Source organism: Camarhynchus parvulus, chromosome 1A (genome assembly GCF_901933205.1).
Source record: "Camarhynchus parvulus chromosome 1A, STF_HiC, whole genome shotgun sequence".
NCBI lineage: Eukaryota > Metazoa > Chordata > Aves > Passeriformes > Thraupidae > Camarhynchus > Camarhynchus parvulus.
Genome location: NC_044586.1, coordinates 15,282,126 through 15,387,299, shown reverse-complemented (window position 1 = coordinate 15,387,299; position 105,174 = coordinate 15,282,126). Strand labels below are relative to the sequence as shown.

Genomic DNA, 105,174 nt, shown 5'->3' with positions numbered 1-105,174 from the left:
GTTTCAAGAGGTCCAAAGAAAAGGGAAAAAAGAAACAAAAAACACAGTCCAGGAACATCCTTGCCTCAGCAAGCCAAAACCAACTCAAAGCAAAGGAGAGCTCTGGCCCGCTGTCTGTTCATCCACAGACAACACAGTCCAGGAGCAGGAATGTGGAGGGGTGAGTGCAGTGTCTAAAACAAACTGCATGCTTCTTCTCTCCCCCCTTCACTCTCTGCAACAAGTCTTAAAGGTGCAAGACTTCTTATTCAGCATCAACAGAACAAGACGATTTGGGATAAAAGCATCATCTAGTCAACCAAGGACAACTCCCTCCCTCTTTCTCCCTGTCTTTTCTATTCTTTTCCTCTGCCTAATTCCTTTCATACATTTGCTGTGGCCATTCTGTAAAGGTGCATTTGTTTGGATCCTGCAATCCCCTTTCCATCTTGTCTGTTGCACTCTGAGATCAGTTAACAAACCATCACCACCCCCTTTGGTGTGAGCAGATGGTGACAATACCTTCTTTCAAGCTGAAATTGCTTCTAGTCCATAGAAACACACTGGTAGGTAAAAGTGGACTCTAAGAGATAATATTCAGGATGTATTTCCCTTGTCTTCCCATTCAAGCAAATGAAGAAAGCAGACAGGAGGTCTTCAGATAACATGCTATGCGAATGGAAAAGATTCTGTCCTTATTTGAAGTAACTGAGAAACTCACACAATGAAATACAGTTCAGACAGATGGAAGGGTCACATCTGATGTCAAATCTATACTTTTCATGTTGGAATGAAACAAGATTTCTTGAAGTACAATCTTATAAAATGAAGATGAATTTGCAGAAGCAATTGAACTGGGTCTGTTTTATCAACACATTGTTTTCTAATTCAACTGAGGATTCAGGAAGGCAACCTTGGAATTAAAAGGATTTAGAAACATACAAATACCAAGACTAGCAGTTCATTAGCTTTAACAGTCTCTTTAAAATAAGATTTACTTTTAACTTCTTCTTGGAGTAGGTCTGAAGACATTAGGAATGATGCAATTAAAACAAACAAACAAACAAACAAACAAAAAACCAAAACAAAACCAAAACAAGTTTGTCAAAAAGCTTGGAGAAACCAGAGAAATTGTGATTTTTAGGGGTTAAGTAGTCTTTTAAAAGTTGTCACTGGAAAAAGAGATAAAAAACCACTAATTGACTGTGGAGTATATTCCAAACCTGTCAGGAAGCATGGAAGGGGCAAGAGCCTGTAATAAAACTACTATGCTGGCTTCATCTGTTGAAAGCATTCCAGAATGGTTGAAATTATGAATCACATCATGTGGAATTAAAAAATAAAATTAAAAAAAAACAAAAACAAAAAGAAGAAAAGAAAAAGAAAAAAGAAGAAAACATAAGGAAAAGAGTATTTTGAACATGTTTTCCCATTCCAAGATGGAATAACGGCTTGATTTCATTTTGTTCCTAAGACTGATTTATAGCTTACGAAGTGTCTTACAATCGAGAGGGAGAGTGTTGACACTAACCATACCATTTGGATGGATCTCTTTGCACAGCAGCAGATATGGTTTAGCACTCCACAATTCAGTCCCCGAAAGTGAATGGGTGTGGCAGATTTAACCTAACTGCCCAGACCACCAGAATGCTTAATTCTCTTGAAAGATGCTTTGCTGTATCTCATTATCTGGACATGTCTCTCTAGCTCCACTTTGAGCTCCTTGATCTTTCAGCTACAGGATGAGATCCAATTTAGCTTAGCAAGGATATAGCCTTCCCAAACCACATCTTTTATCTTCTGTATTCATACAAGTACATTTCTACTGCAGGGAACCGTTTGGAAGATCCTCGTTGTTTTGTTTCTCAGCTATGTTGTTGCATCAAATAGTTCTTCTTTGAATTTTTTTTCCCTGCTAAAGTATAGGCTCTGTGCTGAAATGATTGTGATGCTAACTCATGATCATCCATTCTTCAGTCATATAGAGTATGCAGCAAAGTTTTCTTCTGAGGACATTCATTTGATGAGAAATGCTGAAGCTCTGACTTTAGTTGCAAAGATCACTGATTGACAGCTTGCAAAATTGTGAAGTCCAGTAGCAGCAGGAAAAGTGTGCTGTTGCTGTGTCTGTAAATGTCATGTCAGCTACTGTTGGGATAAAAAGCATGAGCATAAGCAAAGATATCTGCATGAAAAGAAAAGAAACAAAGAAGACATTTGTTGTGATTTCTGCACTAAGGAACAAGAAGAAGTAGGAAGCGCTAATTTCAGTGGCTAAGAGAGTATCATCCTTGGGCCAGTTCTCTTCAACATCTTTTGAACAACCTGGACACAGCACTTGAAGGAATGTGAAGCAAGTTTGCCAAAGTCACTAAATTGGGAGGAGCTGTGAACTAACTCCTTTGAGGGCACAGAGACCTTGCAGAGAGATGGTGCCAAAGAGGAGACATGGGCAATTTTCGCTGCCCGGAAGTCTATGCACAAATGACAAAAGGGACGGGACTGCTGGGGACGGCATCTCAAGCTGTTGTATTTTCCAGCATCAATCTGATGACATGCTGATGACAATGGGAAGCTGCCAGCAGCTCACGTCCCCAGCAGCAGACAAAGAACTTCATGTTACAACTTCCTTTCCAAGTTTTTTCACCAATCCCACAAAGCAAAAGCATCTTGACAGTGGTTCTATCCAATCACTAGAAGCACACGTACCTGTGGTTAAAACAATGCTTGCTTCTTTCGAAGAAAAGACCTGCTTGTGAGCCTTAAGATACAATGCACAGAGCTCCATTCTTAAGCTTAGAACTTCCTAACATCTGGCTAGATATACTTTGCTGTAGCTTAGGCAGTTATTCTAGACAAGCCATTAATACACAGACCATTGTTCTATTTGTCCTTACTTTTCTACTTCTCATCTCATTTTTCTGCTGACAAACCGTATGACTACTGCTTAGCTTCAATGACAGTTCTGCTGTCTCTGAGGCCTGCCTTTTGCAGCTTTCCCAAAGCCCTCTGGTTTTGAGCATTCCCACAGGCAATCACCAACCAGATGGAGTTGAACAAGGGCACGTGCTGGATTCAGCACCGGCCACAGGGCAGTCCTGGTGTGTGTACAGACTAGGGAGCAAGAGGCTGGAGAGAAGCACTGCAGAAAGGGACCCAGGCTCCTGGCCAATGGCAAGCTGAATGTGCATCAGCAGTGCCCTGGCAGTCCCAGGGAATACACAATTCTTCCTATGCCTGGTCAAACAAACAAGCAGCCAGTTTTAGAGGAGAGACTCCAAACTCCTGTCTCCCTTCCTGGCTGTAAAACACATGCAGAGGCTTTGGAGTTCATACAAGCTTGTCAGGATTTGGATACTCCATTTAAATTCCACTCAAAAGCTATGGAATAGGAAGTGTCCTAAAGGCACCTCCACTCACACTTGAATTTTAAGCCCCCTACCACCAATGAATTTGGATGTCCCTTTGTTAGGAACATCCCAACTCTGCTTCATTAGGCAACTTCACGTGGGAGATAAAATAAATGTGTGCAAAAGTTTGGAATGCAACTTCCAAGTTACCTGCTAGGGAATTACTCCAGCTCTCTGGTACCTCAGGCTGTTTAGCCACAGCCTGGCTCTTCAGGGCTGCAGACCGAGCTGCACTTGGGAGCTGGTAAGTAACAGCAGCTGAGGTCTCATCCCAGCTGTACACAAAAACAGGGGCTGCATTTGGATACATGCAGGCAGGTTTGGGTCACTTCAGAAAGCTTCCAACCCCCATTCTTCAGAGATTCCATTAGGGATAATGACCTTTTCACAAATCTCTTTAAGGCACATGAGAATCTGAGTAAGAAAATGAACTCAACCCCTTTGTTCCATTAGCCTCATGCCTTGAATTCCAACAGAACAGAAAAGTCCCTCTCTTTGGAAGGCAATGTCTCCTACCTGGCTCTGTGCCTTCCCCAGCCTTTGGTGGCTGCTGTCTCCATCCTTCCACTTCTCCTCATCTTCCCCCTCAGGAGGGTTGGCTTCTTCATCCTGTGGAGCAAACACAGGGACAGTCACCAGTCACCAGTCACTGCTCATCCCCAACCTGGGCAGCAGGGACAGATTGGTGGGACCCTCTGGCTGTCATCCCTCTGCTGGGCAGCACCCCAACAGAGGTCCCATTCCTGGCTTGGCATCTCCTTTGAACATCCTTGGGATGTTAAACCACAAACGTTTGCTCTGTGGGGCTTTGGGACACCAGAGACTCCCCCAAGGCAGGGGGCAAAGCTGTTCCACATCCTCTGCCTCCCAAAGGACCAAGGAAAGGAACTGCCCTCCCTCGTCCCCAGAACAGATCCTGGTGCTGACTGGGTAAATGCATGTTTCTTGTTTCTTGTTTCTTGTTTCTGTCCTCCATAACAGCACAACAAGGGAAAGATTTGAGAATGAGGAGGTTGGGGGATTGATTGTTTGGCAGTTTGTTTGCTTTTACAGTTTAACCATAAACGGTGTGTGTTGTATCTCCTTCACAACCACGGCAGTGCCCATGAACTATCTGAGGTTAATTCTACACTGACATATAAAATATTCCCTGTTTTTTCCCTATGCTTTTGCTTCAGAACTGATCAGTCTGAAGCGAGGCAGAAGACCGAACCATTATACTTTCCTCTTATTTTTGATGTGTCTGTAACAAGGCAAGAAAGCAAAAGTTCTTCTCTCAAATCCATCACATTTGGAGCCATGACAACTGTTGGATTTCAAAGATGCTGATTCACACTAGTGGTTATCAGATTTTTCCCATCTGTGACACAATTTGACAGCTGGCTGGCAGCACAGAGTTCTCCACTTGGGAGTTCAGATGCTGCAGCAGCCGGCTCCAGTCTCAGCCTTCAGTTCTCCACTAATATTTAGGGGAAAAGCCCATAAAGAGAGATGCCAGTGCAAACTAACTTTTGCATCAGCACACCTGACCTCAGAGACTTTTGTGCACAGGTACCATTTGGCAAGGGGATTTTATTCCTGCAAGAGTTACAACACTGTGCCTGCTGGAACAGGGATTACCATCAAAATGTAAGCCAAGGGCTGCTTAAAGTCACTGGGTTTGTTATTTTATCTCCTCTCAAACACCACAAGCCAGAGACTGCTGAAGTGGCCTCTGGTGCTGTTTCTTGACACAACTTGCACTGCTTAATGAGGCAGAGGCACAGAAGGGAACAGGAGCATCCTCACCTTACCACAAACAATTCCCTCCAGCCAGCAGCTCAGGGGAGGAGCTCTCTCCAGAAGTATCAGCTCTGTCAGCACAGAGTACATGCAGAAGAAGTACATGTACAGAGACAAGTGCAGGAAGGTAATAAGTAGTTTTACTTATGAAGATATTAAGTGTTTTTATGTATCCTTAATGCACAGCTGCATGCACACGTTCCACTCAAGAGGAATGAACACAAGAAAACTTGCCTGAACCTTCTAATAAACCTGTTCTTTGCTTCTGTAACTTCAGAGATGTGGTTTGGCCAGGCAGAAACGGGTCAGATCATAATTGCACACTTGAAAGCAGCCACATAACTTCAGTTTTGCTCTGAAGTCTTGACAATCACCAAGGCAAGTACAAGAAGAAGCTGTCTCAGATATACCAACCTAACTTGCACATCACCCTTTAGCAGCTGAGGCAAAAGTTACCAGCACCTCCTTGAGGAAGGGCATGCAAATTCAGCAGTGGGACAGGGGCTTTACTGACCACCCCTAACACCACAGGACGTTTTATCACCCACCTAAATCCTGCCTAACAGTTGGTTCCTACTTTCTCTGTTGAAAACTACTGCAAAACAGCAGACTCCTCAGATAGAGGCATTTTGGGGGTTTTGCACTCCTTTTGAACCACCTCAGGAGTCAGGAAGGTGTTTTTGGAACATCTGTCCCAGATTTGGGATTTGGTCCCCCTCTCCATGTTCCCTCCACCTTCCCAGAAAAAAACCAAAACACACAAAGCACAACAAAGAAAATCAGTCAGTTGCTCCAAGGAGTTCACAGCAACTCCCTTGAGCTCAGCAAGCCAAAGGCCCGGTTTGATGCAATCGCAGCAAGAAGAAAGTGACTAAACCTTCGCTGGCTTCAAAGCTCTTCAGGGGAAGGATTTCCACTTCCCTGAAAGTGTTCCTTTAGGTGGGGAAAGAAACATCAGAGAAGCCCCACTTGGATGGATTGAGGAGACTAAATCTCCTAAAGGACACTGCACCGAGCACCTCCTCACACACAGCTCTGCCTGTCCTCAGGCCACCCTGAGCTGGCCAGGGAGCAGTGACCAGACTTTGTCCTGCTCATCCAGGGACCAACGGGACCAGCCAGGCCGGCAGCACCACCTGGGAACCTCAGTCTCCTGGGAATGGCTGTCATTTCAGGAATGTTAACAATTACCCTCCTGTGGCCACGGGTCACAGGCAAAGCCTCCCCGGGCACCTGCACAGACATTTCCAGTGGCTCCCCTCTCCTTCCTGCAGTGTGTGTCACACTGCCCCGGCAGCACAACCCAGAAAGGAAACAGGACTCCCATCTAAGGAGGAAAAAAGATGAAATTCACCACAGTTCCTGCCCCCTGGGACAGCCCTGGCTTCAAGGTGCTCCACCCCGAGTGTCAGGGACAAGCAGAGCCCGGATCTGCTGCAGACACAAGTGCACAGGACAAAGCAACTTCAACATCCCTCAGCACAACTCTTACACCCAGATGCAACAAATGGATGGAATCCCAGGGCTCGGGGCAGGAGATGGGCTGCCAAAGGAACCTGCTCCTCAGGGCCCCCCTCATAGCCAGGCAAACAGGTGGGGCTCCCGCTGCCTGCAGGGAGGAGAGAAACACCAACTTCCCCCTCCTGCCATGGGAACATCAATCCTCATGTGTGAGCACCACAGCACAGCACTGACAGTCGCTGTCACTGCCAGCAGCTGATCTCTGATACAGCTTTTCAAGAAGCTGCGCTAAATCCAAAACTCCACTGGGATGGGTACTGAGCTAAAGTAGGGAGTGCTCTGGCTCTTCATTTCTGAGTGAGCTGAAGAAATTAAGAGGCCAAAATCTTTGCTGCACTTGAAACAGAGAGTTGAAGCAGATTTCTGTTTTCCTACTTTCCAGAACACCTCCCAAACCAACCTGCCATGCTGCCTCACTGAGAGCACCAGTTCTACTGAAACCTCTGCTTACATCCTTTGCAAATGTAAATCCTCAAGATACAGCTGCTCCCTTTAACAGTGGCAATAAATGCGAGCTGACACTGTGGGACATCTTCCTCCCCAAAGCTCCACGGTGTTAGCATGGAGAATATTCCCAGTCCGTGACCCATTTCTGCTGTTTACTTTTTGGAATGCAGCGGCTCCTGTATTGCTCAATGTGCTGCCGGTGCAATCGCACAGAGCCGACACACGGTGCTGCTGGCAGCGGCTGTGCCCGGGCCACAGCGAGGAGAGGAGAGCCTGCAGAGCCTCCGAAGGCTCGGCACAGCCAAGCCCAGCCTGGGACTCTTCCTTGTGCTCCCCACTCACACAGGGAGCACACACGTGTTACAGCACAGCCAAGCAAAGCTTCCCTTCCCCCCAGGAACAGCCACGGAGGTGCAAAGCGGCTTTTTACAGCTCCAGCTGCACCCAGCCACGGTGCGAGCGAGCACAGCGATTTCAGCTGGGAGAAGTCACGGCTCGAACAGAAACAGACCTCGAAAAAATAATTACAGGATGTAAGAACCCCAGGCCTTAAATCAAACCACATTTGTTAGCTCTAGATAAAACTCATAACTGCACTTTCACAGCGCCAGTGCCTGAAGCGTCCTACTAGAGCCTGAAAAGATCAAACCGGAGAACGCCAACCTCTCCCCAAAACTTCCCGAAAAGTTCCGTCCGGTCCAGCACAGAAACAAGGCACAGAAGGTCGGGAGCGCTGAAAGCACTGGGAGCGGCGGGGGACAGGGCAGGGGGGACAGGGACATGGGCAGGGGAGCGACACGGAAAACAGGGACACACAAACAGGGGGGACAGAGCTGGCGGATGTGGCGGGACACGCGACAGGGACACGGCACGGGGACAGAGGCTGGCGGGATGTGGCGGGACACGGGGACAGGGACACGAAGCGGGGACAGAGGCTGGCGGGATGTGGCGGGGGCAGGGACACCGGGGGCGGGGCTGCCGCGCTGCCCCCGCTGCCCCCCGCCCCGGGCACACGCGGCGCTCCCGTCCCCGGGCCCGGGGCGGCTCCGGCCCCGCTGCCGGGGCCCCGGGCCGGCGGCGGCAGGAGGAGCCGCCGGAGCAGGGCACGGCGGGGCTCATACCGCCGGGACACCAAGTTGCCGCAGTCGGCTCCGAGCGGTCTCGGGCGGGTCCCGCGAACTTCCCTTACCTGCGGCCCAACGGCGCACAGCCCTCCGGGGCGGCCGCGCCTCCGCCGGCTCCGGGCAGCCCCCGCCGCCGTCCCGCCCGCGCCGCTCCGCTCGGTGCCCCCCCGGGAGTCATTATCTTGGGAATGTTTGCTCTTCTGACCAGCTATTGTAGCTGGGCTGTCAAAGCCGTCCTGGTTTTCACCTACCTGAAGTATCCTGATGGTTAAATACCCAACAGAGCAAACTGTTTTGGCCTTGAGCTTCGGTGTGACATCATGTTCAGTCCTGGGACAAAGCACTGCCCAAACAATTTCTAGCTGTCAAATCCATAACTGAACCTTTCTCCTCGTGTTTAAATTCCCCTCCAATCCCTTCCTAAAAAGGACAGGAGATTGGTTGCCCAAAGGATTCATAATCCAGAGCAGCTGAAGTACAAAATGCTCCCCAAACCATACCCCTGAAACAGTCAAACTTCTGACCTTGGCTGTCCCATCCCTGGCTCTTCCCACAGTGTTTGAAAACACGAGGAGAAGCCCTGCACACTGAACCTGCTGCTGAACTGATGGAAGAGGTGCTGTCCTGTCTTGGCTCTGCTGCAGTTTCTGGTCTAAAGTTTCTCTGCCCTGAAGTTTCTGGTTCCAGCCCCCCAAAAAGCAGAAGGTTGTTTAAGAAGTGACCAATCTGCCCCAGAGCTTGGGACTGTTTTGGATGCCCAGCTTCAGATGATCAGTTTTGTGTATCTGATCTGGAACCTTGTGTAATTAACCCCTGAAAATCAAGAAAAAGCAAACTCCAGTTCCTTTTCCAGTGGACAAGGAAGCTTTCCATAAAATTTCACATACCCATGAGGGTGAAAATGCAATCAGCTGCAGAAACCTCTCCAGCAGGAACCTCAGAGATGTGTCAGTGTGGATCTGGAAATCACAGTGTTACAAATCAGAAGATGCTGCATATTTTATGTAATATGTGAGCAAGAGAAAACCTCCTGACAGGAACAGGAATCACACCAGTCAGCTGGAGGAATCCATACCATGGCAATAGCACAACTGCTTGAAAAGATTGGGTGTCCCAGACCATTGTCTTCCCATTACTCTGAATCATTGCTGTCATCAAAGGCAGGACAGGAAAGGTTACACTTTGAGAAACCGGTTTTGATTTTTTTAAAAGACAATCTAGGAGCAAGCAGTAAATTACTATAATAAACCACAAGCAAGGCAACCCTGAAAACTGTTGTGATTTAAAAAGTTCTAAAGCTGGGGGTTCATAAAGGAGCACTGTCATAAAGACCTAAGTGGTCATGAGTAACTGAGAGACAGAAGATAAGGAACAACTCTGTGCTGGCTCCTCCAGCTCCACAAGCAGCAATCCACAAATCAAACAGAAATCTGCAAATTGAACTAGAGGAGCCCAAAAGAGGAGAATTGTTGCAGCTCTTCTGCAACAATTTTCTTAGGAGTCAGCCTGTATCCATTGCTGACCCCAGCAGAAGGGGCATCCTGAACACCAGAGGGGCTGGAACACAAATTCCATGGAGAATGAAGCGCAGGCAGCCCAGAGCTGCTCAGAGCAAATCTTTAGAAGCTGATTGTAGCTTGCTGAAACAACACTGAGCTCACCTGGCTTTTTGTTTGATAAGGGATTTATCATCTCTTCAATGATACTGAAAGCAGTATCTGATACTGGAACTGCATTTGCAGATTTAAAAAAAAAAGTATTCTTAAAATTCTTAAAGACCTGGCAAATCAAATGTATATAAAGCTCAAGGGAAGTGGAGGGGCAGACTCTGATCTTTTCTCTCTGGTGACCAGCGGCAAGACCCAAGGGAATGGAGCTGGATGAGGGCAGGGTCAGGCTGGAGATCAGGAAAAGGTTCTTCCTCCAGAGGGTGTCAAGCACTGAACAGGCTCCCCAGGGATGGTCACAGCCCCAAGGCTGCCGGAGCTCCAGGAGTGTTTGGACAGCACTCTCAGGCAGAGGGTGGGATTGCTGGGTGTCTGTGCAGGGCCATGAGTTGGACTCTCTGAGCCTGACGGGCCCCTCCCAACTCAGGAGATTCCATGATTGTATAATTAAGAAATCAATTTGCTTATCCTGCTGTGACAAGGTGAAGTGTAAGGATGGAACCACTCCCCTCAAAGAATTTCTATCCACTCATCTGAAAGTATTTTGCTAAATATTAAAGGCCTAGTGGTATTGCCTTCCCTATATGTAAGGTTTATGAAAGCAGCAATGTTTGAAGTCAGATTTTTTTTTGTTGAAAAGCATTGCACATTCCCTGAGCTGTTGTAGAGTTCAGAGTCCTGCTGCTCACCTCACAGCACCTTCCAGGAGCACCCTGATAAACCTCACTGTTACCCATTAACAGTGTTACCCAAGAGCCCATTAATTCTGTGACTCCCTCTGCTGTGCCAAGGCTCCCTGAGTGCTGTAGGACACGTTACAGATGTTGGGTCAGGTACACTTGGAATCTGCAAATTCCAGGAAAGAAAAGTTACCACCCAGACAGGGTCAGCACTGTGGCAGCAACAGCCAAGGTAGAGCTTTCCCTCAAAACTTTTTACCATTTCCAAAGACTGTGTGATTATTTCTGAGGGTTTTGACATGAAAAAAAAAAAAAAAGAATAATAAAAAGTTATGTGCAGTGCCCACATACCTGAACTTGCTTTTAACAGATCAGGCAGGCTAAGGTACTGTATTCTCTTTTCTGTTCACTTTGGATCATGAACAGAAACCCTGCTGCGAGCAGTCACTAAGATGACTTTAGCCTTTTATGCTTGTGAGCAAACCAAATTTTCCAGTATTCTAAAAAGTGTAAGATCCACAGCAAATTCCAGAACTACAAAGCACCACAGGAAAGAAACCTGGACTCAATCTCTGCTGTAGACCTATGCAACAGCACTGTCCCTGTCCATACCCTACAGGGGAATCCCAAAAGCAGAGACAGTATCCTCCCTGCCCCCAGAACACCAAGTGACAAATGTTCACAGGTACTCAACTATTTAGGTCAAAAAGACCTTGGAGATCAAGTCCAGCTATAACCCAGGACCACCAAATCCACCACAACCCCTGCCCATCAGTGCCACACCTGCACATCTTGTAAACACCTCCAGGAATGATGATTTCTCCACTGCCCTGGGCAGCTTCTGACAATGCTAAATAACCCTTTTTTTGTCCCAATATCCAATCTAAACCTTCCCTGGCACAACTTGAGGCCAGTTCCTCCCATCCTGTCCCTTGGGAGCAGACCCTGACCCCCACCTACCTGCAGTCAGGGAGCTGTGGAGTGCCGAGGTCTCCCCTGAGCCTCCTTTTTTCCAGGCTGAGCATTCCCGGCTCCCTCAGCTGCTCCTCACAGGCCTTGTGCTTGCAACAGGAACTGGAAAAGTTCAGGGTTAATGTGTGGACACTTTCAGGGTTCATCCCTGGAGGGCATAAGGGTGTTCTGAAGCTCTGTTTGAATCCCCAAAAATGCACATTAGCTTGGATTACAGGCTCTCCCTGCCTGGGGAGCATCACACTGAGCTACCAAAATCCACAGGAGTTCCACATTGCTGTTTATGTTTTGAGGAAGAAGCCTGGGATCTGAAAGAACAAGTACTTCATATTTCAGTTCAGTAGTAGACAGAATTGCCAGCAGACTAACAGCAGGGCATCAAAACAGCATTTATTGACCTGCTTTAACCACATCCTACCATTACCTGCACCATGCCAGGAACAAACTGTCAGTATTTTACTAGAATTGGGTTGTTATACAAACAAAATGAGCACATACTATCTCAATTGTATTCAAAAATATCTATTAATTTCACCAGAAATATTTACAAGTGACACTTTTTCTTGAAAAGGCTGCTTTAAGCCAGAAAAAAATACAAATAGTAAAGGGAAAATCTAATAAATTAATTGAAAATCACAATATTTGTCATTGACTGCAAAAGAATCAAAGTCACATTTTTGGTTTTATTTTTTAGGGATAGCCAAGAATCCAAAAATAGTGGTTTGAGTCTAGACACATATAAATCTTGTGAAAGAATTAATTTGCTCCTGCAGTAACAACAGCTGCCACGTTTCCAAACTAATCCAGTTTAAAAAACTGTTCTAATAAAGTCTGTATAATTTTAAGTTATTTGTGTAGTCATTTATCTATGAGCTACAGTATTTGCTGGTTTATTTGGAATTTACTTCTAGAATAGAAAAGAGAAAATGCATTTTACAATGGCAGAATCTCAAATTTCATTTATACAAAGAGATTTCTATCAGTTCTTAGAAAGTGCCTGTTTATTTCTTCCACTTTGCTCCATGATATAGCCCAAAATTCAGAAAAAGCAGAGAAGTTTATTCTAATAAAGCAAGAGAACTGATGATTTTGGCCCCATGTATGTAAAAAAGAGATCTGAATGCAGGAAATTACATCCAAATTAAATGAAAAAAATTCTATAGAGTTAAAAAAAAGGAAAAAATCAATCCAAGAAGCCATTCTAGCAAAATGTCAAAGGTTTCTAGCAAAAATCAGCAAAAATGCATCGTTTGCCAAAGGAGTCATATCATCTGTAAGATGCTCTGTCAAGCAGAGGAAGCCACTTCATGTCCAGATTGTGGCCTCATGAGGACAGGGTGGCTCCCCAGCAGCACAAGGATGACATCTAGTGACAGCCACATCCATTTGTTCCCAACTCCAGCCTTCCTAAAAACACCAGCCCAGGCTGCCACCCTCACCAGGAGTGAGAGAGGTTAGGGTTGTACCTACATTTAAATGCCTGTATTAAAAAGATGCACATGTATCAGATATCTTCAAATGCTTTCCTTTCATTACCTGAATTAAAAAAATAAAGCAAAACCCAAACATGAAGAAAACATGAAAAAATCTGTAATTTTATGATATACAATCTATGCATAAATTTGTTTAAACCTTCAATACCAGAGATAAAAAGATCCTCTTGCTATAATAGTGCTATGTTGTTCTAATGCAACCTCTAAAGTGCCATGTTCTTGAGTCATTTGCTGTAACTGGGATACAATCCCTGCAAAAACTGTTCCCAAAAGATCATCCTGCATAGCATTTACTTACAAAGCTATAGTACAGAGAGGATTTTAAAAAGTCACATACTCAAGCAGTAGAAAATTCTCCCAATCTCTCCAAAAACACAAAAGATGCTCTAGACTTTTAACATTTTTTCACCAACAGACAGTGCAAGCCTCTCTCTGGAACCCAGATTATCCATTCACACTTTTCTAGTTAGTAAAGAACCTGGGACAAGACCAAAGTGCTTTATTACAAATAGAGCATTATTTTTCTCTGGTTCTCTGCACTGCCTCTCTAATAATACATTACAAATAATACAAAACAGTAATTAAAGAGTTTGTTGCTCTTTTCTTATTCCCTTCTCATGTTTGTGTACTGGAAAATGAGTGTTTTTCTCAAAACATTCTCTTCTGTTTATTAGGGTGATCCAACCCCAATCCTTGCTCCCAGAACTGCAGGCTTCATTTTCACCTTAGCAAAAATTGCACTGCTGAGAAGTGCAAGGAATCACAAACTGCATCATTTGAGCATTACAATACCTTATTTTACAACTGTTGTGTGTGCAAATTGTTATTTCAATTAAATTTAATAGTTACAAATATTCTCAAACCATATAAGTACAGTAGGTTCTACAGAAAGTAACACGGATAACTAATATTCTGCAACTTGAAACAAAAACAATAAATAAAAGTTTGAAGTATTAAAACTAAGAAAAAGTAATCCTGTACATTGTACAGTACCTTTTGGTTAAAGCTTCTTAGCAAAAATATACTAAAGTGTTCTAAGCATTCCAGTTACAGATGGTTCAATATTAAAATTTCAAGGTTTCCTCATCATGAAAAAAATATTGCATTTGTCCATAGGTGCAGCAGAAGATGTCTCTCTCTGAACAAGGCTCCAGTCTTTAAAAATCCAGAGACAGCCAGTCTGAATTCAAAGGAGCCATTAGAAAACTCCAGTACAGTACTGAGGATGTAGGGTGGTTGTGCATGGGGGTTTCTGCCATTCCTTGCTCCCAGAAGCAGCTCTAGAGAGCCCACTGGATACCACTGAGGTCAGCTGGGTCCCCCAGGCCCCCGTCAGCCTCCAGGTAATTCATCAGCGCTGTCATGGCAGTGTCATCGTTCTCGCAGATGGCATCGAAGTCCAGCTGGGAACTGCCACCTACACAGTGAGTAAAGCAGGAGCTTGAGGCAGGCATGAGCACTGTGAGGCATGGAAAACATGGTAACTTGCAAAACAGAATTGGTCTGAAGCAGAACCTGCCTTTGGAGTCAAAGCAAATATTTCTATGTTAAAAAAACCCTAACTTGACTCCCTTTTAGTTTAACACCATTCCTCCTTGCTCTGTGTTGTTGGGGTTGTTTTCAATTCTTTTTTCCCAAACCCTTATTAAAGAATTAGCTTTTTCTCCTTTGTGTTTCTTTTTCAGTTGGTTGGTTTGGGGTTGTCATGGTTTAAGTTTTTAAATTTTTCTGAAAAGGCTCATAGTTCAACCAGAAGAAAGCTGTAGGCTATTAATAAACAAATCCCTGGCAAATGAGGGAGAAGAGGAAGATGGAAAAGTTTCTAAGAGCTGAAATACAGGATCAGCATAAACATGGCTTTTACAGCATTTTGCCTTTTATGTCAAACATAATGCAATGGCATTTTCCTCTTACAGGGCCAGGAATCCTGTATCCAGACAAACTTAACAAGGGAAAGATTCAAAAAATTCTTTCTGAGCCATTTGGAGCAGTCCTTTGTATCAACTACTCCCAGCTTGCAGCTTAGAAAGAGGTAAAGTGTTAAACGACAATCATTCACAAATTCTAAGAAGTTCCCTGACATTGCATTGAAATACTTTTCCCTCCCTATCTCTGTCCTGGAGAGAGAACAGTAAGGTGCCTTATGAAAAGTGTAAGAATGCAATGGTAAACTTCAGTTACAGATGTTGTTTTTTGTCATGAGATTGCCTCACTTACCAAATTTTGCTGTTTGCCTTGCAGCAATAACACATCTGTTTTCAGAGTGCTCTCATCTTCAGCCAGCCACATCTCTTTACAATTCATACATGGTTGTAAAGTAGTGCACTCAGAAATGACACCAGTGATCAGAAATGTCAGCCCCTGCAACCCCCAGAACAGCCCCAAGAGAAATAAATCTTACTGAGGAGAGGTTCATTACTGGGAAATGGAATAGCACCCTGGCTTTGTTCTGAATTCTCCAGAGCTTCTGTTTCTGAAGGACATAACTGAATCAACTCTTTATTTGGCACCTGAAAGAGCAGAATTGGTAGAAAGGACAGAATTAGATCCTAAATTTAGTCACAGATATTACATTACAGAAACATCATAGATTCCTGTCAGATTTTTAAGAACTGAATAGAGAAAGTGAAAAATATACCTCATCAGGCAGATATTTTGCATTTAGGAACAAATATTTTATAAGTTCATATAGCACTGGACCTGGCTTAAATAAAAGCTGTCACTTACACAGCTGTCAAAGGTACTTCACAGTGATGGCACTGCTTGAGGGTCTAACTCAGCGTTCAGTAAATAAATCCAGCACCAAATGTACTGGGTTGCACTTTCCACATTCACTACCATAAACTACAAATTCCCAGTGACCTGATGTTTGTCACTGTGAAAACATTCCAGTTAAGAGATTAAAAAAGCCCCCATACCTCCTAGGTTCTATATGCATTAAACTGTATTCATCATAGCAATAGAAATGGAAGTCATTCTAACAAAAAAAAAAAGATAATTTTTTTCCTGATAGTTGTTTTATTTAACACATACATGTAATTTAGCAGGAGAGATTCCTAGGATTGCCTGACTTGTGTATATTCTGCCAGGAAATGAATAAAGGTGAAATGCTTTCCAAAAGTATTTTAGAAACAAATGGGATACCAAAGCCCAGAATCAAGATAAATCTTCAATGCATATGATAAAGTTATCCTTATGATGAGACATTACATAATTTAGAGAGTTCAGCATAAGTAAGTCAAACAACTCTTTAGGAGAAAGATCTGTGGTAACACAGGGGAGAACAGATCATTAAAAAAGGGGGAAGTCAAAGCAGCTCCTAGACCAGAATAGTGGGTTTTTTCATAAGAAATGAGAATTGCAGTGGAAAGATAAACTGTTTTTAACAGGAAAGAAATTTGCATTCAAAGAACTGTTGGAGAAGTTTGTTCAAGCCGTGTCCAGTACAAAACATACAACATATTTAGGTAAAAAGATATGTTAATTATTCCATAGATATGGGCAGTAACTATGTTATATAAATAACTATGTTAGTTACCATTTGTGGTGTTACAAGCACTAGAAGATTTACAAGCACCACTGGATTAGCATAACTACCCATTTTTAGAAGAGTAATGAAATAACTTCAAAGTCACAATTTTAAACATTTCAAAACAGCACAGATTTTTTTTAAAGTCTCTTCAAAACCATTAAGATTAAAAGTACACATTCACAAAAACAAATCAGGGCAATCTGGCTCAAACACAGGTTTTGAGCTGACATTAACCTTTTCATTTTGGATTTTCACAGGCAGGGGTGTACTCACATCACTGCAGTTTATAGTTAAAGCTGGAGAAGGTGACTTTCTGAGGAGATGTGACGGACTTAGCTCTCCAGACGGTGAAGAATGCAACCTAAAATTGCATGTGCTTAGTTGATTTACCAGGTCACATTAATCAAACACTGAAAAATACACTGTGTGGTGCAGAACCCACCAGACCTCCCCAGTGACAAAGCACGAGTCTGATCATTTGAAACAATAATATCTTAAATTCTCCTGAAGATTCTAAATTATCCTGCTCCAAGTTCTGGTAGCAGAAAACAGAGGAGAGATCAGAAAAGGCCATGGGTCACAATTCTATTCCTTGAGCACAGTTTTCTTCCTCGGTTGAATCACCAGCACAGTCATGCGCTCTGCCAGACACGAGACTGACATAATTATAATGGTATCTCATAATGCTATTGCTCAACCTAAAAAGTGTTACACATATAACACAATAAAAGTGAAACTGGAGCAACCCTCACATAATCATATAATTTCTCATGCCTGTCTTTACTTAAAAGCCTAATGATGGTGTTATGCATTTATTACCTTTGTAATTCTAGTATTTCATTTGCAATTTCAGTTCCTATACTTCCAGCACCAAGAACTGTTCCAGAGGACATTCCAGGTACACTTACTAAAGACTGTTTTACAGCATCTGTAGATAAAAAAAACAAAGCCCAAACAAAACCTTAAACCCAGAGCACTTTCATTGCAGAGCAAGGATTCATTTTAAAGTAGCTTTTGTTCTAGATATACATATACAAGTATATATTTTCATATATGTATTCAGAAATTATATTCCTTTAAATACTGATTTATGGCAGAGGGCGTTGCAATATAAAGTGAAAAATCTGTTTGTGAAAATTCTTGTTCTCCAGTAGTGAAATATATTTAATCATTGCCACCTCCAGTGTCTCTCACAGACATTGCAAAGAACATGAGTTTAAAAAAACCCTAGGATTTCTCACCAACTGAAATCAGTTATTGAAAGAACATTTTGAAAAGCAAATATAAAGCCTTGACAACAAGATGATAGAACAGCATGCAGAAAGCAGAAACTTTGCACAGCAGAAAAATAATAACAAAATATGTTCTGTATCAGTATTCCCCTGTATTTTATAGATAAACTCGGCACAGTTATATCTGTTCCAAAAACTGAGCAAAATATGAAGGGTCTGTGACGGAAGCACAATATCCTACTAACCAAATCCCCAGCTCTAACAGAAGCTGCTGGAAATTAAAAGTAGGCTATATGCACTTCCTTTTAGAGTTCTGTGAATTATATCAATTAGGACTCTGTAAGTAACTAGACTTTGAAAAAGAAGTAGTTTAAAAAAAAAAGTAATCCTTCTTTGCACGCAACCTAGAATAAAAAAACCCTGGAGTGGATAAATTTAAACTGACTGATCAGGAGATGCAGCTGTGATAACTGTAAGAAGGGACACTTGCCTTCTGCAGGTTGGGAACTGTACAGGACCTCTTCTTCGGCTGATTCCTTATGACCTCTGAGATTTAAAGAAATGAAAAAAATCCAACAAACCACAAAAAGTCAGCGTGTTTTTTTTCCCGAGAGCAAAATCCAGCATATATTTAATTTCAATAATACTTTACACAGAACCAAAGCTAACATCCTCAAACTAGGGAAAGAAGGATATTCCTCACATATTTCCGTGTTCAACTCTTTGTAATGTTTCTGAGCAGTGGGTGAAATACTGATTTCCACTTACTCTCCAATTTAAAAAGAAAGCCAGTAGGATTGTCTGTGTTCCATGACAAAGGAACAGGGCTGTCATTTTTAGTGTTAGGAGGGAAATCAGGTAACCAGAAACAAGGACAGGTCAGTGGCTGCCTCGTGTCAGCAGCTGCTGCCCTCCTTCCCTCCTGCAGACAGCTGCAAATGCCCACACCTCCAGGGCCAGCAAAAAAGTGTCCTTGGGCTACTGGCCAGCACAGTTTTCTGTTTTCTTGGGGAAAAAGGACATGGGCAAAAGAGGTGGGTGATGTTGACCTAAGGCATGAATCAGATACAGAATGGGCAAAAGGCCCCCTCAACAACTTTGTTTAATGGAAATAAAACCCCCTCTGTCCCTGCTCAAAACCCCAATCATCGGCAAAGATCCTCAGTAGCACTGGAACAATCCCAGTTACAGCTCCATTGCAAGGTGCAGAGAATGAAAAAGAACTACAAATAAAAAGAAGACTAAAACACACACATTTACTGTCCCCCAGGCTCCACCTTTGCAATTAATTTGGAGAGGATCTTTCTGTCCTGCCTTGCATTTCCACCATCTATCAAGTGTGCTTTTCCACCTTCTGACACCTGGGGGTAGGACAGCACTTGGAATTGGGTCAACTGACACATAGAAGGTTGTAAAGACCAGAAGGAAATGCAGAATTAACTTGACAGTTCCATTTATTCAAATCTATTTCTCTTAAAGATCCTTCCCTTCTTCCTTTAACAAGAAACTCTTCCATCTCTTTTTTTCCCTACTGGGAAACAGCACAGTTTTCAGAGTTAAATCCACAACTTAGGCCTAAAACAAAAATAGCTGGTAAATGCCAAAAAAGATGTTTGTCCAAGATGTTCAGCCCCTTTTTGTGTAAGGTTGATGTTTTCTAGTCTTGTTCTGCTTTCTAAGCAGGTTATTTTAGTGCTAACTGCAATTATGACAAAAAATAAATGGAGAGTCATATAAATTACTTACAATACCACAGTGTTGTTTGATACAATGTACTCCAGCTCTTTGGTCCAAGGATTCATGAAACTAAACCACTGACTCTTTAAAGTAACAAAAGTCCCATCTTTTGCTCTAAATTTGTAGGAATTTGTAAATACTTTTTCTTTGTTCTGCAACACTAGATAAGAAAAGGAAAGTTATAATCATCATATTTAAGCTTAGAAAGGTAAAGTTAGAAATAATAAATCTATTTTATAGCATCATAAAACCAAAATGTTTCTGTTGGCCAGACATAGAATAAACATGCCAGAACAAACTGGGACCTCCTCAAAAATCAAATTATATAGTTTCAGCAGGGTCATAAATCTTACATAAATAAGCAAGTACTAAGTTCCTGCAAAACACTAGGAAACTCATGACTTGGCGAGCTTTAACTCGTGTCTTTAATTATGTTATCAGACACATCTGCTCTTCAGGAGTCCTCCCCTTCCTTACAAAGAATGGAAGCAGAGGGTTTGACAGATGTGCTGACATTATTTCTCCACAATTCAGGCCCTGCACCAGGAGCCAAGACAACACAAGTTTCTCCCTGCTTTTATTACAAGCTTTACACAGGCTTGTCTTAACACAGATATCACAAAGGGCAATGCTGAGGTTGGGTACTTTGGGTTTGCTCTCACTTGCAGTTACACCTAGCTGTAAGTAGTCTGAGAGGACCAACTATTTTGTACCTTCTTTGTGTTTTTCAGCTAGGTGATTGTGATCATCTTGATGGCAGTACTCATAACAAGAAGTTCCTAGAAGCTCTTGTGGCAGATACCCTAAAATTGCTGTTGCGCTGTTAGAAATAAAAACGTGAACTACAGCAGACTCAAAGCTGTTTCCTTCAGTATCAGACAAAGCAGAACATTAATATTTAAACAAACAGATGCCTGTGTTCATGTTTGGGGAAAAAATATAGCATTAGTACAGCTCTAAAACAACAGGAAATATTTTTCACAGCAAATTATCCCTTTACAATGAATGACAATTTGAAGGCAAAGTAAATGTTTAAACATGCAAACCACATGTACACACAAAATACTTCTGTTTAGTGGCTCTCCCCCAGCCAGTCACAGTACTGGTCACATGTAAGAGTCAATAAAAAGCTCAGCAGTTGAATTTTGCTCTTCCACTCACTGGAGTTAGTTTCAAACCAACACTTGTGGCAGAAAGAAAAGAAGACTGAAAGCAGTAACATTTCCAGTGACAATGAAATTCCAAATGCAAAGTGGTAACTAGGTCTCTACAACAAATAAAAGTCTGATTCAGAAAGTACAGAAAATGGGAACTTAGTTCTCACTTCTTATAAAATAATTTGGTACTTCATTTAGATAGGATGTATTTGTTACAAATGGTAAGACTCTCAGAAGTAATAACTTCTGGTTAAATGTTACTACTTCAGTCTTGTGCAGAGCTATGAAGCTCTAACTTGAGATTTTTCTTTATGAATAAATAAGTCAATTTTCTATGGGACAATACACTTCTATATATTATGTATTATTTGACAAAAATCAAAGCCTAAGTACACATAGCTTAAGAATTAACTGCTTCTTGTGTAGAGCAGGAAAACATTCTGAAAATTAGAATTTTTGAGAATTTCCAAAAAATTCTCAAAAACTGAGAATTTGAATTATAACTTCTACCCCGCTGGAGAAATTACAGTTTTGACAGAGGATCAGAAAAATGAAGGAGTTGTGTCATTTCTCTTCATTAAAGAACAAAACGCTTACCGCTGATCTACATAAACAAATTTTCCATCCATGGCAAATCGTGTAACAAATTCTGTTGCTTTGACTTTTATCTCTCCACTCTTTTGTGGAACAATATAAGGGTGTAACCTCCCAATCGCAACAAGACAGTTAAAGTTACTACTGTCCTTTTCTACATCATTTTCCTCTTCTACTCCCACCTCATTAGGAGGCCAGTTCTTCAAATACCCAGTACAGTGAATGGTGCAGTATTTTCTGTGATCTAATAGAAAGAAATTAAATAAGAAGCAGTTATTGTTCAAAGAGTAAACCAAACTACTTATTTTATTGTGTTGGCCATGAGACCAGCAACTTAATAGTTCATGCTTACCTATACCAACTGTACAAAGCTATAGATAATTTTACAGAGTATTTTTCAATTAATTTTGTTCTATTCAATTTGGGCTTACCTGCAAAGAGAGCTTCTAACCCTATGTAAGATTTAGGAAGATGAGTTATGGGTACTGGCAGTTCAAACACAAGTTAGACAGAAAACAAAGCAATAACCCACAGATCACTCTGGTTTTATATGGATTGTGAATTAAAATTAACCTGAGGCCCTCTGTAGCTTCCAAATCAATTTACCTTTGGTGAACACAATGACCTGAACATATGCTCACTGCAGTTGAAGAAAGAATCAGCTTGTTTTCTATTTATCTCTGGTTTCTGAAGTTTTGTGGGAATACAAATATTTTAAATATCTTAAATCCCAGCATACACTGCCATTCATCCCTTTTTGCTCTCTAAATAACATGCAAACACCCTCATCAGCATCAAGATTTGACATTATGTGTCCTACAATAGCTGTCTTTCCAAAAAAATGCCAAGGCATTCTTGACACCATGCTGAACAGGATGCTTTCCATAGCTTTGATTTTCCTCTCCATTACAAAAAAACACGTATCAACTCTGCAAAATGAGAAACTGAGTTATCCCACTATGATTTTGTCACAGTTGCTCAGGTGCCTTCCCTCAAAACTCCTTTCCCACAAAACACTTAGAGAAGGTAAATTCTTATCTCACTGAGTTATCTGACACATCAAGGGATATCAAATTCTATTTACTTACAATCACGGGCCTCTTAAAATTTGTGGTGTATCTCAACAGTAACAGGTTACATTGAAAAACAGAAGGAGAATTTTTTCAGGATCAAACAATTTCAGCATACCTTTGCAAAAATCAATACTAAGTTATTAAAACAAAAGCTGGAAATTGCATTTTAAAATTGAAATTTAATTTTTCACTGGAAACTTGACAAGATTATACTGCTCTATGGGCATACCAAAATATGAACTAAAGTAAAATTACTGGGAAAATTAATGGAATTACACCAATAAATTAACTTTACCATGAAAATGTGGAAAAAAGGAAAATGCGTACTTTTAAATATACACAACATTAAAAGTCAATCAGAAAAAAAAGTTGGTTTACTTGCTTTTTTCCCTTCAAAACAGTAGAGTTTGCAGGCTTTATTCACTCAGTAATCTTCAAGACATAAGTTTAGTTTCATTCTTCTGATCTGCTCCAGTTCTTTCAAATATTTCCCTGAGACTTCTCATATTTGACCACAACAGACCACATGCTCCTATAGAGCCACTGTACCTCAAGTTCCTCCCTCCCTCTTTCCAGGAGGGCACCGGGAGGAGAAAAAGAACAATTAGACTGTTTTTCAAAAGGTGTCCCTGGTTCACATTTACACTGCTCTACTGCTACTTGGTGAGATCAGTAGGAACTAGGAAGTCATTAGTGACTTGGAATTTAAAAAAGTTTCAAGAGAGAAAGCCCCCATTTCATCTCCACTCTCTGAATACCTTTCTTCTTTGGGTTGGGCAAACACTCCTTCTCCTCTTTGACTGTGGTCCTGCTACACTTTATGCGACAGAAGAAGGAACGTCGAGCACCAGAGTTCAGCCGAGCTGGTCCAGCTTGGAAATCTGTGTGTACTTGCAAGCCAGCTTACAAAGATTCAGTAAAGTAATTAAAAACAACCAAAAGCAAGCAATAAAACTTCAGAAAACAAGGTGCTTTCTGCATTTACCTCCCAGTACATTGTCCTTACTGTTTAGCTGCCTAAATTTTGTACTACAATTAAAAAAGTCTAATAGTTTAAATAGGGGAAAGAAAACATGATTGACAGAGATTCCAAAATTAGAAAGAACTACTAAACTATTTATAGACTTTTCTTGATATTCTTAATAGAATTTAACTACAGATACTTTATAAACTTTCACCTTGTATTTGGTACAAGGAAGAACTGCAAAGATGCTTGTAAAAGCCAGCTATAAAATAGGCTGCATAGTACACAAAACAGGCATTAGCTGCATAGTACACAATGCTTTCCTTATTAGAAACAACTGTAAACTAAAGAAGGTTTGGTTACTTTGGGATTGACACTTAGCATTTTCAGAGAAGACAGTGATTCTTGATATTGAAGTATTTTATCCCATGTTCGACTACATCAGGTCTTTTGTATTGACAAGACCTAGCAAATACAAGAAAAAAAAGCAGTATGCTGGTAGGAAGAATGTCAGACCACATCTTGGTAAATGCTTAACAGTGATTGCAGTAATTTAACAGAATTTCTGTAACTCTTATGATCTAAAATCAATTCTCTTTTGGGCTAGCTTTTCAACTCCAATGCATTTTAAGCAGCAGATACGCATTCAAATGTTTGTTTCTTTTGTTCATCCACACATCCATACAAACACCTGAATACATCCTGACTAATAATTAGATTTATTAACATCTCCTGAAAAAATCTGAGCACATCCAGGTCTGACTTACTTTTGCCATCTACAAGCTTCTCCCTAGGCGAGACGTCCGATGAAGAAAGTTGCTCCTTAACTTTTGCAACATCTTTTGGATGTAAGTAATCAAATAAACTTTGTCCAATTAAACTGGCCTATTAAAAAAAAACCAAAAAAACAACAAAATCCAAAAGAGATGAGAACCACACCATTTTGGAACAGGACCCCACACATTACTTATCTCAGGAAAACAACTGTCTACACCACTAAAAAAAAAGTCAATACCACCAGTTACTCCAAATATCAATATTTTTTTACATTTCATTTGTCATTGTTTAATATAATTTTTATTTAAAAGGGTAGTAAAAACATAGTTTGTTCCTTCTCTGAAAAACAGCAGATTTAGTTGGAGATCCAACAAGTTCTGTACAACCAAATGCTTTATTTATGTAAATAATGCAATTCCTGGTCCTAGCCAAAGAACGTTATACACAAAGTAATTCCACTCTTGGATTATTGGGGAAGATGGGAAGAAATAGAAAGGAGGATGAAATATTCAACTATCTAATGACTCTGAGGTCTAATGTGGTTGGACAAACTGGCACCACAGAGCCAGGAGCAGGCTGGAAGCAGGGCTCAGCTCACCACAGCACTCCTTAGCAGAGAATATTTTCAGGGATGTCTCCTGCTGGGATGCCTTCTACCTGCTCATCCCAAGTAACTGACCTGCTGCAACACTTCCTTTTGCAACAGGAAGGAATTCTCACAGAAGTGGGAGAGTTTGGTTTTCCACTGCTTATCTTCAGCACAGCAACCAAATCAAAGGACATAAAGGAGCTGTGTTGACAAGCTCTACTCTAGACCCAAACTCAGGACAAACACCCAGTCTCCTGGCTTTTCCCAGTCCCCATTTAATGCTAATGCAATGGGAAAATGCTGAGTGCTGCTGAGACAGCCTAACAGCAGCCTTGCCAAAATATACAGGTGTAACAAACCAGATAAAACTGCAGCATGGGATTCAGAACCTAGAACAATTCCCAAACAAGCGAATTAATATATCCATGGGTTTCATTAAAGTCAGTCATGTCCTCTGAATCTCCTTGTCTGGAATAGAGGAGATCTTAAGGGTCTGGAATTAGGTATGTCTAACATGAGTGACTCCAGAAAGGCACTTTCAGTTTTTGAACAAAATCAGTGTAGAAGTTAAAAAAAAAAACAACTCTGCTTTATGCTTATTCCCCTAGGATGACTCATTTAACTTTAATTTAAAAAGATAGTTTTGCGCTTAAAAAAAAAATCTATGAAAGAGTCCAGATTGGTTATCTGTACATTTATAAAGAAAACTAAAATAGCACAAATGGTTTCAAAGTTAAAAAAGTAGACAGATGGCAGCACTAACTGTTTTAGCCTCTGTTTGTGAAACAGAAGTCATTGATACAAGAACAAATTATCATCCCTGGATTATTTGTGGTAATTGCCCATCATGTTAAACACCAACTAATGGAAGGTACTTCTATTTTGGCAATTTCCCTGGTCGTACAGGCTATGCTGGCCCCCATTCAGTTTGTCTCAGGTTTGGGGTACATGCTCGGACAGTTACTGTGGGTGATATGTTACGTGGTGCATCCCAGCATAAAGGCAGCACCAAGGAAAGCTTTCATTAACTTCCACTGCTGAACTACCCATTTTCCTTGGTCTATAAAAAACCCCCCAAATCACTTCACTATGTGAAAGAAAATCTCTTGCACACAGAAATTAGGACATCTTCAAATTATCCCTTCCTCTCAGACTGGCAGTTTTCTTAAGGATGATCAGCTGAAATCTGGTGCTGTTCCTCAGGTTGGGAACACTGATGTACTTGCACATATTTTCTTACAGGATAATCAGCTTTACTCTGAATAAGGTTAAATCAAAGAAATTCCAAGAAATTATACACAAGGATTGGTTTGATGTAATATAAAATAAAATATAAAAGTTTAAAAATTCCTAAGAAAATGCAAGGTAAAAGCAAGCAAGAAACAAAAATAACCACCTGATCATAATTCAGTATTTTGCAAACTGATTCAGAGACAAACAGAATTTTTCCTCTGTTGCATCCAACCACAAACAGGAATCCATCTGCAGCCTGAAAATGTAAAGATACTGTCTTTAAAAACACACAATTAAAATAAACAATGAATATTAATGACTACAAGGAAGCACACTTTCAAACCTGATTTTTAAAATTAAATACAAGAAAGCTAGAGATGGGCAAGAGAAAATGGCTCCACACTGAGAGAGGGTGTGTTTGGATTGGATATTAGGAAGAAACTGTGAGGGTGCTGAGGCCCTGGCACAGGCTGCCCAGAGAAGCTGTGGCTGCCCCTGGATCCCTGGAAGTGTTCAAGGCCAGGTTGGATGGGATCTGAACAACCAGAGATTGTGGAAGGTGTCTTTGCCCATGGCATGGAGTGGAATGAGATGAACTTTAAGGTCCCTTCCAACCCAGGCCCTTCTGTGATTCTAAAAAATCCAGCAATTAAGATTGCAAGGACCAAATGAGGCCTTCAACCACACACCCCTAAAGTTTCTTAAACACATCTTTGGCAAAAGTCCAGCTACAAAACAGCTTCTTTTGGGAACCATTCACAGATCTTGGCAAAGCATTTTTGCAGCAAAGGAAAAAACCCACAAACCTAGCTGTGAAAGAGGTGTGTGGGTTTATGATGGAGTGTGCAAACAAGAGGGAAGATTTTATTCCAAGTATTTTCTGCACCTTTTGCAAAGTACATCTTTAAAAATGTCCATGAAGGACAGCCAACAACTGTGAGGATGTTCCTGCATAATTGGCAGCATTCTCTGAAGTTGCATGAAGATTTTTAGCATGGATGTATTAAACATGCAGACTGTACACAGATTATGGTCCCTTCCAGGGCTGCTGCCTGCCATGCTCCCAAACCATCTCTGCACACCTTCATGAAAGCCTGGGTAGTGCACAGAAATCAGTACAAGAAAACACTTGCCTGAAGGAAATGATGGGAGAAAAAGCACCGTCCAACTAAAAACTCAAGCTTTAACAAGGACATGATTTAGCTGAGAGTTTCCTTCCACTTACCCTAAGGATTAACTGTCGCAGTTCATCATCCTTCAGAAATGAAGGTTTATACCGGACTTCTGAGTAGGAGCTACTGGAACCTGGAAAATGGGTGATTCACAGAGATCATGTCAACAGTTACATTTTAAACTCACTTTTAGCAGAGCTATACTTGTTATGTTTTTCAGAATTTTTCTCTATGACCCCAACAGCTGAATTAAAAAAATAATTCAAGGCTCAAGAAATACTAAAAATAAAACTAGAACAAATCTCAAACATAACTGGTAATGAAAACAGACACATAACAGTTTTTTTTTCTTGCCCTTTATTAACACAAACCAAGCACACTTCTGTTCAGATATCATTAATGTACTGCAAGAGAAATGGTATTAGGAGAAGTGAATTTTCTAGAAACATTTCATAGGTATACTTCAGACCTCTTAACTAAATTCTCTTTCCTAAAACAGAATAATCCTGATATTATCAATTATCTTTTGGCATTAATAATGCTCCATTAATACTATAAAGCCAACAATCAAAAAACCAGACTATTGTAGTTAAATCCAATGTCTCACTAAATATGGTGAGACTGACTCACTGCATGTACTGTTCTAGCACCCATGGCAATACTCTATAAATTCATTTTTGTTCATTACATTTTTATCCATTACATTTTTTGTGTTACATTTTTTGTAACAGTTGAACATTTCAGCCAATTTCATCATGCACTGTAACACCACATAGTATATTGTATTCTCTTAAACCATTTGTTTTGAGGTAAATACAACTGTGCTGGGTGAAGTCCAGTGTTTACATCCTGTTGTTAAAATACAAATGCTTGAGCTGAAGATTTCTTGTTTAAACTGCAAGTGCAGTTACTGTCCTGTTGTAGTGTGTTTTTATTATTTCCTGCTGGTTCACATGATTTCTTCATGCAGACTCTCAGTCCTTTAGAAAAACCTCAAAACCCTTTACATCTGAGCCATTCCTATGATTCTATTACTGCCAAGGTAGCAACTTAATTAATTTTCTACACTTCTTTGACCCAAAACTAACTGGGTTCTCCTTAGACCTGTTTTTTCATAAGCAGTGGGTTTTGCAATGCAGAGGGTCTTTGATCTTTGCTTAGAGTTGACCAAATTATTATTCTGAAACAGTGGTGCCAAAACACCTAAATATTCTGTGCAGCTGATACAAGTTGCATATTGCAGAGTTTATTTGGATATATTTTCAGGGGGGAGAGGGGAAAAAAAATTCCAAAACCCTAGCAATAGCAAAAGGAGAGCAAAGAATATTTCCTGGGCTGATCCTCGCACTAAAGCATTCCCTAAGATCCATGATTAACTTTCTCAGCTGACTGGGCTATCAGAAGTTTCTGTTTCTTGCTACTCTCTACCATGTGAGGATTTTTAAGACTTTAATGTAATCAAACTCATTGACCATTTTGTTAAATTATTTTCTGTCTTGTAACTTTCCTTTTGACTCCTGTACTTTCTAAAAATGAGCAAGAATGACCCAAGAGCAAGGCATGCCCTGAGCAGACAGAAAATATCAGAAACTGAAGGGTGGCTTTTTTTCTGCCATACTAAGCAAAAAATTTAAATTACATTCTGACAGCTACAGACATGTACATTTAAATGAGGAGCAGACTTGGAACTAAATACAGTAAGGAAATGTAAAATAAAATACTCTTGGTTTATTTAAAACACATACACACAACAACTCCTACTAGAACAAGGATTTACAGGATGATGTTTCCCAAACTCACCTTTTAAAGACTTCAAGTGCTGCACAGCCATCCGTAGCACTGTGAGCTTGTCCAGCTTTCGGGCCATGGGGTTGCACTGTGGTATCATGGCAGACAATTCCTCTATCAAATTATTCATTTTGTCTCTTCTTCTTTTCTCTGTCTGACTGTGAGCCTCTCTAAGAGGAAACATTATTTTTAAAGAGTGATGTAGGACACATGATTGTCCCCATAATATTCAATTTCATTTTGGGAATGCAACTATCACCAGCACTACTGCACTAAAACAGTTTTTCATATGCTACAATTGAATTGGATCCACTTCAACAAAGATGAAATGGTCCCAATAATAATGTGAAATACTGAGGAGAAGAGATATCTCAAGCAACAATTTGATTATACTTGGCAGGAACAAGAGGTTATGAAGACTTCTAAAAGTTAAACCTTTTTGTGACCCTTGCCATGCAAGTGATGACTTGGACACCTCAGTGTATCCCAGAGAACTCTTGATGCCTTTGGGAATCAATGAAAGACATTCCTGCCCCCACCTCTGCCTGGCCTGTGTAACTAAGACAGGGTGTTATTTATGTTGCCTTTTAAGAAACCCCACAGCAATAAACATTACTTTTCCACATGCTTCTAAGAGATGGAGTGGAAACTGAAAAAAAAAAAAGGTGTGCCTCATGTAATTGACCAGAAGCATCTCAGAAAGCTTTCCTGATAAGGTGGTACAAAGGCTGCCTCAGGTTTCATCTCTTGGTAAGCCTGTCAAGAACTCAGCCACAGAAAGACCTTCCCCTCTCATCCAGTTTTCATCAGGAAACTCCTTCTAGGGCACATGGCTGCACATCACAAATGCATTTATAGCTCAAGTCACCTTTTCTTTACTTCTTTCTAGTGCACTATGCCAGCTTTTCAGCCCATCTTCTCCCCTCTAACACCCTCCAGCAGATCAAGGAAAGTTTCATTCACTCTCTTCCTCCTTCCCCAGAAGACAAGCCAGCCACTCAATTAAAGCCCAGATGATTTTTCTTTCTGATTGAGGCCAGACACAGTAGTGTAGTTATGCAAAATGAGGAATAACTTTTGGTTAACTGATCTCCAAAACTTTTCCTTGTAGGCATACTGCAACGGAAGCTATTAAAGGCAATAAAGTTAACTACACCTGGCCTGTTGAGAAAGAACAAAGTACACTTTTAAAGATCTACCTGAATACTATTTTAATTAAAAAAAAAAAAAAGCCTTCACCTCACAACTAATTCTGAGTCATTCTGCCAAGCAATCAGCTTTTCTCTCTCAAAAGCCTTTTATTAGATTTAATATTGTGGGTTATGCTCACATCTATGGGTTCACCCAACTCTCTCTTTATGTCAGGTAAGAACAATCAAGTAATATCCTGGGTATGCTCCTTGAACTGTGAACCTCAGGAAGACAGATACATGCATTCCAGGAAAGGGAACAACCTTCCACATCTCTGAGGGTCAATAAGGAATTATAAAAAACTGGTCAGGTGGGTGCAGAAATTCAGGGTTTGACTGAATGATTGAAAAAGCCTTCTGTTGCTTGCCACAGGCACAAAGGCAAAGGGAGAAAAGCAGGTTCCACAATAAGCTAGAGACAAATAACACTGGAAGGAGATAACTGATAAGCAAACCTCCAGACACCTTTGTACTTATTCTTTTTCCCTCCAACTAATGCACCAAAAAGCAAGGAAAAAAGTTAACAATACCACATAGAAGCCATTAAAGCAATGCACTACAATCTTACAGAGCAATCTGAGACACTGTGTGAAGAAAAAATAATTTTGAAGTGAAACTGTAAATATATCTTGGAACATTTTAGTTTCTTTAATTTTGTTTCAATTACAGGAACACTTCATAATTACTAGCTAGCATACTATATAAATAATACTTCTGACAGCATGCTGAGTGGATTATGTATTTCTGGTTTGACATCTCTGCTCACATGAAAAATTAAAGACTTATTTTTAAATCAACTTTACAGCACAGCTTTGGTTTTACTACGTGGTTTGTCTGTAGCTTAAAATATTTGTTTGGCTGAACTGTGGTCACACAACATTTCAAATCTTGCAAGTGCTCTATTGAATTTCAGTTTATGTGAATTCAAAGTTCAATGGCGAAACTTGAATAATTCCCTACACAAAAGCTTGTTCTAGAACAAGAAATCTTTGTCATGCTTTAGCCGAATCCATTTCCATGTGGAATAAATTCTAAATACCTCCAGAAGCAGACAAATCTAGAAAAAACAATTCTCAAATTCATAAAGATGAAGGATCAGCTCCTTACACATGACTTGGGTGTACCGCATTTAATTCTCACCTTAAAAACTTCAACCTCATGTTTTTGCTAAAACATCTGAGATATCCTGCAGCAACTTTTACCAAAATTATTAGCAAATAAAACCCTCAAGGAGGCTTTAAAAATTACTATACATTTAACAAGGAAAAGGAAAAGCTTACTGTTAAATGTTTGATAAAGTTTTAATGAATGTTATCCACAAACTCATATTTTACTATTGTGAATTTCGGTCTTCACTAGCAAAACATATTTCTATTGAAAATGAGTACCTGAAATCTTTTACTTTAACATGTTCTTCATCTTCACTCCTACAAAACACAAGATACAGAATTTTAAATTACATATTTAATAGTAGACACTTCTTTCCTCCCACAAATTCCAGAAGATAGAAAAATGCTACAAATTTACTGTGGCTCCAGCAAAAGCAAACCCACAAAATCTCTGAACCATAACTGACCTAGCAAGTGATGCATAACAGAAAGAGACCAGAGCACAACTGGCAATATTCACAGTTGTGTGAACATATTAAAGGGATAGTTCATAATTATGGGGCTTTTTTTATTCCGGAGACAACAACATTACTGGAACACTCTAACTTAAGACTAGACTTGATTTTTTGATTTTATTTTTTTGTTTAAAGTTTTATAAGAGAAATTATCTATTTATGTTTTTATTTCTCATCTCTTATAGTTAAGTTATAAAATAAGCAATCCTAAATTATATTTTTAAAAAACCAAAAAACCTAAGCTATTTCCCATACCCTACAGAAATGACTGGGAAGTCATAAAGTAATAAAACTGCAAACAAAACACAGTCTTCAGTGTCTGCAGCACAATAAACACTCTATAAAGTGTTTATAGTGATAAACATCCTATAAAAGATGATTCAAACAAGGGCAATGAGCTTTTCTTTCCCTATGCCCACTGCACTGTTCCCCACTCTTTGTGAAGAATTCATGGCCTTGGTACCATGAGGATCAAGAGGAGAGGCCAAGCAGGCAGCAGGTGTCTCCCCTGAGGAAACGGAAGCAGGAGGATCCTTGGAGATTACAGCTTCAGGAAAGGTGCCAAAAGCTGCTGCCGCCTGTAACTGAGCACTGAACCCAGTGAGGATCCAGAAGCCAAACTAACAAGGCAGAATCTGGGATTTCACTGGAACCCAGCAATCTTCTAGACAGTCTGAGAAATCCAAACACAGGAGGGGGTTTGGCTCACTGCACCCCAAGACTTTCATTCACTGAAATTCTTTCAGATTTAGACGAGTTAGCAATAACTAATATTGTCCTTCCATTTTAAAATAAACTTACCAGAAATATCCATATACTGTGAATTCACATTCTATAACCATAAGGGAAGAGGTAAGGAGAAGCCAGACCAGCTGCAATGCAGCATGTGCCCTATTAATTAACTTGCCTTCTCCCTCAGGAGCTCCACTTGGGGAAAAAAATCTAGCACAAATTTGCTGCTCAAGCAATCAGTCCTAGCCTTCAATGGATTTTTATAGCCTCTGTCCTAACAGCTGTGGTGTTGCTGATATGAATAGCTAAATTAAAACCACCTTGACTACATGAACAGAGGGTGAAATTCTACTTTGTGGCTATAATGTGGGTATACTTAATTGGTACTATAAAGGACAGAATGGGTATCAATCAGTAAAAATAAAGAATACCAGCTTTTCTTTACTTTCTCAATTGATTTATTAAATATACTTCTCCATTTCTTCTAAAATGAAGCAAATGTTTTAAAGGCAGAAAAAGAGAGTTTTTTAGTTACACTTTCCATGATAAGCACCATGGAAAAAATCCACGAAGAAACAACTAATCTAACCCCAAAGGAAGATTTTTACACTACCCTATAGGCTATGTACCAAAGAGTGACTTCCCTGCAGAAAGGGACCTGGAGGTTCTGGCTGACAGCAGGCCCAGGTCAAGGCAGTCAGAGGGCAAAGCACATCCTGGGCTCATCAAACACCAGATGGGCAAAGAGGTGATTGCCCTGCTGTCCTCAGCACTGCTGTGCCTTCACCTGGAATATTGTGTGCACTTCTGCGCCCCAAAATGTGAGAAGGTGTTTGGTGAAGATGGGAAGGTCCCTGAAGGAATTCAGAGAAAGGCAACAATGATGAAAGGGATAGAAGGAATGTCATGTGGGGAGTGGCCAAGGACTCCTGGTTTGTCTAGTTTGGAGAGAAGGAGGCTGAGGCCACCTCCTTGCTTTCTGAAGGTTCCTGAGGAGGGGAAGTGTACAGAGAGGTGCTGAGCTCTTCTCCCAGGTATCCAAGGACAGGACACAAAGGAATGGTTTAAAAGGTGTGCAGGGGAGGTCTAGATTGGACATTAGGAAGCATTTCTGTACCAAGAAGGTGGGGTAACACTGGAACAAGCTTCCTGGAGAGGTGGTCAATACCCCAGACCTGTCAGTGTTGAAGAGGCATTTGGACAATGCCCTTTACAATGTGCCTTAACCTTTGGTCAGCCCTGAAGTGCTCAGGCTGTTGGAGTGGATGATCACTGTAGGTGCCTTCCAAGGGAAGTAATGTATTCTATAAAAACACTGTATGGCTACTTACAAACAAATATTACCCAAGTAAGGTATCCTTTTCCAGACACAGAAAAAGAAAATGCAACAAAGTAACCATGTAACTAACAACCCTGCCGGCACATATGTTCCACAAAGGGTTTGCTTATGCTGCATAGCCACCTTGTAACAGCATTATTTTAACACAGTTATTATCGTTGTAATTTTAAAAGCACCTTAAAAGGTAACAACCAACAAAAATGTTTACATTCACCAATCCTGGAAGAATATGAGAATATTTCCTTCACCTCCCTAAGCCTTCTTATTGAACTGGCACTTTTCACTCCTTCCCATTCTAAACTTCAATACTAACAAGTTTGGTAAGAGCATCATCTTAGAAAGAACTATCAGGAAACCTTAACACTGAATGGACCTGTCCATCCTGTTCCTTAACTAAATGTTTATCACCTTGTGTTGTACACAGACCTGCCCTGGGATGAAGCACTCCTCAAGGAACCCCACAGCTCATCTAGGCAAACAGCAAAGTGTGACAAGTTCACAGAACTCAAAACAGAAATGGATTCATTCATAAAAAGTACCTTTTCTGAGGATCACCATCAACTTCAACTGTATCCCTGCAGAAACAGATCACAAAGTAAGCAAAATGGAGTTTGAAGCACAACAAGATGACTTGATAGACCCAAAAAACCTAAGTCACAGAAAATTTTAATGGTAACTCCACTTGATTGGTTATTTTCAGCAAGATCATTAGTCCTAGAATCTAATTACTAATTCTTATTAGCCAGTACTTTTCCAATAATTTTTCAACTTGGACAATAATTTTTTTTATCAGAGAGATAAAAATTTCAGGGAAACATCACTGAGAAACCAACACTTTTACTGAACAGGTAAGAATCAAAAAGTGATACTGAAAAAGAATGGAGGCTATTTTTTTCCCCCAGCAACTAACATACTGCTGGAGTTTTCAGTTATCCACACGACACACTTGAATCTCCAAGTTGGCAATTACATCAACACCCACAGTACAGCTACTGCAGATCAATGGACTACATATGGGAGAAGCAGTGATTAAAGAGCTTTAATAATCATAAATACATGTAAATCTCCTATTCCCCACCTTTTTAAACATGGATATTCTGCACTAGTTTAGAGATAGTTGTGGTGCACTACATCTGCATCTTGTGTCCTTTGCTTCTGCCTGATTTATACAACTTTGAGCACATCACTTTTTTGGTTAACTGGCATCTGTTTGGCAGTTATAGAACAGGATAAAACAGTTGACAGTGTCCCCTCAGCAGTCAGGTTTGACCCACTTTAAAAGAATGAGCACTACAAGAGGACAGTCCCCATTTTTAGGTCACAGGTCTGTCTCCACATTTAAGGAAATGGCTGCTCTGGTCACTGAAGCAGCAGTTCTAGATTAAACAACTCAACCAGTAATCTTGTCTCATGCTTGAAGGTAAAATTCTAGTATGTGCCTGGGAAACTTCAAGCAACTTAAGAATTTGCTTTTACTAGTAGGCAAAGAAGGAGAAAAAAACCCTAACAATTAGGATTGAAATTTCAGCATTAGAGACACATTATCTAGACACTTCAGGCCAGGAAATGGCATTACAGAATCCTCCATATATCCCTTGGATTTAAGGATTATTTATCTATTTTTAATAATTGGGGACTGTCAAAGAACACATTTGGAAGACATTGCGAATGTAATGGTAATGAACAAAGGAAAGAGGATTGGAAAGGAGGGAGGAAGAGGAAAAGGAAAGACAGCGACTATGTTGTATAAACAACAGATGAATATCTCGGATTTAGGTTGAGACACGGAGATTTGATTCACTTACTGGTTATCAGAATCACTTCCCTTGCGCTTCCTTGGGATGTCAGGCAGGGCAGCATTGAAAGCCGTGGTGCTGGCAGCCTTGGGGACGGGATTCATGAGGCTGGGCCCTCCGCAGGCCACGCACGGGCTCCCATCCACTGAGAACTTGTCTGGCAGCGAGAATACAGGCTCAGTGTCCAGCAAGAGCTGCAGCACTCTGCATCCACTCTCATCCTCACGGGGACAAAAAGTTGTCTGTGCGTGGCTCTGTGTCTCTGACACAAAAAGCCAAGGTTGCACTGCCACAAGCCAAGTCCAGCAAAGAGTGCACACCTTCCCACAGTGCTGCAATGATCTCACCAACCCAATCAACACACCAAGGCAATATAGAACTGCTCTCCCCTCACACAACCCTTGCACTTAAATTCTCCCCCACCTCAGACATCCTGCTGGAAGATCACCAGCTGTGCCATTTGTTAGCAGATCAAAATACTGTGGCTCAAACTAAATTAGAATTAAAAATACATTGTGAACTGCTTTTAATCAAGTGGGATATCCAAAAAATGGAAGTTTGCTATAATCATATTCCTGACACAAAATCCACAATTACACAGAACATCTGCCATGGAAGTTGGAAGAGTCTCAAAAACTTGTCAAGTTCCCTTCACACTTCTCCTCTTAAGGAAAACTGTTGTTTCTGGGAAGGACAGAAGAGAAATCACAAGCCAAAGCAATCCTAGCAGCCTAGTGGGAAAGGAGAACAGTCCCAAGGAACACCAGCACTATTACACTGCTTTTCTGTCTCAATGCAGCTATCACAAAGAATCACCCAGCTCATGTTTAGGCAAAGAGCCAGAGAGCTAGAATTAACTCTGCTTCAGCAAATGCAGGAATTCCTTTAGGCTTCATGTGCCAGTGAGGACAGATGAGAGATGAAGAGATGTCATTTAAGGAAGTGAGCATCTCCTGCTTCTAGCAGGGAGCAAAAACCAAGAGGATTACTTTGAAAATCCAGCAAGAAGAAAATCTGGACAATTTCTTGTGAGCCTTCTCTCTTTTTTTAGCATCTGTGCTGTTTGTAAAAATGTAGAAATGTGCAAAAACAATGATACAAAAGATATTTTTTCCCCTCTTAGATGTAAACACATCACACACCAGAAAAATGACCTTCTAGGTTCTCATTTGGGGTTGGAATACAGCTCTGGAGAGTTAAATGAAAATAGGCTAATACTCCAACAACAGCTTGTCTGGTCTTCCACTAATCCTCTCTCTATGAAATCAGACAACACAAAGTCAGCCCCTGTTTTATTTTAGAAAGCTCTTTAACTCATTAAGTCACACAGGAAGTTTCAAAAAAAAGAGATGGAAACAAAGAATCAACAAATACTTGACAAATACGTGACAACCTTTGGACATCTGTGACACCAAGAAAATCTAGTTCTTTCAAATGCACATCACGTTCAAATTAGGGATATTAAAAATATATTAAAGAAATTACATTAAAAATACTGTAAGTATTTCTATAAGACAGTGGTAGATCTCTGAAATATTTTTATGATGAGTCTCCTTAAAAGTTTCATTTTATATTTCTGTTATTAACACAATTCCAAAACAAACAAAAAATGCTGACAGATGCAAAGGAACTGTTTATTTAAAAGGAGCAGTTTTAATTTGCCCAGGTCACAGCATCCTATAATTCCTGATTAAGCTATTGAAGTATAATCAGTCTCGATGAATATTCATAAAAGAGTACTTACTAAACAGCAACCTACATGGTTCCAAGACCAGAATGCCTTCAGCACAACAGATCCTTTCGTCCTGAAAGAAAGCAGGACAGCACAGACCCACTGACCTAAATACTGCTCTGCACACAGATGGCCAGCCTGCTTTCCAAACACTTCCCTTTAAAGGAACAAAATCCAAGGCCTCTTTTACAGGTTTTCCAATTTCTCTCCAATATTATTAAACAACCAGGTTTTTTTCCTCACACCCAAGCAACAATTTCTGAATACTGCAGTTATCTCTTCTACCTTTACTAACAACACCCATTTTCGTTATTCTTAAGTGAGAAAACAAAATATATTCAGATTACCAGTAACAGCCACCTACTAGGAACTTCCACACTACAATTATTAGGTGATAAATTGAATCCTTAACACTATCCCTGGGACAAACTAAATGCCAGTATGATGGGTGGCTGATCTTGGACAAAAATGTAAGGTTAAGAATCTGTACTGATCCCTGACATGTTCAGCATGCAGCTTATAGTCTTTATATTTATACACATATTCCAAAAAAAACCCACGAACCAAACCCAAACCCCCATTAACAACGCAAAAGAAAATAAACAGAGAAATAAATTTTAAGCTTCAGAACAACCAAACATAGCTGAACAGTGATTATGTGGAGTTCAACAGAAGTGAACAAATCTTTTTCATACCTATCACTCACTGAGCAAGAAGTGGGCAGAAACAGCTCCTAAAGCCAAAGGAAGCTTTGAAAAGTCAGGAAGGGTGATGGAAAATAATCTCTGAGGGCTCCATAAGAGCCATCATGATGATACTGGGTGATTCCAGGGTCCTCACTCTCTCCCTGGAGTGTCCCAACCTTGTGTAGGCTGTGATGAAAGATTTCTTTCCCTCTCTGGCTACACCACTTTGGGAGAGCTGAATAATGAATTTAACAGTCTTTAGGTTCACAAAGAGAATGGTCTAGAATGTACCCCAAAAACCAGGATGGGCTTCTAAGATCAGAAAAAGTTGAATTTTTACCTGTCATTTGAGCACCTGGCTGAATTTCTTATACTTGCTTTTTTGTGAATATTTTCATACCACTGGCATCACAACAAACACCTCTAAACACACATGAAGCAAACTGAAATAATTCCCAATTTCATAGCACACTTGCTTCATGAGAAATAATACCCAGAAAGACCAATCTTTATAACAAGTTGATGTTTCTATAAAACCAAAATCATTAGTGAATTCTAAAACTACTAAAAACAGTTTAAATCAACTAGTTTTGTTTGACCACGCTAAAGGCTGTTACTCACACTAGTCTGATTTGCAAGCCAAATAAAATTCCAGCTGAGAAATAACATTTTTATTACTGTTCATTCCATTGCTAATGTCCTGGAATACTGATAACCAGATTTTAATGGCAACTGAACAGTTCCTCAAATACATGTCTATCATAATCTATGTCTGTCTCTCAGCATTAAGCCTATATGCTTATCAATATTACAAATCAAAGATATTTTTAAAGCATATTATGCACATTGGGACAGATTAAAATAATGAGAATAATACAGGAATTCCTCCACTGGAATTATTCCCTCTGTGAAAAAGCAAAGACCATCCGAACAGTACAAACACATATGAAAAATAGCTCCTTCCCAGTAAGTATATGTGAAATGAAAAAACTGTTAGTTGAACGCTCATTTTAGTGTATTTCACAACTGGGCAAACAAAATATTTAAAGGATGGTTATCAATACATACTTCTCATAACAAAAGCATCCCCTACTCTTGTGTTTTTTCTACATGGAAAAGAAACAATAATTAGAGTCCCCAAGGGGCTGGCAAAGGAGGGAACAACTGCCAAGGAGCTGCACAAAACTGTTTGGGGGGAGATACAAAGACAAAATCAGCCATATTCCTGTGTCAGCAAAGTTTCTGTCAATCCCATGCAATGCATTGAGAAACAAGGCTTGGGAGACTCCACATTTTTACAATTACTGACAATAATATTTTCTAATCCCATGCCACATTCCTGAGCTGTTTTCACGACCAACAGTTTTAAGGTTTTCAATTCCTAAGCAAACACAAGCTTTAAGAAAAGGTTTATGGCCAAACTCCACCGGCCATAAAAAGGGAAATTCATGTGAACCAATAATGATGTCCACATCTGAAGTAGCCATTCTGGTCCCTCTTGGAGGGAGGAAGACATTTCTAGGGTGATTCATCTCTCCCCAGAATAGATTCCTACATTTGGCTAGATGAAATAAAACAGTTCTAGGGTGATTCATCTCAATCTAAAATAGATTCCTCCAGTTGGTTAGATGAGATACAGCCCAAGAGTGCCTATCTCTAGTCAGTAATTAGGGACCAAAGGAACTGCCTCAGACTTGGACATCTAAAGATAAGTGAGATAAAACCCACCCCAAGTACAGAAATATCACACAATTATTTAACATAAGAGCCACAGACAGCACCTGTTTGCATCACATGCAACAAGTTCAAGCCCAAGACAGGCTTTCCAAATTGGCCTAATTATGCACTACCTCAGGACCACCCACCCCCTAGCAGGGTTAGCTTTTCTGTCTAGGTTTGCAGGATACATATTAGCACTCCAAAAATCAGCAAGAAGATACAAGTTATGTAGTATTAACAAATTAATTAAAAGAGTTGTCAGTTAGCCCTCATTTATTAGTCAGTTTAAAAAAGAACATCCAGATTCAGCTACCAAGATATTACACTAAAATGGGCTTGAAATAAAATATCATTAAAGAAGTGCATTTATAAACCTTATGGTGACACTTTCCATAGTCTGGGAATAAGTGAGACTTGGAGAAATGTGGTAGCTCTGCAGCTAACTAAATCAATAATGTGTTAACACTGGCACAACCTTTCCAAAAATAAGGAACTTTTAATCCAGCTTCCTACTTTGAAACACTTCCAAAGGAAAGGAGAAGAAAGAGGCTGCTTCGAATTCAGATTTCTAAGATCACGGATACCACAGACTACTAAAATGTGTATTTTCCAAAGGTGTGTATGTGGTATGCACAAAACCCTCCAGCTAGGAATCTGAGCTCTGTCAGTTCTCAAGAACTCCAAATTCTGGTGTAAGCCAGTGTGAATTGGCACCTGGGGGCTGTGCAGCCCAGCCAGAGCAGTTCCTTTTAGATTGTAAAGTTCTGTCACAATCGACATCGTTTTTTGGTGGGGTTTATTTTTGGTTGGTTTATTTTGTGTGTGTTTTTTTCTTTGGTTTTTGTTTGGTTGGTTGGTTGGGGTTTTTTGTTTGTATGGGGGTTTTGTTTGGTTGGTTGGTTTTTTGTTTGTGTTTGGGTTGTTTTGTTTTGTTTTGTGTGTTTTTTTTTTTAGATATGAGACAAAGCATCTCTGCTGTGAGGAAAGGCTGAGGGAATTGGGATTGTTCAGCCTGGAGAAGAGAAGGCTTTGGGGTGACCTCACTGTGCCCTTGCAGTGCCTGAAGGGAGCCCACAGGAAAGATGGAGAGAGACTCTTGACAAGGGCCTGGAGTGACAGGACAAGGCGGAATGGCTTCACACTGACAAAGGCAAATAACTCCACGCCATGTAAATTATTTTATTTTACTATGGAGTTACATTTCTAAACTTTTAATTTATTTTAGTGAATTTTTGCTGCAGATTTTTATTAGAGAGTGTGACAGTGACACACACAGCCTACATACTGTACAGGAGTGTGTGAGAAAGAAAGTTACAGGTGCTGTGACATCAGCTTAAGGTCCTGCACATCTGAACACCTATAAAACAAAGAACTGTATTTTCTACACATAGCTGAGAGTTGTACTAAAAATTCTTTGAATTTATTTATGTATTTTAGACCTTTAAAACAGGCCATGAAAAGCATTTTCAAACTTACTTACAGCAAGTCTGGCATCAAGCTCATCACCTACAATACTTCTTATTGAAAGCTGGGACAACAATCTTTGGAATGAAGTTCTGAAAACAGTAGAAGCTATGGACTAAAGCAGCTTATTCTTTCCCCAAATTTTACAAGCATGTGCGATGCAGGAGCAAGATACAGAGAATTCAGTAATGAAAGCATCTTATGAACAACACCATCCAGAGAATAAACTTTTCTATGTTAAGAACATTGAATTTGGTTTTAATCTCACAAAATGAAAAAAGTCAAAAATTAAAACACTCTGAATTACATAAAATTAAATCAAATAATAACACAGGCAACTGACTGCTCTCTGCATCTATATTTACTCATTTTCATCACCTGGAAGAGAAGCAGTCAAAATCACAACTTACCAGTTAAATGACACATTTACTTAACAGATTTCAAACACAAAATATTTGGCCAAATCTATCAGAGTATTAAAAAATAAAATAAGGCAGAAGCCAGCTAATGAAAAGATGCTCCCCAAGGCCTGGAAAGTGTACCCTGCTTTCCCAGGCACTTTCATGTTCGCACCAGGTAGAAAGCACTGATAGGAATTGGGAGTCTCATATATCATAGCTCATTTCTGGCAAAAACAACCAACAAACAAAAAGCAAACCACAAATCCTCTCCAATTATATACTCCTAGAAAAATGGTGGATAGTTGTTTTCCTGTAAGTTTTGGAATCATATGATTGCAAAATGCTGAGTCCTATCAAGTCAGCTGCAGAACTTCCATGGGTTTAGCTGGCCCTGCAGTCCAAACAGGGAATTTTCAAAAGTTCACAATAATTCACTTCCAAAATCACCCACCAAATTAGTTCTTCTTACAATGAATTTGATTCTTGGATGTGAAACATCCAAGAGTTAGAGTTTGAGTTTAGAGTTTGTTTTCCATAATGTGCAAATGTACCAACAATAAGGTGTACATTCAAATGAAGAGAAAAACACCCTAAAAACGAGTAGGCAGGTAAGTTTAGTGTGGCCATATCCCACCAACAATTTAGATACTTTTGTCTTAAAAACAAAGAAGCCCAGAACTTGTTTCTTTGAAATCTACTAAAAGAACAGGTATAAACATAGGCAGCAAATGAAAGCAGGGATGGGGGTTTATCTCACAATAAAACATGAAAGCCTATGAAAGTTCACTGATTTCCCAAATCTACTTGTAAATGGAAATGCCCGTGCATTTGGAGCTTTATTCATTTTGATAATTTTCTCTCCTCTCAGTATATGCATGATATAGAAACAATGTATCTTAAGTGTTAAGCACACTTGAGCAGACTGCAAAAACGCTACCAAAAAAACCCCGCCGCCACCACCACTCTGTTTTCAAACAGTACATTATTTGCCACAGAATTTTACAACAGTATTTAAACAATCAAGCAGCACAGACAGAAAAACGTCAAGGATTTGAGACAACAAGGATCCTCACATACATTAAAGCACACATAACCCAAGAGGCATTTAGAAAACAACTACTAAGCCTAGAAGAATTGGTGCTAACTACACAGAGCTGCAGTGATGGCTCAGGAGGGATCGGACCATTTGTGTTTCCCCACACCCCGTGCAAAACGCTCCCTTCTACTCGTTTCCAAGCAGGAACACGAGCAGCAGCTGGTAGTTTACAACCAGCCTTGATTTAGTATCAGAAACTTATGATTAAAAACATGGAAAGATCAAACCTTGGTCGCCATACAAGCGTGGGCACACATACACACACAGGGAAAATCCAGAATCACTATACCTAAAATACTAAATCATGTTTACCTACCAAAAAAAATCATACCAGAGTTTTAGAAATGCAAGGCTACGTGAGTACCAGAAACAGAGAACTACAAACTTAGTTAAAAAAAAAAAAAAACAACAAAACCCAAACCCCCCAGATTTTCAGCGCACATGGCATCAGTATGATGACACATCTGTCACAGCAATACAGCACAATGACCATTACACAGGCGGATGCCAAGGGGACGGTGCCAGGCTCTCTTCAGTGGTGCCCAGGGACAGGACAAGGAGCAACAGACAAACTAAACACAAGAAGTTCCACCTCAGCCTGAGACAGAACTTCTGCACACTGAGGGTGGCAGAGCCCTGGAACAGCTGCCCAGGGAAGGCCTGGAGTCTCCCTCTCCGGGGACATTCCAGACCCACCTGGACATGCTCCTGTGTCACCTGCTCCAGGTGACCCTGCCTGGGCACGGGGGTGGACTGGACCCTCTCCAGAGCTCTTTTCCAACCCTATTCCGTGATTCTGTTTCCGTATGGGCGCTCCAGGTACCTCCACTGAACTCCACCGATCGGGAGCAGCGAGCCAGGAGCCCAGCGGGAATGAGCCATAAACGCGAGCGGCCCCGGAGCGGCACCGGGCACAGGAGCGGCCCCGAGCGCCCCCACGGAAGCACGGCAGTGCCCCACGGGCACCAGCCCCACAACAACACCCGCCCGTGCCACATCACCGGGGCGAGCGGGCGGACAGACAGACAGACAAAAACAGGCAGACACACCCCACACACGGCGCCCGCCATCGCCCCCCACGCACGGAGCAACGCGCCACAGGGGCGAGGGGGACGGGGCGCGCACCGCCCGCTCCTCGGGCGGACCCGCTCCCACCTTCCGCCGCCCGCCGCTCCTCCTCGGCGCCCTCGGCGCTTCCCGCTCCTGCTTCGGCCATGGCGGGCGGCCCCGTGCCCCGCTCCACAGCGCCCCCAGCACCGCCGGCATGCAGGGGGTGAGCTGAGGTGAGCAGAGGAGGAGCCGCCGGCGCCGGGGAGGGACCGCGGGCTGCTCCGCCAGCCGCCCCTCAGCGCCCCCGCCCCGCCATGTTCCCGCCCCAGCTCCGCGCCACCTCTCGCGAGATGTGCGGCGGTGGCGGCGCCGCCGCGCTCCTCTCACGGCGCTCCCCGGGTCGGGCCCTGCCCGCGGCGTGCAGCGAGCCCAGAGCTGCAGGGACAGGTGCAGTAACCACTCGAGAGACACACCGATGGCTTATTTCAGAGCTGCACAAGCATGGGTGCTCTGTGGTGATACCGCAAATAAAGCACTACTGCCGGGCTTTTCATGCCATTATTTATACGCGGAAATTCAGAGTAAGTTTCCAAGCACAGCAACTCTTTTAGGATTGCTTAGGATCTTTCATGTAAGTTTCTATGCAGCCGACTTCTATGCATGTCTTTACTTGGGCAGGGTCTTTCTGGCATATAGACGTGATGGACCTGGAGTATTTTGCCAAGTTAGCAATGGATACACAGACATACATCAACACTGATTTACTACATCCTTAAAACATGTTAGTTCCAGGATGCCTTGAGTAAGGGATGCTGGCAGCTGCCTCTTCCACTGGTGAGATCGCCATTCTTGCTGGTTAGGCTTGGAAATACACAAAGATCTTACATGAAGGAATATCCTGTCTTAAGATAATCTTGACATATTCCCATTTTGCAACACTCGGGCTGGCGCCCTGCCGGTGTCCCCGGGCTGGGCAGGGCTGGTGCTCCTTTCTCTGGGTGCTCTGCAGAGGATGCTTCATCCGAGGAAGTGTCAGAATCTTGGAATGGTTTTGATTGGTAGAGGCCTCTGTGAGTGGTCAGAGAGCAGTCCCATCTATCAGTGAAAAGTAGCATAAAATAGGGACAACTTTCACAAGTGTGCTGAAGTGTGTGAGCAGAGCTGTAGCTGGTTTTTGGCAGTACCAGGAGCACAGTTCTGAAGTGAACCTGCCCATCACGGTGCTCTGGTTCACACCCTGGAGTGTTGGTGTGAGCAAGGGGTGTTTCTTGGGCACAAAGACCTCAAGGTACACCTGTAAAAGATTAGTGTGTTCCAGCTATTCCCAGGCATTCCTTCTCTCCAGCAGATCCCACTAGAGCCAGTCTGTGAAATGAAATGAAACCTCTGCAACACAAATGGACCTTAGCAGTGCCTCTTCCAAATGACAGAACCTCTGTCACTGTCCTGCCCCGTGTTGGGGCAGCCTGTGCCCACTCAGTTCCACTTGCAGCTGTGACAGAAGAGGCTTTTGCTCAAGCACACAAATCCTGTGAGACTGATCCACAGCCATGTCTATGGGCTGCACAAGTGCTGCTTCTCTCTGTTGGGGCACCGCAATATAAGAAAAATCTAAAGCTCTCAGAGAATGTCCAAAGTAAGGTTATGGAGGTGATGCTGAAGGGCCTGGAGGGGAAGCCACACAAGGAGCGGCTGAGGGCACTTGGTCTGTTCAGCTGGAGAAGAGCAGACTGAGGTCAGAGCTCACAGCAGTTCTGCAGCTTCCTCACGAGGGGAAGAGGAGGGGCAGGCCCTGCTCTCTGCTCTCTGTGACCAGGGACAGGACCCAGGAACGGCTGGAGCTGTGTCAGGGCAGGGTCAGGGTGGGTATCAGGGAAAGGTTCTTCCTCAGAGCGTGCCGGGGCACTGAACAGGCTCCCCAGGGATGGTCACGGTCCCAAGGCTGCCTGAGCTCCAGGAGCGTTTGGACAGCGCTCTCAGGGATGCACAGGGTGGGATTGTTGGGGGGTCTGTGCAGGGCAGGGGTTGGACTTCAGTGATCCTTCCAACTCAGGATACTCCGTGATTCTATGAACTCAGGCACGAGGGAATCTAAAGTACAGACGGTATTGCTCACCAGTGAGGCCAGAGCTGCAGAGTTGATGGTGTGTGTGTGGAGGAAGCTCCTTCTGCAGGTGTTCTTCTCCCACTGTTCTGGGGGCTTTCCCCTGCCTGTTATTAGTAATGGGAATCATGTGAAGCTGGCAAGAGTAGCTGTAATATTTTGCAAAGGATATTTTGTTCTTTCATCCTCAGTTCTAGTGGTCACTGTCTAAGTTAAAATTTATGTCTTTAGAGCTGCAGACAAGGAATCAGTTTTTTCAGATCTGGGGGCAGACTCGTAAGATAAAAACCCCCTTTGCTAAAAGTGAGTAAGAAAATGTGACTAAATATACATGAAAAGGCAGGTGGGATCAGTCTCTTCTCCCAAGTAAAAAGCAGTAGGATGAGGGAACAGCCCCAACCTGTGCAAGGGAAGGTTTAGATTAAATATTAGGACAAAATTCTTCATTGAAGAATTGGAAAAGTCTGTCAGGAAAGTGGTGGAGTCACCAACCCCAGAGGTATTTAAAGCATGTGCGGATGTTGCACTAGGGGATGTGGTTTAGTGGTGGATTTGGCAGTGCTGAGACTTGATGAGACTCAATGATCTCCAGGGTCTCCTCCAAGCAAAATGATTCTGTGATTCTAAAGGCTTGAGAAAGTAAATCCTCACAAAACCCTGCGAGCCAAATGCATTCAAATACCTATGAATTTAGTGTAATGTGGTGGAAAATCAGCAACTCACCTAGTTAGGTAGAGTTTGGAGAAAAAAAAACCCAACCAGAAAACAAGGATGTGTTTCCTTCCTAGCTTTCAGAGATGTAGGCAGAATTCACTTGTCTAAACTCCAAACTATAATCTTGAGGATGGTTCCTCAGATGCAATCCTGAACTCCATTTGTGACATCTTTTATAATTGGAAGCTCCCGGCACGTTTCCCATCTGATGTGGAAGCTCCTTGTCTGTGTGGGAGCGGGCAGCCCAGCATCTTGCCCGTGGCAGAGCCCAAGGGTTAGAGCATGTGGAAGGAGTGGGTGCATGGCTCTGACAGAATATTCCAGGGAAGAGGCATGGGGATCGTGGCTCCCAGCTGGGGATGCTGCTGAAGAAATCCCATGGTACTTCTGTGACAGTCTCAATGCACACTTCTTCATAGGGTGCTTTTTCCCCTTGGAAATCTGATTTTCATTTTAGAAATTTATGTTCTATGTAATCCCACTGTTACTACTGCAAATACATATATATATATATATCTCCATCATGATGGGTTCAGCTGGTCTTGCAGAGTTTGCATTGAACAGAAGGAATTACAAACCCTTTCTGCCCTAAATGAAATAAAAAACAGAAGGGACAGCTAAAAATCAGTTAAGATGCTGTTGCTGTCTTTGAGAAACTGCTAGCATTAATGCACACTTATTTTATTCATATACCACAACTGATACAGAGAAAAAATTTTAAGAATTTATTCCCAGGAAGCTTAAATGTCATCTTTTGTCCTGCTAAAGTACTGTCTTGCCCCATTTCTGAAGCTGGGAGCTCCCTCCTCCAGGTTTGCATGATCAGTGGACACCCAAATGCTAAGGGGATTTCAGAAGTGAGTCAGCCACACTGACTGAAAATGTTTCAGGGACTCAGGAACCACAGAAAACTGAAGATGGCTGTTGTTATAAAGCTCAATGAGTTAAACATCTAAATAGTTACCCAAAACTGTTTTAACAAGCTTAATAGCTAAACAGCTATTAAATACAAACTCTCTCCACATGGGAACATTAATGAGGACATTTAAAATCTTTGGTTTATTTTTTTTAACTGACTCACTAGAAACAGAACTCCAGCACCTGATTCACATTTTGTTTCATATTTTTTAGTGCAGTTGCAATTCACTGCAGAAGTTTTTGGCACTAGGTCAGAAAATCAAATCAGTCTCTTGGCAGCATTTCTGCCTGTCGTGTTCCTCCTCCATGGTCAGTGTCAAGTCAGCCAGCACTTGGATAATTCCTACAAACATAAAGGGCTGCCAGATCATTAGCACAGATCTGAGACATCATTTATTAGACTCGCTTCTTATTCAAAGGTGATGATTGGGCTCTTCACTGAACCTTTAACACATGACAGTAACTGGTGTTTATAGCACAGTTTGCCTCCAGTCTTGGCAGAGCAGGATCCCAGTTTATGTAAGGCACTGATTTTGAGTAGGCCACACTTGATATTTTTGCCCCATTTTAAGGTGAGCACTTTCTCTTGAGTAGCTTTCGGCAATAAAATAGGGAGCAGAACGCTTTATGTAAGCCACAGATAGCCTCTTTTCTCCAAACAACTTATACAACAACGTGCTAAAGGGGTAAAAATAACAATCAAACCTCGGGGCAGTTAAATAATAGCCTGAGACTGAGCACTTAAAGTGTCTGTATTATTCCTCCTTTTTCCTCTTCAGTCACATCCCAAGCATAGCATGTCTCAGCTGTTTCCCAGGACGTGGCAGATGCTGTCCCAGCGATGTGCATTTCTTTGTGTCTTTGCTGGGGCCAAGCTGGCCCCACACACACCTCCCTGACCTGGGAGAGGGAACCCTGGGAATCACTCTCCATTATTAGGGTGACTTGTGTTACTTCTTACAAAAACACCCCTGGGTGACTGCTCAGGGAGAGCCAGAGAACTTTTTTCTGCTGAAACTTAATAGCAGGAAACTGAAGTGGCTCAGCTTTGTAAGTCCAAACAGAGATTTTTCATAACCTTCTCTCCCAGAACACAAATGTTTATGGTTCCCCTCAGACTGTGGTTTATATGGCTTAAAGTACAGAATCAAGTGTGGTTTTGTAGAGGACATATGAACAAGTTAGCTAGTTACAAGAATTAATCTTTTTTTTTTAATCTACTTCAGTCTGTTATTTTATTCTGCTTGAAGGTCACTGGATTACTTTTAAGGGCACCACAAGCAATTTACTGACTTTGCTACAAATTCTGTGTCTATGTATTGGTAAAATCTGATGTCACCTTACAGCAATATTTCTTCCCCAGAGACTCTTTAGCTTCAAAATTATATAAATAGCATAATCATACTGTCATTGGCCAATAGTAAAAATGAACTCTTTAAAATTATTTGTGCTTAATAATTACTATGGAAGCCCCTCAAAGAAGCAAAAAACAGGAAAAAAATAAAAATCAGGCTTCACTAGCAACGAACTGTGCTGTGCTGACACAATACCAGGAGCATGGATTATGTTCTGCAGTATCCAACTGAATTGTGACAGGGATATACTCTGGCCTTGGACATCTGGGAATCATGGACAAATTCCTTTCATGATGAAACAAGTTTAGCTTGAGAAGAGCATCTGAATCCTACTTGCTCTTCCTCTCTAATCTCAGAATTGGAGCCAGCAGGATGGCAATTTAGTGTGTGATTTTCTAACGAAATTAAAGGCAGTCAAAAGGATTAACATTTTCCTAAATGCCTGCTTAATATTGGAGTCCAGGCTTGCAAGGGTTTTGCCCACAAAATAATACACTTGCTTGTAAATCACTTACCCCAAAGTCTCTCAATTTGACAGCGCCACTTCTGATTTAAAAACAAAATAATCTTCAGTTTTGAAATAGCCTTTTTGTTCCTGGTAGAAACTGGTAGTTTCTGAATGCCTAATGAGAGCCTAAAAGTGGCATTTAAATAAACTGTATGTTTTGTGAAGTTTCCTCAAGGCATTAGCTTGATTTTGGTTATTAGAAACCAGGTAATATTGTCCTGTTTAACATCAGAAGTGCCATGCAAGTTTCTCACCACTGTGTTTGAAGCCAAAAGGCCTCCTCTCCACACACTGCTTTTCAACCAGCTGAGTTGTATAAATAGTGAAACCTTTTTGTCTCATTTGTAAGGAGCACCAAAGCATGGCATCCAGTTTGCTTTGAAGACCATCCTTGTTCCTGGTTTCTTTGGGCTTTAGATAGGGATCTTCTGCTGACGTCAATGGGAGTTGGATAAGACCTCAAAGAAAGCCTGCTGGACTGAAGATCCTGACGTGTGTGTCTAGATTGCCAGTGATTTCACCCTGTCCTGATCAAAAAAGTCACTGAAGTTCTTATCTGATCATCCCCTAGTAATAAATAGAGACAGTGAAGTCAGAAGTAGAACTGGGGAAATGAAGTGTCCAAAACCGCTGCAGTTTTGCGCTCCCAGTAAATCACTGCTCCCATTTCCAGTCGGTTTTGTGCATGACTGCACATGCCCAGATGAGGTTGGGGGGAATATCTTGGCATCTGCCTCCTGTTGGAGCTCCATCACCTCTATCTCCTGGCCCCATGCTGGGGGCAGATCCTGCACACAGCTTTGGAAGGAAGGGAGGAATGGTGTTACCTCCACCGGTCTGTAACACTTTCTGTAGCTGCAGTCTCTCTTGCAAGATGGGGAACAGAGGCTGTAGTTACACTTTTGCACAACAGCTCCAAGGGCTCAGCACTCACTCTGCTGACGAGCTGCCCTCATCCTTCAATTCCAAGGGCAGGAAATGTAGAGGCAAGGGCAAAGATTTTGTCTTTGGAGTGGGGAGGATGGGCAGAGGCACCTGCGGGGGAAGGAGATGCTGCCGGTGGAAGTGAACTGCCTGGGGACAGCATGGAGAGCCAGCACGTATTCCTGGAGGAGGAGAAGCTGCAGCAGATGGTGCCTCACTAGAAACAGATTAAAGCAGCTGGTACAGAAACAAGATTCAGCACCAAGGGTCGGTTCAGATCCGAAACAAACTGTTCCTAGAAGAGCTTGGGCTTGGTTGGGAAAGGAGAACCCTGTGCTCATTGCCTCCTCAGCACAATGAGATTGAAGTCTGTGTGCCCCATCTACCCCAGGAACAGGGACCTCCAAGGGCTCAGATAACCTGAGGAGCGGCACTGGGAGGAGCAGGAGGCAGCAGGGATGAGCTCCCTCTGCATTGGAGAGATTAATTTCCTGTCACACTGCAGCAGTGTTCCTGAGTGATGAAGTGTCCAAACCCTGGTGCCAGTTCAGTGTGTGACAGACACCAATTTGCCCTTCAGCTGTCCCAATATTAAAGCACCTGGAACCTGGTGGATTTTAGGAGCAGGCATTCCACGCTGCAGAGCCTGGCACAGCTGAATCCAGCGTGGCTCACGAGGAACAGGGCCTGCACCCATCCTTAGAACCTGCTTTCACCTGGGAAATTCAGCTGTGGGACAGGCATTTTAGTACCTCTCCGATATTTAAAATCTACACATGTGATGAATCACATTACCTTAGGGAAATGGAATCACAGAACTATGAAGGTTGGAAAAGGCCTCCAGGATTGTTGGGTCCAACTTGTGACCGATCCCCACCTTGTCACCCAGACCAGAGCACTGAGTGCCACATCCAGTCCTTCCTTAAAAACCCCCAGGGATAGGAACTCTAAACCTCCATTGGCAGCCCCTTCCAATGCCTGGCAGCTTTCTACATTTCCAAATACATTAATACTTCCTGAACAGCAAAGATATCCTTGCCTAGTCCAGAGCTGGGAGCCACTATTGTCCCCATTCCCAAGACAGACAGTTTTGGATACTCCTCCCTTCTCCCTCCTTAGAAAGCTTGTCAGAAAAAGCCTTTTATTGTCCAAAGCATTATTGTTTTGCTTAGGTACTAGGCACACTTTGTACAAGAACAAAGAAATGAAAAATGTAGATATGTGCAGTATGTCTTATAAACTCTAAGATAAGATTTAAAAAGAGATTTACCCATGCTGAAGGTATAGCCTTCATATTTGACATTCAAGTGCTTTTTCTGAGGAATATCTGATTTGGTAATGCAAGGAGGTAAAGAACTAAACCTATATTTCCTTATGATGTGTAGATCTGCCACACAATCATGCACAGTCAAGGGAAGAAAAGGGTGATCCTATTAAATAGAATTTGCAAAATTCTGTTGCATTTTTACCTTTATTGAGAGCAGCAGTTCTGGAGTGGAGGGAGGCCTCCTGTTCTTCTCAGGAGGGCTCCAGACAAGGCCAGGCAGTGTCTCCTCACTTCTCTTGGCTTTCAGCTGCTCATCTTTTTATCCAACTTTCAGTACTTCTACTGCTGTTGCTCTGAACTTGGCAGGGAAGGTGGAACAGTAGGACAGAAAGGGTTCTGTAGTGGATCAAAAGACACAACTGCCCCTGGAAGCCTTTCCTGGATAAATTACAGCCTATGGGGAAGGTAAGACTGGAGAAGATCAGTAACCACTTGAGAAGTAGCTTCTTCACATGACTGCAGGTGGGACAAGTCAAACAATATTTGCTTTCTCTACTTTCTGATTGAGCGTAACAACACTGGGGTGTTTTGTTGTCCATGGAATTCAAGATGAGAATCCACAAAACAGGATCTCAATTCCTTAGATGTCTCCCATTCTGGAAAAGAAATCCAGTACACCGGGGTGAAAGAAACAAAAACTGCAACTTTACAAAAAGAATGCTACTTTTATTTTCAAATGCTGTAAAAAGCCTCATATAAATTTTTATAATGCTTCTATGTAACTTTCCCAACCACAACTAATGAAACAGTCTAGGAAAAATATAGCAGTTGCATTTTGACTCCAAGAACGAGCTGCTGTGAGATCCCAACAGTAAAGGACAAGGTTCAGTGTGTTACAACGCCTGCAATTGCTTGTGTTACTAAGAAAGTGAGAGCACTTCCTAAGCATTACCTGGGCTAGACTGCAGCATTCCCTGCTTGCTAGGCACAGGAGGAATGTCAGCCCTGGGGAAGGAGCTGACAGCAGAGCTGTGTGCTGTTCCTGGTGCCCATTCCTGGTGCCCCCTGGCTGAACTCCCCCCGGCAAGTGCCCTTATCCCAGACTGTCTCCAACAGCTCAGGTGGGGAACAATTGACCTATAAAAATAACACTTCTATAACTCTCCAGCAAGGAGAGTATCAACAAGTATCAACAAGATTTGATTTCTGAATGCTGGCAATTTTTTTAAACTCCTTTTGCACATGAGACAACCTCTGCTGATGTCCTGTACCTAAGGCCACTCACTCATGCTGATTTGAGATGGAACGAAGTGCAAAAGCTCAGCTGCAGTTCCCAATCCAAGCTCCCTCTCCACTTTCAGGGAATTCCAATCCAGAATTTGGATTCAGGCTCTCCACTTCCATCAATGCACTCAAATTTCCCCTGCTGGAATAGGTAAACATCCCAGCAAACCTCTGATAACAATTTGCATACACAATTTAGTGTTTTAACAAAAGTTTAACAAAACATACTTCCAGAAAATAAATTTTCACATGGTTGCAATCATCAAGCCATTTCAGGATCTTTGGTACTCCAAGAATAAGAAAAATAAATGGCACAGTGACAAACGTTGCCAAAGGAAAACACACAACCATCCAAAGGAATCAGATAGAAATAACAAAATTAAAGATATTAAAGATATGTTGCACTTCCTTTTTTTTTTTGAAAGTCAGTGTAGATTAACCTGCTGTTCTCTTTAATCCAGTACAGTGTCACAGTTTCACCTTTAAAAAAAAAACCCTATCATCCTAAAAGCAGTAGTTAATATTGTTTAACTGGATTTACTGATTAAAAGAATGCTATGTTTACAAGAAAATTTTAAAAACTCAACTACCACAATACAGGAGTTTATGCTAGATAGGCTGCAGGCTGTTTCCTTATGGATATAACTCCTATGTGAGCACTGATATGATTAATCATCTGCAGTTTTAAATTAGTATTATTTTTAGTGTTGCAAGTAGAAGGGTTGAGCTTTTTCCCAAGTTTGTAAACCAGTGAATATGTACAGACATAGTTGTTTAATAGATAGCTTTAAATTAAGTGTGTACTTCTCTGCCCTCCCCTAAGCCCCACAGGAAAAAAAAATCACCAGTATCACTGAGCATTTGCAGTTTCCATGAAACTGAGCTTGTCTCAACAAGTTTGAGCAAAGACTTCTTTGTAGGTCATGTTAATGGGGTTACTGTGCTCTTCTGAAAGGTGGTGGTTGCAGGAATTCCAATTCCAGCGCACACGGTGCCCCATGGATGAAACTGGAAATTAAAACCAATGAAAAGTATTTTGAATAGCAGTGTCCTTTGAGGCCAAATTTGCATCTCAGGATGTTTTTTCCTGCATGAGTTTCCCTGTTTTGAAGTCAAGGCCTTAGGAAAGGCATTTCCTTTCCTGAGAAGCCTCAGGAGCTGCTGGGGCAGAGGCAGAACGATGCCTGAAAGGTGGATTTAAGTGAGTTACTGTTTTTCTACAGGCCTTGGATGGCCACAGGTTGAGCCTCAGCACACTGACAAGGCTAAGAACAACACTGGAGAATTTTTAAGGACGTTGCCCCAACAGCAAGATGTTAATTAGTATAAGGTCTGGGAAGCAAATGTGGGAGATCAAGGAGCTGTTCCCACCTCAGTCCAGCATTCAGGCAGAAGCTCAGCTTAGCTTTGCTCTAATACGGGATGGGCCTGAGGCAGTGGCTACTCCTCTTTGAGGAGCTGAAGACTGAAACTGTTTGGTATGAATAACAGATATTGGAGGCTTCAAGGGAGACAAAATGTGGAGGAAAGGCTGGATCAGGGATCCTGACTGGATCATGGAAGAACACCTGCCTATCACAGGCACTGATGCACAGAAATCTTGCTGGGAAATGGGCTCTTATGCAACAGATCAACATGCCAGTATGTTTTTCAGAGCATACAAATAATTCAGCTAATACCACAGTGCCTAACAGCAATAAATATTTCTCTAATGGCTTTATAACAGTAGTTTCCACATTGCTGCAAAAGTCTGTCCAGTGGAATCTTTCCTGCTGTATGCCAAATCATCCTGTGCTCCATACAGAAGGGGCTGCAGAGGTTTTAGGGTGGCTTTCACTGGTGTTCAGAGGAGGGAGACAGCAACAGTGACTCTACTTGTTCAGCCACTGGGGAATTGTTCAGTGCTGAACATCTCATTCGACCAGAAAATGACAGCAGAGATCTCTGCTGTACTGTGACAGATTCAAAGCCCTGCAGATAAGCTGTAAGTACAGGCAGAGAAAGTCACCAGTGACCAGATAATTGCAAACTGCTCAGGGAGTACAACTCAGTCCTGAACTGCTGCTGGGCTGATGAACAAAACAGAGCCTGCACATGGAGGTATTTCTGCTTCTGTTTCCTCTGCCCGGGGAAAGGACACCTGGCTCAGCTGTCAGGTTGTCACCATCCTGCAGACTGGCCACAAGAACATTTAGGTGGTCCCTGGAAATTGGGCTGCAGGCTCAGCTGATCCCTTCTAATCCCACGGCCATGCCAAGTGGAGATCCTGGAAGAAAAGGAACCCACTGGAGAATCTGAATCTAGTGGGACACAGTTTCCTCTATGTGAGCAGAGGTTGCGATTCAGGAGAGGTTAGAGCAGGATCCCTTCCACCTGCAGCTGCTCAGGGAGGAAAAAAAAGAAAAAGCACCAATCTGATCACTTCCCTACAACACATTTTGCACAGAGGGAAGAGAATGTTTGAATTATGAGCAGCTCAAAGGTGAGCTGCTTTAGAGGCAGAGGCAGGAATGCAGTCTTGGAAACTCTGCCATCCCCTCAAAACTTACTATCAGAGCGTTTCCCTTCTCCTAAAAATACTTTTTATTCAGATTCCTTTTTGCTTCTGAAATTGGCATCAGGCATCATCACTTCTAACAGCAATACTGCCAACGATCATTTAAAGCAGAAATACCACTAAACAGATCACAGGGACTGCCTCACTGCGACACACTGTGGGAAAAGGGATAAAAGGGATGATGATAAAGGGCTGATAAAGTCCTGAACTTGGGGCAAGAGAGGGCACACAGGACACAAGGAGGCCCAGAGGACACTGCTATTAAAAATAATTCCATGTGCTACACTCATGGGGTATCTGCAGACCACAAGTGGAACACCCTTGAGCAATTGCTCAGAGAGATTTGCAAATGTGGACAGTTTTCTTTATACTGCATATCTAAACCCCACCAGCTGAACAGTACAACACCAGTGCTGCATCAATGATATGTTTCCCTCCTGGGTGGATTAGATGGTTTACAGTACAAACAAAGCCACAGTACAGAGAGGCATAATTAACCGTTATCCACACGTAGGCAGTGCAGGAAAAGCGATGCACGTTCCTTTTATTCCAGTACCTTTGTATAATAAAGTTAACAAAAACATTCAAATATTAAAAAAAAGAAGGAAAGGACAAAAAAAAAAGAAAAAAAAAGAAAAAAAAAGCCAGCTGGCACTGCCAACTAATTCCTGTAGTAGTCTTAGAAATCCTAATCCTGTAGAATTTCCATTTGAAATCGATGCGCACCAGAGTCGATGTGTTGATAACTAACGCCAAGCAGGCCTGGTGATGCAGCTACCTGAGGTTTGTGTTTGCAATTTCCTTTGGGGGGTTGTGTTCTGTTTCACAACTTCCCAGCTTTCATGTAGGAAGGGATGGAGCCACGCTGGGTGAGCCCTTCAAACCTCTTGTAGGTGTAATTGAGGAAAACCCAGTCTTTGGATTTGTAGTCAGGTTCCGTTGTGTTTGGCACTAGAATTCAGAAACAAAAGCAAACACACATAAGAAGAGTTAAACCCAGGCTGCTTCTGAGAGGACTTTTCACAGAGCTAAACAGCCCTGAACTCTTATTTCCTTAGTCAGCAGAAACTCCTGGAAGAAATCCTGCTTCTAATCAGGTCAGTTGCCTTTTGTCAATGGTCTGAGTTATAATTTCAGCATAGAACTCTGAAGCAGAAAAAGAGAGATTTTTGTTTTGCCTTTTTTTTTCTTTTAATTATGTGTACACACTCTACCAGGTTTCCATACCTTGACAGAAGCCTCTAACACACTCACAGGATACACAATTACAAACCTCATGACATTTCTGATGTTCTGATTTTTAGGTATCTACACATACAGTACCATTTTCAGTGGGTCTGAAATGCCAAAATAACACAAATGTTCTTGGCATTATCCAAATATGGACATAACCAGCTTAGGCACTGGAGGTGAGTTGCTTTGCATTAAAAGGACAAAGTTCCTCACCATTAAATAAAAGCCACTTCAGATAAAAAACAAAACCAACAGCTTTTGGATAATTCTTATGACTTTAACACAGCTACACTTAGCAGACAGCAATTAATCATCTGCCAATCTTCCAGTAACTGAAAACAGTGGGACCTGGGACTATTTGTATGTCACAGAACCAAGTCTTTTACATATGAAAATTTCCTGTAACTTGCCAAGAGAAATCAACAACTTAAAAAAACCCTGAAGTGATTTACAGAGCAACTCACGTTCATTAAATACTGCATTAAGTAATCAACTGTCTGAAAATTCTGACCCACAAATATCTCAACAATTATGTTTGGCACAAACCTCAAAAGTCACTGAAGATGAAAAGAAAATCGGTGCATGATGTTTTACCAGAATCTGGTTAGACAGACTGCCTGGCAGAAAACTCCACTGCTTTCCGTGCTCACTACCTGTGCAAACCATTTTTACCAAGAGTTTGGACTCTTAAAATCTCTGGGCTTTGCAGCTATGAGAGATCACAGGTTTATACTCATATTTCAAAGAAAATATGGAGACTTGATCTACAAACTAACTTGATTGGGTCATTAGAAAAATTAACATAAACAACAACAAAGGCATCTGTGCAGTATTCTGGCACGTCACAGATGGAGATTTGGAATTTACAATGGCAGTCTCACCTGGCTGTAAAATGTCTGATTCAGGAAATTCATCAAAGTTGGAAGTATCATCAATACTTTTGATTTCTATAGGGATTGCAGCTGGTCTTTCCCTGCAAATAAAGATCAATGCCAGAAGAGTGAATGTTGGGAAATGAGACATTAAGTTCCAGTTTTAACTTAGCTTTTACACTTAAAGCTTCCCTTAATGCAGAGCACTGAGTGCATCACAGATGAATCTGATTCTCCTGTTTGCTGACACCATGGGGAGATTGTTTGGTTCCTTATCCCCATTGGTGTCTTCCTGGCAGGCTTGGGGCAAACATCATTTTCCCATTGAGAGAGCATCCCACACTTATCTGCCACACAGCTATCACCCTGATCTTGTCATGAGCCACCACTGTGGTTACCTTGTTTCACAAACCCAGCCCAGCAGGATTGCACTTGCACCCACAGCTTTACAATTCCACTGTTCACCAGCCTAGACCTCATCCAAAACCTTTGGACTGTAGCTCCTCTTTATGACACTCAGCATCTCTCTCCCAAACCAGGCTGCCTCTGCTTTAGCACCTCCACAGCCAGGAAGCCCTTGAAGGAGTTTTAAGGTGGCTTTTGAAAGTGCCCAAGGAATCTGTGCCAGCAAAATCTTCATACTGGGACACAGCACTGTGGGAAAGGCAGTGATTTACACCTGTAAACTCACCACAGGTCTAATTACTACACTTGCAATGAAATCCACAGCCACTCTACAACAATTTCTTTCTGTTCTGGGCAGTCTGGAATAATCTGAGGTATCTCAAGTCAGTTAAACTCTGGCCATTTCTATGCATGTCAGCAAGGCCAGAAAACTTTCAGTGTCAACCCACTACTGCCAGTAGCTGCCTTTCAAAATGAAAGATAAATTGGAAATAATTGTCCTTGATATCACACTACATGAAATTCTTGCTTTCATGGCTTTTATTCTCCCTGGAAAACATGTGTGTATATACATACCTGATATGTCCCCAGTCTACTCCTTCAAAAAATGGATGACTTTTTATTTCCTCTACTCCATTGCTACCAATTCTGTTTTCTGAGTCGATACAAAATCTGGAAAAGGGGAAAAAGCAAAGGGAACAATAAATTCCACAGAAGCAACAGTATCCAGTATAAAGAATTTCAAGAAGTTCTGTCAAATTGTTTCACCACTTGGGGTAGCCTCAAAGCAGCCCATTGCATCTAGGAGAGAAGGGAAATAGTAGAAGCAGAACATTGTTAAATCCTGAAACAAAAAGCCAGGATGCCAATAACTGACACCTTTTCTAAATGTCTGCATCCCCATCTTCCAGGTTTGTGAAAAGTTGCTGCATGTTCTGGTCCTGTAAGATCAGTTTGGAATGGAGGCTCAAATCCCTGCTACTGAAAACTGGCCTGGCATGTTCTCAACTATTTAAACATTCCTGTTTCAAAGTCAAACGAAGAAGAATAAATATACTTAGTAGATCAGGACTGCTCTCTGATGTATTTTGGAATCCCAGTGAGCCAGCCCATTCCAAACGTGCCATGTCCCTATTCTCCCACTTCCCTCTCCTCAGAGGTGCAGGTGGTGCAAAAATCCCAGGGCCTGTTTGTGAAACAGCCCTGCTGCATAACCTCAGCTCAGATCCCACAAGGAATTGTCCATTTGTGAGAGGCAGCCATGAAATAGCAGGAAGAAAAAGGTGAAATTGGAGACAGAGGATTGGTGAGATGGGGACTGTTACCTGCTCCAGCAGGCCAGAAGGAAAAGCCTAAAATCCCAAAGAAGGAAAATAGGGAGGTGGACAGCAACTCAGTGACCTCAGGGATTTGTTCCAGGGAGCAGCAGAGGCTGACTCTTTTCCTCTGGATTGGAAAAGCCTTTCAAGTATCTCGTCCAGGAGATGGGAACACCAGCATTTGCCTAGGAATTCATTAAATCCCAGCCATTTTCTCCATTTTCTGCATATGTAGCACAGCAGGTTAGGCTACAAACTGTATCCAGCTACAAATTAAAGTTCTTTTTCTTGTAGTTGGGTGTCAGTGGGGAAGAAAACCTTCCTGTATTTGTATTGCAGCCCAGCAGGCTGGGTAGTGCCAAGGACTAACAACTAACAACACTCAGCCACAGGATTTGTCAGGCTTTGTCTGAACTTGAGCTTGTTTTAGTTTGGATTTATCTCTGTCCATAACCCTTTAGCTTTATCTGCATCTCCCTTTAAGCTAAAACACATGTTGCCTATCTTGTCCAAGCTGCAATGGACAAAGTACCCAAAATGCCCAGGTGGTTGCTGTCCAACCTGTTTTGACCTCATTTTAACAGATTACCTATAACTAAGAAGTTCTACCCCAATTTTAACCCTTCTCCTTGTAGAGGCAAACTGATAAATTCAAGTAGTCATTGTGTAAGCAGATGCATGAGTAAGACATGCTGACAAATACACTGAAATCTCTGAGAATTCCCCAAACACAGCCAAGACTGAGGAGGAAGAAATCCTCAGCAGTAATGCTCTACTCTGTTCAGCAGAAAACTTGGGATGTTGACAAGGAAGGTTGAGCAGAACAGCAGAGAAACAGATACTGAAAATTCAATATTAAGTGTTTGACCAGACTTATTCATGAGGATTAGTGACAATTCAATTATCTGAGCTATTAGTATCACTAGCTGGATGTAGGATAACTGTTTCTTGTATTTGTAATGTTTTTGTAGGTTACTGGAGCACTGCTGGAACTAATTATAAACTCTAGTTTTGTGAAGTACATTCCCCTTTTTGCCTGTAACAAAATTATATAAGGCTATAGCATTAGCTTTGAAAAGGAAAAAAGGAATAAATATCAAACCCAAAAACAATGTGCCCCCCAGACCCTCCCAGGACAAGAGGGTCATTTCTGTAAAATGAGGTCATTTCTGTAAAATTTTACAAGAGGGTCATTTCTGCCTGACCTTGTCAGCAAAACCTTCACAAAAACCTCAATGCCAACTAAAAACTGGGATTTTGAAAGAAGTGAGTAAATCCAAAACATCCCAAGACTTCTGTTCAGTGCATTAAATGCTGATGAGTAGTTATTTTCTTGCCACCTCAGAGAAGAAAAAAATTCTGTGTTGATCACTTTATTTTTGGTCTGCTCTGTTTCTCCTTATACCGTGGTACAAATTAAGATCATTCCAGCTTATTCCTTCATGTTAAACAAGTGACAAAGAGAAAAAGATTTAACAATCCATCAGGGATGATGACAGAAGAAACCAGCCTTTGCTCCAACATAAAGCTTCCTTTACACACAACAGGAATTTATCCTGACGGAAGATGACCCTGGCTGGGCAAGAGGCCAGAATTGGGTTTTTCTTACTGACCTTAGAATTAAATCCTTTGCTTTCTCTGAAATAGGCACCTCTGGAGGAAATACCAACGTTTCTTTCCAGTTCATAACTTTCCTGTAAGTCTCTTGTGGCGTTTCTGAGCAGAAAGGTGGATACCCTGCACAAACAAATATAAAATTATTAAACTTTTTCCAGGAGAGCAGTGACCTGGGCCTCTGCCTTTGTCACTGGGGCTCCCAAATATAACAAGTATTAGCCAGAGGTATTCTCTTCTGAACAAATGGACCCTGTTACCTTTGAACAACTCTTAAGTTGGGGTTTTTAACATACCTATTAGCATTTCATACATAATCACTCCCAAGGACCACCAGTCACACAGCTTGTTGTACCCAGTCTGCATAAACACTTCTGGAGCAATGTAGTCTGGGGTTCCCACAGTAGAATATGCCTGGAAAAAAGGAATCATCTCTTTAAAAGAGAAATACTGTAGTTTTACACTTTGCAATACCTTCTCCCGGGGATTTACATACAGGATCTTGTTCTTTGGGTGAGCAAGAATGCTTTATTTGAGAATTCACAGGAACTCAAGTCCCAAGAATATTATTCTTTTATATTAATAAACACAGAACCTCGAAAATAAATGGAAATCATACTCTTTAATGTGATGACATCATAGAATATTGCAACTGCAATATCAGAAGGTCATCTTAGCTTAAGTTTAAGGTAGCTGCATTATAAAAGTACTCAAGAAGTTCTATTGTTGTGGTCTTTGTTTATTTTCAAAGGCATAATCAGTGGTAGATGCCCAGGTGTGGCACTCATGATACACAAGCCATGTATTGGGAATTTCTCTTTATAGATGAAAAATCCTCCATGAGGCAGGAAGGAGAAAAAAAACCCAAAGAAAAAAAAAAACAAAACACCAAACCAACCAACCAAACAAAAAACCCCCAAAAAAACCAACAAAAAACAAACAAAAAAAATTTAAAGACCAAAAAAGTCCCCCAAAAGCAGTTTTGCCACAAAAATATTTTACATTAATTTGTCTGACCATAAAGAAACACTTTGTTTGATTGTACAGACCTGAGATATTTAGGATTGAATCAATGGAAAACTGAAAACGTGGCTCCTTTCCCAACAGTCTTGATGCAAGTTGTCGTTTTGGCCTTTTATTGTCTCTTTGGGACTGTTCCTCACCACACAGTAGTGCCACATCAGCCTTTACTGGACTTGAGGTAAATTCTTTTCAGGGATCTAATTCCAGGCTGGAATAAGGCTGTGAAATACAGCTCCATGAGGCAGCATGGTGGCTGCAATGTAATCTCATTTTAGGAAAGGAGTGATCACCCAAAAGCTTTTGGGGAATACTGCAGTAGATCACTTTTTTTAAAAAGGGTGTGGAAAAATAAAGAGTCCCAAAATTTGAGAGTTGAGGTTTTTTTGGGGAAAATCATGGGCAGGGTTGGAAGTCTGAAAGGTCATGGCTGACAGACACTTTGCTTTGGTTCAGTTTATGCCACAAGTCCCCTCATTATTGACCACTCCTCACCACAAACCCAGGCTGGAGCACTCCAGCACCAACACCCTCCCACAGCCTTTCCACCACATTCCCTTTTTCAGCAGAATGGGAATTCCCCAGAGCTCTCTGGAAAGGAATTCTGCAGCCACACATCTGCTTGTGACTGAGCTGCAGGAATCAGAGCCATGGATCCACAGCAGGCCAGTGCTGCAGGGAGCCCCAGACACAGCTTGGCCATGGGGCTGAGGACACCTGAGGGCTTGGGCCAGATGCTCACAAGGCAAACAAAGGCACAGAGAGGAGCAGGGCCTTACTATTCCAACCTGGACCCCCTTCTTCTGAGTTATTTGTGATTTTGGCAGCTTGTAGAAAGCCACATATCAGGGCCTTGCAGGCTGTAAAAACCAGGAGCATTAGCACTGAGTTTTAATTTAACACTTCCTCTAACTAGTTTAAAAGCAAACCAAGAATTATACATTCATTAACTCACCAGCTGTCGCCTGTTCTTCTTCCATGTTTCTGCTTTCCTCTTTGAGTTCATATTCTGAAATGCTAATTTACAAAGTAGTTATTAAATAACAAGTGTATTTGTGAGAATTAAGAGAAAAAAGATTACAGGACTCCAGTTTTAAGTAATTATCTTGGATATTTAGAACCCTAGTCTAGAAACAAATACTTGATTATAACTGTAAATGGGAACATGAGAATAACTACTGTCCAATGCACAGCTGAAACTCATGTAAGTAGGACACATATCAGCAATTCTAAATTAGAACTTGTTAAAATTTTTAGATCAGCTTCTGAGAAGTTTCATGAGACTGTCACTGACTTCAGTCCTTGGGCGCATGGAACCCATGTCCCTCCTGAAAGAGCAGCTCTGTAATTTCACTAACATAATGAAAAATACATGACCACTGCAGAAATCATAATTTCTTGCCTGTGAAATGCTCCCATGACCCAGGGAACAAGCATTTCCAGTTTTCCAATTAAATGTAATCATCCTGCTCCATCTTGCTTATCCCAGCAGAAACACAGGTACAATGTACAGCTGCAGCTCAAAACCATTTACATGTTCAACTAGGACAGCTCATACTCACAGAAGTCACTTGGTGGGTTGTGTGTGAGGTTCCTGTAAAACTCTGTTCTGTGAGCTTTCTTTAAACCTGTGCAGAGCCCAAAATCAGACAGCTTTACATGACCCTGAAAAAATACAATCAGAGAACACAAAACCATTATTTATATAGGTAGTGCTTGGGGAAAAAAAGAGTTTTAATCACTGGACATGCCCTCTTAGGCCATGATGGACTGGCACAGGACAAGCACAGGAGCAAAGACTGAACCTTGGTATACTGGAAGGGTCTGTTTTCTCTCCAACAGGCTATGGCCTCCCAGAAATGGTCAAATCTACAATTTCCCAATGGTTGAGGGCAGGTACTTTGCCTGGTTTTGTTTTGAACTGGATACCACTGCGACTGAGCAAGCCTCCAGGACAAAATTCCTTTGCTTTGTTTTGGTAGTAACCTTGGCTTTAATCAGATTCCCAGACATCAGTGCTGATAGAACCCATCAAACCTGACAGATCTGTGCATGCTGGGATAACGCCTGGCCTCCATCATCTTAAAGATCTTCTCCAGCCTAGATAATTCCATGATCTGGTGATGCTGACTGGGTGCATTTCATGGCCAGAATGGTCAGTCTAACTGAGGGAGTTTCCACAGCCGAGTGGGTGATGAAATAAATGTAATGTAGGAATTGAACATTTAGCATTGTCTGAATTGTCCACAGCTACTTCAAGAGGCATGAAAGGAATGCTGCACCTTTTAATGTGTATGAATATCAGCATCTGGCCACCCTGAGTGGGTTTTTTCCCTTGAAAGTCTTGTCTTAAAATGGTTAAAAGAGTTCTGAGTAAGATTTGGCTTTGTTTAAACATACTGGTGTCCTCCAGAGAAAATACATTGGGCATTCCCAGCCTTCCCTCCAGCCAGTTGAAATCTCTGGGGTGGCACCAGTGGCTCCCAGTGATGTGCAGCCTGAGATCTTGGAAGCTGCAGCAGTTGGTGAGCCCAGTACATGCCTTGGCATCCAGAAGGAGATTGTCTGGCTTGATGTCCCTGTGGATAAATCCCAGCTGGTGAATGGCATCAATGGCCAACACTGTCTCAGAAATGTAAAACTGGGTCTCCTCCTCTGATAGTGTGTCCTTCTTCATCAGTAAGGTCATCATGTCACCTCATCAAAGAGAAGAAAATACAGCTTAGGGATCAGAACATTTTAAATCACAAAACTGTAAGAAACCCCAGTAGAATCCAAATTTAACCTTGTAACTGGCCTTATAGTTACTAATCATAAAACTATTACTGCAAGGACCTACAAACCCAACTTACTTTTTTAGTTGAAAATCCTAAACAGGAATTTTAATTGAACAGCCTGAGAAAATACAGTGGATTTTTACACACGCTAAATTTATTGCACAAACTGTTTGAACAAGGGCTTTTCTTCTGGTTTGTTTTTACTGTTAACAGCCTCAGTTGTAAAAAGCAGGAATTTCTATTAAAATAATTATTTAATTCAAGTCTAATACCCCTTCGACCTTTTTTCTTCCCCTAAAAATCAGGAATGATCACATGACTGGGACTTCATTTAAAAGAGTGTTAACACTTTTATTTTCACAAATTATACAGCATCTTTGTTTCTAATGTTTTATAAAGCTGCCAACAAAAGCTAAGGAAGAAGTACCTGTATCACCTTATGCCACAGCACCCAGCTTACCTCCAGGTAAAAACTCCATGATCAGATAAAGGTTCCTTTTATCCTGAAAGCTGTAAAACATTTTCACTACCCAGGCTCCATCTGCTTCAACCAAAATATCTCTTTCTGCTCTGATATGGGCCACCTAAAATTTGGGGGGAAAATTATTATTATTATTATTAGGCAAATATTGAAATATTTCAACAAAGAACATCACATTACATTCCTAGCCCTACAGCACATTTTCATGACCTTTAGCAAAGGAACTATTTTTCTAGCTCTTTCCATACTCATATTTTCCATTATTTTTTACAAGATCTTAGGGTTTCTCTAGAAACACAAAGCACAGCTTGTTAAGCTGGTTCTGTTTGTTAGAAAGAACTGAAAAACCTGGTGGAAAAAGTACAAGCAAGCTCAGGAATATCTGACCTTGCTCAGGATATTCCAGTTCCAGCTAAGATTTTGGAAAATACAGGGAAAGCTGCTACCCCATAATTTGCTGGAAATTAAGAATAATGGAGATTGGAGAAGGGGTGTGTGTCTTCACTACAACATACCCTTATACTGGAGGTAGAATTCAAGACATATGCATGGAAAAATATTTCTTGACAGCTGTAAGAAAAGCAGCAAACAGTCTCCTGCATCTGCTTCCCAGTTCTGCTGCTGAGGAACATCTTCACATGAATCTTGTCACAGGGCTGCATGGGGCAAAGGTTCTCCCTCTGCAGGAGACACTCCAGCCTGGATTTATCTGGCTTTATTTAGTTTCATTAGAAAGTACTTCTTTCCACCCTGAACTCCTCAATGCAGAGCTCCAAAATACAACGGGAAAACTTTGCCTAAAAATAGCCATGATTTCTCCCAGTGCTACCAGGCTCAGGGGGAAAAAATACTAGAAGATTTCTTTTTTTATGTGTGTCCTCTGTTGTCTCTCCACAGAACAAGGCAGGCAGTGAAAATTCCATCAGATAAACCCTGACCAGGGAAGATCACTGTCTCAAACTGAATGTAGAGCATGAGCTCAGACTCCTTCCCACATCAGGTTCAGAAATGGGGGCAGCACCACACAAATCCTGACTGCTCTGCACACCCTGCTGCTCCTCTGGTTCCCTAAATTCAGGGCATGGGCTGTAGGAGACAAAATAATCTGTGCCAGGAAAAAAAAAAAGTACCACTGCTGCAAGGAAATGATGTGCAAATGATGGGTAAGGTCAGGACTAGTATGAAAAAAGTCCTCTTATCTCCTGAGATACCCACCCTTCATTTCTTTGCTTTGTGGTGCTAAAGTACTTGACGTGTCCTCACAGCAAATTGTTAGCTAAAAAGTAAAAGCAAAAACCAACCAAACTAACAAAATCAAAACAAATAAACCCCCAACAAGATTAAGCCAACTATAAAGCAAACCCAAAGAAGACAATGCTGATGAACAGTGTGATTTCTGCTGGTTTTCTTTAAAAAAAAAAATCAAATATCTCAGTTTTTACTTTGGCACAGGATTATTTTTCCAGAAGTGTTTTCCACGAAATGCAGTTTTACAGATTCAGTACTATAAGCTCCCTGTTGATAAGGGGAGAAAAATAAAATCTTTGTGACTGTTCCAAATTAGTTGTAAAGAAGTAATTTTTAAATGCACTTGCATGACCTTATTTCCTAACTTCTGCTGCTTTTGTGCTGTAGTAGCAACAGCACAGACTCTTTGGACTGCCAGACCATTGTAGGGGCTTTCAAAGGTGGAAAACATTTTCCAGAAAGGGTAAGTTTGAAATTTAGGGGACTCAGAGATCACAAACCTGCTCTTTCTCCAGCATATCTGCTTTTCTCAGTATCTTCATTGCATAAATGTGACCTGTATCCTTCTTCTGAACAAGGCGGACCTTTACCAAGAGAGAGAACCCAGTCAGTCTTCTCTGCCTCAGAAATCTACTGGGAGGCTCCCAGTTGCCAGGCATGGAAAAATTCTCTTGTTAAATATTTAAAACTACATTTAAATGTGTTAAATACTGAAAAATTAATTATTCTGCACCATGTGCAACACTAACACTAATGAGGAATAGTTTTTGTTTTAGGAAGAGTCAGCAGGCACAGTGAATTCCAGGTAGCTTAGACTATGTAGGTTAAAATTCAGGAGAAATGACTGATGTGACACAGGGCAGAAAGGAGGTTTATCAAAAGGGGCTGTGCCACTGCAAATCCATAATTGCAGAGGGCCATGTGGGCAACATCAGTGTGGGAAGCCATGGGAAACTAAGTGTCTTTCCAGAAGCCTTGGGAAATCAATGCATGTGATTAATCACACCAGACTTCTCACACTTGGAGAATGGCACAAATAGCTGTCGTTCTGCAATAAAACAATTCATCAAATTGTAATTAGAATGTTTTATTACAGTGGTCAATCCCATTTTAATCTCCTGTTCAAGCAAGAATGCCACAAACCTCCCCAAATGCTCCTCTTCCTATGACTTTCAAAGACTCAAAGTCATCCAAGCCGAGCCTGGTCCTCTTGAGCCGCAGGAACTCGGTTTCCTTGCGAGCGTGCTGTGACCTGCGCAGCTTTTTCTGAGGACACAGCACAGCAATCTGTCAGTCATCTGGCAATAGAGAGTCAAGATATGCACCCTCCCTTCCTGGGAAGCTGTTCTCTGGAATCCCAACAGGAGAAAAACTTCTACACTTCCTTCTGAATTTCTCAAAGTATAATCCTTGAGTATGGTCTTTTCTATAGAAGCCTCAGGCAGCTTCCCACCTTTTTTTGGTTAGTGGTGATATTTTAATTTTATTACTTAGTTACTAAAAAAAGAGAAAAATTATGAAGAAAAACTGTCATACTGGTCCACACAAAGTGTATCAGTCCCAAGGCCAAAGTCACTGCCTGAGGCAAGGACTCTTCGTTTTGGGCTGAAACTTGTATCCCAAGTGATGACAGGCAACAAGGAGCTTAGCAAGCAGCAGAGGCCCTGGTTACAGATCTACAACAAAATCCATTTGGTTTATGGCAGGCAAGCACTCAATTCTAAGAAAAATCTGTCCAAATGCCATCATCTATTTTGTCTGATGGAAATGTCACTGGGATTCACCCCGAGAGAAGACATAAGGAGGTCCCTGAATCAGGCACCTGCCAGACTCTGTGCTGGGATTACAGCATCCTTTAAAGCCACAAGATGGCAATACACACCCACACTCATATTCCCATTTCCCAGGAGTTCTAGCAGCCACAAAAACTCCAGAAGGACTGACACACTCTTCCTACTTATTTCCCAGCCTATCCTGAAGGCAGACATGGTGTAATAGACCTCAGAAAAGCAACTTAGTGACCAAAGTTCTCAGAGGTGGCAACCAGATTGAGATCCCTCCTCATCTGTATCCAAAAGGAGCAAAGGTGTGATGGTTTATTGTTTAAATCAAGAAAAAATGGTTCAGCATTTTGCTTTCTTCCCACTTCTAACCACTTTTCTTTTCTTGCCAAATATAAAAGCAAACAATTTTAATCTTTGCAAAGCTTGCTAGTTACTTGCTGTGGCCATGTCTCATAAGAACTACAGGTAGCATGAAAAGCCTTGGATAGCTATTGCAAGTATCAGTCAAGCATATTCCCAGCTTCCCTAACATAAACAGGTTTCTAAAGGGGCAACGCTCAAATGCAAAATAAAACCTTCTGTCGTGCTGGCTGATGTTTCTATGAGCTCTTCAAATGCCCATCTGAAGCAGTGGGACAAAAGCAAAGCAGTTTGTAAGGTTATTTAATCAGTATTTACCTCCTCATCTGCAAGGCCTTCCTCTTCCATAGCCACTTCCAGCTTCTTCTGTCTGCCAGGGAGAAGAAGAGGGGATTGCACCTTTTATTATTTATTATAACCAAACATAACACCACAGCAAGTCAACATCTTTGCTTCACATACTCCAAGTACTGAAGAATTTGCCTCAGATGGAAATTTGCAGGCAGACAGACAGCCTCACTCCACCCAGCTACTCATTTCTGAACAAAGCTGAGGAAAATGTAGAAGCAAATTTAAGCACATGTTTATGTACTTGCAGAATCAGGCATTAAACCTATATGAAAAAGTATGTTATTAGAGTGATGTTATCTTGTTGAATTAAGGCTGTTTTTATCAATTAGGATTACAAACCAAAATAAAAATTGTTTTTTTCACCATTTCTATCTCAGCTCCATCTCCCACTTGCCAGCCAGCTCCCTGCTGTGTGATGACCTCCCCCTGGTCACACACCTGGTCCTGCCCCCCTTCTTCCCATGCCAACTAAACTCTACCCCCTGGATGCACCATCCTCTCCCCCACAGTGTCCTGCCCAGGCCAGGGCTCACAGCTCCAAGTCTTCCCCCAGTGCCATGCCAGGCTGGGAGGCTCTGAGAGGGGAGCAAAGCCTGGGAATACCGCACAGGAGGCAGGGGGTCAGCACATGGCAATGTGGCTGCAGGACCCCTTTCTGTCCACCCACAGGATGCTCTTTACAGCTGCCAGGGTGCAGCTTTCTGAAGGCTGGTTACCCCCTGCAGCAGGCAAGAATTCAAAGGCTTGGAGCCAGGCTGCTGGTGCCTTTCTGCACTTTGGGAAGTACAGCAGGATCCTCTAAATTACAGGCCCTTGATAGACAGTCTATTCTCCTAACTAGAACCAACTCCATTACATGGAATAATGAGTAAATATGATGAAGAGAGAAACCCCGCTGCTTGACTGAAAACCCTTCAATTAAAAACATATTACCAGAGGAATGATAATTTCACACACTAATGACAATCCAACACAAGATTCATTATAGCCAAACACTTGGCGCTTTGACACCTGATTCAAGTGGCACTTCACACCTCAGAGACAGGACTGGGCACTGCTGGGAGAAGCTGAGTGGTGATGACCATCCCACACTCCCATGCAAGGAGTACCAGGCAGCACCACCCAAGCAGAATTTACAGACTGGGATTACATTATCCCCAAAAGTCTTCCTGCCCACCTGAGAGCCTCTCAAACCCTCCATCATCAACCCCTTATTTCTTTGCTGCCACTTCTTTCCACACCAGCTCCTTGCCTCCTTTCCTTACCCCATCATCCCATCAAACATCTCTCAGCCCTGTTCCCCTTCTCCTACACACTCCCTTCCTGGAGGGTTTGGGAGTCTTGGCATGAGCTCCATGGTGCAGAACAGGAATAGACACCACAAGCTGCTGCCTTACCCCAAACCAAGCTCCCACCCCTCAGCAGCTCTGCAGAGTTCATTCCCCCAGGGCACCTGCAGAGGAATCAGAGGTCCCTAACCTCACACAGAAGGAGAAACCTCACGTTACTGCAAAATAACACCCCGCATAGAGCAGTTTCCACAAAATAACTGATGAGGAGGTGAATTGCACAAAAACATCAGAAGTGGAGCTCCTTGACCACTCAGTGACTGGGATGTTCACAGGTCCCTCAAAGACAGCCTGTGCCTCTAGGAATTCACTCCCTGCCACCACATATAGAAGAACTTCCCAGAGCTGTCCCATCCCCGGGGATTGAAGTGCCCTTGAACAAACAGCAAGAAAAGCTGCAGAGGGGTGAGAGGAAGCAGAGGCAGTACCTGGTTTCCCTCTCCTCATGCTGTATAATCAGGTTGCTGTAGAAGTTCTCCAGTGTGAGTTTGGCCACCGTCACTCTCTCCCGGGTGTGGTTACTCATGGGAAAGGATGTTGTAGTCCCTGCAGTCATCGCCATGGTAACATGTACTGAAACAGAGCAGGTCAAATCATTACTCACTTCAAAAAGAAAATCTAAAAAACATATATTCCTCTTTCCCACTCTCCATCTCCAAGTTCTTAGGCACTCCAGAATTCACTGTAAAGGCACTGTCCTTTAGATATAAGAAACTCTATTAAAAAAAAGCTGCCTTATAAAATTATCCCAAGATAGCAGGAGGATGTGCTACCGACTCTCTAAAAAATAACAACATGTTGGCAAAACAAAGAGTGAATCATAGCAAAGAGCACTGCACGCTCTGGGCAGCTGACCCAGCTGTGCTTGTCCACAAATAAGGAAAATGTCCCTCTGGCAGACCTGGGCCCAGCCTGTGGGAGGGAAAAGGGTAGGAGAGAGAAGGATCAGGTAGCTCCCAGAGCTGGACTTGTCACAACTCTGTGACAATTTCAGACTCCAAAAATTTTAGATGCTAAAAAAAGGGTGGAATAAAATGAGACAGCAAATGGGAAAAAACCCTAACCCCTGTCCAGAGAAGTTACTTCAAGGATAACCATTGAATATATTTGAATTTTAAAGCTGCTCCACAAAGTTACACGTGGCCAGGTGGTACTTATAGCTTAGGGCACCTAAAAACTGGGAAGAAAGAAGAAAGGAAGCAGAAAGAAGAAAGGCTGCTCTCCTTGAGAGCTTTCATCCTAAACCCAAAGAACTTGGATGTACTGGAACAACACTTTTTAATGCTGGAAAAAGACATCTCAGGGCAGCTCTGAATGCCCTGCAGCTGATCTGGGAAAGCCAGGGGAGATTAAAAAAAACAAAGAACCAGCACAGTTTGTCCTAAGATTCATGCCCTACCTGGAATTGAGCTGAGGCACTTTATGAGAGCCTTATGGAAGAAAACCATGAAAAGCAGCATCTCAGCCCCACTCTCATTTGGTCAGGTTATTTAGAGGTTAGTTTTGGAAAATTACACAGAAGTACACATCACCATGTGTACATCACCTGTCTTCTGTACACAGAACCATGGAATGGCCTGGGTTGGAAGTGACCTCAAATACCTCATTCTTCACCCCGCTGCCATGGGCAGGGACACCTTCCACTATCCCAGCTTACTCAGAGCCCCTTCTGGGCTTGGACACTGCCAGGGATCCAGAGGAAGCCACAGCTGCTCTGGGCAAGCTGTGCCAGGGCCTCAGCACCCTCACAGGGAACAATTTCTTTCTCATATCCAATCTAAACCTGCTCTCTGTCAGTGTGAAACCATTGCCCCTTATCCTGTCACTCCAGGCCCTTGTCAAGAGTCTCTCTCCATCTTTCCTGTGGGCTCCCTTCAGGCACTTGGCTTCCTTTTTATTATTTATTTAATCCTTCCATTTCACCAGAGGATTGTGCAGAAGACAAATCCCGAATTAGGCTTAATTTAAGCAGATCCTAATGGCTTTGAAGGTGAACTGATTAGGGGTTCATACAGAAGAGAACTTGGCACGTCCACACTGGGGCAGGAGGATGCCTGGATTCTGCTCCTGGCTCTTTGTTTTGATTCTGCCTGCTGCACTCTGAGAGGGTGTGATTTTTTCCTGTGGATTTTTCATGGGATCTGATGTGACAATAGGATGTTTGTGGCCAGAAACGCAGCTGCTGTGTCACAAATAAAAGCGTTTTATGGCATCATGTGGATATTATTTTAGCTGTTTATTTTGAAGTGCACAAGACACCAGAATTCTGAGAATAAAAATATATCTCTCCATAAAGGCACAAAGAGGTTTTAATAGCACTACAGCTGCTTCAAAATGATGCCAATATTTCTATTTTTAATCAATCTTTTATTCCCTTCAGTTTTCTACTGAAGAAAGATGAGATCTATCAATTCCTAGCAGTGTTTACTAAAAATTAGGCAGTTCTGTTCTTTACACAGAAACATCCCCCATGCTGGACACGTCTCCAAAAGCTGGGAGAACTTAGCACTGGTCTCCCTGTTGTGTTTATTGTACAATTTTACACTTTTCCCCTCAATAGGTGGGAAAAGATAAATACAAATCAGTTGATAAGAGCAAATCAAACAGAGCAACAGCTGACCACACACCGGCATCTGTGATTAAGTTATTTCAAGAAATGACCTAACAGAGTAAAAACCTGCCTTCTGATAATTTTGGAACATCAGGATAGAGCAGCATTAAGCCAGGCTTGAAATGGATTAGCCTTTACTTAGGGTATAGCAGGCACACTCTCACAGCGGATATTTCTCCTTTGCACATCTTGTACTCCTGGTATGATAAAACAACACTGCAACTTGATTTCTGTTCATTTGTTTTGCCCATGCTCTACACTTACAAATGCAGGCACTGCCAGACAGCAAATCCAAGTCACTGGGTTTTATTAAACTTGTAAAAAGGAGATCCCAATCCCAGCACTGATACCCCACACTATCAACAGTGGGACTGACCCTCATATGCTTCACAGGAGGGAAAGACAAATAAGTGTCCCCAGTTAGCTCTGCCACTGTGGGGAGAAAATCAACCCAAAACCACCACAAAGGAAATATTTGTAAAACCAGGAGACGCCTTAAGCTCTCCAGAGTCCCCCAAGTAAATTAAAAAGAGCACAGACCTGGCAGGAGGCACGAGATATCCCACAAAATCCTCTGCGAACTCACAGCCGAGAAAACCTCTTCAGCCTTTTTCCTTTTTCCTCCTGTCTCTGCTTCCACTAATGAGCTCCCAAACACAGCACAAATCCACATCCCAAACAAAATATTCAGCTGAGAGTCACCAAATACAGTCCTTAAGCATGACCTTTAAAAACAAATGATGCAGAGGGATGGGGGCGGGAAGGAAGGAGCTCCAAAACAGGACCTTTTATTAACAGCACACTACTTGTACTGACATCACCACATTAACGGGAATGCTTTGAAAAGGTGCCACCCATAATTCTTGGAAATGCCCTCACAAGCCTAATAGTTCACCCAAATCCATGCCACCTCCATAATGGAACCATTCCACTCCTGCAGCATCACTGGAATTACTTTAGGCTCCCTGGACCATGAAGAATGTCATATTCAACCAGCTGGCCACATTTAGCCAGATCTCCTCTGGCTGACAGGGATCTTTCTGAAGGGCCTGGAACATCCCCAAGTGTGAGGAAGAAAGACATCAAAGGGCTGCAATGGACAGGAGGCGCTGAGCCCGTGGGACCAGGGCTCCGAGCTGCCAGGAGCAGGGATGCCATATGTGCTGCCTGGCCCAGGAAATGAGCCCGTGCCTCCTGCAGGCATGGCTGAAATCCCAGCCTGAGCTCTCCTGATGCCAGCTCAGCACCTACAGCAAAGGGATAAGGAGCTATGGATGTGCAGCAGCCAGGGAAAATCTCGCTACCAGAGGCAGGAGGGAGAACAGCACAGAGGGGAGGAGAAGAGAGGAGAGGAGGGATGTTCCCCAAGGATAAGGGAGAGCAGGGAACAGCTACAGAAAAGGGGAGAGCAGCCAAATGCTACTGAACTGGAGCCTTCAAGAGATGTCTCCAAGCAAGTCCCTCCTGATCCATCATTGAATAGAATATGTCAGTTGGATACAACTCTCCCTCTCGGTATAAAAATGTGGCCTAATCAAAGCATACATTTGACCTTTTTGTTCCCAGATCTTTCCTGACTGGGAAGCAGAGAAAGGCCAAGCAGCATTGACTACGACTTCAATCTGCACTCCCATTTGTCACAACAGCTCTAAATCAAACTCTGCATCTGTTTGCCTGGAGTTCCTACCCTTTAAACCCCCACATCCAGATTCTGCTACACCCCTGGTAACTCCAAACCCCACATTCTCTCTGGGGCACCTCTTGGCAGCTCCCACAGCCTGTCATTAATGTTTTAATTAAACTATTGGATTAAGTCTGTTATTAATGAGTGCAAAAATCACTGAGGCATCCAATCCCACCTGCTGCAGCAGCTCCAAAGAGGAGACATGGAAGAAATCAAAGCAAATGGAGAACTGCTCTGCCCTGAAACACAGCACTTTGTGGGATCACTTTCTAATCAGGAAGGGATAAGAAGATAGAATCCAAGCCTCCTGCACAGGCAACTCTCCTGCACAGCTGTATCAGTAAGAAGAGCCATAGGATATTTCAAATCAGGCTGGACCTATACTACCAAACTAATCTGAACCTAAGTCACACACTGGAAATATCATGTTTCCACATGTATAGTACAGTTATACAGTAGCCCTAGAATAAATTTACTCAGGACTCAGTGAGTATTTAAGTTAGGGAGCAAATCCCACAACCAATTCTGCCAGAAAGAAAAACACCTTTTTCCCACACGACAGAAGGATGGTGCTGGTCTCTGATTTGGATTTACAATGTCAAGCTACATACATGTTCAGCAGGACAGGGGAGAGCAACCCTCCCTCCAAAATGACATAAATTCACAGAAAGACTGATAATAATTTTAATTTATCCACCAAAGCATACCCCTAAAGCCCAGCAGTTAGGAAGGCATTTTGCTATTACAGTAAAAACTGCAAAGTTTATGAAATTTCCATTTAACATTCCAAGAGAACTTGCCTCGTGAATCAAAGCCCCTGGATAAGTCAGATACCAAAACATATTTTTGCCTTTCAAAATTCCCATGGTTTCAGCATGACATTGAACTTGCTCCCTGAAATGAAGTATACAAATGGCATTTTTCAAGAATTAGGAAGTAAAAGAGAAAGGAGAGACGAAGCAAACACATAGAGCACACTGAAGTGAGTACCTTCAGAAATTCCAGCTGTCACCGCCGTGCCCGGAGCTGGGGCTCTTCTGGGTGAGAAGTGAGAGCCGACTCTGCCTGGCTCCTTCCAGACAACCCAGCCCAAAACCTCACCAAGCTGAGCACTAAACCCCAAGGATGACAAGGATTATATTTAAAAAATGACAAGGATTATATCTAAAAAATGAGGTGCTATCTAGGAAAGCAGCACAGACACGGCAAAGCTTTGAGCACAAGCGCCAGCCCCACGGTCTCCAAATTGTTTGAATTCTCCTAAAGAGAGACAGGATATATATAAAACTGGAAAAAACCAACCCACCATACACAAATAACAGCATGATTCACACCAAGGGGTAGTGGGCAGGGCCAGACAAATGAAAAAAACAGCCCAAGGCTCAGCAGGATGATGTGGTGGGATGTACTCTGAGCAGCTTCTGAGACGTGCAGCCATACGTGGGGTGAGCAAACAGACAGCAAAGATAAAAATGCTGCACAACAGCTGATAGTTCCAGCGAGGGAACAGAAGGAGAAAGTACCATCAAGCCCAGGAGGAAAATTACTTTCTGCACTACAGTTTCTGCTAGCACAGGTTTGGCAACTGTGCTGCGCATATTTTCACCATCCAATTGTTTATACTGAATCTCCTCCTGCTGAGGATCACAGAATGGCCTGGGCTGGAAGGGACTTTGAAGACCATCCAGTTCCACCCCCCTGTCATGGGCAGGGACACCTTCCACTATCCCAGCTTGCTCAGAGCCCCATCCAGCCTTGAAAAATGACAAGGCCTCAGCTTCTCTGTGCCAGGCCCTCAGCACCCTCACAGGGAGCAATTTCTTCTTCATATCCAATCTAAACCTCCCCTCTGTCACTTTGGATCCATTGCCCTTGTCTTGTCACTCCAGGCCCTTGTCAAGAGTCTCTCTCTCTTTTTCCTGTGGGTTCCCTTCAGGCACTGGGAGGCCACAATGAGGTGTTGCTTCTAGTTGCTGTTTAAGCACCAAATAAGTGGTCACACTTGGAAGTAGACCTTAACCAGAGTATAAATCAGTTTTATCATAAGTATGTTCAGTGTTTCAACACTTGAGCTGTTGTAGATTTTCACCTGCTCTTTCACAGTCTGCAGCTTGGTCAGCAAAGTGTGTATCTTCTGTTGGGTCTGACACAAGAAAATAGGGAAAACATTGATTTGCTACAGCTGTTTAATGGACATAGCATTAGATAGGAGCTGGAGATGTGGATTCCTTTGCCCTTTATCATGTGCTGATTTGTCCAGCTGCTGCTATTGGGGTTTGAACATCTCTGTTCAGAACACACTGTGTGATGGTAGTGATCTGCTTGTACTCAGGCAAGAATTGTAGGGCATGCAGGACTACAGGGTCTGGGTCATTTATAGCACTCCTACTTTTAGTGCATTAGAAAAAGTGTGGGAGTCAGAGAATTATAGAATGGAATGGGACCTTAAAGCTTGTCTCATTCCAACCCCCTGCTGGACACCTTCCACTATCCCAGCTTGCTCAGAGCACCATTCAACCTTGGCTTGGACACTTTCAGGGATGGGGCAGCCACAGCTTCTCTGGGCAACCTGTGCCAAGGCTTCAGCACCCTCATAGGGAAGAATTTCTTCCTAATATCCAATCTAAACCTGCTCTCTGTCAGTGTGAAGCCATTGCCCCTTGTTCTGTCACTCCAGGCCCTTGTCAAGAGTCTCTCTCCATCTTTCCTGTGGGCTCCCTTCAGGCACTGGAAGGCCACAATGAGGTCACCCTGGAACCTTCTCTTCTCCAGGCTGAACAACCCCAATTCCCTCAGCCTTTCCTCCCAGCTCAGAGTACAGTGCATTTGTGTCCTTAGGTGGTTCTCCTAAAAGGGGCCACTGAAGTTTTTGGTGAGTTGCTGGGTGTATCAGGAGAACACAAGGATCTGTTGGCTGACAGGCCTGTGTTGGTCACCTTGAAAGATCATCTTGTTCCACTCCTCCTGCCATGGGCAGGGACAGCTTCCACTGCCCCAGCTTGCTCAGAGTCCCATCCAGCCTGGCTTTGGACACTGCCAGGGATCCAGGGGCAGCCACAGCTGCTCTGGGCAACCTGTGCCAGGGCCTCAGCACCCTCACAGGGAACAATATTTTCTTGATATCCAATCTAAACCTGCTCTCTGTCAGTGTGAAGCCATTGCCCCTTGTTCTGTCACTCCAGGCCCTTGTCAAGAGTCTCTCTCCATCTTTCCTGTGGGCTCCCTTCAGGCACTGGAAGGCCACAATGAGGTCACCCTGGAACCTTCTCTTCTCCAGGCTGAACAATCCCAATTCCCTCAGCCTTTCCTCCCAGCAGAGCTGCTCCATCCCTCTGATCCCCTTGGTGTCCCTGCTCTGGCCTGGCTCCAGCAGCTCCCTGTCCTTCCTGTGCTGGGCCCAGGGCTGGATGCAGCCCTGCAGGGGGGCTCAGCAGAGAGGGGCAGAGGGGCAGAATCCCCCCTGCCCTGCTGCCCTGGGTGCAGCCCAGCACAGGGGGGGTTCTATCTTCTTTTGCTATAACCTAGTTTAAATCCAATTCCAAGGCTTTTGATTAACCTCCAGAAACAACCAAAATTCAACAGGACCCTGAAGTCTCCAAGCAGCAAGCTGACAAGAAAGCCTCACTAGTCCCATCTCTGTCAATATGGGCCAGTATTTTTCAACTCTTGAGGTGTGATCTTAATATTTATGTTATTTCTAAGTACAGCTTTCTGTGCTTAGAACAGAACCTTGTCCAAAGTTCACTCGTGTCAACAAAAAACCCCTTCAGCTCAATGGGTTTTGATCTAATGGTCCCATTCCAGCCTCAGGATGATGCTAGCTGCTGTTACTGAGGTTCATAATTATCAGATCAGCATGTTTGCCAAGCACTGCTCTGGAGTATGTTTCAGACAGAAAAATAAATATTTTGTTCCTCTATAATTCACGCTTTCAGTAACATCACCATTCACAAGCCCCTGTTTTATTTAATCTGCTGCTGAAAGGAAACAATATTCCCTGCCAGATAAAACAAATCAGATATTTTACATGCAGATTCTTCTCTAACATTATTGCCATGACCAGATCCTTCTGACACCCTTCAGTTGTTACAACAGTCTCCTTTTGGGAAGGGAAAATGAAATAAAACTGCAACATGCCATCACTGACACTTCAGCATTTCATTTACCTTATTTATTTACTTCATCTCCTTTAGCCTTCCTTCCCCAATGTGCACTATGGTTGAAAAAGTTTTGTTACTTTAAAGTTACAGAATTAATTACATTTGTGCTATTTAAAGCACCACTAAGAAATCAAGTAAAATTAGCCCCATTGGAGCAAGCTTTGCTATTTAAAAGCCGAAGATGTTCAAATGTTTTAGCCATTTTCAGCCATTCTTTCCCCATGGGGCATCTGGGTGAGGTGCCTGTTATAGTCCCAGCTAAAAGCAGAAAGTGCTCCATGACTTGTGAACCAAAAGGAGTGGACACTCCCAGTGCCTGATCCCCAGAGCAGTGACAAAACCCTGGGGAGACATTGCCAGGCACGAAGGACTCAGGATGCAAACACTGCACGAGTCCTGCAGCCACTATGATGATGATGATGACACCAGGGAAACCTGGGGGACAGCAAGACTCAGAAAGCATTTTGGGGTGTCAGCAGCCAGCTCCAATATGCTCCCTAAACACCAGAAGACCTTAATGCAGCCGAAAAAGATGTTTTCAAGATGAAGCAAGGTACTTTCCTGCCTTGAAGTTGATTCCCAAACCTAAAAACATCCCAAAATAGCAGTGTGGGGCTCTGATTAGAGCAGGCAAAAAATCCCTCTGCCAAGCAGCAGGAACCCCTCCCAGGCCAGGCCAGGGCTGTGTGTGTGCTGTAAGCTGGCACAAGCTAGGACTGTCTCTGAAAGGAGCCATCCCATTTTCCATCCAACCATCTGTTTGTTTCCATCCTGCTGCCGCTCTGTGCTTTGTGCCAGCACAAGAAGCTGCACGACCCACACTGAGGAACCATCACCAGGCTGAAATAAATTCTTTTTAAAATAGTTTGGGTGAGGCTGGTTTCACTGGCAGGGACTGACAAGGGCCACCCTGCCCCAGGCTGAGCCCACTTGGCCCTTCCCATGGAGTCAGTCCAAAGCGGGAAATAAGCGGGCATGGCCTCCTCGTCTTTTAATCTGGCTCGCAGAAATTAATCTCGGAAATCATTCCAACACACCCGCAGTAATGATAAGGAAATATTTCCTAATATGGAATAAAAACTGAATATTGGAGTTGTGCTGCACTCCAGGATTTCCTGCTATTCAACACAGCCGAACAGCAGAAGTCTCCCATGAACAGCAGCCGAGATTCAGCCCTCTGCTGCTTTCCACGAGCAGCGGGTGCAAATTCATTTCCCTGACAGGAAAAGGTACAGGCTGAAACTATGCATGGGTATACAAGAATATACAGGGGGATATACGCATTAAAAAACCCCTAGGTCTACCTACACCCATATAAGATCCATAAACTATGTTTATTTCCCTTGAGAGTTAATCTTTTGTCCATTCAAGTAGCAAAGAAACTTTTGATCCAAACGTCATAACCTTGGATTTCACAAACAACGGGAGACTGGCCATGTGAAGTTTAGGAAAAAAAAAATCTACTAATAAGGTCACTTCCATCTCAGCTCCACTTGCCTTCAGCCTTTGGTGATACAATTACATTCTTTAAGCTCTACTGTCAATAGCTCTGTCCCAAAGTGAGGAGCACATTTTGAGACATTCAAAGTACATTGACTGTACTTAAAACACTCCCTCAGCACTGAAGGACATGCAATGACTTACCAACATCTCCCTGAGCTCAGCTCTTTCAAATAACTAATTTTATTCCCTTTCCTTCTTAAGACAATCCAGCCATTGGGGTTTAGCAGCACCCACTCAAGCTGCCTCACTGAGCGTGTGTGTGTGGCTGTGGGCAGGACTCCCCCATCCATCCCAACCTCACTGAGAAAGGGGACACACAGGGGTTGTACTTCTGCTCCACCTGCAGGGATGGAGGGCTGGACCAAGGAACAGGAAGGGAATAGAGGTGCGGTGTCTCCACACACTGCTGTCATCCAAGGAGTGCTCCACGTGGGAGGTCAGCTCAGGACAACACTCTGGATGACTAAATGAAGCATGAGACGTGATGAGGGAACCAGACCTGCAGTCCCAAGCAGCCATTCCTTCACTTCCAGTGTTTACCACTGCATGCATTTAAATTTCCTGGGGACAAGAGAAATCAGTAGCTTGTTGGAAAGCCCACAGTGCTTTGCAGTGAAATAACATTTCTATCTGTCCTTCCTCCTGGCTCTCCCCACGTTTCACAGTGCTGCAAATCCTTCTTCTCTCAGAAGGGTCTCAAAACAGGAAGCTTCTCTATTTACTGGAGCAATTGCATTCCTGTGCACTTAAGCATTCTCACAGCTTTTAGCAGGTACTTGCATCCAGGCATAAGAAAACATTGTTTCAAGACCCATTGAATTAACTGGCATAAAAGAAGCCCGTGCTAAATATCTTGCTGCGATGTTTTGGATCATGAAATAATTACAAACAGAGCAAGGTCAACAATCATAAATCCGCTTCCTCCTCAGTAATTGGTTTTCTGAGTAAAGTCCTACTCAGGTTCAATGAAAAACATGTCCCACTCTAAAACATGTACAACTGCCCAAAGGTAACATTCAGTCACGGCGACTTTCTCTACATCTTTTGTGACAAAGAGGCAAAAGTTGGCACAAAAGCAATGAATAAGCAAAGAAGCTTCTAACACAGCACCAGTACAAGTTTCAAGGAAACTGCTACATTTTCAGATGTCATCCAAGAAGCTCTGCTCTTAGATTTTAGGTATTTTGTAAAGCAGGACCTTTGGAGGGACTTAGGAGGGACTGTTGCACTGAAGAATGCTGGAAAAGAAGACACCAAGTTTGCTTTTCTTTTCCACTGATGTATGTTCAAATCCCTGACTCTTGCCAGGCTGTTTTTAGATCACATCAATCAAATTAAGTAATTACACATGATAAGTCTGTGCCAGCAAAGGAGCTGACTGCTAAATGAGATGCAGAACATCAGTGCTCGGCCATGGCCTGTGCAGTGCCTCCAGTCAGGGTTAATGAGCACAACAGATCCCTCTGGCCCTGCAAAACTGTAAATGCAGGTAGTGTCTGTTGTCAGTGTACACAACACTGAAGAACAGATGTTTGCCCATTCAAATCCCACTACAGCACTTCATTCCTTGAACTGGGATATTTGGAGCAGCAGACAGCTGTTGGCACACAAAGCAGACTAACTTGGTGAGGGCCCAGAGATAAAGAGATGTCTGTGGTTTCCTGATGTAAGAGAGGAGCACATGGTACCACCCTCCTGGTGCCTGCAGCTGGGGAGCAGATTTGGAATGGTGGGGATGTAGCTGAGCCATACTCTTACCACCAAATCACCAGCAACAGAGGTGGAGAATGAAGCTTTATCTCATAAAGGAACCCTAATCACAACATCTAATCCCCACAGTGATAATAAGGATAACTGAGAAGAGAAAGCTTTACCACTGTGCCTTATCTCAGGCTGGTTTAGGGGAGAACAGTCAATACAACTGTGGTCTCCTATTTCAACATTTCTATCACATTGAGAATGCATATATCACAAACACATAGCAAGTGGGTAGCTGCAATTTATCCCTCTGAAATGTAGAGGTTTAGGTAGAGAGGAAACAGCTCTTGCAGAGGCAAACTGCCTCGTGAAATCCCAGAGTCTTCCCTGCAGCATTTCCTTCACATCCCAACTGCTCATCTCCTCCAGGGCTGAAGGGCACCAGGAATGCTTTGTTATGACAGTCTGTATGTCCACATAGCTGCATATTCACCTCCTACATAACTGCATATTCACCCTTCTAGGAAGAGCAGAGGAAGGCAAAAAAGGAACTGCATGCAGGTGAAAGATGATGAGGTTTGTGATGGGCCTTAGCTCCCGGTGAGTAGTAATTCTCCAGCCTTGGCCTGGGAAAGTTCACTCAGAATGAGTGGTTTCCTTTAAATTCACCTCAGATATTTGATTCTATTATCTTGTTTCCAAGTTAAAGGAAAAGAGAAGCAAACCAGGGTGTGGATAAATGCTCTGGCTATGTCCAGCTGCAAGGAAGTAGGGGGAAAGGAACAGAAGAGATCTGCTTAAGTTTCTATAAGACATTAAGGCTGTATGTTAAACATGCATGAAAGGGTAAATTTCCAGATTAAAAATAAATACATAAAATTTAAAGAGCCAGTTTTCTAAGCTTTCAAGATGAAATAGATTATGGCAAGAAAGGCAGAAAAAGATGATAAATTCTCTAGGAGCAAAGTTTTCCAACCAAGGAAGCCTTCAGAACAGAAAGCCTTGGAGCATGTCCAGAGGGCTAAGCACTCTCTAGACTGAGAAAAGGAGCAGGACCCATCAGTAGAAGAAGGACTCTTCATGGAACAGGGGCCACCTCAAGCAAAGGAGAAGAAACACTTGTGTTCCTACAGAATGGCTCTCACTGCTCCTTTTCAAGGTAAAAGTCTCTACTGCCCCTGTAAGGTGACCAAGTGTCATTGAGCCTCCATTTCTTTATCTGTCAAGTGCAGATAAATACAAGTGGAGTTACCTGCAGGATATCTGAAAGGAAATACCGGTTCTCTACAAACAATGGGTCAAGATGGAGACTGGTGGAGTGGCAAATAAAGACTACTTTCAGGCAGTGATCTGAATTGCTTGACAAATTGCATACAAGCAGCTATTTCCCATAAATAGTAACCAGAGAAAAACCCAAATAAGCCGTAGGAAGAATGAGATCATTTCCACTTTTGAAATATTATTTAACATTAACATTTCCTTATGGGCATGGGCCCTGTGCTCAAGGACTTTACACAAAAAGGACAGACATTGCTGCCAAGCGCTGCTTCAAGGATTTGTCAGTGCAGGTCTACAATTGGTTCTTAGAAAGACAAGAAAATTCTCAGCATCCAGGGTTCCAACAAAGTCCCTTCCTCTCCACTGGGCTGATCCCTCAAGTCCCAGCCACACATTCCTACAGTTTTCCTAATAATGCAGTCACCGTCCAGTTAGGGCACCTCAGCAGCCAGACAGAATTAAGCTACCAACCAGCCCGTGCTCTTGTGAAAAGGAGACCACTCTTCCATAAGATCAGCAAATTGGTTTGTCCCATCCTCCAACTCCACAAATTCAGTGAAAGAGGAGCAATTAAATAGGGACAGGCACAGAGGACAAGGGGGAGAACAGCACTGTCCCTTTTGCAGGCAGCCAGACTTGGATACATCCCAGTAAAGTTTGGATACACTTGTGGCAGTGGGAGTACAGGGCTGTCCCTTTGGACAGAGGCCATTTATGTCACATTGGGTGCAACAGAAACCCAAGAGCCCCACAGTGACAACTGTTATACAAACATTGACTCTCACCAATGAGTCACATCCCTCTTGCCCCCACTTTGGCTGGCTCCCTTTGGAAATGGGCTGGTGGAGAGGAGAGCTGTGCAAAGCTCTCAAAACACAGGCTGTAAGTACTTTCTGACATTCCCTTCTCTTCAGGCTGCAACAGCACAGAACACAATCCATTTGATTCTGATGGAAGTGGTCAAGGTGAGGCTAATCATGATGAACAGCTAAGCTATGCTGCACCATCCATGTGCTGCATTCCCCATGGATCACCCCAATCACATTTACAACATCCAGGAAGGATTTGTACCATGTGCTGCTCCCATTTGCCTTGTGAGCTCTCCCAAGCTCTCCTGAGGCACCACTTGGTTCCAGCACGCTGAGCAAAGCCCAGCATGGACAGCAAGCTCCAACAGCAATGCTGAGCTGCAGCAGAAGCCTACCCTGCAGCACATGCAGACACAACCTGTAATTGAATCTGAATCGTTTTATGGCCACTCAAACACTTAACGCAATGCCCAGTACCTGATCTACGGGAACACATCAGGAACATCCACCTAAAGGCCCATCCTAATTTCTCACTCATTCCTTAATGCATCTCCTCTCAGTCTATTCAACCACTCTCCCAGAAGAGCTGCCTGCTCAGGTATCCCTAACAAAGTACACAAATCCTGCAGAATAAAACCACTTTAAGTTTCTGTCATTTGCCAGTGATGCAAGCATTGAAGCAGTGAATATCTGGAGTTTTCTGTTTTTAATTGCAGATGATGTATGCACAGAGGAAGGATGCTCTTGTGGCTACAGCACAGGAAACTGCATTAAGTAACAGATGATCTGGATTCTATTTTATTTCCTATGCGCAAAAACAAACCATACAGAAAGAAAAAGAAAACATGTACTTAGGGTGTGCCTCAGTCACCCTACAAGAAAGCAAACATCATTCCTGTAGTCAGCAGGTCATGTTAGGAGGCTTAAGGAGTTCACAGGCACAAAAGCCTGGGGTCTTAAGTATTAAGAAATTATTAATTCATTATGAAAATTCATTATTTCACCTAAAACATATGAGACATGTGGGCCCTCCTTTTTAAGTGCATTTGTGTGAGCTGCCCATTTGAGGGCTGCAGCCAATTGTGGGTTTGGAAGGGCGTGTGGCAAGATAAGCACCTGAGACATTGCACTGTTCCAAAGACAGGGCTGAAATCCCACCATGAATTCAGAAACAGGGGAAAGATATATGGGAATGAGCAACAGGAAGGACACTCAATATCAATGCTCTGCAAGAGGCCAAATTTGGTGATAGCATTTCCAAGCTGAGCTCCAGCAGCCTTGGAGAAATGCTGCTCTTGTGAGTCCAGCTGAGAGCATTCCTCCAATGACTCTCCAGTCAATGTTTACATAATTCTGTTGCTCACATGCAAATAAGATTAATCAGCTGCTTTTAAAGCACTGATAAATAGGCAACCTCTGGAAAGTTTTACAGCTTCCCAGTAAAGCCACATGCAGTATCAGGAATGTGGTTTGTCACACTGATATAGCACAGGGTAAGAGAGAACATGACCCAGTTTCACAAATCACAAGGAAGCAGCCACTCTGCTCTATTCTCTTCACTTCTGAAAATGTAAGGAGCACCAAAAACCAAAGAAAAAGTAGTCCAATAAAGTAGTATTAGCACAGAATTAAAAACATTTACATCTGTGATTCCTCAGATGATTAATTATTGCTTCAGTTGAGCCTTAAAATATATTTTAACTTGCACTCATTTACAAAATGAAAAGCAAGTGAAAGCCCTTATTTTAGAACTACCCCTGGCAGTCAGAAAAGGTCTGGGAGAAACTAGCACTTTTTACTCCACAGATTATGCTCCATTGATACCGAGCCCTACCTCCCTCGCCTAGATCCATAATAAAAAATTCATTACTCTCCCCAGATCTAAGATGGTAACTCAGGGTTGGAAGCAAGATCTGGAGCCTAGTCCACCGTTTTTTGGTTTTGTTTTTTTTTTTTTTTTTGATCCCCTTGAGCAAAATTTTGCAAAATAAATTATGGAAATTTCAGCAAATCCTGAAAGCACAGGGAAGCTGCTCTGCTGGCAGCCTCCAGAAGGGAAGGTGTGCCCTCCCTCTTCCCAGCATGCTCAAAGCTGCAAAGGTCTCTAGGGGTTGCCAGCAAGCCTCAAGCTGCTTTCCTCTCCTCTGGGTTATCCCTCGTGTTAATAATGCCAGAAAGGATCTCCATCTTGCAATGAACTGGAGCTGCAGGCTTTATTCTGCTTCCCTGTGCCATGTACCTTCCACCCAGCCTTCAAGCAAATTATGTTTTGCCCCTTTAAAATATTTTCCAACCAGATCTGGAGGTACTTTGCAAAACTGAAACCCAAAACACATGATCTTGATAATGCAAGCTGGCAACTGTATCACCTGGACTGAGAAGGAAACAAAGTAAAGCCAGCCTTCAGTCCTGGCAGGATTTTCAAGGTGTATGAGCAAGGGAAGATCCCTGACTTGTAACAAGTATCTGCAGCAGCCTGTAGGGAACAGACCCCTTCCATTTAGAAGCAGAAATTTGTCCAAGAAAGCAGAGAATCCCAGAGCCATCATGGTTGGAAAAGACCTGCAAGATCAAGTCCAGTCCTTGACCAAACACTGCCACATCAACTCAACCACAGCATTAAGTGCCAACTAAAATAACTTCTTGAACACTTCCAGGGATGGTGAGCCACACATGCTGACACAGCACTCGCCACACAGAGTTCTCAAAAAATGCAGACAATTTCAGTCGGATTTCAGAAATGCAGAAAGCAAGGTGTAACAAAATTAATCAGAGCCACCAAAAAATAAATTAAATCAAAAGTTAACTATGCAGCACCGGCATCTGAGGCACAAAGAGTAACTGCAGAAGCTGCCAAAAACCTGAAGGAAGAGCTGAGGCACAGAATGAGTGCATTAGTCCCGAATCTCACCTTGAGTTTAGTATTACAGTCAGATCAGGTCAGCACTGGGCAAAGACACACTGCTCCTCTGGCAAGGCTTCACACAGACACACGTTTGAAAAATAAAGTGTGTGCACTTCAGGAACATAAAAATGCTTTATGGAATCCTATTTTTAACACTAAATGCCACAATGAACTATGGGAAAATCTAGAATTACAGCAGGAAACAGAAGGAAAAGCTCAGTTGACCTGACCCCAGGGATTTTTCAGAGGTGCAGCTGCAGAGGATCACAGGAGCCCTGGGGCTCTCAGCTGCTGTTGAGGGAGCACATTCTTCACGCTCTTCTGGAGAAAAACAAACAGATCTTGACCACTCTGCTGGCAAAACAAAAGGAGGCTGGGAATTCACAAGTTCTTGCTTGCACCTGCAGGGATATTTGACAAAAGTGAGCCCACTAGATCCTGTTATTGTTGACATTTCACCTGCTCCAGGGAGCTACTCAGAAGTCACAGTATCAGGGTGTTCACTCCAGGCAGCACAACTGCAAGTCCACCCAGGCCTTCCCTGCACCCATTTTTTCCAACTGTAGTCACCCTTGCAGGAGGCAGAAACAAACATCTCCTCCCAGTGATTTTCCAAGTCCACTGAACACCTAGGATGGTTAAGATGTCCAACTGCTTTGGATGTGCAACTTTTAAACACCCAAGGCCAGGTAGATGAATCCTGCCTGGCATCTGACACAATGCCAACTCTCATTGTGCTGAGGATATCTGGAATGAGTCTTTGGATTTAGCAGTTGGCTTCTCCTCATAATCTCCAAAGCCTCTAACTGTTGGCTGTGCCTGCAACAGCTTTCTCAAGCACCTTTAGAGACTCATCCTCAGCAAACAGTCCTACAGCAAACAGATTTCACTTTCAGTTAAATCACGCTCCAAAAGCCCAGAGAAGCAAACAAAATAGGTGGCATCCCTCATCCCCATCTGCATCACAGGACACTGGACCCTGAGCAGAAGAGGGCTAGGCAAGTCTGTAATGTGGATAGGCACAGCTCCCACCAAATTTAAGATACACTGAATCCAATTGTGGCTTGAGCATCTTGTCATTTTTACAGCCTTTAACTCTGGGCAACTCTGGTAAAAATATTCTTCACATAAAGAAAGAAGATGAAGATCTGAAGCTCTATATATAGTGTTTGCTAAAAATACCTCTTTGGAGACATCCCTTGCCAAATAGGTGCCAAAACTTCAAAGGCTGAATTATCATGTTGAAATATTTAAAAGGCAAGTTGTTATGATTCTTGTGAGGCATGGCTGGCAGGCAGAGATGGCATCTTTCAGCTCCCAGACCTGGTCCAGGGAGTAACTGGAAACAGCTCTTTGGTGGCTTACGTGAAATGAGTCAAAGGATCTCAGTCCAGCTCTCAGCAAATTAGGAACCACATCACAAAAGCATCTGTAAGAGTCACTTCCTTTGTTGATACCATTCTGAAGGCCAAGGACTGAATAAGGTAGGGAAAAAGGATTATCCTCCCTCAAAATAGCACTCTCCTTCAAAACACAAATTGCTTTTACCAGCATCTTTTGTGGAAGCATCCCAGTGCATTTTTGCTAAATATGAACTAATCTAAGTATTCCTTTAAGTAATACCTGAAATCTAACACTTTACCAGTAGTAAAGCCCAAGACCTACTGGCTTCCAACATGCTAGAACCATGCAAAAGGAGAGCAGGAATATTCCCATCCCACATTCTAACCGTACTTCTTTCTGGAGCCAACAGAAGTTTCAGAGCTCTCAAGCATTTTTCTTTAAGAAAATTTAGCACAGAAGCAGAGGTTCCCCTTGAACCAACCACCTCACTTCAAAGAAATCAATCATTAGTTGCATTTGCCTTGTATCTTGCCAGTAAAAGGGCATGAAGAAAGCGAGCCAAATTTAGAAAACTAAGTAACAATATTTTAGACTCTGCTTTAAGAAAACAAAGTAATTTTAGCTGGATGTGTCACAATTCAGAGCAATAGCTTTGAAAGCATCACTCGATTCCATTAATTAACTGGAACTTTTTGGGATGGCACAAGGTAACTGAATCTAATCACACAATATTAGGGGATTGGTGCTGCTCAGTAAATTCAAAGATGCCAAGTTGAGCAAAAAGAATGTGTTTCATTCAGAGATGAAAGCCTTCTGAATTTTGGTGCTTTGTAAACAGCTGCTAAACTGATTGAACAATGCCTGCGAAGAACACAAGGTCAAATGTGGTCAGTACCTCAAAGAGTACCACATTTCAATATTGAAAAAGCACTCATGAAAAGCCTCTCAGCACACCCATATCTGCCTAGCACTTAAAAAACATCCCAAGTATCCACAACAGAGGCAGGATTATTCTTCATCAGTCCCCTCTCCCTCAAAGCTGATGAGAATTATACCACCAAATTCAATACGGGAATACATTTATCAAAAAAAGAGGCTTCTTGGTTAGAATTAGCATTGACTGAGGTACCAAAGGAAATCAAGAATTACAAGAAATTCTTAGCTGTTTCTTTTATTCACACATTAGTCAATGCCATTAATCTGGAAAGCCATTGGAATGCATTCAGTAAAGCTTCCTTAGCAAAATTTTATTTCATTTAAGTCAGGGTCAAGCATAAACCACCTTCCTGATCTACCCAAGGAAGGGAAAGCAAAGGATGGTGCTTGCTGTAGCACAGGACAAAAAGCTCCCGTTTCCCTGCCTTGAAGGACATAAATACTGGCAGCCCACTCGTGTCAGTGACTTCATCTTGTAAAACAGGTGCTCTGCTGACAAGATCATCCCCACCCCTGAACCAAGGAAGCTGCACTCAAAGCACCGATTCAGATGTTCCAGACAGGAGTCTGGCCTTCTATCCAAGACAAATATGGAGCTGGAGCTGCAATGCTCCTGCTTGGGGTTTCCCAGTTTGCAATATCTGAGGAGGATTTACTTTAGGATTCAAGGAGAAGGGGGGTGGGTGGTCCTTAATTAACCAGCCTTTGTGGCAAAACCCAGCCTTGCCTCAGCATGCAAGTGAGGGAGGGAAAGCACTTGGATTCCACACTGACTTGAGAAAATCTCTGCAACTGCATTCTCCAGCTGCACACAGGCAGATGCAGATTCACTGTCCCCAATGTCCTAAGTAAGGATACAGAAGCTTTTGTCTTCTCAGGCTGTACATCTTTAAAGATGACACAACTGATGAGGAGCACTTCAGCAAAAGAACCAAGAAAATACATTTATGCTCTGGTTCTCAGACTGAGAAAATTACAAGCATAGAGAAATAAGAAAGACACTGTCAGGACTCATTTCAAAAATTAGCTTCTACAAGATAAAAATACAAATAACACTAACAGCTTCAGTTTCTTGGATTTTTTTTCGTTAAAGCAAAATTCTCATTATAATTCTTCTCTTGCAGCCCTTGCTCCCCAAGCAGCACAAGCTCATTCTGTGCCTGGGGGTCAACACCTGAAACTGGGCTGAATCATAAACAAAACTGAAATTTGCTTTCAAAATATTGCTGCTTGTTTAACAAAAAAGGCAGAGAGAAAATTAGCTAAAACTAGTTATCTTTATTATAGTATAACAATTTCCCCCCCTCAATTATTTCATAATTACTTCCTTTTTCTTTTGTGACTTTCCACTATGATTTCAATCCTTTCAAATGCAGTGATCCAAAGTACACATTAAAAATATGTGCATCCATGGGTCATTCTCCCAATGTTCCTTTTGACTGTAAAAATTACTTTACAAAGTAGAATGTTATTTTGCTTATTTGAACATAAAAAGGGCAAGCACATTTCTTCTTTGTATCCTCACAAAGGCCAGAGTTTTGTGTCTTACTGAGGACCAAAGGTGAAGGCAGCAGTATTTTTGGCAGGCTCCAAGGAACCTCTTTGCAGCAGAGGTGCTCAGCAAAGTTATTCTGTCAGCAGCCAGGCTGCAGCACAAGCTGTGAGCAGCAGCTCCAGTCAGGGCTGTAGGTCAGTGTGTATTCAGACAGGAGAAATTCTCTTCCCTGGTTTTGGTGATACAATGTTCACCTCTTTCTCCTGAACTCTGAAAGGGATTTGTTCTTGCTTTTTTCATGTGCCACTACAAAAGTGGCCTACGTGTCTGAGAGCAAAAGCAGTCAGTTCATGTGAATCAGGTGCCCTCTGGGATTAAAAGGGGCTTAAAGGTATCCAAGTGTGAGCCTAAGACTCTGGAGTTATGAATGAACCCCAGTTGCCAGAGACAATGCTTACAATGCTTCCAGCCTGACCTAGGAGCAGGGAGCAGGGCAGGTTGTACTCAGATGCCTCCTGAAAAAAATGTAGGAAGTTCATTTAGGTCACTCTATAGCAGGACCAGCACCACGAATCCCCATGGAAGGAACTGGGATCAGAGCTGAAATACATTAACTGAAATATCCACATACTGGTCAAGCCCACTGACACAGCCATGGCCTGAAATTCTCTGCACTGATCATATCAGAATAGCATTCATTTCACACTCCTCATTGTGACAAAGCCCAGAGCAAGGCTGGGAAGACAAGAGCACACATCATCACTCCTGTCACAGGAAACTTTCATACAAGTTCACTTGCATCTAAATTACATGCCAGGTATAACCAACCCCTTGGAAGGGCCAGGATTTACCTGCTCAAACTGATTAGCTGGTAAACACATTCTAATCCTCACCTGGACACATCCATATGTGACTGGCACACCAGCACAGCTGGAATCCAAAGATTCATCCCACAGATTTGTTCTCCTGTAACACTACCATAGCTACCTGGCCTCAAAGATTGGAGACAGACTTGCACATGGGGCTCACAGTGACTTCAGTGTGTTCCTTCCTCCTGAAGGAATGGGTGAATGTTGCCTGTAAACACTGGTAATTACTGAGAACTAGAGCAGTCAAGAACTGGTGCAATGTAAGAAAGGTAAAAAATTTTCCAATTTCTTTGAAGATTTGCCAGCAAAGCTTGACAATTTAAAGCAATCCGCTTTGTTCTTTTCCCTTTATCACAGGCTCTTGGGAGAAAAAAAAAAAAGACAAGAAGAAAAGAGAAGAAAAAGATTTAACAGGCAGAAGAATTCCCTTCTGTATTCCCTTCATCTCCAAAACAACCGGTATTGTTTCTCCAGATCTCCTTCTCAAAATCTTCCTGCAATTCAATCTCCTACCTGAAACTAGTTCTGAAGATGCTCATTCCTACCACCACAGCTCATCATAACTTAGTGATTTCCAACCTGTGGTGCAGAGGCCTGGGAGGTGGATGATGGGCTGAGAATGTGCTGAGCCTTGACAGCACTCTGGGGTTCACTGGGCTTGGGAACCACAGCCCCAACCTCTGTTGCTTATTGGCATTTTGTCCAAATTCAACTTCACTTTGATTTCACAAAGAATAAGCAACTTACAGGGGATTATTCCAGGTGTTCTTAACATAATTCTTGCAGGTTTTTGTTTCCTTTTTTTTTAAGGAAGGGAAGAAAAACCCCACAGGAAAGTTTCTAATTGCTACTTAGGCAATTGTGCAGTGAGGTCACCACATCCAGACTAAAAGTGGGCTAAGATGCTCAAGGGGTACAGACTTTAAATGCTCTCTCCTTCTCTGTTAAATTAAACACAGAACAGGAGTGTCCATACAATAATTAACTGTAAGAGGAACCATCTAACACACTTGAACATAAAGTGATCATTTATATTCTTTGTTCACAGGAGATTTGAGAGACGAATTCACGAAGAACTTCTGTTTTAATAAACCTCAATTCTCTGCCCTTAGTCACTACTTCCTAAGACTCCCTATGGCTATGAAGATTGGGGAAGGACTAAATAATAAGACTTTACCAGACATTGTCCTTACAATATCACCAGGGTTGGTTGGTTTGTTTCTCTCCTTCCCCCCCAATAAACCTGAATATTAATATTTCCTTTCCTACGGCATTCATGGAAATGTAGATACATGCTATAACTAATTTCATGGAGTGAAGGCAATAAATTAAACTATCAGCAGACAGATCAGTTTAGCAAGAGAAATTTTCCTTAGGCACAATAAAACTTCTGATTTACACAAGTGAAATATGGCAAGTCAGTCAAAGAACAGCCACACACCTGGTTCAACCAGAGCTCTTTATCACTTTAGTGGAACCAACCAAGCACAAACAAAACCAATAAAAACCAGTGACAAAGATGCAAGTTAATGACACCAGAAATTACACAATTCCTTTCTTTCACCTTATCTTGAAAGTCGGAATTTGCTGTGATGCACTTGACTGCCTTCCAAGACACGAAACTGCAGCATGTGCACCACAAGGCAGCCTTATTTCAGAGAATCTCAGACTGGCTGGGTTGGAAGGGACCTTAAAGAACATCCAATTCCAGCGCCCTGCCATGGGCAGGGACACCTGCCACTATCCCAGCTTGCTCAGAGCCCCATCCAACCTGGAACACTGCCAGGGATGGGGCAGCCACAGCTTCTCTGGGCAGCCTGTGCCAGGGCCTCACGACCCTCACAGGGATGGACAGTTTCTTCCTCATATCCAAACTAAACCTCCCCTCTGTCACTTTGGAGCCATTGCCCCTTGTCACTCCAGGCCCTCTCTGCATCTTTCCTGTGGGTTCCCTTCAGGCACTGCAAGGCCACAATGAGGTCACCCGAAACCTTCTCTTCCCCAGGCTGACCAATCCCAGTTCTCCCAGCCTTTTAAACTGCCTTGCTAAGTCTCACCAAGAGTATTTGCTGCACCAGTGTCTGATAAGCCACAGCCATTACTCCACTGCATGGGAATGTGCTTTAACAGCTGCCTGTTACCTGTCTGTACTAGCCATGGCTCTCACTGCTGAATGACTGCGTCCCGCATCCCACAGAGAAGCTTGTATGCAGAACATAAAATTTCCTTATAGTTCCAGATTTTACAGCTTGTTAAATTATACTTTTAATTACTGTTAAACAGCCTTCATTCTACATATCCAGTTGCTACTGTTTGAAGAAACAGGTACTCCCACTAAATCCTTACCTTGTGATTAAATTTTTCCTCCTTTCCTGCTCTGTGAATGACACAGAGCACAGAACAGAGCAATCTTTAACTTCAGCTGTTGTTTCTGTTGTAAGAAACAACAGCTGTCTTTAAACAATGCAGTGCAATGCTTTTGTCTGGGGAGCTACTAATGTAAGCTTTCCTCTTCATACAGGACTCAGCAGGCTAAAAATTAGTGACATTTTAAGTGGAACAATTCTTTCATCATCAGGCTGATATTTGGCTGCCATTCTGGTTACCTCCCTTATAAGGCACCAGCAAGAGGGAAGGGCAGGGAACACATTATGCAACTGCTCATTGTAAAAAGTAATTAAAACAAATTTAAAGGAATGTCTGTAATAAACACTTTTCCAATATACAAAAGGAGCCTGATGCCATTGGACTAAGGTTTGCCATTTCTTCTGGGCTAATCTGGGAAAAGGGGATTTCTCCTGAAAGGTTTTCCTCAGTTTTTACGGGAAATAGTGGAAGCCTGTGAACCACCCCTGCCTTCTCCTGAGTCTGGTTCAAATCTAGCTAATCAGCCAAAGAGGCAGCTCTGCCCTGGGTAATGAAGGGGCAGCACTGGGATCCCTGCATCCTGTCCCCTCCTCTGTGTGCAGATGTGATCCATGGACATCTAAGACATCTAATCCCAAGGAAAGGGTTCTGTGGTGAGGCCATCCACATCTTGGCTGGTTTGTACACAACAGCCCTCCTGCAGACAAGGAAATATCCTTTGGAATTTACCTATCAGTTCAGATGTAAGCAGGTTTTTACCAATAAAGTCATAAAAACACTGAGAATTTTTACCCACAGAACAGACTCAGGAGTCTCCAGAGTGGCAGTGATCTGGTAGGAAGAGGCTCCCATCTGTCCTTCGGGGGATCCTGGAGGAAGTTCATGGCACAGCACAAGCATGCCAAGAAGCTGTCTCCCTCCCTGTTGCACCAGGGACATGGAGCCTGTACCACCAGCAGAGCCCCACAAGCACAAAGGGATCCCCACTTGTGACAAGCTGCTCCTGCCAAGCCCCTTTGCTTTGCTGTTTCTGCCTTCAGCAGCCATTCAGGGTAGTCAGGTGTCCTACTGAAGTGATGACTTGCATTCCCTCCTCACCCCTTGGCTATGGGAATGGAAGTTATGACTCCTGCCCCTTCTGTACACTCCCGTGTACAAAGCTGAGTGTCTTTGCCACTCCTATGGTTTGGTGTGACCCAATATCTTCATTTTAAACTGCAACCAACTGATGCACAGCTGTGTTTCTCATAAGCATTATTCTACTACAGTGGCTCATAAAAAGGGCCTTTAATCAAGTACAGCTTTCTGGGAAGGCCAGGTTTTCCAAGGGTTTGTCTGGGGATGGTCAGCTGGGTTTTCTTTTCCTACCAGGAGATTTAATTGCTAAAATACCTTGGCACATTTTATAAATGCAGTACTTAATGTGACATTACACACAGTGCTCTCAGAATTGTAAACAACTCTCTTTATTACTCCAAGTAGAAAAGGTTTCACAACCTTTCATCTGGTCAAAGACAAGAAAAATATTTTTTGTTTCCCCTTCTGTGGAAGGAAATTTAACACACTCCAATATGCCAAGGTCTTTGCTAAGACTGGAGCTCCTCTACAGCAAGTCAGTGATCACAGGCTCAAACTCTGGAACATAAGAGACATAGCTAATATAAGTTGCAGTACAGCAAACACTCTTCCTCTCCCATAGAGATTTGAGTTATCCCTTTACTTTCTCCCTCCCATTCATTCTGTCACCTTTGATAAACTCCATTTGTTTGCACAACCTGCACACACCAGAGTATGACTTCATCATGGCTGCTCCCTGTTACTAAAAGGTGAAGAGTTGATTCCCTTTTGACTACTTCAGGACATTCTCACTCTTCTGAAATCCCATAAACCCAGGCTACCATTTTAATCAACCACTGCTCTTTTTACTAGTAAAAACATAAAGACAACTGTTCCTTAGACAACCAAAATCCCATAGAAATAGTCTTCCAAATTCTAGGTCTCTTTTCTTCACATTCTGATCAGTTGTAACTATCATGAAACCACGGGTCACCTAACAAATTTGCAGGTCTGTAGGTATAAATATTAAAGACACACGACACAAACTAAGTTTCAGGTCTACAGTACATACCAGCATACAAAACCCAACATCTAAATTACCGAGAAACCAGAAAGTCAGCTACTTGAAGAATAAAAATTTATATTCTTTCCTGATCCACCATTTTCCTTTGCTTTTTTAATCAGTAATGGGTATTTAATGATATATCAATGCATGCCTTACAAGACTACCTGATTTCACAAGTAAGGCAGTGTTAACTATGACAACTGCCCATTTTAATGCTTCCCATACTACTAATGCCTCAAATTATTTATGTCAAGGAAACTGAGTTTTTCTTGATCATTTATTTCTTCCCCTACTTCCTGTTTTGTTTCATATTATTAAGAGGAAAATGTTCTATTACTTCCCCATGCAAATACTGGAGCAGTGGGACTGCTGAAGTTATTCTGTAGTTTTAAACTACAGATTTGCAGGATCTTCTGTACCAATCAAATTATAAAGTCTGCTCTGCTGCAGACTAATAATTAGTTTGACAACTAATTTCTGAGTCTTCAAGACAAGATTCTGCCAGTTCACTATTTAAATGCATAACATGAAGTAAATAACTCTTCCCTGAGTTCCTACCCCACAATATTAAATTGGCTTACCCCAGGATAACAATTTTTTGCACAACAAAAGCTGTTATTTAATCACCAGACTTGGAAAAATTCTGCACCAACCCATCTCAAAAATTAGACTCCAGTTATTTTTCAAACCCATATTTTCAAGCCACAGCAATGCAATTACCACTAGTGGCAGGTCTGCTCTAAGTGCAGCTATATGTTAAAACGAGCAACAAGAGAAGATTAAATGATTTTGTGGACAATTGTATGCTTGATTTATGTCAACTGCCATTACCCTAAGACACAAAGCCTCTTTCTGGGAGACTAAAAGCAAACCATTTACCATATAATATCAGCTTAGCAGGCTTTGTGCTGATGAATACTGCATTCAGAGAAGCAATTCTTTTCATTGCAATTTCCATGTCTACCCTGCACCTCTTGGAATACAAATATCAAAGTTTATCAACTGGTTTCACATTTTAACTAACGCTCAGCTTAAACTGGGTGGGAAGAACAACATTTTTATTAGAATAAACATGGACTGAGCAAAAGCTGAATCTGTAGGGAGGAGATAAGCTTTGAAAGCAAGACAAACTCACTGCCTAGACAGATGCAGAGGACACAGACAGTGACTAAGCTCCTTGTGGTCACCACAGGATTCAAGAGCCATCCCAAACTACAGCAGTAACCTAAATGATTAAAAAATCTCCTACGCACCATACAAAGATTGGGGACAAAAAGACAGATGAGCCAAGGGAGGATACAGAGAACTCCTGAGAAAAAACAGGTGAGCACATCTCAGCCACATGCACTGAACACCAGTGTGACCTCCCAAACTGTTCCAACCCAGGAGAGCCCCACCAGGGACTCCACTGTGGCTCAGACCACCCGAGGTCAGCTTGCACAGGCAGGTCCACAACAGATCATCTGACAGAAACCCAAAATTTCTGCTCCCCTGGGAGCATTCCCTCACCAAGACCATAGGCCTGGTCCAAGTCCACTGCAAGTTAATGATGGAGGGCGCATTTGCTACTTGTTTTTTTAAGACAAACTAACTTTCTGAAAAAAAAGCATGATACCTGTCCTCCGTAAATATTTGCTTCTGAATACTGCTTAGCTAGTGGCTTGGGATTTGTTTTCTCCTGAAATGTTTGAGAAATAAGTGTTTAGAATTTTTTCAAGCTCTGTTAAGCAAAAATATTTAAATTGAACATATAGTATGCCATGTACATTATGAAAAACAAATGAGTCCACAGAGCTATTCAAATTTGACTTTTCCTATCCAAGACATTTCTTGACAAAGCCAGGAAAACATGACTACATATGGCACAGAAGGTAAAATTGCAGCAATTCTACTGGATACAGTAACAGATTTCTCAAATGCAATGAGGGTGCCCACTGATCATCACCTCTCAGGTCAGTAGCCTGTGGGCTCCTATTTCTTTTCACTCTTCAGAGTAAAATTAAAAGCTAATATTCTTTCATTCCTGAAGGATAAGGAATGAAAACAATTTTTCAGATTCCTGTGTATATTCAGGCGTCTTTTATGGAGCAGGCACAACTCTAGCGAGATTTATTAGCATCATAAACACTCATAAACAAGATCCCTCTGTTTTAAGTGACTTTAAAAAACTGTAATCAAAACACTGAACCAGTACACCTGACAAACCGCAACATCTACAGTCAACAAAAACCCCACTGCTCGCCAAAAGGAAGGTAAAAGCAAAACCAATACATCCCACCAAATATCTTATAGGAACCTTCTCTTAAAAAAAAAACCCAAACAAAAACGAAACGTCGGCGTTGCTTTTGACTCAGAGGCTACAGCAAGGCTCACTTATTCCCAGGGTGGATTTTGCAAGAGGAAGCCAGGTACATCAGCGGAGGCACGCGTCTGAACTCTGCTATTCTAACCCAAGGCGTTCCAGATCAAGTAAAACCAAACAAAAACTGCGCGACCTCACTAAGTCCCTAGCATTTAACTTTTACCTGAGTCAATGGGAATTGTCGGGAGACACAGAGCACGAGCCGGAGAGCCAAACCACGGGGCCTCAATCCCCAACTCCTCCGGCTCTGCACAAGGTTTGGGATTTGCTCCTCCCGCGAGTGGAAACTTGTGAAGGTTGTTTGCTTTTCTAAGCGCATTACGGAGATAATTTCGTCCCTTTATTTATTTATTTATTTCTAAAGAGGGCAGGACACCCTTAAGCCCAGAGCCACGTTCTGTAGCACGAGTACAGCCCAGCCCTGACCCTGCCGGCGGGCTCTCCGCACAGCCCCGGCCCTGCTCACCTCGGTCCCCGCACCGACACCGCGGCGGCACCTCAGCCTCCCAGCCGGCGGCAGGGGAAAGCCACCCCGGGGGCTGCGGCCAGAGCCAGCCCGGGGGCTGCGGGCAGAGCCAGCCCGGGGGCAGGTGGGCGGACTGCCCCGCAGCCCAGAGCCACCCCCGATCGTCCCCGCAGCCGAGGCTGAGGCTGCGCTCCCTCAGCCTCCACGGCGATGGCTGCTCCTGCTGCCTCACGGTGCGGGGGGAGGAAAGAGGGGAGGCAGGGGGAGATTCCCAGTCTCCAGCGGCAGCGTGCCGGGGCTGTTTCCGCGGGCAGCGCCGGGGCGGAGGGTGCCCGGCTCCCCTCGGGACCCGGCTCGCCTCAGGACTCACCTCCCGCCCGGTCCGAGCGCGGCGCCGCCCCCGCGCTAATGGCAGCAGGCGGGCCCGCGGCGGGGGCCGATGTTTACCCGCCGGCTCTCGCGAGAGCCGCGCGCCGCCGAGCCACGCTCCGCCATTGGCCGCGCCCGCCGGCGCGCACCGCCCTCCCCGCCCCGCCCCGCCCCGCCCCGCCCCGCCCCGCCCCGTCCCGTCCCGCGGCGGCAGCGGCGGCGGCCCGGGACAGGGACCGGGCGGGGAGCGGAGCGGAGCGGTGGGGGTGCCGCGGCTGCTGAGCTGCTCCAGCAGGGCCATCCCTGAGCGCACGGCACAAGATACGGTCCAGACGGTTCTGGAATATCCCCAACGAGGGAGACTCGCCGTTCTCTCCGGACTCAGTCACTGCCCGGGACAGAAGTTCTGCCTCCTGCCCTGGTGGAACCTCCTGGGCTCAGTCCCTGCCCGTTCCTCTGGTGCCATTGCTGGGCCCCTGGAGCAGAGCCTGGGCCCTGCTCTGACCCTCCCTGCACACAGGGACACCCAGGGCTGAGGGCCCCTCTCAGCTGGGGCTCCTCTCCAGGCTGGACAGCCCCAGCTCCCTCAGCCTTTCCCTGCCAGAGATGCTCCAGGCCCTAAATCATCTCTGCAGCCTCCACTGGCCCCTGTCCCTCCTGTGCCGAGGAGCCCAGAGCTGGACACAGCACTGCAGATGTGCCTCCCAGGGCTGGGCAGAGGGGCAGGATGACCTCCCTCTACCTGCAATCCATGCTCTTCCCAGTGCATCCCACGATCCTGTCCCTGCAGGCCGGCATAAGCCTTGGCACTCAGCAAGCTCTGCCAGCCGGGACTCCCTGAGGGCTTGTGGCTGTCACAGGTCTCACAGTCAGGAGTTAGGCTGGCCTCAACTATGCAGAAGGCAAATCTGTGAGCTCACATTGGAGGAGTGACAAAGGACAATCATCTGCTCCCATCATGACATGGAGCGTGTGGAAGTGAGGGAAGGTTTGTCTTGATGTCATCAATTGACTTGAGGAGAGTTGCTGATGAGGTGGACTTAACTGACAGATTTGGGTTATTTTACCTTGTTAGTTTTTATGTAGAGATAAGGAATTTAGGAGTTCTGTGCACTAAAGCAGATTTCTTGCCCAGAGACCTCACAATTTCAGGATCTACAGTCAGACCCAGAGAATCCACCATGGACCTCCCAGAGCACTGTGAACCTACCTGCTGAGACCAGCTTTTGAAAGCATTAGGTTTGGTAGGTTTGAAATAACAGAAGCCTAAATTTAACATGTTTGAACTTGAATGAGGTGCTGGAGTGCTTCCTGAAGAGACTGACTGTCCTTTGGGACATCTGAACTCCGGTCCCACATTTGAAACCTGCAGAAGTTGTGCACTCATGTTCACCATGTTGGAAGTACAGACACATAACCCAGAAACAGAATTAGCAAGAAGGGAAAAGACACTCTAGGATAAATAAATTCAAAATGAACTGGTTATGGATCTAGAAAAGTGGTATTTCACTAAAGTTCTCTTCCCAGAGCAGAGCTCCTTAAGAATCTGTGTCAGTGACAGTGGTCAGTGGGAGTGAGAGACATCCCTACCCCCTAGCAGGGACGGGCACTGGTTTTGACTTGGGCGTTTGTGAGTTGTAAGCTTTGATTTCAGTACCTTCCTCCTGTCTGCTCCCCGCAGCTGCCACAGGGAAGCTGGGGGGGCAAGGTCAGTCTGGGAGGGATGCTGAGGCCCAGCTGTGACAATGAAAATGGAATGAATATTCACAACATGACGTTCCAGTTCCTGCCTTGCTGCTGGAGCTCCTCTGGTGGGTTCTGCCAGCACAGCAGATGGCAGGCACTGAAAGGCTGTTGTGCCAGTGGAAAATTACTGAGTTTTGCTGGTCCTGTGCATGTATGTGGATGTGTGAGGGGGGAAGTGGGGCAAACTTCCATTTATTTAATTATTTTGAAGAGAGAAAGGGAACCAAATGGCTCCCTAAGACTAAAAAAATTACTGGCACATGAAGAACCAGTCTCTTGTTTTAGAGGAATGAGGCATGTCTGCATTTTGAGTTTTCTGTATGATTCCGTTTAACTTTCCTCATAAGTCAGGATTGTGAATTTTTCTAAATAGAAGTGCAATTAAAAAGAGAAACAGTATATTAATAAAAGCACTAGCTGTTGCTTAACAGACCTATGGAAAAACAAAGTATTTAATGTTTCTATTTTTATGTGGCTGTAAAAGTATTTATGTTAGCAGACATTCCATCACAAAACACACACGGTTTATTTTAATTTTCTAATTTTAAATATATGTTTTTAACAGAGCTGTACACATGGAAGGTTATCTCACTGCTATAAAAGTCTGATTAATGGGTTCACCACTGTTGCAGTTGAAGTTAGTGGGCTGGTGCCTCGTGAATATTGGAGTTTGTCCATAGTTTTTGAAGGTCTGCACACCTAAAGAAACTTACAACCAGATGCTTATCCTGAAATCAGCCATGGCAGAGCCAAAACAAGCAGATGAATTTGTTTGTTGTTGAAGGAGAGCTGACAGAAATACCTAAGGTTTAACCCAAACTGTGACACAGTGTAACCATTACCAACAGCCCAATAAACTTTTATTTCTGTGTATTTCCACAGTTAGCCCATCATATAGAAGTATAAGCACCTATTCACCATGCAGAAGGGCAGCAGCTCTTTAGCTGCCAGGCATAGGAGTTAGACAAACATTTTGGAACAGAATCTTTGCTCTGAGCATGCAAACTTCTGCAGGCTATGTGCTGTGCCACTCCTGCAGGATGTGACAATCCCCAGGGTCCTGCGCCCTCTTCTCCGGCTGCAGCAGCAGCAGGATCCACCCCGGGGCGCAGCAATTAAAGGCAAACACAAAAGCCCAAATACCTCTTGTCAAATTCCACCGAACCTCTGAAGCCTTCAGAAAACTCAGGGGAACGTCTGTGGCAAAGCAAAACAACGCTGTCCTCGTTATTGTAGTTCAAAGGAGGGGGAGCTTGTCAGAGAAAGGACATTGATGTGAGGTTTGACATTCCTTTCTCTGCAGTCAATTGGTGTAACAAATCCAAATTGCTGTATTAGAGTGATGCTGGAGATGTCTCTTGGAAAGATTCAGAGGGGGTTTAACCATGAAAGCTCCCTCTCAGCATCAGAAATAGCCTAGAAATGTTCAATTCACAAGTAGTTTGCTTCTAACTACTTAATCAACATTTAGGAATCAATTCTGACTTTCCTTTCTTTCTTACTGCTTTCCTAATACGTCCCAGGTGTATTTCTTAACAATAAGCCAGAAAAAATACAGTATTTCTGACCAATACTTGAGATTGGTCAGAAAATAATGCAGAGATGGGTAAGCATAGTGCAAGCCATTCAGAAACACTCCCACAAATTTTCTACTGGTTTATTAGGACCTTTTTAGCTGCTGTTGATACTACTTGTAATCCAGATTTATTTGTAGCTCCCTAGTCTGTCTGAATAACAGAAGTCTATGTTTTTTATATTCAACAGGTAGAAGGCCAGGAAAAAACCCCAAATGCTTTAATCTGTTTTATGACACTTTAGTACTGCTACACAACTCTGATAAGATTTCACACCTGCTGAGTGCACTGTAGATCTTTAGTTGCCTGACTTCAGTGGGGCACAGTAGTGAATCAAATGTTCAGAAAATGCTGTAGCATGGACAAAAATGTATTTTCTTAATAGGTAGAATGCAAATTTAAAAGGAGGCACATCTGGTCATACTTCATATGCAGTGTCTCACAATTGAATTAAACAGTTTAGATCTTGGGTCTCCAAACTCTTGAAGAATGAGACAACTCAGAAATTCCTTGGGTTTACTTCTGTGAGACATTCTAGAAGTAACATTTGCTCGCCCACTTGTTTCCTGCCATGCTCCATCTTCAGGAAATTATCATCAATATTCAAAAATACCTAACAACGTCAGAATGTCTGCACTGGTTCAGAGCTGGGCTCTGTCTCAGTCACATTTCTGCCTTCCTGGTGATCATGGCCTGACATCTAGGGAAAAGGAAGAATGGAAAAAAATTCACAAAGGAAAAGGAAGAATTGAAAAAATTCACAAAGGATTCATTTAAAACCCCCTCACCCTTCACCTATCCCAAGCCTGATGTTGTCTGTCTAAATAATAACTTGAAGGGTTTTGCTCTTCCAAATGTTTGTGCGGTCTACTCTTGAAAATCCTGGAAATATCTTGTATTCTCAGCACATGGGACAGCCTGTTGAGTGAAATTCACCTCCTTTGGCTTGTCCTGGACCTGGTTCTGAGAGCATCTTGGTGTGGATCCTGAATTTGTTACCAGCACAGATGATGAACTGTCAGTTCATGTCAATCCTGGCAGTGCTACTCTTTTTTTTTATCCTGTTCCTTCTCAGCTTTCTTTATTCCTAGCCTGGAAGCCATTCCCTACTCTCATCAGTCATGTTGCAATGTTGCAATTTCTATTACATTTTTGGAAGGAAAGGAACCAGAATTTCACCATTCAAATTATGGACAAAACATGAATTTAACCGAGGGTACATAATTTTTGCTTCACTTCTTAATCTAGAGGCAGAACACATCATTTGCTATGTCTCTTAAAAGTAGGAAAAAGTTAAATGATGTCAACAAATAAGTAATATTAGTTCAGTTCTAAAAATGAGGTGCCTTTTGAGGGTATTTGAAACAGTCCAGCTCTGTTCCATACTGGCCACCACAGACAGTTCTATATCCACACCCTTTCTGAGAAAGTTCTAGTTTATACTTTCCTGAAAGCCCAAATAACTTTCTTTATATTAATAGCATCTATGTCATAGGGAAACCATTTCTATTTCCATGTGTATAGTCTAAGGAACAAGGCAACTCATTCAGCTCTACAAAATCAAGGAAATTGGTATAGTCACCTTTTAGACTGTCAACTCATATCCTGAATATCTTAGCAATTCCTAGCAGCCCTTCCAAAACCAGGTTTCGCCAATTTTCAATACCATTGAAATTACTTCTTTCCTATGTAAGTAGTATTATTTTTTTAGTATGAATTTCTGGCTTGGCTGTGACTTTTGCAGGCAATTTGGAACCCACAGCATAGTTCTTCCTGGCACAGAGATACCAGATTCCTCAGGCAGGAGTTAAGGATGTGACAAATTTGATTTGTTTTGTAAGCAATTAAAATATTTATAGCTGAGTTCGCTTAAACAACGTCATCTCTTAAAATATTATTCCTGGATTCTCCTTGGACAAAATCCTTGGTGGACTTGCAAGAGACATATTTAGTACATGATCTTTTTCCATAAACAAAGAAACATGGAAAGTCTGGAACAAAACAGTTAACGAATACACTAACTAATAATAACTATTTTTAATTAAGGAAGCTCAGTATTATTCATCAGTTAGCACAGTCAGCATTGTCCTTCCTCCAAAATTCCAGAGAAAAATGAAGGTGACAATTTTCCCAGTCAATCTCAAGGATACAAAATAATATACTTAATAAAAATATTTGTGTTTTCCAGACATCTTATTCTTAGTCAGTATATTTGATCTGTTCTTGTACTGGTTCAGTGGTGATCCTATGCTTTGTTCTTCTTGGCAAAGATTCTCTGCAGATTCTTTGCTAAATCCATTGTTTTTTTCACATTATCCCAAGACATGGAAGATCACTGTGTGTTGCAAGCTTAACCACAGTCTGTCTTCTTACTCAGCGTTTGCTTCCTATATGGTGATCAAGTGCAGCTTCTCTGTCTGACATAAAGCTCTCAAAATAAATTAAGGAAAAAAGAAACTGGAACAAGATGTAAACAAAATGATGCAACTTGCTGTTACATTCTGTTCCCTCTTTTTCAACCCTAATGCATCTATTTTAGGGCCTGATACTGAAGTCCCAGTGAACGCAGCTTCTGGAAGAGCCTAGGAAGAGGATGTTCTTGCTTGGAAGGGTTGGCTGGCATCACACAGGAGAACCAAGGACAGCCAAGCAGGCACAGGAGGCACAGTGAGTGACCAAC

General features: G+C 42.6%; 2 protein-coding genes and 1 long non-coding RNA gene across 5 annotated transcripts; all 3 read right to left on the bottom strand.

Annotated features, from left to right (window-relative positions):
• Window positions 1-1,758: 1,758 nt before the first annotated feature.
• On the bottom strand, window positions 1,759-8,410 carry LOC115910261. The gene is made up of 3 exons (XR_004061188.1): window positions 8,329-8,410; window positions 3,906-3,998; window positions 1,759-2,127 (listed from the first exon to the last, which is right to left on the bottom strand). It is a non-coding gene; the product is annotated as an uncharacterized LOC115910261 (long non-coding RNA).
• A 3,545-nt stretch (window positions 8,411-11,955) lies between these two features.
• Window positions 11,956-44,041, bottom strand: ARNTL2 (aryl hydrocarbon receptor nuclear translocator like 2). 3 transcript variants are annotated; one of them, XM_030959931.1, is made up of 17 exons: window positions 43,858-44,041; window positions 35,614-35,761; window positions 34,348-34,383; window positions 31,502-31,540; window positions 28,936-29,093; window positions 27,189-27,268; window positions 26,127-26,219; window positions 24,132-24,249; window positions 23,159-23,290; window positions 21,331-21,571; window positions 20,290-20,396; window positions 19,586-19,736; window positions 18,330-18,385; window positions 17,427-17,535; window positions 16,842-16,968; window positions 15,477-15,585; window positions 11,956-14,492 (listed from the first exon to the last, which is right to left on the bottom strand). In XM_030959931.1, the coding sequence occupies exons 1-17, from the start codon at window positions 43,916-43,918 to the stop codon at window positions 14,356-14,358; spliced, it is 1,902 nt and encodes a 633-aa protein (XP_030815791.1). In that variant the 5' UTR covers window positions 43,919-44,041; the 3' UTR covers window positions 11,956-14,355. The 3 variants fall into 3 exon arrangements, with proteins under 3 accessions (XP_030815791.1, XP_030815790.1, XP_030815792.1); XM_030959930.1 differs by having other exon boundaries at window positions 23,159-23,302; window positions 43,858-44,040; XM_030959932.1 differs by having other exon boundaries at window positions 16,881-16,968; window positions 23,159-23,302; window positions 43,858-44,038.
• An 8,088-nt stretch (window positions 44,042-52,129) lies between these two features.
• STK38L (serine/threonine kinase 38 like) lies at window positions 52,130-99,239 on the bottom strand. The gene is made up of 14 exons (XM_030960109.1): window positions 99,176-99,239; window positions 70,625-70,769; window positions 68,815-68,866; window positions 67,496-67,618; window positions 66,853-66,936; window positions 65,084-65,207; window positions 64,389-64,543; window positions 63,409-63,511; window positions 62,802-62,863; window positions 61,123-61,240; window positions 60,826-60,949; window positions 58,470-58,565; window positions 57,498-57,589; window positions 52,130-56,334 (listed from the first exon to the last, which is right to left on the bottom strand). Exons 2-14 carry the CDS (start codon window positions 70,756-70,758, stop codon window positions 56,207-56,209), a joined length of 1,395 nt encoding a protein of 464 aa, XP_030815969.1. The 5' UTR covers window positions 70,759-70,769; window positions 99,176-99,239; the 3' UTR covers window positions 52,130-56,206.
• Window positions 99,240-105,174: the final 5,935 nt, after the last annotated feature.

Coding starts and splice junctions, on each gene's coding strand:
- ARNTL2 (XM_030959930.1), bottom strand. CDS start 43,918: ATGGCCGAAGCAGGAGCGGGAAGCGCCGAGGGCGCCGAGGAGGAGCGG. Junction 31,541..34,347: donor GATGGTGATCCTCAGAAAAG/GTACTTTTTATG, acceptor TGTGTTTTGTAG/GAGTGAAGATGAAGAACATG. Junction 26,220..27,188: donor TGCGACAGTTAATCCTTAGG/GTAAGTGGAAGG, acceptor TTACATTTTCAG/GCTGCAGATGGATTCCTGTT.
- STK38L (XM_030960109.1), bottom strand. CDS start 70,758: ATGGCGATGACTGCAGGGACTACAACATCCTTTCCCATGAGTAACCAC. Junction 68,867..70,624: donor CATGAGGAGAGGGAAACCAG/GTACTGCCTCTG, acceptor TCTCCCTGGCAG/ACAGAAGAAGCTGGAAGTGG. Junction 65,208..66,852: donor ATATGCTGGAGAAAGAGCAG/GTTTGTGATCTC, acceptor CCCAAATTTTAG/GTGGCCCATATCAGAGCAGA.